Source organism: Scyliorhinus torazame, chromosome 7 (assembly GCF_047496885.1).
Source record: "Scyliorhinus torazame isolate Kashiwa2021f chromosome 7, sScyTor2.1, whole genome shotgun sequence".
Lineage (NCBI taxonomy): Eukaryota > Metazoa > Chordata > Chondrichthyes > Carcharhiniformes > Scyliorhinidae > Scyliorhinus > Scyliorhinus torazame.
In genome coordinates this window covers 304,899,563-305,023,745 of record NC_092713.1, presented here as the reverse complement: position 1 = coordinate 305,023,745, position 124,183 = coordinate 304,899,563, and the positions used below count along the sequence as shown (strand labels likewise).

The 124,183-nt window shown below is 47.9% G+C and overlaps 2 protein-coding genes across 2 annotated transcripts in view; both read right to left on the bottom strand.

Annotated features, from left to right (window-relative positions):
• Positions 1-2,638: 2,638 nt before the first annotated feature.
• canx (calnexin) lies at positions 2,639-89,184 on the bottom strand. Its single transcript, XM_072512690.1, is given in 16 exon segments — positions 2,639-7,244; positions 9,424-9,566; positions 16,825-16,936; positions 22,106-22,225; positions 23,289-23,504; positions 25,108-25,264; positions 26,340-26,453; positions 30,859-31,048; positions 35,556-35,748; positions 38,409-38,490; positions 49,984-50,102; positions 50,104-50,126; positions 50,497-50,555; positions 65,493-65,566; positions 68,479-68,634; positions 89,125-89,184. Coding segments are annotated over 15 exon segments (1,782 nt in total). The 5' UTR covers positions 68,632-68,634; positions 89,125-89,184; the 3' UTR covers positions 2,639-7,217.
• A 20,272-nt stretch (positions 89,185-109,456) lies between these two features.
• Positions 109,457-124,183, bottom strand: part of mgat4b (alpha-1,3-mannosyl-glycoprotein 4-beta-N-acetylglucosaminyltransferase B) — a 452,622-nt gene continuing 437,895 nt past the window's right edge. Inside the window, exons 12-15 of the mRNA XM_072512689.1 lie at positions 122,228-122,306; positions 118,967-119,054; positions 117,470-117,582; positions 109,457-112,680 (exon numbers count right to left, since the gene is read on the bottom strand). Coding sequence (XP_072368790.1) covers positions 112,654-112,680; positions 117,470-117,582; positions 118,967-119,054; positions 122,228-122,306 — 307 coding nt within the window. The 3' untranslated portion in view covers positions 109,457-112,653. The remainder of the gene's footprint in view (positions 112,681-117,469; positions 117,583-118,966; positions 119,055-122,227; positions 122,307-124,183) is intronic.

The following is a 124,183-nucleotide window of genomic DNA, read 5'->3' as shown; positions in this document are numbered from 1 at the left end:
AATTGCCCTTAGTGTCCAAAATTGTCCTTAGTGTTGGGTGGGGTTACTGGGTTATGGGGATAGGGTGGAGGTGTTGACCTTGGGTAGGGTGCTCTTTCCAATAGCCTGTGCAGACTCAATGGGCCGAATGGCCTCCTGCACTGTAAATTCTATGAAGTTAAATGCAGAGAAATGTGAAAGTGTGTGTCTTGGTAATGTAGAAGGGTTGACAAGACGAATAGAATCATTGAATTTACAGTGCAGAAGGAGGCCATTCGACCCATCGAGTCTACGCCGGCCCTTGAAAAGAGCACCCCACACCTCCATCACATCCCTGTAAACCCACCTAACCAAAGGGATATTTAGCATAGCCAATCCACCCAACCTGCACATCCTTGGACCCCAACTGTCATATATATTAATGATTTGGACACATGCTCCCCATGTTTGCATGGGTTTCACCCCACAATCCAAAAGATGTGCAGTGCAGGTGGAATGGCTATGCTACATTGCCCTTTAATTGGAAAAAAATAATTGGATACTCAAGATTTGCACAAGGGAACTAAATGTATTATTTGCAAATGATACAAAGTTGCATAGGAGGGTGAGCTTGGAGGAGGATGCAGAGATGCTTCAGCAAAATTTGGACAAGCTGGGTGAGTGGGCATATGCATGGCAGATGCAGTACAAGGTGGATAAATGTGAATTATCCACTTTGGCAGCAAAAATAGTAAGGCAGATTATTTGAATGGGCGTAAATTGAGAGGTGGATACTCAGCGAGACCTTGGTGTCCTCGTGCATCAGTCGCTGAAAGTAAGAGCACAGGTACAAGCAGACAGTAAAGGTGGCAAATGGTATGTTGGCCTTCATAGCGAAAGGATTGGAGTAATGGAATAGGAATGTTTCACTGCAATTGTAGAGGCCATTAGTGAAGCCACACCTGGAATAGTGTGCAGTTTTAGTGACCTTATCGGAGGAAGGATGGCCTTGCTCTGGAGGAAGTGCAGCAAAGATTTACTCGGCTGATTCCTGGGATGGCAGGATTATCATATGAGAGACGAAGTCGGTTGGGATTATATTCATTGGAGTTTAGAAGAGTGAGAGAGGATCTCATAGAAACTTATAAAATTCTAACAGGATCGCCGCAGTATCAGAAGGACGTGGAGGCTTTGGAGAGAGTACAGAAAAGGTTTACCAGGATGTTGCCTGGTATGGAGGGTATTAACTTTGAGAGAGGGGCAGCACTGTGGCACAGTGGGTAGCACTGTTGCTTCACGGCACCGAGGTCCCAGGTTCAATCCCGGCTCTGGGTCACTGTCTATGTGGAGTTTGCACATTCTCCCGTGTTTGCGTGGGTTTCGCCTCCACAACCCAAAGATGTGCAGGGTAGGTGGATTGGCCACGCTAAAATTGTCCCGTAATTGAAAAAAAATGGGTACTCTAATTTTTTTTTTTTAAACTATGAGAAGAGATTGAATAAACTGGGATTGTTCTCCCTAGAGAGACAGAGGGGCGACCTGATAGAAGTTTATAAAATTATTAGGGGTATAGATAGGGTGAAAGATTGGAGGCTTTATCCCCAGGGCAGAAATGACAATTACAAGGGGTACAAGTTCACGGTGAGCAGGGAAAAGGTTCAGTGGAGATGTGCGGGGGAAGTTTTTATTTTAAACACAGAGGGTGGTGGTGGCCTGGAATGTGCTTCCAAATGAGGTGGTTGAGGCAGATACGTTAGTGAACTTTAAGACTTATCTGGATAGGCACATGAACAGACGGGTGTAGAAGGGTGCAGGCGGTTCGTCTAGATAGGACACGTGATTGGTGCAGGCTCTCAGGGCCAAAGGACCTGTTCTGTGCTGTATTCTTTGTTTGTCTGATTAGTCAAGGTAAATTCAGAAAGAATGTTCACGATGGTGGGGTAATCCAGAACCAGGGGTCAGTTTGAGGATAATGAGTAAACCTTTTATGACTGAGGTGAGGTGAAATTTCTTTACCCAGAGAGTGGCGAATCTGTGGAATTCACTATCACAGAAAGTAGTCGAGGCCAAAACGTTGTGTAATTTCAAGGAATTAGACATAGCTCTTTGGGCTAAGGGAATCAAGGGATAAGGATCAGGGTATTGAACTTGATGATCAGCCATGATTCTAATGAATGGCGGAGCAGGCTTGAAGGGCCGAATGGCCTCCTCCTGCTTCTATTTTCCATGTATGTTTCTGTGTAAAACCAAGCTTCCTTACCTGATCTGGCCCATGTACGATTCCAGGCCCACAGCAACGTGGTCGACTTTGCAATGGCTGGGCAGGGCCATTATGTGTGGGCAACCCGCCAACAATGCCCACATCCAGAGAATGAATGAAGAGGAGAAAAATGGACGTTTATGCTTTTGCAAAGAAAGGAGTCAAGAACAACAGTGCGCGAGAACGAATCGAGAAAGTGCTGATTAGTTGGCCGACTCGTGCTATTTGGGAAGGAGGACCTGCTTAGGCGAGCCTACACGTCAACTCCAATCATTCATTATGCAGATTACTAGCAAGTCAGCCTGTGGTGTAAATTCTGAGCTCTCAATCAGGGACGGGTAATAAAATATGTTGCTCATGTCCCAAGCACCAAATTATAAAGTAAAGCAGTCAGTACAATGAAGAGAGGCCAGACATCAGTTTTAGTTAATATTTTAGTTGCAGGAAACCATTTTATCACATGATCTTGCATTTACATTCCTGGAAGAGAAGTACTCAAACATAGTTTGTATCCCAGGTTAAGTCATTTTTGTCTAACACTCAATTCTATACAATTAGCTTTTTAAAACGTAAAAAAAAAAATCTCCTTTGAAAGGGCCCATTTATGCTAACTATAAATCATCAAGGGTTAGAGTGTCTACACTACTCTAAGGTTCACCTAGCAGAATGGAGACCCTTTGAACTAGGTGCCAAAAAGCAGATGCATTTTTCTTACAAAAACCATGAACATTAGACCTCAATATAATTATAAACTTAATATTGTAAAGAAAACATTGAATTACAGGATGTGTTACAAATCAGGTGAATGTATTTCGCCAACTCAATTTTAATTTGCTTGGGTTAATTTTCCCACTTGGACGTTCAGACTTGCCTTTGAATAGTGATGGACCGGAGCAAGCACTAACCAGCATTGTGCAATCTGTTGCTTAAAACTTGCCGATTAATAGTTTACCAGCTCAGTATCAAATAACTTTTCTTACTACACACGGGTACCAGAAAAGCACAGTCAACACAATGAAAAGGGATGGAATTTACCGTGCACTGTTACTGTAACACCTTAGTGTCAACAATATTCTTTTTAAGTTTTTTGATTAGCTTTGATTGGAAAATACTAGTGCCTGTTGGCACCACTGCCATAATCTGGGAAGCCATAAAGATGTCCTGGTAACATTACAGACTTTCATTCCTGCCACTGTTGACTGCAGTTGTGTCCATGATTAGTAGACTGGCAGTCTCCTCCTTCAGATAACAAGCTGCTTATAAAAGCTTCACAGAAGGAGAGAGATAGAGAGAGTTTGAGGGGAAAAATAAAAGTGGTCACTTTGGCTCATCAGGTTCTACAAAAAGCCAGCAAGTTACAGATTCAGCCAAAGGATGGGATCGTGGCCTGGTGTCATGGGTTAGCCACAGAATTTATTTGCTGGGCTATCTCCGAGACATTCCAGCAGGCTCCAAAGGCCTCTTATTGCAAGAACATTGCAATGAGAAAGACCACTTTTGCCATATCTTCCCCCCTCTCTTTCCAACTCAAAAGAAAACACAAAGCAGTAATGCAGCAATCATTTTGGGAATACAATATTCCCATCACAACTAGATTGTCCCGTTACAAACAATAGAGCTCTTGTGCAGTAACCCCCATTATTAAACTTCACCCACAAAACCATTGCAATCTCAACAAGGCAAACAACCAAAATATAGTTCCAATATTTAAGAATCCCAGTCAAGAGGGGGGTGGGGGCAGGGTCATGTGCGATGCAACAATCTAGTTTGATACCTTCGTACAACTTCGTTCAACTTCTTCAACCAATGGGTTTAATGGTAGCAGCAGCAACAAGAAAATGTTAAGAGAACTCAGTGCATTAGAACATGGCTAGCAGAAAATGTTAAGGAGCGCACAGGCCACACCCAACAATGGTTTCAGCAAGGCAGTGGGGGTGGGGGGGCTTATATTATAAATTTGTCAATACTCATCCATTGGTATGTACTTCCTCCACCCAAACCTGCCACTGAATTCACGGCCACACTGGAGTATTAGGGCCTTGCAACTCACATGTGGCAATTAGGAATCTTCATAAAAATTAACCTTCTCAGGTAAAAGAAAAATCCAAGATCCATATTGACCAATGCAGTGTCCTCGACTCATTCCATTTCAAATGAGATGGTTCACTTGGATTTGCATTCATTGAGAGTTTTCCTCCTTCCCCCAACTAAGATATTATTTCAGTGTACCTTGGGGATGTCTCTACAGTCAAATTTTAGTACCCAATATTTTAATTTTAAAAAAAGGATTCACACCTCCCACGGCATGGTGGAACAGTCATGTGCAAGTGCAATTCTACTTTAACCAGAAAGATTAAAATTGCCTGATTGAGAAAGTGGATATAAGATATGGATGGGCTCGTGTTGCTAAACAACGAATAAGAGATCTTTCAGTAGTGCAGTTTACAAACACACCAGCTAAACCTTAAACCACATTACAATGACCAATTTAGTAACTGGAGTTGGATCTGCATAAAGTGATGACTGACAAAAAATCAGCTAGTTATTCATTTCTTTGCTGTTTGAGAGATGCTACTGGGATAGAGGGCTGCCACATATGGCCACATAAAAGTTACCATACTCCAAACTGACATGTATAAGCATCTGACAGAAATATTTATATCTTAAGAAAAACAGGATTACAATACATCAATGAAAACCACTCTGCTGTTTCTACGGGATTAGATATAATCATACACTTAAATGGTACTGGAAGATAAATACTGAGTTTGCCATATCTCCATTATTGGTTCCTTTTCTTTCAACCCTCTCCTGCCCTAAAGCCATGCGCAGCTCTTCAAAGGTGTAAATTTGTTACAAAAAAAAGTGATAAATAAAAAAATTCAGGACAACGAAAAGGGAAATTCTCCACGTCCAGAGAAAGGAATGAAAATTCCTACACAGAATTGAGTTTTATCAGATCCCCAACTGACCACGGGCAGAGGTGTAAAATACACCCACTACCTTGTGTTTAGATATTTTGTTTGCATTAGAGATAAAGGACATAATTCAAAGAATGATCAGAAGTTGATGGTTTAAGTTAAAGGCGAGAATGCAAATGAATAAATGATTATGACAGTAAGTACATGTTCAAACTTCCCCCTGAAACTTAGGGTACATTTTCACTACGAATTGGTCACGTTTTCCTTGAACATTTACAGCACGCATTAGATGGCATGCACAATTTCACTGTACCCATTCAACCCAAACTTTATAGGGTAGTATCACAAAGCATAGCAGGATGAACCATTAAAGTCCTCACCAGCTCGAACAACCTGTTGTGAAAGCATTTACCAATGTCCGCACACACGTCTTAGCAACAGGGGCATGCAGCACCAAGCCATGGCAGTCAATGCCAATATGTTACCATGCAAAGGAGTTGCATTTGGACAGTGCACACAGAGCATCAGCAGAAATGTTTTCTCCTTGGCAGCTAACCTACCCAGATCTACAGAGCTGATTTGAATGGAAATCATTCTGGACATGCTTGGGCTGAAATTGAAAATTTCCTTTTGCAAGCTACTTCCTGCCCGCCCACTTGCATAAGGGAGATTCTTATATGCGTGGGAGTCTAGATGTGGTGCAACATTAATATTGCTCACTTATTACCACGTGCATACAAAAGTCTAGATTTCAAAATAATTATCCTATAGGACAGTCTTTATTGGCACCCATCCATATGCTCATATCTCACTGGAAATATAGAATCAGGTTAGAAAGCAAGGATTGTAAGGATCTGTTCCAAAAGGACACAATTCATCAAATTGGTTAATACGTCAATTCCCTGCATTCTAATTTCATGCAAGTGCTTCATGGGCATGTAGGGCACCAAAATAGTCAAAGTAGCATCGACAACAGTAATTAAAATGCGTACTTAAATTTTTCATCTTAATGCAGAGCTCAAACAATTGTGTTTTTGGGAGAAGACAGAGAAGGTCCATAAAAAGTGGGTTGAGGCAAACTGCAAAAATAGACAATTTGGGGGACAACCATTTGGACACAGTTGGAGCCATGAGGGGAAGGGAGCGTGGGTTGGGGGAAGGGGAGGTGAAAATAGGAAATCAAACTTGCAGGAAAACCTGAACCGCCCTAGAGCTTTCCTCTCATCCCTTCACTGTTCACATACTCAATTTTCTTTTTAGAAATAATAATAATATTTTTATTTTTTTTAAAAGCCACCACTTGCGTGCAGTGGGACGGCGGGGGGGGGGGGGGGGGGGGAGGGGGGAGCAAAACAAACTGTGGGGTGTGGGTCAGTATCGCTAAACTTCTACTAGTTGCTCCTCATGGGATGCAGCAGGAATCGTTCAAGATGAATTAAGAAGAATGGAAGCTCTCTCTTGCTCACCTCCACTCCCCAACTCATTCCATCCCGAGGAGACCCTATAGGCAAAGAATTGGGGAGGTTTCTGGTGTTCTGTTCAATTCAAGATTTTGTTCTCAATTAACATTTAGGAAAATGATCTGCCAATACAGAGAAGTTCATACTCAAAGGCAATGAAGCATTCCAACAGTACATTGTCCCAGCAGTTTGCCTTCTTCCCCACTTTGCTCTTGCCTTATATGTTGGGTACATCCCTATTATAGAGTATTCTGTCTTTAAAATTTAGCAAGCCTAAGATCCAATTGAAGATTACCAGGAACTAATTTAATAATTTAAGAGTTTAGAGGATTTGTACCAATAAGCAGGAATTTGTTTTACTATATAATATATATTTATATATAAAGTACATTTCAATTCAGATTACAGTCCTCGCTGAAAACATACAATAACCTGGTCTATCTAGTGTTTGGTCAGTGTGATTTGTAGGGGTTTTTTGTTTGCACACAACTGTTGTCTCACGAAATCCTGTAAAAGTTCAACTCTCTGTAATCCCAGTCACGATGGTCTCTCATTAGAAATCGCAAGTGTTGCTCAAACGGAATTATGACAGGAAACGGCTCAATTTTTCCATGGTTTTCAATTTGTACTTGCGCTGTCTTTCTCCTGCAAAATAAAAACAAAAATCCATAAACTCATTGCCACAGGAGGCTGTGGAGGCCAAATCACTGAGTATCTTCAAGACCGAGATAGAAAGGTTCTTGATTAATAAGGGGATCAGGGGTTACAGGGAGAAGGCAGGAGAATGGGGATGAGAAATATATAAGCCATGATCGATTGGCGGAGAAAAAGAAAATCTGAAAGGCCAGATTTTGCTTCTATATCTTATCGTCTAAATCAAATTACAAACTTGACAATAAGTAACAAAACCGGTTCACTAGTTAGGTACAATAGGGCCACCCCAACATCCCAAAATATGTGCAACAGGTGAAGCTAGCTGTTTCACACTGCTGCCACCATCAAGTCAAAAAGACATCCTGCCCATCACACATGTGGCCCATCATATGTGGTATATGAATTTCAGTGCCAGTGTGATGAAAGTTAGGTAGGCCTTGCGTCCCAAAAGCTGGCTGGAGCGTATCAAACAGCATGCCTTATCAGCTGTTTTCAATAGACACCGTACCCAACCAGCCCGAGTTTGCAAAACACAAAGCAGTGTTCAACATGCGATTCTGCAATTGAGAATTATTTAGCAAATGTTTTCCAATGAGCTAAAATATTACACTGACAACCAATTTAAGATCAGTCAGGCTCGCGGTATGGTTCACTTATACAAGCTACATGTATTAATATACAGAGCCTTGTGCTTTGCAGACGGAAAGAACATGTACACACGTTCAACTAACTAAAGCCATTCTCTGGTTCATTCCCCAGGGCAACGCTTACACCAATCAAACTCAATCTGCCTGGCTTGAATTTAAACAAAGCTTAGCAGTTGTCAGTCATCAGTTAACTGGTGCATTCTCCATGGCAACACCGTCACCAGAGTCCACTTGCCAAACAATCAATACTCTCATCTCATTCAATATAAAATGTTGTTCACTTTACATTTGGAATTCTAGGGCAGCACGGTGGCACAGTGGTTAGCACTGCTGCCTCATGGCGCCGAGGTTGCAGGTTCGATCCCGGCTCTGGGTCACTGTCCGTGTGAAGTTTGCACATTCTCCCAGTGTTTGCGTGGGTTTCACCTCCAGAACCAAAAGATGAGCAGGTTAGGTGAATTGGCAACACTAAATTGCCCCTTAATTGAAAAAAATGAATTGGGGTTCTCTCAATTTGTTTTTTTAAAAAGCATTTGGAATTCTTGCAAAATTTCCAAATTAGTGCAAAAGGAAAAGCTTCGACAACATGCACATTTCTTCAGCAATGCCGGTTCATCCAAAATTCCTTTCGGGATGGAAATCTGCCTATCTTTTCCAGTCTGGGCCTATGCATCTCAATTCCCACACCAACCTCGTTGGCTCTTGACGGACTCAATGAATAAATAATCTTCATTGTCACAAGTAGGCTTACATTAACACTACAATGAAGTCACTGTCGCCACATTCCGGTGCCTGTTCGGGTACACTGAGGGAGAATTCAGAATGTCCAATTCACCTAACATCACGTCTTTTGAAACTTGTGGGAGGAAACCGGAGCACCCGGAGGAAACCCACACAGACACGGGGAGAACGTGCAGACTCCACACAGAGTGACCCAAGCCGGGAATCGAACCTGGGACCCTGGCGCTGTGAAGCAACAGTGCTACCCACGGTGCTACCGTGCCACCCAGTTGCTCAGTTGACTGTAACTGCTCAACAATGCTTCAAGGAAAACAAGGCCCAGAACCTTCTCCGGGGGTATTAGGTCAGGCAAAGAAAATGCCACACTTGCCAGTGACACCAAGAGCCCGAGAACTCGAAGACAATCACCACATTTTAATACTGGAAATAGGAGGAGGTGGTCATTTGGCCCCTCAATTCTATTTTGCCATTCAATGAGATCCTGACTGATTTTAATTCCACTCTCCCAACTCATCCGCACATCTCTTGGTATTGAAAAATATACGCGGTTGAAAAGGACAGCCAAAGCTTCCAGATAGTAAGGGTCTCAAATTTTGGTCTCCACCAAATTAAAACCAAATCTCAGCAGTATGTTAACGAGCTTCATACAAAACTACCATTCCCCAAAAGGTATAGAAGATAGCCCCAAGTTAGCAATATTTTCCTCACTCTGAATGACGCTGAAATACGTGCCCAAATGGCACAGGTGCATTCCTCAGCAATGTGGTATTTCATTAACCTACTTCTTCAACCTGCTCAGCACTTTGCTTCTCTTGTGCGCTTTTCTCCTTTCTCTGCCCCTTCTCGTCTTCTTCTTCTTCTTCCTCCTCCTCCTGGCTTGCATTTCCTGGAGCATCCTCAGCATCGCTCCTCTGTTCCTCTTCATCTGCAACATTGAAATAATATGAGCTAGTTTAGCTGCGCAGTAAGGAGTGCAGATAATGATGGAATACAAGACTTTTCCACCAGCATTTCTGGTTTGGTGCTTTAATGTTATGGCTCCAAGATTGAGAACCCCAGTCGGTTATGGGATCCTGGACTAGAACCCAACTTTTTACTTTGGAAAACTGTGACGAAACGTGACTGCGCCACAGGAGTGACAACACTGACCAGCAGACAGCTTATATGGTGAAACAAACTTTAACTTAAACACAGAATTAAATGCAATAGCAACAAATGAATACATTTAACAGTTACAACATTTTACTTTTTTTCTAACCCTGCCTCAATATAGATATATATTCCAATTAAGCAAACCAACATTTCTAGAATACCACTCAGGGATAAAGTCAACAAGGGTTCCACTTGTTTATATTGGTGCAAAGCCTTTTAGAGAGAGAGAGAGAGAGAGAGTGAGTGAGAGAGAGTCCTTCAAGAGCAAATGGAATCCTGTCAGTCCCACTTGGGTGTTCCAGAAGCAATCCAAACCTGGCCCCTCCCATTAGCTATGCCACCTACAATCCAAAAGCCCACCACATTCCTGTGTCTTGTGACAAAAGGTTACATTGCCCCTGTAAAAATCAGTGATTCTCTCCCTTTGTAACCACAGCAAAAATACAAAATACAAACTTCGAAACATGAAAATTTCTCACCTTCTTCACAGTACAATCTTTTGAAGTCAACATTTGATTTCAGTAACTGCAGTCTGGTCTTACGGCAGCAGGCGCTGATAGCTCCGCTGTTACATTGCAAACCCATCTTGTTCCTTTCCTTGTCCCACGGACAACTTTGTCTCGTACCACTGTCCCTCGTCATTTAACCTTTCCAACCTACAGGCACCTGCCGCACCTCCGCAGCCTCATCCCCTTCCCTTGCCTCCGTATTAGTTTAAAATCTGTTCCACCTCAACTTTTCTTTTAGTTCTAATGAAAGGCCATCTACCAGAAACTCTCACTCTCTACACAATTGCCACTTAACCTGTTGAATATTTTTGATTTTTAAATTCCAGAGTATTTTCCCAGAGGCAACAAGTCATGCTCTCATGATTTATTTATTTTATTGTTTTAAATTTAAGAGTGTCCAATTCATTTTTTCCAATTAAGGGGCAATTTAGCGTGGCCAATCCACCTACCACCTACATCTTTGGGTTGTGGGGGTGAAACCCACGCAAACACGGGGAGAATGTGCAAACTCCACACGGACAGTGACCCAGAGCTGGGATCGAACCTGGGACCTCGGCGCCGTGAGGCAGCAGTGCTATCCACTGCGTCACCTTGCTGCTATGATCTCATGATTTATGGGTAGGGATTTTACCCATTTAATCACATTAAATTGCTAAAAACCCCGACTGTCATTTCTTTGGCAGGGTCATTGCATTGGATCCTAATCCTAATTTATTCCGAATACAAATCTCATACTATTTTTAACTCTGATGTGGAGATGTCGGCGTTGGACTGGGGTGAGCACAGTAAGAAGTCTTACACCACCACCAGGTTAAAGTCCAACAGGTTTGTTTCGAATCACTAGTTTTCCGAGCACTGCTCCATTCGTCTGAGGAAGGAGCAGTGCCCCGAAAGCTAGTGATTCGAAACAAACCTGTTGGACTTTAACCTGGTGTTGTAAGGCTCCTTACTATTTTTAACTGTGATGAGATGTATATTTTTATGATCATGTTTTCTGTGTAGTGAAAGTGTGTGTGAGAGAGAGAGAGAGAGACCAAGGTTAATTAAATAGGGGGAAGGTTACTAGAGACAGGTCGTCTGCGAGGAGATCTGAAAGCTTAAAAGGCATTAGGTTTGTTCATTTGTAATGAGGGGTTATGTGGGTTTGAGTTGCAAGTAAATAGATTGGGTCTGAAATTTGAAATGCGAGATAAGTGAGGAAATGTTTTCGCGGTTACATTTCAAAAGGGAGTTCAGAGATGACAAGGAACATTTGCACTTTACAGGGTTCCATGAGTAAGCAGGGGAAGGAATTACATTTTATTGACCAGGAAGTAGAGACAAAATAGAAAGATTTTTAAATGTTTGGAGAAGTTCAAAGAGGTACTTGAAGATCTGAAACCTGAAATGAAAGGGGAAAAAGAGATATTTAAGGACAGGGATATTTAACAGCATTGGGGGAAGCCCTGAAGACTTAGTTCCTTCCAGTGCAAGCTACTGAAAAGATATGAAAGTTTTGAACTGGAGGCAACCACCCAATGTTAAGCCAGGAGAGTCTGTTTTAGGAAACAGCTGGTTTCCTGTAACAGCCTCCCCGAACAGGCGCTGGAATGTGGCGACTAGGGGTTTTTCACAGTAACTTCATTTAAAGCCTACTTGTGACAATAAGCGATTTATTTCATTTCATTTTTCATTCTAAACTGCCTATTGGAATTGCAGATTGGAAGTGTACCTTTATGAAGTGACAACAATTCCTTGACTTGGGTGATATTTACTGGATTTTTTATGTTAAAATCTATAAGGGGTCATTGCCAAAAAAGGTAGTGTAATTGCATATTCTGGCCAAGCATGTTTTTTGGGGGATTGTTCTGGAAGACGGTTTTAACTGTGCACCTTTTATCTTATGTGTTTCCAATCTTTTAATTTTTAAAAAGTCCAAAAGGTGCTAATGGAGTTCAAAGCTTTTGAGGTCAGTAGCTCTTCCTCATTTTCGCAATAAACAAGAAAGGTTTATGATCAGCGAGATGGGACTTCATTCAGGGGTCTGGCTTTCTCAGCAATGACAGCAGCTCTGGTCATAACACAAGCTGGTTCACAGGTTTTTTTAAAAAGTGGAAAATCCTCATTTATAATTATCCTCTCCTCGCCCAGTAATGTTAATGGAAAGAATTTCCCAATGTTACAGCTTGGGCTTTTACTCACAGGTTATTTCTATAAGCACACCCATTCTTGCAAACTATGACCCATACTCTGAAATTGTTTACCCATTACATATGGTACACCAAAGATGGAATGCCATCCGATTCTCATTTGTACTCTAAAAGATGGTAAACACGGGGATGGACAGCGTATATAGGAGGTGGAGGGAAGTGAGGCTGGTCAAGGGGAGAGATTTGTATTTGGAGGAAGCGTTCGCCAGTCTGAAGGAGCCAAGCGAGAGGGTAGAGCTGCCGAGGGGTGGTGCGTTCAGGTATCTACAGGTTAGGGACTTTGCACGAAAGGTCTGGAGGGGGTTTCCTAGGTTGGCGGGATACACCCTGCTGTAGCGACTGCTGCTTCCGGATGTGGAAGGGGAGGGATAAATTGGAGATATATACAAGTGGCTGGGGGAGCAGGGAGGTGAGCGGGTGGTAAAGATCAAGGAGAAATGGGAAGCGGAGTTTGGAGGGAGATCAATTGGCGAGTATGGAGTGAGGCACTGCGAAGGGTAAACGGGACCTCCTCTTGAGCAGGGATGAGCCTGATACAGTTTAAGATGGTGCATATGACTCGGGCGAGAATAAGTGGGTTCTTTCAAGGGGTAGCAGATGAGTGTGAGAGGTGTGGGTGGAGGCCAGCGAATCACGCGCACATGTTTTGGGGTTGCGAAAAATTGGGAAGATTCTGGGCGGGAGTGTTCGCAGTCTTAGCCAGGGTAGTGGAGGAGAAGGTGGACCCTTTGGTGGCGATATTTGGGATTTCAGAGAAGCCGGAGCTCATGGAGAGGAGGACGGCCGATGTTGTGGCCTTCGCCTCTCTGATTGCACAGCGGCAAATTTTGCTGGACTGTGACCATGTTTGAGGAGCTGTTCGTCGCAGGGGGGGCGTGGGTGGTATGGGGGAGGGAGGATGTAAAGGTGAAAAATCTGTACAGACTGTATAGTAGATTGTTGGGAAGTATGTTTCCCAGGGCGTTTATTTGCTGTAACCTGCTTTGATACATGTTTGTAATAAAATAAATTTTTTAAAATAAATAAATGATGGTAAACACTACATAGAATCCCCAGCAAAGTCCATTCAGTCCAGCTGATGTAAAATGTTCCACACAAACCTCCTCCCATCATATGTTTTTACAAAAAGTTCTTATAGAATCATAGAAAATAGGTCGCCATTCGTCCCTTCGAGCCCACTCCGCTATTCATTATGATCATGGCTGATCATCCAACTCAGTAGCTCAATCCCGCTTTCCCCCCATATCCTTTGAACACATTGCCCTAATTGCTACATTTAACTGCTTCTTGAAAACAGACAATGTTTTGGCCTCAACTGCTTTCTGTGGTAATGAATTCCACAGGCCGACCACTCAAGATGAAGAAATTTCTCCTCATCTCTGTCCTAAATGGTCTATCCCATATTCCCAGACACTCCCACCCATCAGGATCCTTTTGAGATGTGAGCGTCTGTGGCTTGGCCAGCATTTATTGCCCATCCCTAGTTGCCCTTCAGGTGGTGGTGCGGTGCTGCCTTCTTGAACCGCTGCAGTTTATGTGGTGTGGGTACACCCACAGTGCTGCTGGGGCGGAAGTTCTTGGATTTTGACCCAGCGACAGTGAAGGAACAGCAATATTTTCAAGTGAGGATGGTGAGTGGGTTGGAGGGGAACTTCTAGGTGGTGGTATCCCAGGTACCTGCTACCTTTGTTCTTCTGGTAGCAGTTGTGGGTTTGGAAGGTGCTGCTGAAGGAGCCTTGGTGAATTCCTGCAGTGGATCTTGTAGATGATACATACTACTACCATACTTATAGTCAGTGGTGGAGGGATTGAATGTTGAAGATGGAGAATGTGGTACCAATCAAGCATGCTGCTTTGCCCTGGATGGTGTTGCTGGAGCTGCACTCTAAGTGGAGTGTTCCATCACATTCCTGCCTTGCAGATGGAGGACAGGCTTTGGGAAGTCAGGAGATTCCTCACCTCTGACCTGCGCTTATAGCTACAATATTCACTTCATCTCACCCCATCAGCATAATCTATTCTTTTCTCCCTCATATACTCTTCCACTTCTCCTTAAAATGCATCCATGCCATTCATTTCATCGTTGCGTAAGCACGTTCCAAATTTCTTGCTGCACTAAGACATTTTCTTGCAGATTCCCTGCTGGATTTGTGAGTCAGTATCTGTTACTTATGGCCCTTAGTTTTGGAATTCCCCGAGAAGAAACATCCTCTAAAATTATGACGGAATCCAATGAGAAAGACCCCTATCAGGCTAAAAATTGAATTTATTTCCAAGATAATTACACAGAAGCAACAAGAAATAGATCAGCGTCCTGTCAGGCTATATTCCTTACAGTTCATTATTCAATAATGCTTTGGAATGTGAACATTCAAATGATAAAATGCTGCAATTGGAAAAAGCAACTCTCGAGGATTGGAGACCTCCAGTTCCAGAAAATGTAACGAATGAAAGAAGGAGTCTGCAGACTAGATTCCAGACCAAAAAGTCCTTCGAATGCAGAGGCAACTGTATCCAAAGGCACAATGCAGTATTCTGCTGACAGACCATTGTTTAGCCCTCCTGCTTTAACCAGGTGTCATTTTAATTACATGGCTTCTGCACACTTACTAGGCCACAGATCAACCTATCATGTGCCTCACAGGCACCCAGATCGCATCTCCAATTCTGACGTTTAACGAAGGGAAGCTGGGTTTGTTTCTAAAGCATTCTCTAGATCAAATCAACAAAAACACAAAACTCTTCCCAAAGCATTAACTAACTGTGATGTGGAGATGCCGGCGTTGGACTGGGGTGGGCACGGTAAGAAGTCTTACAACACCAGGTTAAAGTCCAACAGGTTTATTTGGAATCACTAGCTTTTGGAGCGCAGCTCCTTCCTCGGGCGACGAAGGAGCTGCTCTTCAAAAGTTAGTGATTCCAAATAAACCTGTTGGACTTTAACCTGGTGCTGTGGGACTACAACCTGGTGCTGTGGGACTACATTAGCTAACTGGGCAACGATTTGCAGGGAGGGGGGTAGAGCTAACCGTCAAGAATTTACCTAGTAATAATCATAATCTTTATTGGTGTCACAAGTAGGTTTACGTTAACACTGCAATGAAGTTACTGTGAAAATCCCCTAGTCGCCACTCTCCAGCGCCTGTTCGGGTACACTGAGGGAGAATTCAGAATGTCCAATTCACCTAACAAGCACGTTTTTCGGGACTAGTGAGAGGAAACCGGAGCACCCGGTGGAAACCCACGCAGACACGGGGAGAACGTGCAGACTCCACACAGACAGTGGCCCAAACCAAGAATCGAACCCAGGTCCCTGGTGCTATGAAGCCACAGTGCTAACTACTGTGCTACCGTGCCACCCCCTCATATGCCCCGTGATATGCCCAGCAACAGGTAGAAATCTGCCTAGCAACAGCAGTAGCCAGTCTAAGGCTGAAAGAGATGAGTCTTTCCCAGTAATAAGATTAGCAGATAGCGAATTCATACCTGATCATATGAGTCGAAACAGATGGTCTGGGCGATTGGGAGATCAATGAGGTATACACATGCTAATGTCTAGAGTCAAAGAATTTGATACACAGAAGGCAGAATCAAAATGGAACCAAGGTATAATTGCCCAGCCCTCAGAAGCAAGAGAGGTCAGTTGACACCCAGCGAGCTCAAAAAGATAGGCCAGTTTCCAGCCAGCAGCCCGGAGGCCAAGTTTTACTTCTAACAGTCTCCAAGTCTTAGAGCTCAGGCAGTGCAGAAAACCTTTGTAACAGCAGTTTAAGCATCCTCACTGGACCAAGCCGAGATGTTTCCCAGTCCCTGTATTGTGTGGTAACCATAAGCTGTTTTTAAACTTATAGATTTATTTAATTTGAATGTTGTTTGGGGGGTAGGGGATGTCTTAAAGAGTTCAGTGATGGTAGATATATTTTGGAACAAGGGGTACGTTCTACATAAACTGTGTGTTTGTACTAATTCAGATACTTGATTGTCTTAGTGTAGTGTGGTCCTGTTTGTGTTTATTTGTCTTTTCTTTAATTTAATAAATAGTCTCTCACAGTTGTTATACAATGATTGGACCGCTTATTCTCACACCATTCCAAACACAAAATTATACATCCCCAAGTTGGGGTATCCTCCCAGAGAACATGAACGGGGTTCATGACAGTAACACAGCAGCTCAATTGCACAGAGGCGGATTCCATAACCAGCAATGTGATTGGCAGATCATCTCTTTCTTTTAAATGGAAAATGACTTAGGTTGCAGGATAAATATTGGCCCTGGGACACCAGCACAGAACACTCCTACTCCTCTTCAAAAGGTAGCACGGGATTTACTTACTTATCTTTTGCTCTTCAGTTTCTTTTTTTGTCTCTTCTTCCTCCTCCATTTCTTCCTCCTTCACATCAGGCTGTGGGGCGTCAGTCTTCTTGTATTCAGCAGCAGAATCTTTCTAGAAGACAATAATCAACTCTTTCAACAACTCATGCCAAATCCACTGGACCTCCACTTGCCAAATTACAAAGCTTTAGCCACCAAGTATAGGCACAGCAATTCACGATTAAGACAGGGCTGCACTTAGTCACTAGAACTAAGAGGCAGGACCTGGGGATAATTGCTTATTGCAGAGGAGCAAGGAAGGAATTCCAGAGCTTACGGCCCAGGCCGCTGATGTCGTGGCCAACAATGGTGGAGTGATTTATTAACAATTCTTTCATGGGATATGGGTGACACTGGGCCAGCATTTATTGCCTATCCCTAATTGCCCCTGAGGGATAGTCAAAAGTCAAGCTTCTGGAGTCACATGTAGGCCAGACCAGGTGAGGACAGCAGATTTCCTTCCCTAAAGGACATTACTGAACCAGATGGGGTTTTACGACAAATCGACAACGGTTTCATGGTCATCTTTAGACTTCTAATTAGAGATGTTTTATTGAATTGATGTTTCATCATCCAGGGCGACACGGTGGCGCAGTGGTTAGCACTGCTGCCTAGGGCACTGAGGGCCCAGTTTAATCCCGGCCCCCTGTCCATGTGGAGTTTGCACATTCTCCCCGGGTCTGTTTCACCCCCACAACCCAAAGATGTGCAGAGTAGGTGGATTGGCCACGCTAAATTGCCCCTTAATTGGGAAAAAAAATTGGGGGCTCTAAATTTTTTTTTCTTTTTTTTTTTTAAAAGTTCCACCATGGGGGGATTTGAACCCATGTCCGCAGACCATTAGCCTGGGTCTCTGGATTGCTAGACCATTGACAATACCACTAGGCCATCGGCGGCCCCCCCCCCCCCCCCCCCTCTTAAAACCCAGGATGCATGAGATCACAATTGAATGAAACCTTAGAGCTGGAGGAGTGTGGTAATACCAGGTATTGCAGTACCGGAGAGGCCGACGCCATTGGTTGAGACCCTGGAGTCTACCATTGGCTGTGTGAAGTAGCTCCGCCCTGAAGGCGGAGTATAAGAGATATGCCGTCCCAGCAGCCTTCACTTTCTGTTACGAAGCTGCTGGGGATCAGTTCTAGTGCATTAAAGCCTCAGTTACGGAATACCTTTGTCTCGAGTATATCGATTGCTCATCAAGGAGATTAGACATCAGGAAGAATTTGAAAACGAGGATAAGAATTTTTAAAATGGAGGCTTTGCTTAACCAGAAGCCAGTGTAGGTCAGCTGGCACAGGCCGATGAGCCTAGTCTTAATGCCAATAAGAACAAGGGCAGCAGAGTTTTCAAATACGTCCGTTTATGACGAGTGGAAAGTGGGAGGTCGGCCTGAAGTGCATTCCAATGGTCAAGTTTAGAGGTCACAAAGGTATAGCAGGGAATGAAGTTACAGAGGTGGAAATAGAAGGGACCAAGGACAATGGCTTCAGTCTTCCCAATATTAGACTGGAGTAAATTCCTCTTTATTTTGAGGGAATGAACGTGAGAGATTTTTGTGGCTTTTTAAAAATATATAAAGTTGGCACCCGTGGGGGTAATCTCTGGTAGACAGGAGACTTTAACATTCAAGGTACAGAATGTACCCAGCTTGGATACATCAGGCTCTATCTAGGAATAGGGTGGAACCCGGTCAGAAAATTAAAAAGGTCACAATCAGTTCAAGGGGCAGAGTGAACAGCAACCTGTGCTGCGAAGAGGAGGTCAGCTCCATTCAGCTGAAGTGCTGCCATTAATTCCATGCTGCTGAGGGGACTGGGGCTCAGGGAATCCCCGGGAGCTGTTAGTCCCGTGTTGCTGAGGGGACTGGGGCTCAGGGAATCCCCGGGAGCTGTTAGTCCCGTGTTGCTGAGGGGACTGGGGCATAGGGAAGCCCTGGGAGCTGTTAGCCGTGTTGCTGAGGGGACTAGGGCTCAGGGAAGCCCCGGGAGTTGTTAGCCCCATGTTGCTGAGGGGACTGGGGCTCAGGGAAGCCCCGGGAGCTGTTAGCCCCGTGTTGCTGAGGGGACTGGGGCTCAGGGAATCCCCGGGAGCTGTTGGCCCCGTTTTGCTGAGGGGACTGGGGCTCAGGGAAGCCCCGGGAGCTGTTAGTCCCGTGTTGCTGAGGGGACTGGGGCTTAGGGAAGCCCTGGGAGCTGTTAGCCGTGTTGCTGAGGGGACTGGGGCTCAGGGAAGCCCCGGGAGTTGTTAGCCCCGTGTTGCTGAGGGGACTGGGGCTCAGGGAAGCCCCGGGAGCTGTTAGTCCCGTGTTGCTGAGGGGACTGGGGCTCAGGGAAGCCCCGGGAGCTGTTGGCCCCGTGTTGCTGAGGGGACTGGGGCTCAGGGAAGCCCCGGGAGCTGTTGGCCCCGTGTTGCTGAGGGGACTGGGGCTCAGGGAAGCCCCGGGAGCTATTAGCCCCGTGTTGCTGAGGGGACTGGGGCTTAGGGAAGCCCTGGGAGCTGTTAGCCGTGTTGCTGAGGGGACTGGGGCTCAGGGAAGCCCTGGGAGCTGTTAGCCGTGTTGCTGAGGGGACTGGGGCTCAGGGAAGCCCCGGGAGCTGTTGGCCCCGTGTTGCTGAGGGGACTGGGGCTCAGGGAAGCCCCGGGAGGTATTAGCCCAGTGTTGCTGAGGGGACTGGGGCTCAGGGAAGCCCCGGGAGCTGTTGGCCCCGTGTTGCTGAGGGGACTGGGGCTCAGGGAAGCCCCGGGAGCTATTAGCCCCGTGCTGCTGAGAATGAAGCTCAGGGAAGCCCAGAAGCAAGGATTGCTTGATACTGCGGAGGAGATTGAGGAAGCCCAGGAGCAATTGTTGGCAGCAGCATGGTTGATAAGTTAGCATCATGCCTGTGTATAGATGCTGGAGAGTAGCCAGGCCATCACAGGGGAATGCAGTCTCAATAGGCCAACTCAGCTGGAAAGATATAAGAAGATTGGACCTGGGAGCAGGTTTGTGAGTATTTGAGGCGCCTTTTGGGCAAGGATTATACCCGTGTAATTCGGATGGTGTAGAGCTGCTGTCAGCTGACTATCAGTCTAGCTCTCAGAAACGGAGGAGCTGAAACCCCTCATGAGGAAAAACAGTTTTGAAAGGATTTTGTGCCTCAAGCGATCACGGTCATCTGGGTGGGTTGCTGGGAAATCCAGGGAATCAGTCTTGGTGGTGTCTACCACGGTACTTTGTGCCGTGTTCAACCACAGTTCTCCTGTTGCTTTATTCTACTAGCAAGTAATTAGGATTTCAAATCTTGCCTACTTCAACAAATAAATGTTATTGGTCCCTAACGGGATTGTAACAAAATTTGGGGTTCCCATCTGGGATTTTAACCAAACTTTTGGGTGTCTGGTCTGGGATCACTACATTATCCAGTACTGGATGTCGGAAAGCAGTCTGACAATTTAGAGAGAAATTAACACCGCACCACCAAATGATGCCGCCAAGGGGCAGAGTGTAGATGAGATGCAAGGGGCCAAGCAGAAATCTCTGGGGGACACCAGAGGCAGTGGTGCAGGAACAGGAAGAGAAACTATTGCAAATGATACTCTGGCTATGATTAGACAGAAAAGAACAGGACCAGACAAGTGCCCAGATAGTGAAGATTACAGACAAGTCCAGGAGGATGAGGAGAGAATTTACCTTTGTCAAAGTCACAGCCAGGAGTGAAAGCCTGATTGGAGGGCTTTGAATAGAGTTCTGGAAAAGACTGGCACAGGTTTGGGAAACAATATATTCAAGGACTTTGGACAGGTACGGAAAGTAGTAGAATGTGGCAGTAGCTTTCAAGGACAGTGGTCACGGTTTGTTTTTCTTCAAAAAGAAGGGTGATGATGACAGATTTAAAGGGCAGACACCTGAAGAGAGAAAACCTTTAACACCGTCAGCTAACTAAGGCACCTGGAGGTGGGTCTCATGGACAGGTTCAGGGCTAGGACAGGGGAACTTTAAAGGAGATTTAGCCAGGTGGGCTAGTGGAAGGAAGAAAGTGGCTGATCAGATCGTCTACATCTTAGTGACAAATTCATCCGTGAGTTCCTTGCACTTGGAGGAGTTGGCAGAGAGGAAGGGTTGAAGACAATTTACACAAGGTAAAAGTGGGTGGGTTGGGTCATTATCTTTGCATTAGTGAGTAACTAAAATACAAAAATCAAACTAAGAATACTGGGGGGGGGGCGGGGGGAGAGAGATGACAAACAAACAAAAACATAGCCAAACAGCTGTAAATTTGACACTCAGATAAAATACAATAAACCCCTACAGTACAGAGGAAAGCCATTCGAGTCTGCACCGTCCCTTTGAAAGAGCGCCCGACCTAGCCGCTCTATCTCCGTAACCCCACCTAATTTACACATCTTTGAACTGTGGGAGAAAATCGGAGCATCCAGAGGAAACCCACGCCGATACGGGAAGAATGTCACCCAAGGCCGGAATTGAACGTGGGTCCCTGGCACAGCGAGGCAGCAGTGCTAATCACTGGGTCATCATTAGATTTTAAAATTTATATTTAGTTCAAATTTCACCATCTGCCATGGTGGAATTCTTTTTTTTAAAATAAATTCAGAGTACCCAATTATTTTCTTTTCCAATTAGAGGCAATTTTGCATGTCCAATCCACCTAACCTGCACATCTTTGGGTTGTGGGGATGAAATCCACACAGATATGGGGAGAATGTGCAAACTCCACAAGGACAGTGACCCAGGGCCGGGATTTGAACCTGGGACCTCAGCGCCGCAGTCCCAGTGCCAACCATTGTGCCACATGCCGCCCTTTGCCATGGTGGAATTCTAACCTGGGGATAACCAGTCTCTGGGTTACTAGTCTACACCGTGCCACCGCCCCCTTGTGAAAAATAATTTCTATCTATCGCATCAGCTGGCTCTTAATATCCAGTAGTCAAGACCAATCTCGCTCTTGGCTCACAAACACTCGGTGATACGGCAGGAATCAGAAAGCAACTGACCCTTGTCTAATTCCCTCACCCCTCCCCAACCCTTGACGGTCTTTGAAGGCTTACTGCCTTGCTTGGCACATGGATAGCCTTGCGGTCAGGCATCAGGAAGGCAGCCCACAATTGTGGACCATCTCCCAGGCAACGAGCCCAACAGGGCACCGACTGCCGAAGCAGGCGGTCCCCAAACAGACGCTTTGACAAGTCCGAAAATACTGCACTCAACAGCTGCAACAACCCAGTTTCGGGAAGATGTTCCTACCTTCCCGGTACAGCAGAACACAATAACCAGGAACACGGGCAAGGCGATGATGAGGATGTACACGATCCAAAGCCATGGTCGTTCTTCAGCTGCCGACATCAACTGCCCAACTACTCCCGACTACAAAAAACAAAATGCACGTAATCAAACGTTGCTTTATCAGACCTTTTGGACATGAGAATATTATATTGTTCATTGCTACCTCACGCCACAAATACTAATTACTTTGGTTTTAACTCGGTTCTGCACTCTCTAGCTAAGGGAAACCATTTCTCAGATTATTCCTACCAAAAAAGGTACATTGGCTTTTGGGGAGCTGCATAAGTTTACTAGAATTAGATCTATAATCATAATAATAATACGATCTATAATCATAATAATAATCTTTATTATTGTCACAAGCAGGCTTACATTAACACTGCAATGAAGTTATTGTGAAAATCCCCTAGTCGCCACATTCCGGCGCCTGTTCGGGTACACGGAGGGAGAATTCAGAATGTCCAATTCACCTAACAAGCACGTCTTTCGGGACTTGTGGGAGGAAACGGGAGCACCCGGAGGAAACCCACGCACACACGGGGAGGACGTGCAGACTCCGCACAGAGTGACCCAAGCTGGGAATCGAACCTGGGACCCTGGTGCTGTGAAGCAACAGTGCTAACCACTGTGCTACCGAGCCGCCCATAGACGGCGACGGTTAAAATAAAAGGAGAGCTTTCACAAACTTGGGTTATATTCCCTGGAATTTAGACGGTTAAGAGGTGATTTGATAAAAAAAAGATTAAGAGATTGGGAACAGATAGAGTGGTTGGAGATAATCTGCTAATTGGAGAGGCTAATTTTTTTAAGCCAGAGCTCCACGGTAACATTTCTATGGAGTGAAATTAGGAAACATTTCTACATGCAAAAGGCTGGTGGAAGTTTCAAATTCTCACCCTTGAACAGCTGTTGATGCTGGGCCAATTGTTAATTTTAAACCTGAGATTGATCTGTTAATCAGATACACAGGTACACGGGGCGGCACACAGAGATAGATCGGAGATTGGTCATGCTCTCAGTGAATGGTGGACTAGGTTAAAGTGTCTTAACAGCCTCCCCTTTCATATATTCCTAAACCTATAAATCTATATGACAATAAATTTAAATCTAAAATCTAAGAAACCATCCTCGATACTGCCCGTACCTCAGCAGTCCCCTCAGCTGCTCTCTTCAGACCCCAGCCATCACTTGTCCACTGTTCAACCACCGCCTTGTCAGAGCAGATAATGAAGTTGTCAAAGAAGATATCTGATGTCATTGACCACAGCTCTAAACCAATAGCACCGATAGGAGTCATCTTGAATGGATGCAGATCGTCAAAGTAATCTGGGTTGGAAATCTTCCTTGGTTTCCAGACTCCCTAGATCAGAAAGTTAATAAAGTTAAATCCTTCACTAATCGTACCAGTGACAGATATCAAGATTGAGATGAGATCCCATCATCATAAAACGAGCTTGCGGAATATAGCATTTAGAATTCAAAACTGGTCGAAAATCTGTAAAGTGTGGAGTTCACTTTTTCTTACCACTAGCCAAATGCAATTCATATCATTCTGCAGAACCGGAGGCGGCCATTCAGCCTGTTGGACCCATGCTGGCTCTTTGAAAGAACTATCCCATTAGTCCCACCCCCTTGGTTTGTTCCCCATTGATTTTATGAATATTGATTTGCATTGGCTGGTTCCAGGGACGAGGGACTCCAATGATCAAAGGATAGTAAGCAAAATTACTGATTCAGAGGTAGTATATTGGCATGGATTGAGAATTGGTTAACGGAAAGAAAATAGCATAGGAATAAACTTGTCATTCTCAGGCTGGCAAGTTGTGACTGTGTGGGGCACATTGCAAGGGTCAGAGTTTCAGTGTCAGCTACTCATAATCTATATCAATAATTTGGATGTGGGGACCAAATGTGATAATATTTCCCAAGTTTGATTCCACAAAACTAAGGTGGGAATGTGAGTTGCGAGGAGGATGCAAAGAGACATCTCGGGGGATTTAGACAGGTTTGGTGAGTGGGCAAGAAAAAGGCAGATGGAATATAATGCAGAAAAATGTAGTTATCCACTTTGGTAGGAAAAACAGAAATACAGAGTAGTCCTTAAATGGTGAGAGATTGAGAAGTGTTGAAAGTGACCTGGGTGTCCTTGTTCATAAGTCACTGAATGCAGATGCAGCAGGCAGTTAGGAAGGCCAATTATATGTTGGCCTTTACTGCAGGAGAATTTGAGTAGGCGAATAAAGAAGCCTTGCTGCAATCCTATACAGCATGGGTGAGACTGCACCTGGAGTACCATGTTGACTCTTAACCAAGGACACACTTATAGAGGAAATGCAACAAAGGTTCATCAGAATGATCCCTGAGACGGCAGGATTGTCCAATGAGGAGTGATTGAGGAGCCTGCGCCTATATTTTCTAACATTTAGAAGAACGAGGGTGATCGCTTTGAGGCAGACAAAAACGTTTATAGGGTTCAATAGGGTTGACGCAGGAAAAATACTTCCCCCAGCTGGGGAGTCCATAACATGGGAACTTAGTTTCAGAATAAGGCGACGGTCATTTAAGACTGATGTGGGAAATCATTGGAATTCTTTATAGTAGAGGGCTGTCGGGGCTGAGTCATTGAGTACATTCAAGACAGAGAACAATGGATCTCTAGATGTTAAAGACATCAAGGAATTAGATGATAGTGTGGGATATTGGCATCTAAGTGGAAGCTGAGCCATGGTCTAGTTGAATGGCGAATCAGGCTCGAGGAGCCAAATGGCTTACTCCGATCTCCCATGTTCTTTTGACGCAGAGAGATTGGAGAAAATGGGACTGTTCTTCTTCGAGCAGAGGATAAGGTTTAAAAGAAGCATTCACAATCATGAAAGGTTTTTATAATAGGGAGCAATTGTTGCCAGCTACAGTCAACACAACGTCTTTAAACAAAGTAGCATTGCCAACTTTGTTAACATTACCTGGTAGTTGGGGTTATCAATCATTGGAGCCTTCCATTTCCCCTTGTAATCTGGATTATCAATCATTGGCACTTTCCACAGTCCACATCCTGGAGCACTTTCACACTTGGTGTTCGCTACTTGAGGAGCCTCCCATTCACCATCCATTTCCTCATCCCTACAGAGGCACAATGAGAAAAGTGTCACTACCAGTAAATGTTCTACTGGTATTCGCAACCAATATATTATAGAACCAGAGAATCCCTACAGTACAGAAGGAAGCCATTTGGCCCATCGAGTCTACACCGACCCTCCGAAAGAGCACCACACCTAGATCCACCTGCCTGCCCTATCCCCGTAACCCCATCTAACCGGCACATCTTTGGACACTAAGGGGCAATTTAGCACGGCCAGTCCACCTAACCTGCACATCTTAGAACTGTGGGAGGAAACCTACACAGACACAGGAGAAAGTGCAAACTCAGCACAGACCGTCACCCAAGACTGGAACTGAACCCAGGACAATGGTGCGGTGGCAGTGCTAACCACTGTGCCATTCTTCAGGGTAATGGCCATTCTTTAGGGTAATGGCTTCATCAATGTTATTGCAGTCCAGATTACTGATGAAAAAAGTGCACCCCTCCTCCCCCCCCCCCCCCCCCAACCTAATACCCCAAAACTAACAGTCTCAGAAGATGGATGCTTACCAACCCATCTCTGAAGCACCACATTCCTCCACCAGAAAATTCCATCCTGTGATGTCCTTTGTGGTGCTAATTCTAGGATGGTTGGTGTAGTGTTGACAAAGACCACAAATAGCTTTTGTATTGAACAAAGCTAAAGATTTATTTACACTATTTGATCAGATTCAACACTTAACTCCTATATTATAAACACAGTTAATAATAAACATACAATCTACACTCATCCACTCCTAATCTCTACACTAATACAATAACTATGATCTGCTCTCACTCACACTATCTTTCCTACAGTCTGTCTTCTAGCTTTCTGCTCAACCTCTTGCCCACAAGGCTACGCATTGATGCCTTATATAGTTCGACATCTAGCTCCCTCCAGTGGTTGATTTGGATATAACGTTAACCCTCAGTTCTGTCCATTTATCATAATGCCCCACATCCAACAGCCCTAATACTCCTGCCTCAACCCGAAGAGGCACACAAACCAGCAGTTTTATTTTGCTGGATGCACTTACAGTTTTGAAGAGAGCTGAATTAAGAAAGTAAACATACCAGTCCTCTGGTTTTTCTGCATCAGGGTCAGAAATGTACTCGGGTTCATCATCAAGCCAGCCTTCAGGCTTGACCGCATTTTCATCAAGAGTCTTAGCAAGAGCATCCTCGTCCCTGCAAATGGGAGAACATTAGAAACTGTTAACCGACATGGGGAGGATTTTACGGTGCCCAAGAGTGGGTTAGGTTGCAGGGGTAAAGTTAGCAGTGTGTTTGTGTGTGTCCAGTCTCCTGTCATCCTGCGCTGGGTCCTTACTTGAATACATTTGTATGCCATGAATACTCATCAACATAAAACTTTTAAATTATGTTCTACCTTCACGATAAAGCCAGCAGCACATGAGAATCTTGTTCATGTTTGGCTAAAAATGGCGTGCGCCTGTTGGTTTTGTGCAGCTGTGTGTAAAGTCAGCAGTTTTCCTCACTTAACTCAACAGCCGGGGGGGCAGAAGAATTAACTCTTGTATGGAGGTGGGTCACGGGCATGAAGTAATGAAATGGGATGGGGTGGTGAGAAGAAGCCATTCACAAATATACTCAAAATGAAGGGTGGTGTCAACACTGCCCAAATGTGTATCCATCTCAAGGTGTTGGCTGACTGAGTCCTTTCAGGGCTTTGGGTTCACCTGTAACATTTCAGACAGTCCCATCGAGGGTAATCTCAGATAATGTCCTTTACAATGGGACGGAGGGCCAGCTGAGACTACAAGTTCAGCCATGTCCCACAGAGTGGGGAGTACAACACTGGACATGAATATGAACATTCAATAAAAAGTGAACAAAATCACACAACATTGTTCCTTTCACAATAAAGGAATTTCCTCAATTCCCTTGTTACCATCAATGTGTGCCAACAGTGAGGCGTGTCAGTGTCGTTTAGCTCTCTGACTAAGCTATCCCCGACACCTAACCATGATGAACATAGAAGTAAAGTGAAATTAATGTCATGCAAAACATTTACAAAGTGAAACTTAATGGTGCAAAAAGACACTCCTGCCACTTTTGTGCTCTCAAATCTTTATGCTAACAGCAATGGAGTTGGTCAGGAAAGCTTTGGCCACGATGCAGAACCTTCCGGTTTGTCCAGGAGGCTCTTTCATAGTGTGCCCGTAAGCTGCAGCATTGTCAGCTGATAGTGGATGTGCCCGTAACTTGCAGCATTGTCAGCTGATAGCGGGTGTGCCCGTAAGCTGCAGCATTGTCAGCTGATAGCGGGTGTGCCCGTAAACTTCAGCATTGTCAGCTGATAGCGGGTGTGCCCGTAAGCTGTAGCATTGTCAGCTGATAGTGGGTGTGCCCGTAACTTGCAGCATTGTCAGCTGATAGCGGGTGTGCCCGTAAGCTGCAGCATTGTCAGCTGATAGCGGGTGTGCCCGTAAGTTGCAGCATAGTCAGCTGATAGCGGGTGTGCCCGTAAACTTCAGCATTGTCAGCTGATTCCGTGTTTCATGGCCGCCACCGCTTGTTCGCAAAGTCTCCCAAACATGCCGCCAGAACTGGTGTTAATGGTAATCTCATGGGAAATGGGATAAAGAAAGAGAGCAGAGGCGACAGACTTCCGGTTAGGTCTTCAGGAATGGCATGCTGTGGACAAAATCTCTCTCAAAGTCCCAATAGCATGAGTGGTGTCTCATCCCTCACGTCCAGGAGAAACCCTGGTGATGAATCAATGCCCAAATACCATTAGGTTCTAGAGCCTACGTATGAGATGAAGTATTCATTTCACAATTCCAGGCTTGTGTTTTAAAAGCCTGGTAAATGCCGGAGGAACGGGAGGAATGACAGAGGTTTGGAGGGAAGACAGACTGAGGTGGGCTGGGACTTCCCCAGTTTGCAAGGGAGGGGAAGAAGGGGTGGAGAGGATTACAGCCTCGAGGCCGAGGGAATGAATTGCACAATCGGCTCAATTTCAATGAGGGCATAGGGAGTGTGTCGCACCATTGACAGTATGAACAATGGTGTACTGTTGATAAATACTTTCCCAATGTTGCAATTTTGCTTGGCTGGTTCCAAGACAGATGGGCTCAGCTTTCAAAATCTCGTTATGTCCCACAGCACTTCATAGTCAATGAAGAACTTTTTAAAGCATAGTTGCTGTTGTAATGCAGGAGGTCAATTTGTGCACATGTAAGCTGTGCAAACTGCATTGTGACACTGCCTGGACATCGTCACCAGACAGGGGTAGACAATAATAATAATAATAATAATAATAATAGCTTGTCACAAGTAGGCTTCAGTGAAGTTACTGTGAAAAGCCCCTAGTCGCCATGGCTAACCTTTCAGCCAAAGAATAGCACCCGACAGCCCAGCACCTCCACAGGTCTCATAGACGTCATAGAATTTACAGTGCAGAAAGAGGCCATTTGGCCCATCAAGTCTGCACCGGATCTTGGAAAGAGCACCCTACTTAAGCCCACCCTATCCCCGTAACCCAGTAACCCCACCTAACCTTTTTGGACACTAAGGGCAATTTAGCAAGGCCAATCCACCTAGCCTGCACATCTTTGGACTGAGAGGGGAAACCGGAGCACCCGGAGGAAACCCACGCAGACACGGGGAGAACGTGCAGACTACGCACAGGCAGTGACCCAGCGGGGAATCGAACCTGGGACCCTGGAGCTGTGAAGCAACTTTGCTGACCACTGTGCTACCCATACCGTGCTACTCTTGAAACATCAGCCTGGGATTATTTGTTCAGTCGCTGGAGTGGGATATAACACAGCCCTCTGAGAGGGTGCTATCTACCCAGCCAAAATTGGCATCCTAGAAACGCAGAGAAATCAACATGAACTTATTTTTTTTTTTTTACAGCATTTGAGTTTACCTTTTCCACACACTTTACTTCCACCCAGGCATATTGAACACATTCAATCAAATTGAACATTTATAACCAGTTTTGACTGAACTTGCCATCAGTCAGGTGAACTAACGCATTCATAAGTAAAAGAGCAAATACCACACCCAAACTTTAAGACAATTGGCAAAGCAACAAGGGGGAAATAAGAATTCTTTAGAAAAACAAGCAAGTAGTTGTGATGATCTGGAATGTGCTGCAGTGGAAGCAGATGCAACAGTAATTTTCAAACGGGGAATTGGAGAAAACTTTGAAATTGTCAGGCTTCGGGGTAAAGAGAGAGAGTAAGGCTAATAGGAGCGTTTTGTTTGAAAAGCACAAGGGCACGTGAAAGGCCTCAACAGACCATAGCCAATTCACTAAAGAAGTTGCGTGTATCCTAGAACACAAGATAATACCAGAGTTCTGATGACTTCATAAAACTATTTATACTATTAGTGTCGCCAGAACTTAATTGGGAAACATACCAGTCCAGCACCTTGAAGAAGAAAACTGGAAGGGAAACTCAATGCTCGGACTTAGCCGGAAGTGATAAACACTGCGCAGCCAACTGTTCAGCTCATTTATAAATATTACCCAAGCCCCATCATATGCTGTTTAAAATCAAATTGAAAAATCTGTGCGGCTGTTGTCCACATGCCAATTATTTTTAAAAAACAGCCACGATGGATTGTTTTTCCACTTTTTAAGAGACAATGAAACACGTTAACTGCACCATTCTGCAAGAAGAACAATTCCAAACAGAGCTTATTTTTGTGTCTTCATTGCAAGCTAGTAGTCCATGCAGCCCAGAGCAACAATGCTCAAAGGAACTTCAGTGCAGAAATTTAAGGTTAAAGATAATATATAGATGAAAAATGACAATAAAATTAAGTCAGGATAGAAATATCACGGGTATAGATATAAACAAAACTAGATCAGATACCAGAAGTAAAAGGACTTGCGTCTTTATACCATCCCAGACATCCTATACTTTGCAGCCAATGAAATATTTTTTGAAGTGTGCTCATTGTTGTAAAGCAACCAATTTTTGCACACACAAAAGTCCCACAAATAGCAAGGTGATAAAACCTCTCTCATGAAAAGTACCATCTAAATTCAAGCCTTCCTTTTTTCCCTTCCTCAATACAAATACAGGACCTTGCATTTACGTAGCATCTTTAATATAGTAAAATGTCCCACGGTGATTCCCAGGAGCATTAACCATGCAACTTTTAACAGCTGTGAACAGTCTAGTTTGGAACTTGTGGTGTGGACCAAAAACAATGGGTGGGATTCTCCCGCGACTGGCGGCATGGCCCGACGCCAAGAGCGGTGCAAACCACTCCAGCGTCGGGCCGACTGGAAGGTGCGGAATCCTCCATACTTCTGGGGGCTAGGCCGGCGCCGGAGGGGTTGGTGCCACGCCAACCGGTGCTGAAGGGCTGGCGCAAGTTGCCCTGTTCCTGAAGGGCCGGCGTGTTCCTGCGCATGCGCAGGGGGGTTCCTCACCGCGCCCGGCCATGGCGGAGCCATACAGAGGCCGGCGCAGAAGCAAAGAGTGCCCCCACGGCACAGGCCCGCCCGCAGATCAGTGGGCCCCGATCGCGGGCCAGGCCACCGAGAATCCCGCCAAATGTCTTTGGTCTTCCCTATCTGAAGCTCTCAATTGGCCAAGTTACTCACCAGTCATCGGGTTTGACTGCATCAGGGTCAGCAATCTTTGGTCTCTCATCCCAGTCTTCTGGTTTCTCGTCATCTGGATCTTCAACCTCTTTTGGAGGATTGATAGGAGGGGTCATGTCTTCCAGAAGGTTGCCACTGTTGACAACAGTTTGGTCAATCAGGACTTGGAAGGTGTTGTCAGGGTTGAGCACTACCATAGGAAGAAGCAAAGGGATCAATTATATATATATATATATATATATATATATATGCTTACTTTATTTTATCTTCCTGTTTATAACTATGCATCTCTAGCAAAGCAACTGTCTGTACGGTCCTGATCAGCCAATACCTGATAATGGGTCTGTGCAAGGGATCAGTGTAAGCAATAACAGAAACTTTAATCTGTTACTTAAACCCTTTTCCATAAATCCCCAAAATCCACTCGGATAGCATTGCCATCAATTACTGCCAAATAAAGAATACGGACAGGCAGCACGGTGGCACAGTGGTTAGCACTGCTGCCTCACGACGCCGAGGTCCCAGGTTCGAATCCCGGCTCTGGGTCACTGTCCGTGTGGAGTTTGCACATTCTCCCCGTGACTGCGAGGGTTTCACCCCCACAACCCAAAGATGTGCAGGGTAGGTGGATTGGCCACGCTAAATTGCCCCTTAATTGGAAAAAATAAATTGGGCACTCTAAATTTATTTCAAAAATTTTTTTAAAAAATAAAGAACACTGTTAACCAGGGCCCAGCTATGCAAGTACATGGAAATCATTCCACACATTTCAGTTATATATTGGTAACTACTATATTTCTGACAATATTTTGATTTAAAAAGAGTTAACTGGGTCTTCAAATCCCTCCGTGGCCTTGCACATCCCTCCCACCCATTTCTGTAACCTACGCCAACTCTACAACCAGTCGAGATTTCTATACCCCTCTAATTTTGGCCTCCTATGCATCCGTGACAAGCTCTCCACATCCCTCTCCCCTGGAAAGCTCCACACTGCTCTAAAACCTCCCTCATTGATCAAGCTTTCGGTCATCTGTTCTATCACATCTGTGTGGCTTAGTACCAAGTTCTTTCTGATAATGTTGACACAAAGCACTTTCACTGGGGGAAAACATGCTTTATAAAAGCAATTTATTATTCTATTAACATGTTCGCCGCACCCCCCCGCAACGTTTTCAGACTGTTAGCTGTATCAGTGAGGCTGTTGAAAGATCCTCTCCATCAAAATTAATCTCTATCCATTCACAATATATTGAATTTTCAGTCGCAATATGCCAAAAACACATGGCACACATTTCAACTTTGGCTCAGAATTTCGCTCTGCAATTTTAATTTGTGGGCAAACTCTTAGGTGCAAAATTTGATCTGAAATTCAATAGTACAGCACAGGTGCTGGTCATTCAGCCCCATCAAATGAATGCTGACTCTATCCAAGAGTGATTCAATGAATTCACTCCCTTGCGCTTGCCCCGTAATCACTTCAGTTTTTCCCCTCCCCACGGTGACTTTTATATCCATATCCATCACCCTATCAAGCAGTGCATTTCAAATCCTCTCCTCGAGTTGTGTAATAAGATTTTCCTTACAACACCTCAAATCTGTGCTCTCCGGTTATCAAACTTGCAGCCATTGAATAGTTCCACTGTTTACTCTATTTAAACCCTCCTGATTTGAAACATCTACAAAACCTCCACTGCACTAGAGAGCTTGTCTCTATCGTCCTGTAATCTAAGGCTTTGGCTCCTCACTATTTACCACACCACCAATTTTTGTGTCATCTGTGTACTTCTAGTCATACCTCCTACATTCACATCCAGATCATTAATATACACCACAAAGAGCAAGACAACCAGCACCTATCCCTGCGGAAAACCACTGGACACAGGTTTCCAGTCACAAAAACAACCTTCAACCATCACACTCCGCTTCCTACCACTGGGCCAGTTTGCCAAATGGCCCTGGATCCCATGGGCTCTTACCTTCTTCATCAGCCTCCCATATGGGACCTTGTCAAAAGCCTTACTAAAGTCCATGCAGGCGATATCAACCACACTACCTTCATCTACACACCTAGTCACCTCCTCAAAAAATTCAATCTAATTTGTGTCATGTGAGGGTACCTTTAAGACATGGATGTTTAAGCAATGTACCTTTAAGAAAACAGTGATGTCAGAGAGTGGGTGGGGCTGAGGTCAGGTCAGCCATTTTGAAGTTTAGTTTTTAGTTTCAGTTTTAAAAAGTGCCTGGCTGGTTTTGCTGAGAGCAGCTTCAAAGTGCCTGGATGTTTTGCTGTGAGCTGATTAAAAGGAGAAAGCAGGTTGTGTGTGTCTGTGTGTGTCCAGATAGTTTGTAGGGAAAAAACAAGGTGCTGGAGCTGAAATCAACCAAGGTAATATATCTCTGCCATTCTACAGAAAATATATATATCCTTTAACCTGATGTGATACTGTTTAAAGGTATTAAGTCTCTTGGAAGTTTGAAGGAACATGTTAAGGAGTTATTTACAGTTGCAATATTTTCTGAGTTATCTTTGAAGTAAGGGGTGTTAAGAGATCCAATGTTTATTTAAGATGTTAAGTTGAGTTCATGGAATAAACAGTGTTTTGTGTTTAAAAACCCACGTGTCCATAATTGTAATCCCACGCCTAGGAAAAAAGCCGTGTGCTTGGAAAAGCAACAATACATTAAAGGGAGAGGTTGGTTGAACTCCATGATACATTTTGGGGTTCTGAAAACGCCTCGCCCATAACATTTGTAAGACATGATCTCCTATAGCAAAACCATCCTTTATTAATCCTTGCCTCTCCAAGTGGAGATTAATTCTGTCTCTCGGAATGTTTTCCAGTAGTTTCCCTACCACTGAAGTTAGACTCACTGGCCTGTCATTTCCTGGTTCATCCCTACTTCAAAAGTAGCACCATATTGGCTGTCCTCCAGTCCTCTGGTAACTCTCCTGTGGCCAGAGAAGATCTGAAAAAAAATTTCAGAACCGCTGCAATCTCCTCTCTTGCCTACCACATCTCATTTGGCCCCAGGAAATTATCCACTTTTAGGCCTGTTAAAACTGTTAATACTTTCTCCTTCTCAATGTTAAATCGTTCAAGTAAATCCGAGTGCACCTCCCTGATTTCTATACTTACATCATTTTTCTCCATAGCAAACACAGATGCAAAGTACTCATTTAAAATCTCACCTATATCTTCTGGTTCCACACACAAATTGCCACATTGGTCCCCAATGGGCCCTGGTCGACCTCCTGCCCTTAATATACTTATAAAACACCTTTGGGTTTTCCTTCATTTTACATCCCCCACCCCCACAGTTCTTTTTTATGCTCCCTCTTCGTTCTCCTATTTCTTATGTAGCCCCCTGCACTTTCCATATTCCTCTTGGACTTCTACTGTTTTGAGCCCTCGGTATCTGCCAAAAAGCAGCCCTATTTTCCCTTATCCAACCATGGATATCCTTTGACATCCAGGGTTCTCTGGACTTATTGCTCCCGCCCTTCACGATCATGGAAACATGTTGGCCCTGTACTCATATTTCCTTTTTGAATGAATCCCACTGCTCTAATGTAGATTTTCCTACAATAAGCTGCTCCCAGTTTGGACAGATCCGGTCTTATTTTGTTAAAATTGGCCCTCCCCCAATTTAGAATCTCAATTTCCAGTCTATCTTTGTCCCTTTCCATAACTACCTTAAATTCCACTGAGTTATGGTCACTGTTTTCAAAATGCTCCCCATTGAAACTTTTGTTCACTCGCCGGCTTCATTCACCAAAACGTGATCCAGCACCGCCCCCTCCCTTGTAGGACTTCCCACGTATTTGCATAAAAAGCTCTCCTGGATGCATGCTAAGAATTCCACCCCCTCTAAGCCTCCGACACTTTGATTATCCCAGTTAATATTGGGGACGGAAGTTGAAATCCCGTACTATTACCAGATTTTTCTTACAATTCTCAGAAATGTGCCTATATATCTGCCCTTCTAGCTCTCTCTGACTGTTTGGGGGCCCAATACACTCCTGCAATGTGATCACCCCCTTTTTGTTAGTAAGTCCTATCCATATGGCTTAATTTGAGAAATCTAAGATGTCATCCCCAAGTACTGCTGTGATGTTCCCCCTAATCAATAATGCAATTCCTCCTCCTCCTGTGTCCCCCCCCCCCCCCCCCAAAATCACACCTGAAACTTATACACTCTGGGACGTTCAGCTGCCAGTTCTGCCCTTCTTTCAACCAAGTTTGTGATTGCAATGTCATAATTCCACATTATGACTGAATTCATCAGTCTTATCCGTCTTGCACCTTGCATTGAAATAAATGCAGTTTAACTTACCAATCCTCCCATGTGCCTGATCATACCTCTGTCTGCTCTGCCCACTGGACTTGCCTGCTTTCCTCTCTATATTTGACAGCATTTTCTCACCCACCGCATTGCTACTTTGGATCCCAGCCCCGTTCCAAAATAATTTAAACCCTGCCCAGTAGCACAAACAAACCTCCCTGCTACGATATTTGTCCCCCTCCAATTCAGGTGCAATCCACCCCGTTTATACAGGTCCCATCGGCCCCAGAAGTGATCCTAATGATTCAAGTATCTAAAGCCCTCCCACCTGCACCATCCGTCTGGTAGTACAGAGGTTTCAGATGAGGAGGGTGGAGCTGCTGATAAACAGGGTCGTTTTGGTTGAGCAATACCTAGCGAGTAGAGATGGGTCTTCTTGTCGGTGTAATAGCTCTTGAGATCCACATCCGAGCGCTTTGCATGTTTCTCCTCGTACTCCCCGGTTTTGGGGTTCTTGTGCCTGAAGATGAAGTGGAGTTTGTAATCTTCGCCACACTTGTCTGGGCCAAACATGATGGTGTACGGAGTTTTGTCAACAAATTTCTCCTATGGAGCAAAAGGACAAGTAATCAGATCAGAATTTGTCAGCCGATCCAAATCTGTTGCAACCAGAGACAAATCTTGCTCAGAGCCCGTTGACTGTGATGAAGAAAAGAAGAACCATGGATTCATCACCCCACAAAAACATAGGTAGAGGAGGAGAAGTTGACTGCTCCTGGAAACTTGTCAAAAAAAAAATCACAGCAAGAGAAAACACAAATCCGCAGTGCGGTATCAAGCAAGTACACACTCGCCAGTACAAAACACACCCTTAAACCACAAGTACCAACAGACCAGCCATAGCACTGGAGAGGCAGTGATTGGCTCCTTCTGTTAAAACATTTTCCCATGTATTAGATGGTAGTGGCCTGTACCCTTTGCGCATGTTGGACCATTTAATATAACAAAGTCCAACTACTTACTGAGTCAGAATAATCAAGATGCAGCTACCCAATTTAGTTACACATGGGTGGACAATAATTGGCATGGTACCAAGATGCACACACCAGGGCGGTCATAGGATTTGGTAACAAATAAAACTTAGTTAAACAAAATTTAAATACAATCAAAAAACATGTGCTTACCACAGAGAGGCACTGATTCCAAGCTACTCCCAGGAATAAAGTTTTATTACACTATCGCTGCTCCTCCAAATATGTCTTCATCTATTTCTGTTCTAGCTTACCCCCAAAACACAGGGCATCTTGAAATACTTCAGTTAATTTAGCTGAAGGGGAGACATTCTTGTTGAAGTTTTTCATCTTGCACTCATCAGGACATTCGCAAGAATATAGTGGAAGGGCCAGGTAGGTATCTCAAAAACTTGAGCAACAGGTGAAGCTAGGTGTTTCACGCTGCTACTACGCAGTATCAGCACGAGTGGTATTCACCACCAACAGGATGCTGCCGTCAAACCAGACATTTGGTCCATCACACAAATGAGTGATGTGGTCAGTGCCAGTGTGTTGCTGGGTATGTTGGCCATAGGTCCCAAAGACCGACAGATTGTAACAGCAGCATGTCCCTTCCACTGTTCACAATGGGCAAGGTACTACAGACTGCACCCAACCAGCCTGCGCTTGCAAAACTCAAAACAATGTCCAATGTGAAATAGGATTCCCCGATTGGACAATATTTGCTAAATAATCCTCGGTGTGCTAAAAATTACCCTGACAACCAATTTAAGACAGTCAGGCTCATGTGCGCCGTATTTGCATGCACTGGAAGCTACATTCATTAATTCATTGTGGACAGAAAGAACATGTACACACATTGCCCGTGTTTCAGCTAAACGACAGTCATTCGCTGATTCATTCCTCAGGGTAATGCCTGGACCAGAGTCAAGCTGCCTAGTTTAAATTTTAGGGCGGCACAGTGGTTAGCACTGCTGCCTCACAGCATTGAGGACCCAGGTTCGATCCTGGTCCGCATGGAGATGTGCAGGGTGGGGGTGGATCAGCCACATTAAATTGCCGCTTAATTGGAAAAAAAATAATAATTGGGTACCCTACATTTATTTTTTAAAAAAATAAAAAGCAAAGAGAAAAAAATAACTGTCAGCATTAACTGGTGTATTCGCCACTCGAGTCCACTTGGCAGCCAATCAGCACTCTCTTCTCCTACAGTATAAATATGTTGATGTCCCTTCTTACAAAATGCCCTGATAAGTGCAAGACAAAAACCTTTGACAACAAAGTGTATTTTTTCAGGAATAGTACCAAGTGCTGAAACTTTCCTAATATAGGAGGCGTGATGACCAGTTTGAGAATAGCAAGTTCCCACAAGCAGCAACATGAGTTACTACATAACATAGCTGGGAGATATTATTTTACACTACTGGGGCGAAATGCCCAGCTTCTTTAAAAAAAAACATTTACTGTGGGATCATTTAAATATGTACCCGAGGAGATGGATGGGGCCTTGGTTTAATATTTTTCCTGAAAGGCACAGTGGTTAGCAGTGCTGCCTCACAGAGCCAGGGACCCAGGTTAGATTCCGGCCTGGATAACTGTGTAAAATTCGCTGTTCTCCCAGTGTCTGTGTGGGTTTCCTCTCTCAGTCCAAAGATGTGCAGGTTATATATATATATATTTTTAATTTTAGAGTACCAAATTCATTTTTTCCAATTATGGGGCAATTTAGCGTGGCCAATCCATCTACCCTGTACATTTTTGGGTTGTGGGGGCGAAGCCCACGCAAACACGGGGAGAATATGCAAACTCCACACGGACAGTGACCGAGAGCCAGGATCGAACCTGGGACCTCGGCGCTGTGAGACCGCAGTACTAACCCACTGCGCCACCGTGCTGCCCTGATGTGCAGGTTAGGTGGGATTGGCCAAGATTAATGCACAGGGTGAGGGTCATAATGCGGGCGAGTGAGCCTAGTGCTCTTTCGGAGGGTTGGTACAGACTTGATGGACCGAATGGCCCCCTTCTGCACTGAGGGATGGATTCTATCTCTGACTGTGTAGCACGCCCTCATTACCACACTGTGGTATGCCTTCCATTTGCTTCACGACACTAGACTCAAAGTCTGACCCATACATTTTAAATTGACTTCATGAAGATGTCAGCAGCAGAGAGGTTCCAGCAGTAAGCAATCAAGTGCAGAAAGCAGTACTGCCTATTCCCAGCAGACACACAGTGAAACAAAACACTACTCACCAGAATTAAGTCTTTGGTTTTCGAAAGTAGCTTAATATATGCCCCGCCACATTCAATTCCATTCTGAAAATTCACTTCATACCTTAAAAATGCAATATTTTTTGTTAAACACAAAAAACAAGATCTCAACTTGATTTCATACCAAGGGTCCCAAAGTACAAATAATTTACAACGGACAAGTTGCAAGCCCAACATCAGCACAAGGTAACAGTTATACAGATTCTGAACAATGGCCATATCACACACAAAAAATAATTAATTTGGTGTGGATAGGAGGTAAGGATGTCGGAACTTGGGGTCACACTTGTGAAATCTTTGACAGCCAGTGGAGGTATTAACAAACCGCAGGTAGGCCAGATACAGAGCAGTAAAGCTTCCCTCTGACACTAGGTGGAATTTCACAAAGGACATTTGACCCTGATTTGTGGTTAAAAGCTCGCCCCGAGCCCACACTTGCCAGCAGTGAGACCGGTGTGGCATTTATACCACTAAAACCTCAGCAACACCACTGTGAGCGATGGTTGCTGCGGAGGTAGGCAGGAGACAGTGGTGTAGCGCTAACGTCACTGGGCTTGTAATCCAGAGGCCCAGGCGAATGCTCTGGGGTCATGGGTTCAAACACTGGATCTGGTGGAATTCAAAATCAATTAATAAAAATCTGGAATTGAAAAGCTGGTCTCAGTGAAGGTGACATCGATTGTAGTTAAAAACCCATCTGGTGGGCAGCACGGTGGCGCAGTGGTTAGCACTTCTGCCTCACGGCACCGAGGTCCCAAGTTCGATCCCGGCTCTGGGTCATTGTCCGTGTGGAGTTTGCACATTAGAACATACAGTGCAGAAGGAGGCCATTCAGCCCATCGAGTCTGCACCGACCGACCTCCTGGGGCGGCTATGCAGAGCTAGGTCGCATGTTCGGTAGCTCCCGCTTGGAACGGACTTTTGGGCTCTTTACAGGGCCCCCGCGGCATTTGTTCGACATTTCCCGGTGTGGGAAGAAGACTGCAACATTCCCCCGACAGTGTCCCCAAGGAATGGTATGTCTCTTGGTTACCAGACCCGGCAGAAACAGTAAAAGATTTGGCTATAACTGCAGGATAAACAAAGCCTCTTCCAGCATGCAGGCGGGGGGAAGGGCAAGCTTAAGGCTGCAGGCTGACTTGAGGGCCTTTATTAAAGGTGAATTCTAGCAGCAGAGGGAACAACTGTGAAAAGATCTACCAAGGCCATTGAAGAAACGGGGACGAGGCTTCCGGTGGAGGCCATGGAGGAGTAGGTCGCGCATTCGGCAGCTCCCATCTGGAACGGACTCACAGACCTTTTTCAGGAGTTTCCAGACTTTTTGGGGCAGATTGGTGAAGCGAACACTGCCAAAAGGATTCCTTCTCGAGACTTCCGGCTGCGGCTATGCGGAGCTAAGTCGCACATTTGGCGGCTCCCACTAAAACAAACTTTTGGGCTCTTTTCAGGCCCCCAAGGGATATTTTGCAATGTTTCCCGGTGTGGGAAGGAGTTAATAATAGTCCCCCGTCAGTATATGGCTTTAACTAGGAGCGGGGCGACAAAAAAGGTGGTGGTGGACCTGAAGAAGGGAGGGAAGGACAAAATGGCGGCGGGCGGAGACCAGGCAGCGTGGAGGCAGTGGGCGGAGGAGCAACAGGAGGGTATCCAGCGCTGCCTCAGAGAGATTATAACAGACCTGCTAGAGTCACTGAAGGCTTCTATTGATAAGCTGCTGGAGACACAGACGGCCCAGGGGGTGGCGATCCGAGAGGCTCGACAAAGGATCTCTGACAATGAGGACGAGATCTTAGGCCTGGCGGTAAAGGTGGAGGCGCACGAGGCGCTCCACAAGAAACGGCAGGAGCGGTTCGAGGAGATGGAGAATTGGTCAAGGTGGAGAAATCTGCGGATTCTGGGCCTCTCGGAGGGGCTGGAGGGGCCGGACGTGGGGGCCTATGTGGTCACCATGTTGAACTCGATGATGGGAGCGGGGTCCTTCCAGGGGCCCCTGGAGCTGGAAGGGGCCCATAGAGTGTTGCCGAGGAGGCCCAAGGCTAACGAGCCTCCGCGGGCGGTGCTGGTGCGGTTCCATTCGTCGATCGGGAGTGTGTGCTCAGGTGGGCCAAGAAGGAGAGGAGCAGCAGGTGGGAGAACGCGGAGGTTCGGATATACCAGGACTGGAGTGCGGAGGTGGCGAAGAGGAGGGCGGTGCTGCACAGGAAGGGGGTGAAGTTTGGCATGTTGCAGCCGGCGCGACTGTGGGTTACCTACAAGGACCAACACCATTATTTTGAGTCTTCGGAGGAGGTGTGGGCTTTTGTTCAGGCCGAGAAGCTGGACACAGACTGAGGGTCGGGATGGGCGATTGGGGACTGCGGTGGATATGTTATGCCTATTTTTGGTTCGGTGGGGGGGCCTTTGCATTGTTTTTGGTTTCTTTTTCTCTGTGTTTTTTCTCTTTCGGGTTGGGGAGGGTGGATGGGGCGGGTTGGGCACTGTTTTGGTTGGTGGCGGGGCCGGGTAGGTGGCGAGCGTGGGTTTTTTCCCCGCGCTGAAGACTGGGGGTGGGGGGCCGGGGAAGCGAGGATTGTTTCCCGCGCTTAGAACAGAGGGGGAGAGCCTGTGGATGGGGAGCGGGAGAGGAAGGTGTGCCACACAATGGGAGGAGTCGAAGGGGAGGTGGAGTGGCCGGTCAGCAGGAGCCAGCTGACTTGCGGAAGTGCAATGGGGGGGGGGGGGGGGGGGGGGGGGGGGGGGGGGGGGGAGTAAACCAGCTAGGATGGGTCCTAGCCGGGGGGGGGGGAATACGAGTTGCTGCTGCTAAGGTCAAGGAGGAACTGGAGCGAGTGGGGGGTCGAGACGGGGGTATGCCGCTGTGGGGAACGGGCGCGTGCTGGCCGAGGGAGCGGTCAAGGCTAGTCGGCGGGGGAGAGTAGCCCCCTGACCCGGCTGATAACCTGGAATGCCGGTTAAGCGGGGCCCACGTGTTCGCGCACCTGAAGGGGCTCAAGGCGGATGTGGTTATGCTCCAGGAGACACACCTGAAGGTGGCAGATCAGGTAAGACTGAGGAAAGGGTGGGTAGGTCAGGTGTTTCACTCGGGGCTAGATGCCAAAAATCGAGGGGTGGCGATCTTGGTGGGAAAGAAGGTGTCATTCGAGGCGTCGCGCATTGTGGCAGATAATGGCGGTAGGTACATAACGGTAAGTGGTAAGTTGCAGGGAGAGAGGGTGGTACTGGTCAATGTGTATGCTCCGAACTGGGACGATGTGGGTTTTAGGCGGCATATGTTGGGTCGGATCCCAGACTTGGAAGTGGGGGGCCTGATAATGGGGGGAGACTTTAACACGGGATCCTGCACTGTATCGCTCCAGGTCTAGGACGGGTAGGAAGCCGGCGGCGGCTAGAGTGTTGAGGGGATTTATGGACCAAATGGGAGGGGTGGACCCTTGGAGATTTGCACGGCCGGGGGCTAGGGAATTTTCATTCTTCTCACATGTCCATAAGGCTTATTCTCGAATCGACTTTTTCATTTTGAGTAGGGCGCTGATAGCGAGAGTAGAGGATACCAAGTATTCGGCAATAGTCATTTCGGACCACGCCCCGCATTGGGTGGACTTGGAGATGGGGGAGGAGAGGGACCAGCGCCCGCTGTGGCGCTTGGAGGTGGGGCTGTTGGCGGACGAGGAGGTGAGCGAGCGGGTCCGAGGAAGTATAGAGCGGTACTTGGAGACCAACAACAACGGGGAGGTCCGAGTGGGGATGGTATGGGAGGCACTGAAGGCGGTGGTGAGGGGAGAGCTGATCTCCATTAGGGCCCACAAGGAGCGGAGGGGAGAGGGAGAGGCTGGTGGGGGAGATGGTGAGGGTAGACAGGAGGTATGCAGAAGAGCCTTAGGAAGGATTGTTGAGGAAGAGGCGCAGCCTCCAGGCCGAATTCGACCTGGTGACCACCAGGAAGGCGGAGGTGCAGTGGAGGAAGGCCCAGGGGGCGGTCTACGAGTATGGGGAAAAGGCAAGCCAGATGCTGGCGCATCGGCTTCGGAAGCAGGACGCAGCTAGGGAGATCGGGGGAGTTAAGGACAGGGAGGGAGCGTGGTGCGGAGTGGGGTTGGCATCAATGGGTCTTCAGGGACTTCTACAAGGAATTGTACTGATCCAAGCCCCCACGGGAGGAGGGAGGGATGGGCCGTTTCCTGGACCAATTGAGGTTTCCAAAGGTGAAGAGGGACTGGTGGCGGGACCTGGGGGCCCGATTGGGCTGGAGGAGCTGATCAAAGGGATAGGAAGCATGCAGGCGGGGAAGGCACCGGGGCCCGGACGGTTTCCAGGTCAAGTTCTATAAAAAATATATGGACCTGTTGGGCCCGCTGTTAGTTAGGACTTTTAATGAGGCAAGGGAGGAGGGGGGGGGGGCTTTACCCCCGACGATGTCCCGGGCACTGATCTCCTTGATCCTGAAGCGGGAGAAGGATCCCCTGCAATGTGGGTCTTACAGACCGATTTCCTTGCTAAACGTAGATGCCAAGGTGCTGGCGAAGGTGTTAGCCACGAGGATTGAGGATTGTGTGCCGCAGATCATCCATGAAGACCAGACGGGGTTTGTGAAGGGGAGACAGTTGAACGCAAGTGTGCGGAGGCTTCTGAACGTTATCATGATGCCGGCGAGGGAGGGGGAGGCTGAGATAGTGGTGGCGATGGACGCTGAGAAAGCCTTCGATAGGGTAGAGTGGGGGTACCTGTGGGAGGCGCTGAAGAGGTTCGGGTTTGGGGAGGGGTTTGTCAGGTGGGTTAGGCTGTTGTATGAGGTCCTGATGGCAGTGTAGCCACAAATAGGAGGAGGTCAGAGTACTTTTGGTTGCACCGAGGGACGAGACAGGGGTGTCCCCTGTCCCCCCTGCTCTTCGCACTGGCGATTCAACCCCTAGCTATGGTACTGAGAGAATCGAGGAACTGGAGGGAATGGTGCGGGATGGGGAGGAGCATAGGGTGTCGCTTTATGCGGACGACCTGCTTCTGTATGTGGCGGACCCGGTGGGAGGAATGCCAGAGGTAATGAGGGTGCTGAGGGAATTCGGGGACTTTTCGGGGTACAAGCTCAATATGGGGAAGAGCGAGCTGTTCGTAGTTCAGCTAGGGGACCAGGAGAGGGGGATTGGCGAGCTCCCACTAAAAAGGGCAGAGCAGAACTTCAGATATTTGGGGGTCCAGGTGGCCAGGAGCTGGGGGGGCCTGCATAGGCTTAACTTTACACGGCCGGCTTCCGGTGACGGCGGGCGGGAGGCTGCCGCACAATGGAGGGCCCCCGTTCGACATTTTCGGGGCTTTAAGCCCGGTCCCAGGGTCCGCGGAGGCGGCAGAAGCAGGGAGAAGGCACGGAGGAGGCACAGTGAAGACACAGGAGGAAAAAAGGAACAAAGAAAAATGTCGAGGGTGAGCAAGAAAATGGCCGGGAAAAAAACAGCTGGAGGTCCGTCGGGGAGTGGAAAGGTCACCGCGGGGTCACCAGGAAAAATGGAGGCTGGAACCAGGGAAGGCCGCACTGCTTACGGCTGAAGAAATAACTACGGTGATGGCTGCGGAATTTGAAAAGCAGTTGGCGCAGATTGCGAAATGCATGGAGACGGTGAGGAAGGAGATGAGGGAGGTTTTGAGTGTGCTGGTGGAGGAGGCGGGTTCCCCGGTGAGGACGGAGGTGGCGAGCGCAGTGGCGGAGGTGCGAGAGCAAGGGGAGGCGCTGAAGGAAGTGGAGGAGACGTTATTGCAGCACGGTGATCAACTTGCCTCGATGGGGAAAGAGATGCGGAAGGTGATGGATACTAACAAGGATCTGCGAGGAAAAATGGAAGAAAACAGATCCAGGCGACAGAATTTGAGGATTGTGAGGCTGCCCGAAGGAGTTGAAGGACCGAGACCGACTGAGTATTTTGCCGCGATGCTGGCAAAATTATTGGGGGAGGGGGAGGATCCCTCCCGATATGAACTGGATCGGGCTCATCAGTCGTGGAGGCCTGTACCAAAGGTGAGTGAGCCGCCAAGGGCAGTGACTCTGTGCTTCCGTAGGTAAAGGGTGAAGGAGAATTGAGCTGGGCCAAGCAGAAGCGGGTGGTGCAGTGGGCTGGAGCTGGTATACGTGTATACCAGGACTTTACGGTGGAGCTGGCAAGGAGGCGGGCTGCCTTCAACCGGGTGAAGAGGGCACTGTACATTAGCAAGGTGCAGTGCGGCATTGTATATCCAGCGAAGCTGAGGGTGACTTACAGGCTCAGGGACTTTTATTTTGGAACGGCGGAAGCAGCGGAGGAGTTTGCGAAAGCAGAAGGACTGTGGCAGAACTGACAAATTGAGGAATGGCCATGTGCCGATGTAACCTCATGACTGTATTTTCTTCTTTTTTGTATCACTGCAGAGATACAAAGAGAGGTGTAGAGATTAAAGGAGCCAATGTGGTATATATTTGGACAAGGGAAGGGACGGGACTTTCACTTGAAATGAGGGCTCTTTGGGGTGTAGGTGGATATGCGGGGTGTGTGTGCTAAAAGGGGATCTTTGGGCTTTCCTAGGGCCGGGCAAGTGGGAAAGGGACCTGGGCGGGGGCCTCCACGCTGGCCGGTTTAAGCCGGCCAGTGAATGGGAGTGAGGTGGGGGGAGGGGCTGCGGCCATCGGAGCCTGGCAGAACAGGGTCCGAGTGGTCTAGCCGGGGTGGAAAGTTGGGGGGGAAGGAACCGAGTTTGGGAGGAGGAGTTTTACAAGAGGCAGTGGACAGGAGGAGCTGGAGACCTGCGGTGTGTGTGTGTGTGGTGGGGGGAGAGATAGAGAGCTGAGTAAGATTAAGGGTGACTACGGGTAATCCCCGATTCCTTTTTGCCATTTGTTTATGTAAACATACGGGTTGAGGTTCGGGGGTTGGTGGGTAGATGGGATCGTTGTTATTATGGGGACTGACATATCTTGCTGATTATTGTTTATTGTTGATGGATGTAAATGTGGGAGAAAATGTGAAAAAGGAGAATTTTTTTAAAATTATATAAAAATAAAAAATTTACACGGCTGGTGGAGCAAATGGAGGAGGAGCTCAAGAGGTGGGACGCGTTGCCGCTGTCCATGGCGGGTAGGGTGCAATCAATCAAAATGACGGTGCTCCCAAGGTTTTTGTTCCTGTTCCAGTGCCTCCCCGTGTTTATCCCGAAGGCTTTCTTCAGGCGGGTTAACAGGAGTATAATGGGGTTTGTGTGGGCGCGAGGGACTCCGAGGGTGAGAAGGGTGTTCCTGGAGCGGAGTAGAGATGGGGGGGGGGCTGGCGCTGCCCAACCTCAGTGGGTACTACTGGGCTGCCAATGCGACGATGGTGCGCAAGTGGGTGATGGAGGGGGAGGGGGCTGCATGAAAGAGGCTGGAGACGGCATCCCGTGTGGGTACGAATCTAGGGGCGCTGGCAATGGCGCCGCTGCCGCTCCCTCCAAGGAAGTATACCACGAGTCCGGTGGTGGTGCCCGCCCTCAAAATTTGGGGGCAGTGGAGGCGGCATGGGGGGGGGGGGGGGGGGAAGTTAGGGCCTCGGCGTGGACCCCATTACGGGGGAACCACCGGTTCGCCCCAGGAAGAACAGGTGGAGGGTTTTCGGGGTGGCACAGGGCAGGGATACGAAAGTTGGGGGACCGGTTTGTGGACGGGAAATTCGCGAGCTTGGTGAGCTGGAGGAGAAGTACGTGCTCCCCCCGGGGAACACCTTCAGGTACTTACAGGTAAGGGCGTTTGCCAGACGACAGGTGGTGGAATTCCAGCGGCTACTGCCACACACAGTACAGGACAGGGTGCTCTCGGGGGGGGGGGGGGGGGGGGGTAGGAGTGGGGAAGATCTCGGAAACTTACCAGGTGATGCAGGAGGAGGAGGCGGCTCAGTGGTGGAGTTGAAAGGTAAGTGGGAGGAGGAGTTGGGAGAGGAGATCGAAGAGGAGACGTGGGCAGATGCCCTAGCGAGGGCGAATTCTTCCTCTTCGTGCGCGAGGCTCAGCCTCATACAGTTTAAGGTGCTTCACAGGGCACATATGACCGGGACAAGGATGAGCCGGTTCTTTGGGGGTGAGGACAGGCGTGTTAGGTGCTCAGGGAGCCCAGAAAAGCACGCCCATATGTTCTGGGCATGCCCAGCGCTGGAGGAATTTTGGAAGGGCGTAGCGAGGACGGTGTCGAGGGTGGTAGGATCCAGGGTCAGACCGGGCTGGGGGCTCGCAATATTTGGGGTGGCAGGGTAGCCGGGAGTGCAGGAGGCGAAAGAGGCCGGAATTCTAGCCTTTGCGTCCCTGGTAGCCCGGCGAAGGATTCTCCTTCAGTGGAAAGATGCGAGGCCCCCCAAGCGTGGAATCCTGGATCAGCGATATGGCAGGGTTCATTAAATTGGAGAGGGTGAAATTCGCCTTGAGGGTCGGTACAAGGGTTCTTTAGGCGGTGGCAACCGTTCTTAGACTTTCTGGCAGAACGATAGACATTGGTCAGTGGCAGCAGCAGCTCGGGGGGGGGGGGGGGTTACTTTATTTTTGTTTATGTTATTTACACTGGAGGGTCTGAGGGGGTGTATACACCTGTTGTGTTAAGTCGGGGTGTTAATGTTAATTTATTATTTATGTACAGGGGGAGGGGTTTGGGGGGTTGCTTTTTTAGATTGTGTTTTGTACTTAACCCTGTTGGGTTCTTTTTTCTTTCTCATTTTGTTATTGATATTTTATGAACACCTTTAATAAAAATTGTTTTTTATTTTTTTAAAGAGAGTCTGCACCGACCCATTTAAGCCTTCACTGCCTGTAACCCAATAACCCCTCCTAACATTTTTGGACACTAAGGGCAATTTAGCATGGCCAATCCACCTAACCTGCACGTCTTTGGACATTCCCCTCGTGTTTGCGTGGGTTTCGCCCCCACAACCCAAAAATGTGCAGGCTAGGTGGATTGGCCACGCTAAATTGCCCCTTAATTGGAAAAAAATGAATTGGGCACCCTAAACTTATTTTTAAAAACATCTGGTTCGCGAATGTCCTTCATGGAATGAAGTCTGTCGTCCTTACCGGCTGTCCCAGGCCCTCAGCAATGTGGCTTTCTCTTAGCTTCCCCCCTGGAGGTGTGCAAGCAAGCCGCTCAGTTCTAGGACAATTGGGGATGGGCAACCAATGCTGGCCTCACCGGTGTTGCCCACGAAAGGCAGACCCGGTCGGTGTTGCCCACGAAAGGCAGACCCCGTGTTGCCCACGAAAGGCAGACCCCGTGTTGCCCACGAAAGGCAGACCCCGTGTTGCCCACGAAAGGCAGACCCCGTGTTGCCCACGAAAGGCAGACCCAGTGTTGCCCACGAAAGGCAGACCCAGTGTTGCCCACGAAAGGCAGACCCGATGTTGCCCACGAAAGGCAGACCCAGTGTTGCCCACGAAAGGCAGACCCCGTGTTGCCCACGAAAGGCAGACCCCGTGTTGCCCACGAAAGGCAGACCCCGTGTTGCCCACGAAAGGCAGACCCGATGTTGCCCACGAAAGGCAGACCCCGTGTTGCCCACGAAAGGCAGACCCCGTGTTGCCCACGAAAGGCAGACCCCGTGTTGCCCACGAAAGGCAGACCCCGTGTTGCCCACGAAAGGCAGACCCCGTGTTGCCCACGAAAGGCAGACCCCGTGTTGCCCACGAAAGGCAGACCCCGTGTTGCCCACGAAAGGCAGACCCCGTGTTGCCCACGAAAGGCAGACCCCGTGTTGCCCACGAAAGGCAGACCCCGTGTTGCCCACGAAAGGCAGACCCCGTGTTGCCCACGAAAGGCAGACCCCGTGTTGCCCACGAAAGGCAGACCCCGTGTTGCCCACGAAAGGCAGACCCCGTGTTGCCCACGAAAGGCAGACCCCGTGTTGCCCACGAAAGGCAGACCCCGTGTTGCCCACGAAAGGCAGACCCCGTGTTGCCCACGAAAGGCAGACCCCGTGTTGCCCACGAAAGGCAGACCCCATGTTGCCCACGAAAGGCAGACAGGAGACTTCCAAAGCTGGACCAGGTTAAGATTTACCAAAAAGTTTTTTTTTTTTTTTTTTAAATCAGAAACCACCATCAGGTGTCAGATGGTAAACCCCTTCCTTCAGGTGGTCACTGGGCCCACAGGTGCTGCCTTTCCTACTCACAACTCCTCCTTTAGTCAGTGGGACTCACCACCCTGGTCTGCCGCTTGGGGGCTCCCCACGTGGCAAGGGTTGCCCAGCTGGCAGCAGAACAGCGATGGCAACATTTAAAGCGGCTCCCAGCTGGCCCTCGAAATATTAAATTTCGGCGTTCGGTCCGGCTTTTGCCCCCCGATGGTGGTAAAGTGCCTGTCATCCCCCAGCAGAGAAGGTTAAAGGGCGATCTGAGAGGTGGTGTTCAGAACCACAAATGATTTTTTTTGAAGAGTAAATAAAAAAAGAGAATCTGTTCCTGTGGCAGAATGATCATTAACCGGGCACTGATTTTATTATTATTTTTTTTTAAATTTAGAGTCCACAATTATTTTTTTCCCCCCAATTAAGGGGCAATTTGGCATGGCCAATCCGCCTAACCTGCACATCTTTGGCTTGTGGGGGTAAGACCCACGCAGACACAGGGAGATTGTGCAAACTCCACGCAGACAGTCACCCAGGGCGGGGATTCGAACCCGGATCCTCAGCGTCGCAGTCCCAGTGCTAACCACTGCGCCACATGCCGCCCCGGGCACCGATTTTATGGTGATTAATTGACAAAGAACTAACGGCGTCATGAGAAACTTTTGAAAGCACGAAGTTATGATGTCGAATGCATAATGTGGAGGTATGTTGGAAGCCAAACCAATGTAACTTTCAATGGGGTACTGGCTAAATGCTTGATTTTACATGGCTATGGGGAAAGAATGCTGGGGCATGTGGTGGGGGGTGTGGCGGAAATTATTTGAATAGCTCCACCAAAAAGTGTTGGTACAATCACAATTGGCCAAATGACCTCCTTCTATGTTGTATGATTATTCTTTGGTCTGCAAATTATAATTTTAAAATTGCTGTTTACCGGGGACTTAGGGGATCATAGGGGGTTAGAACTTTCGGGCAGCACGGTAGCATTGTGGATAGCACAATTGCTTCACAGCTCTAGGGTCCCAGGTTCGATTCCGGCTTGGGTCACTGTCTGTGTGGAGTCTGCACATCCTCCCAGTGTGCGCGTGGGTTTCCTCCGGGTGCTCCGGTTTCCTCCCACAGTCCAAAGATATGCAGGTTAGGTGGATTGGCCATGATAAATTGCCCTTCGTGTTGGATGGGGGTTTATGGGGATAGGGTGGGGTGTTGACCTTGGGTAGGGCGCTCTTTCCAAGAGCCGGTGTAGACTCGATGGGCCGAATGGCCTCCTTCGGCACTGTAAATTCTATGATAAACTTCGAACAGAAAGGACAGTTCAGATCATCCTGGGTAAGAGGAATTTGGAGTAATAAATCGTTACCACTGGGACAAAGTGAAACCCCAGCCCAGGGATGGCTGCCTAAAATTTTACAAAGTCACGCATACATTTTTTTTTTTATAAAAGCATTTGATTAGGGTACACTTACTGGATAAAGAGTGGTTTGTTGTCAAACGTGAATGGTCGATTGAATAAAGCTGCGATCGCGTGATGCTTAGCACGAGATTTAAGAACCAGCCCCATGTCCCCGTGAAGTTTAGTGTCCTTTCATTTCTTCCACCTCCCACTTTCCTGAAGAAGAACATACAAGAACCAATCTTCATTTTCTGCAATTATATCGTTACCGATTCCCAATGAGTAGCCTACCACACCCTCCCCCAATATTCCAAGTAACTCTCCCCAATATCCTTGAAGTACAGGAAATATTTTTCATCACTTAGAAGTGCGCAATTGCCAGGACCTGCATGAGGCATGTTCTTCCCCTCGTGTTTTCTCCGAAGTGCCGTTCCTGCAAATTTTGAATATTTAACCATTCCAATTCCAGTCTGCTTTTCACACTCTCCAAGGCCAATATATACTCTTGAGGTGTAATGGTTGTAAACTGACTGCACTCTTTATAAAAATGGCCAAGACACACAGAAAGAAGAGAAAATGGTCTCACCATCGTATTTTGCAATATCTTCATCGGCATCTTCCTTCTTAGCTTTGGACATGACCCAGCTACATTGCAAAAAGAAAAATAGCAACATATCAAATAACAACACTGAACAATCTCAAAACCGTATAATCTGTTCACACAGACTTTTTAAAAAATATATATTTATTAATGTTTTTTAACACAATTTTTCTCCCTTACAAACAATAACCCCCCCCCCCCCCCCCGGGTAACAAAACAACGAGAAATCGCACAGAGCAAGATATATACATGACAAAATGATATGTTTACCACAGCTTTGTACACTGGTTCTCTCCCATACGTGCCAGTTTCCCCAACCTTTCATGTTATCTCTTGCTCATCCACCCTCCCAGGCAGTCCCCATTTCTCCCCCCCCCCCCCCCCCCCACTCCAGGTTGCTGCCGTTGCTGACTGACCTTCCTCTAACGCTCCGCGAGATAGTCTAGGAACGGTTGCCACCGCCTGTAGAACCCCTGCGCAGCCCCTCTCAAGGCAAACTTAATCCTCTCCAACTTTATGAACCCAGCCATGTCGTTTATCCAGGCCTCCATGCTGGGGGGCTTCGCCTCCTTCCACATTAGCAAGATCCTTCACCGGGCTACTAGGGACGCAAAGGCCAGAATGCCGGCCTCTTTCGCCTCCTGCACTCCCGGTTCGTCCACTACTCCAAATATTGCTAGCCCCCAGCTTGGCTTGACCCGGACTTTCACCACCTGAGATATTGCTCCCGCCACTCCTCTCCAGAACCCCTCCAGTGCCGGGCATGACCAAAACATGTGAACATGGTTCGCCGGACTTCCTGAACACCTTCCACATCTGTCCTCTACCCCAAAGAACGTGCTCAACCTCACCCCCGTCAAGTGAGCTGTGTGAACCACCTTAAATTGTATCATGCTGAGCCTGGCACACGAGGAGGAGCAATTAACCCTACCTAGGGCATCAGCCCACAGACCTTCCTCGATCTCCTCCCCAGCTCCTCCTCCCATTTACCCTTCAACTCCTCTACCAGCGCTTCCCCCTCTTCTTTCATCTCCTGGTGTATTGCCGACACCTTGCCCTCCCCGACCCATACACCCGAGATCACCCTGCCCTGAATTTCTTGCGCCGGGAGCAACGGGAATTCCCTCACCTGTCGCCTCACAAAAGCCCTCACCTGCATATATCTAAAGGCATTTCCCGGGGGTAACTCGAACTTCTCCTCCAGTGCCCCTAGGCTCGTAAACGTCCCGTCAATGAGCAGGTCCCCCATTCTTCTAATCGCCGCCCGATGCCAGCTCTGGAACCCCCCGTCCATCTTCCCCGGGACAAACCGGTGCCCCCATTGCATCCCGGTGCCGTCTCCACTGGCCCCAGATCCTTAGCGTTGCCGCCACCACCGGGCTCGTGGTATACTTTGACGGCGAGAGCGTCAGCGGTGCTCGTTCCTTTACAGGACGCCATCTCCATCCTCTTCCATGCCGGCCCCTCTCCCTCCCCCTCCATAACCCACTTGCGGATCATCGCCACATTTGCTGCCCAGTAGTAGCTCCCTAGGTTTGGCAGCGCCAACCCTCCTCGGTCCCTACTGCATTCCAGGAACCCTCTCCTTACCCTCGGGGTCTTATTCGCCCACACAAACCCCATAATACTCCTACCTACTCTCTTAAAAAAGGCCTTGATGATCACAATGGGAAGGCACTGAAACACAAAGAGAAACCTCGGAAGGACCACCATTTTGACCGACTGCACTGTACCCACCAGCAAGAGCGGTAACATGTCCCATCTTTTGAAGTCCTCCTCCATTTGCTCCACCAACCTCGTCAGATTCAGTTTATGTAGGGCCCCCCCAACTCCTGGCTATCTGGATCCCCAGATACCGAAAGCTCCCCTCCACCCTCCTCAGCGGTAGGTCCCCTGTCCCTCTTTCTTGGTCCCCTGCCTGTAATACAAAGAGCTCACTCTTCCCTACATTGAGCTTATAGCCCGAAAACTCCCCAAACTCCCTTAGAGTCTGCATGACTTCCACCATCCCCTCCATTGGGTCCGCCACGTACAGCAACAGGTGATCCGCATATAGCGACACCCGATGCTCTTCTCCCCCTCGGACCACCCCCCTCCATTTATTAGACTCCCTCAATGACATGGCCAATGGTTCGATCGCCAATGCAAACAGGGGGGGGGACAGTCGAAAGTACTCCGACCTCCGCCGGTTCGTCACTACACTCACCACTGGGGCTCTGTAAAGGAGCTTAACCCAACTGATAAACCCTCCCCCGAACCCAAACCTACGCAGCACCTCCCAGAGGTACTCCCACTCTACTCGGTCAAAGGTCTTCTCCGCGTCCATAGCTGCTACTATCTCCGTCTCTCCCTCCTCCGATGGCATCACCATCATGTTTAAGAGCCGCCGCACGTTAGTGTTTAATTGCCTGCCCTTTACGAATCCCGTCTGGTCCTCGTGGATCACCCCCGGGACACAGTCCTCGATCCTCGTGGCCGGCACTTTTGCCAGCAACTTTGCATCTACATTGAGGAGCGAGATCGGCCTGTACGATCCACATTGCAGTGGGTCCTTGTCCCGCTTTAGGATCAAAGAAATTGTCGCTTCCAACATTGTTGGGGGCAGGGTCCCCTCCTCTCTTGCCTCATTAAAGGACCTCAAGAGTAGCGGGGCCAACAGGTCTACATACTTCCTGTAGAACTCCACCGGGAACCCGTCTGGTCCCGGGGCCTTCCCCGCCTGCATACTCCCCAAACCCTTGCTCAGCTCCTCCAACCCAATTGGTGCCCCCAAACCAGCCACCTCTTGCTCCTCCACCCTCGGGAATCTCAGTTGGTCTAAGAATTGTCTCATCCCCTCTTCCCCCGCTGGCGGCTGGGATCTGTACAGCTCTTCGTAGGAGGCCTTAAATACCTTGTTTACTTTCGTCGCACTCCGAACCGTGGCTCCCCTTCCATCTTTGACTCCCCCATTTCCCTTGCTGCCATCCTCTTACGGAGCTGGTGTGCCAGCATCCGACTGGCCTTTTCCACATACTCGTACGTCGCCCCGTGCGCCTTCCTCCACTGTGCCTCCGCCTTCCCTGTGGTCAACAGGTCAAACTCCGCCTGGAGCCGTCGTCGTTCCCCAAGTAATCTTTCCTCCGGGGCCTCTGCGTAACTCCTGTCCACTCTCAAAATCTCCCCCACTAACCTCTCCCTTTCCATGCCCTCTGTCTTCTCCCTATGAGCCCTGCTGGAGATTAGCTCTCCCCTGATCACCGCCTTCATCGCCTCCCATACCACCCCCACCTCCCCGCTGTCGTTGGCCTCCAAGTGCCTTTCGATACACCCCCTCACCTTCCCACACACCACCTCATCCGCCAGCAGTCCCACATCCAGCCGCCACAGCGGGCGTTGGTCCCTCTCCTCTCCCAGCTCCAGTACCACCCAGTGCGGGGCGTGGTCCGAAACGGCTATGGCAGAGTACTCCGTCCCCTCCATGAGCGCCCTGTTCAGAACAAAAAAATCTATCCGGGAGTAGGCTTTGTGCACATGGGAGAAAAAAGAAAATTCCCTGGCCTGCGGCCTTGCAAACCGCCATGGGTCCACTCCCCCCATCTGATCCATAAACCCCCTAAGCACCTTGGCCGCCGCCGGCCTCTTTCCAGTCCTTGATTTGGAGCGGTCCAGTGCTGGATCCAACACTGTATTGAAGTCCCCTCCAATTATCAGGCCTCCTATCTCCAGATCCGGAATGCGCCCCAACATGCGCTTCATGAATCCTGCATCATCCCAGTTTGGGGCGTATACGTTTACCAACACCGCCCACGTCCCTTGCAACCTGCCGCTCACCATCACAAATAGCCCTCCATTGTCCACTACGATAGTCTTGGCCTCAAATGACACCCGCTTTCCCACTAATATTGTCACCCCTCTATTCTTCGCGTCCAGTCCAGAGTGGACTACCTGTCCTACCCATCCCTTTCTTAACCTGACCTGGTCCGCCACCTTCAGGTGTGTCTCTTGGAGCATGACCACGTCTGCCTTCAGTCCCTTTAGGTGCGCGAACACTCGAGCCCTCTTCACTGGGCCATTCAGGCCCCTCACGTTCCACGTTATCAGCCGGATTGGAGGGGCTTTCACCACCCCCCCCCCCACCTCCCACCTAGCCATCTCCTGATCTGGGCCAGTCCCGTATCCGCGCCTCCTTCACCCTCCAGTCCCCCAGGCGGGGGACCCCCGTCCCGACCACCTCTTCTATGTCCCAGTCCCTTTCGGCCAGTGCAGCAGCAATCCCCCCCCCCCCCCCACCCCGCTAGACCCCTGTCTGGCTTTTTTGCTCCCCCCGTGTCACTCCCGTAGGTCAGCTGACACCTGCTGACCCCGGCTTCCCCCGCCGTCCCATTGACCTCCCAGTGTGGGAGTCTCCCAATCAATATGCGTTCCTTCGTTCCCCTTCCCGCCTTTCTTCCCGCGCGCGGGAAAACCCCCGCGCTTTCCAAAGCCTGCTCCGCCCCCCACTCGGACGCAGCTCCTGTCGCGGCCTTGTCTCTCTCCCCCAGCCCATGTAACATTTCCTGCGCGTGATTGACCCCCTATATACAACAACCATCACACATCAAACCTCAAACATCCCCCCCACACTCACAAACCCTCAGTTAGAGTCCAACTTTTCGGGTTGTATGAAGGTCCACGCCTCTTCAGGCGTTTCGAAGTAATAGTGTTGGTCCTTGTATGTGACCCACAGTCGCGCTGGCGGCAGCATTCCGAATTTCACTCCTTTCCGGCCCGGTTGAAACCCGCTCTCCGCTTATCAACCTCCGTGCTGCAGTCCGGGTATATTCGGATCTCTGCATTGTCCCACTTACTGCTCCGCTCCTTCTTGGCCCATTTCAGGACCCTCTCTCTGTCCGTGAACCGGTGAAACCTCACCACCATCGCCCTTGGCAGCTCATTTGCCTGGGGCTTCCTCGCCAGCACCCGGTGTGCCCCGTCCAGCTCCAGCGACCTCGAAGGGGCCTCCGCGCCCATCATCGCCCCGAGCATCGCGTATGCCCCGGCATCGGCCCCCTCCACTCCCTCAGGGAGACCCAAGATCCGCAGGTTCTTTCTCCTCAACCTGTTCTCCAGGTCTTTGAGTCTTCCCGCCCACCTCTTGTGCAGCGCCTCGTGCTCCTTCACTCTCACCGCCAGGCCCAAGATCTAGTCCTCATTCTCACTGACTCTTTTTTGTACCTCCTGGATCTTTACCTCGTGGGCCTTCTGGGTTATCCCTAGTCCTTCAATTGCCAAAAGCATAGGCGCCAGCATCTCCTTGCGCAGCTCCTGGAAGCATCGCTTGATGAACTCCTGCAGCTCCGGCCCGCACTCCACTTTGTCCCCGGCCGCCGCCATTTTGTTTTTTCCCCCTCGCTTCTCCCGCTGCTCCAATGCCGCTTTTTTGGCCGTTGCACTTCTGGCCTGGTCCATAAAAGTTGGAGGGGGACCTCTCTCTTCCCTTCCCCACGGGTTGTCTTCGGAAAAAATTCCGTTGGGGCTCCTCTAGCGAGCCCGAAAGTCCGTAATAGAGGGAGCTGCCGAATCGTGCGGCTTAGCTCCGCATAGCCGCAACCGGAAGTCTCACACAGACTTTTTAAAATGTATTTGTGACCTATAGACATTGCTGGCAAAGCCATTCATTGCCTATTCATAATTGCCCTTCAAAACATAGAAATTAAGAGTAGGCCATTCGAGCCTGCTCCACCATTTAATATGATCATGCCTGATGCTCCATGACACACTCCTGTGCTCTCCTCATACCTCCTTGATGGGGGTTTTTGTGGCAGAGTGGGTGGCTACCCTGCTTCTGAGCCAAAATCCCACCCCAGGACTTTACCGCCAATGAAGGAGCGTTCATAATGCAGGTAAATCAGTCAAGAGTCAACCTGAACATCACCCCAACACATAGCAACGATGGGCACCAAGAACAGGAGAGATTCCTGATCAGTCATGTGGTGGAACAATGTTAGAGCATCTACCACCACTATCCATAGTGCCAGACTAAAACGTGCACATTGCCACAGGAACGTGGGCTTGCCGAGTGATCTGTAACACACCACCACCAATTGGCCTTAACAACACAGCATGGGCACCTTTTGAATACAACAGAGTGGCTTGCTAGGCCATTTTAGGGGGCAGTTAAGAGTCAAACCACATTCCTATGGGTCTGAAATCACACCTAGGCAGAGACCGGGCAAGGGCAGAAAATGTCCTTCTGGAAGGAGAACATTAGTGAATTTTGAAAATGACAATCTGGCAGTTTTATGGTCAGTTACTGATGCCAATTCGTTTTTATTAAAGCCTATTGAATTAATTAGATTTAAGTTACCCAGCTGACATGGTGGGATCTGAACTCATCTCTCGACTTGATCATAGTCCAGACCAGTGTATTATTAGTCCAGTGATATAATCACTGTGCTACTGTCCGACCATCCACCTTGATGCAACTGGGTCCAAGGTTAAGCAGATTTGTTCACTATTTTGGAACATCACCGGTGTAAATCGAAAAGGTTAATGGAATGTTGCCCTTTTCAGAGGACTGGAATTTGAATGGGAGGTATGATTCAGCTGTACAGAGCCTGGGTCTGACCTCATCTGGAATATTGCATTCAATTCTAGGCGTCCAACCTCAGGAAGAATATATCGGCCTCGGCAATGATGTGGTGCAGATTTACCAGATACAAGTGTTCAATTAACAAGGACAGATTGCAGAGACTTGACATAGATTTTATTGAATATAGAAAGGTTGAAGGATCATCTAAATCAAGGTGTTTAAAATGACGAAGGAATTGGATAGGGTAGATATGGAGAAACCATTTCCTCCAGTGGGGTAATAAAGAACAAGAAAATAAATCACCCTAAACAAATCTGTACCTCTAATCTCCCCAAAATGTATGGATACTGGGGGGGGGGGGGGGATCAACTGAAATTTCCACGCTTGAGATTGTTAATGAACACAACAGCAAGGAAAGATATTAGCTCCAACAATGTGGAATCTGTAGAGCTGAGAAAAACTAAGAGGCAAGAAACATCAGTGGGGTTGTATATAGACCCCAAACTAATGTGATGATGTTGGGAATAGCATTCAACAGGAAATTAGAGACGCATACGATAAAGGAACACCTTCAATTCTGGGTGACTTTAATCTGCATGTAGATTGGGCACATCAAATTAGTCACAATACAGGGGGACGCGTGGCACAGTGATTAGCACTGCTGCCTATGGCGCTGAGGACCCGGGTTCGAATCCTGGCCCTGGGTCACTGTCCGTGTGGAGTTTGCACATTCTCCCCGTGTCTGCGTGGGTTTCAGTCCCACAATCCAAAGATGTGCAGGTTAGGTGGATTAGCCACGCTAAATTGCCCCTTAATTGGGAAAAAAAATAATTGGATACTCGTTAAAATGTCACAATATCATAAAGGAGGAATTTCTGGAGTGCGTACGGGATGGTTTGGACCAATACGGCGAGGGACCGAACAGGCCATCCTGGACTTGGTATTGTGTAATGAGAAGGAATAATTGACAATCTAGCCGTGAGAGGCTGCTTGGGGACGAGCGACCCTCTGATCAAATTTTTTCATCAAGGTGGAGAATGATTTTTTTCCCCCAATGTAGAGTACCCAATTATTTTTTTTCCAATTAAGGGGGTTGTGGGGGTGAAACCCACGCAGACACGGGGAGAATGTGCAAACTCCACACGGACAGTGACCCAGGACCGGGATTCAAACCCGGGTCCTCAGCGCCGTAGGCAGCAGTGCTAACCGCTGTGCCACATGCTGCCCTTGAGTGACAGAACTGATTCCGAGACTAGGGCCCCAAATCTAAATAAAGGAAACTACGGTGATATTGGGCGCAAGTTGGCTGTGATGGATTGGGGAATGTTACTGAAAAGAGATGGCGGTGAATAGGCAATGATAAACATTCAAAGCGTGCATTGGTGAACTGTAACAACTGTTTATTCCTGTCTGGCGCAAAAGTAAAATGGAAAACGTGGTCAAACCATGACTTACAAAGGAAATTCGAGGTAGCATTAGATGCAAGGAAGAGACATACAGGTATTAGAAAAAGAACAAGAACAAAGAACAATAGAGCACAGGAACAGACCCTTTGGCCCTCCAAGCCTGTCCCGGTCATTATACAGTATCCATAGGTAGACCAACAGACCTGAGGATTGAGAGCAGTTTACAATTCAGCAAAGGAGAATCAAGGGATTGATTAAGGGGAAAGGGGGGGGGGGGAAGAGTAAGAGGAAGGAGGCAGGGAACAATAGAGGGGAACCAGGGGGGGGGGGGGGGGGGCGAGAGAATGGTAGCCGGAAGGAGAGTACGGGAAACAACAAACTTGGCTAATACAGTAACAGAGAGCAAGGAAAATACGGGCGAAAGATGGGATGACCGGCCAAAGTGGAGGTGAACGCGCAACGACAACGGCAGCGAAAACCGTGGGAGAAGCAAGTAACAACACCAACACCAGATCAAGTCTCGTATTGCCCTGTGTGTTGGACATAACTACTGTAATTGTTTCTCCAGTATCCAAATGTATTATGTACCTTCCCAGTTTCCAACTGGAGTGGATTATTGCATTTTTCTGAACAGTGACTAGTTAACACTAGTTTCTACTTTATAATAGGCCAACAAATAAACATTAAATATTTGGATTTTAAACTTGTGTTAAGAGATTGGCTAGTCGCAGCACCGACTTATCCCAGCACATAATTTACACAGTGTAGCTGAGTAATCCATGGCTTCTCATTTAGGATGATACAAGGTATAGCAAATCACCAAAATGCCGCAGCTGCACACTCGTTTTGATAAGAGACCCAATCAAAGTTCAATATGAAAAGACGGAAGCCTCTAATATGGAGCGTTATATAAACTCTTGCAGCTTTGAACCAAGGGTGTTTGTAAACGTGCACTGGAGTTAGAAGGCCCTAGGTTCAATCCTTATCCATAGTGATCGGTCAGAATAGTGGAGGTTGCTGCTTTAAATTAGTTCTGCCATTCATGTGACATATTCCCCATCCATAGCTTCAGTTATCGTCGTAAGGATATTGCAGCGACTGAATAGAGGTACAGGAAGAAACCAGTCTCTCAAGCCTGCTGTACCACTCAGTTAAATCCAATTGTATTTTTACCCCATCTACCTGCCTTAATTCTGTAAAACTTAATACCCTTACCCAATAAAAGCCCAATCATAGTTGTTCAACTGACACTCAGCCTCAACAGCTTTTTTGGAGGTGGAGGGAAAGAGTTTGAGATTGCCACTACTTTTTGCATGAAGCAATGGCCCAGCTCTAATTTTAAAGTTATAGCCCCTTATTGTGGGGTCCCCCACCAGAGGAAAAAGTGTTTCGCCTTTAATCACCTTCAACACTTAAATCTCCTGGGCACCAGGGAGTACAGAAGAAGCACTCAAAGAATGAAGGGGTAGAGGGATTGGATTAGGGAACGGTGTTCCATAAATGTGGAATGTGCGCATTTGAAAAGTTATTGTTGAGGTGTTGAAATGAATGAAATGAAAATCGCTTATTGTCACAAGTAGGCTTCAATGAAGTTACTGTGAAAAGCCCCTAGTCGCCACATTCCGGCGCCTGTTCAGGGAGGCTGGTACGGGAATTGAACCGTGCTGCTGGCCTGCCTTGGTCTGCTTTCAAAGCCAGCTATTTAGCCCAGTGTGCTAAACCAGCCCCAGTGTTTTTAAGATTTTTTTTTAAAAAGGAAAGTCAACCACAATGAGCTGTTTCACTTTGTCGAGAGCACTCGAACCAGAAAACACTGCCAAAGCTTGAAGGAGGTTAAAATTCAAAACAAATGTACAGAAATATTATTTCAAGAGACTGGTCAAAGGTCCAGGCTCCCTAGGAAGACAGTGGAAGCAGTTTGTATTGATTAATTGAAATCCAAAATAGGTTTCTTGCAAACAATATTTTAGGATGGCGTATATGAGTAATTTGAGACATGACTCGAGTGTAACATGTTCGGAAGAACAGGTGACTTTAGATCTATGGATTACCAAGCTCTGGGATTTTCTACACCTTATACCTGGGTCTGTTGGAGTTAGATTGATTACTGTGATTAGTCAATGGTATCACATAACACGGGGATAACAGGAAGACAGTAGCACTGGACTGGTAATCCAGAAGCCCAGGCTAATGCACTTAGAACATGGGTTCAAATCCCACCACGGCAGCTGGTAGAATTTAATTCAATCGGTAAAATCTGAAGTATCACGTCAGTCTCAGTATGCTGACGACGGCAACTATCTTTGGTGAACCAAATAGGTTTTACGACAATCAATGTCCTTTAGGGAAGGAAATCTGCCATCCTTACCCGGTCTGGCCTACATGTGGCTCCAGGCCCACAGCAATGTGGTGGACTCTCAATTGCCCTCTGAAAAGGTTGAGAAAACCACTCAGTTCAAGGGCAATTAGGGATGGGCAAAGGCTGGTACACCCACATCCCAAGAAAACGGGGGGGGGGGGGAGAGAGAAGGGAAAATCACATGACTACCAGGTTGGCAGCGGGAAAACCCATGCATCGTAACCTTTTCTCATCTAGCATATCCTAGGCTCCTACAAGTGCAAGGGGTGAAAATGTTCATCCTCCAATACTGTGCTACGGTGATGGACCTTTGCACACTAAATGAATCATGGGACATGGAAGAGGTGGAAAGTAGAGCTGGTGGATGAGATTGCATGGCAGAGCAGGTTCAGTGATATAATGTGGCCTAACGTTCCACATGCAGGAACGTCAGGCAAGGAGAGAAGTGGGCTTCTCTGCATTTATCATTTCTAGAGTTCGCATCAGATCAGGTTATGCGAATATTTCAGGCTCATTATACAGGGACACAGCTGCAGGAAACTGTCCACAATTGCAGGCTCTCGGTGAAGCAGCTCAACAGGAAGTCACTTTGGTGTGTACATGACATCATCTAGAAAAGGGATTGTGTGATTTTCAGGGACACAGTCAGGTGGCACGAAGCAGCAGCTCAGTGAATACATTGCCTCTCAATCAGCACACAGGCAAAACAAAGGTAGGTTGATAGTTACTAACAGGGCTCCCAAAGGTATTCATTGCGACTCGCTGCACATATGCCCTAACCCATCATCAACTCGTGAAAAAAATTAGTCGTTTGCCAACAATTATTTTTAATTTAGGAACGAATGATGAAGGCATTATTCTAATCTGTTCATCTTGAAAATGCTGCAAATAAAGCTGATGATCCAATTTACAAAGACAATTATACCCCTACAATACAACAGAACTGAAAAAAACCCCACTTAATTTGTTGCAAACTGCTTATGTGGTCACTGTCATGATATGCAGACATGCACATAATGAGATACAAACAGGCAGCTGGTGAATACAGAGAACGGGACGTGGCCAATCAGCAGGCGGAACACTTGGGGGTGGTTTCCCACTATGGAGGGCATGAGGCACTCACACTCCACCTCTTTCCACTGGTGACATCTACAGTGTGTAGTGGAGATGCCGGCGTTGGACTGGGGTGAGCACAGTAAGAAGTCTTACAACACCAGGTTAAAGTCCAACAGGTTTGTTTCAAATCACTAGCTTTCGGAGCGCTGCTCCTTCCTCAGGTGAATGAAGAGGTATGTTCCAGAAACATATATATATATATATATATATATATATAGACAGATTCAAAGATGCCAGACAATGCTTGGAATGCGAGCATTAGCAGGTGATTAAATCTTTACAGATCCAGAGATGGAGTTGAACTTGAAGGTGTGGAGTATCTCTCAGGTAAAGTGCATCCAATTGCAGCCCGTGTTATCTTACTGTGCTTAACCAGACAGTCATAAAAAGCACTATATAAACAAGTCCTATTTTGCCTTTCATGACCCAATTCTTAAAATGTTTTATACTTTTAAAGAAGTTAATTGACTCAAGTCAGATTTACACAAACGCAATTTAATAATGACCAGAAAATCTATTGGTGTCTCTCCATCACCCCCTATATTATTAATGTTTTGGTGGTAAATATTAGCCCACAAGACTGAGAGGAAATCTCCTGTTCTTCAATAGCGGCATGCAACTTACGTCCAACTGAAAGGGCAGACAGAGCCCAGGTTTAACATTTCATCCAAAAAGACGCCGAGTGTAGTATTGGGATTTTATATTTTAGGACATCAGCATAACCAGTGCGGCCAGTATTTATTGCCCATCTCTAATTGGGCGGTGGTGAGCTACCTTCTTGAACTGCTGCAGTCCTTGAGGTGTGGGTACACCCACAGTGCTGTTAGGGAGAGAGCGCTCCAGGATTTTGACCCAGCAACAGTGAAGGAATGGTTCCACCCACCCTATCAAACGTTTTCTCAGTATCCATGGAAACAATCACCTCCGGTTCGGGCACTTGAGGGGGAAAAAGGATAATATTTAACAGCCAATGTATATTGGCCAACAATTGCCGACAGTCGACGAAGCCTGTCTGGTTTTCTGAAATCACCTCTGGGAGGCAGGGCTCCAACTGTAGTGACAGCACTTTAATTTAGTGTCTGCATTCAAAAGCAAAATGGATCAAAACAGCCCACATTCCATAGGATCTTTGTCCTTCTTCAGGATCAGGGAGAAAAAAAAAAAAGAGGACTCCGCAACAAACCCCGGGACAAGATGTCATTAAACATATCTAATATTAAAGTGGTGAACTGGCCTGCAAACCTCCTATAAAACTCAATGGGGAATCCATCAGGGCCGAGAGCTTTACCGTCTGCGTTAACACAATGCATTATTATTTCCTCAGGTCCCTATGGGGATTCCAACTCTTCCCGTCTCTCCTCACCACCAACGAGAAGGATAACCTATCCACAAACTCAAGTCATGGCCAGACTCTCTTCTGAAGGCTCCGGTCTATAGAGGTCCTGATAGAATGTTTCAAAAGTCGCAATGACCTTAAACTGCCACCCGAATCCCTTATCTGCACAATCTCCCGGGAAACGGGCTGTCGTCTCAGCTGAAGAGCTAATAGGCCTTCTCCCAGTGTTCATAAAACGCCCCCTCGAACATGGCGGCTGGCTCATCGCCTTGCCTGTTGATGGTAATTCAAATTGCATCTGCAGGTTTTTCCTACTCGGCAGCAACTTCGGGGTAGAGGCAAGCGAGTACTGAGGGTCCACCTCAAGGATGGAGTCCACCAGCCTCTGCTGCTCCACCCTCGCAATCCTCTCCACGTGTGCTTTGTAGGAAATTATCTCACCCCAATGACCACCTTAAGGCCTTCCCACAAAGTAGCTGGTGAGATGGACTCACTTTTATTAAATTTAATATATTCCCCAATGGCAGAGGACATGTGTTCGCAAAATCCTTTGTCCACCAACAATGCCGTATAAAATCTCCATGGCTGGCATTGGGAGCTACCCGACTCTCGTATCAAATCCACAAAATCTGGGGCATGGTCTGAAATCACAATTGCAGAATACCCTGCCGAAGGAGGCCATTCGGCCCATTGAGTCTGCACCAACCTTCAAAGGAACGTCCTACAAACCGTCCCCACCGCAGCAACCGTGTATCCCCACCGAACCGTTGGACACCAAGGACCAATTTTAGCATGGCCAATCCACCTAACCTGCACATCTTTAGACTATGGGCGAAAACCAGAGCACCCGGAGGAAACCCACGCAGACACCGGGAGAATGTGCAAACTCCACACAGGTCACCCAAGGCCGGAATTGTACCTGGATCCTTGGCACTGTGATGCAGCAGTGCTAATCACTGTGTCACCCTTAAAACACTACAGGGAACTATATATTTCCCATAACAGTCATAGCACTAAGAACAAAACCCCCTCCGAACATTAACCCCCCCATCCCACTCAAAACCAACTTTCAAAGCACTCAATCCACACAAAAACAATGCAAACATGTACAAAGAACCTCAGCAACTCCACATATACACCTTCCTACCCAACATCCAAAAACCACAAACCTCAATCAACTCGCATCCAGCCCATGCTGTTTTTACAAAGGAATCCACCCCCTCCGGTGCATCGAAAAGTCACTGAGCCACGCTGGGTACACCAACCCAAAATCGAATTCTACTCTTAAACCGGGCGGCTTTAGCCTTGTTAAACACTGCCCGCCTCCTTGCCAGCTCTGCACCAATGTCTTGATAAAACCACATGGCCTTCCCATTTATAGTCGCGATGTTCCTTAGCCCATCTCAGGACCCATTTCTTTTCCTGGAAGCCGAGTCAGTGGTGGTTTGTTGAGACAGGGCTTCTGTTAAGTGTCCAGTGGGCTTGATCCAGCTCAGGAGGGAGCATAAATCCACCCTCTCCCCACCATCTTCAAAATGTACTCTGTGCGAGTTGGGCCTTCCATTCCCTCTGGCAACCCACGACTCGAATACTCTGCCTGCTGGAACGATTCTCCAACTCATCCACTTTGGTCTTCAATGCTCTATTCACACCAGCCATCAGAGACATCGCAGCTTCCAGAGGCGCAATCTGATCGCTATGCCTAGAGAGCGAGAGACACTTCCATGCCCTTCGTCACAGCATCATAAGCCAATACCATCTGGTTGGTCTTCTCCAACGCCGACCAAATAGGAGCCAGAGCATCTTCAAATTCCGTTGCCAAGATGCCGGTATGCACCTCGGTCGTTAGCGGAGTGGCCGGAGTCTCAGAAGCTGCCTCTGCCATTTTCGCCCCCAAAGAGCCCAGAGAAGCCTCTGATTCCGTCGACGAACATCTGCCTTCGAGTTTCTTTGCCAGAGTCCTGGACATTTCCCTTATGTGGGCACCTTATACCATCAATCAAGGGGGATTTTAAATAAAAATACCCCCAGTAACTGTGTGATAAGGGCTAAAAGTCAGTATCCCATCAGGAGCCACCTCGCGTATGTCTTCCCTACATATCGCCACTGGAAGCTCATCTATGAAGCAGTTTCCTCCAACCGACTCACTAGACACCTGGGCAATACCACCCCCACAGCCCCAATGTTATAATATCAGCATGTCGTTCATACCTTTCCAGAGTGCCTTTATCAAATGATTCTGAAAAATGCACTTGTCCAATTGGAACAGGAGCTCGGTACGTGACCTGAAAAGAAACAGACAGAATGAATACAGGCTTCATTTCAGATCAGTAGTCACAACTGGAAAATTACAAAGTTGGCCTACACACACCTTGACCATTGATTGAAACGCAAACCAATTCAGAAAACACTCCGGATTCCCTCCCGAATCCTGCAGCTTGTAAGCATACTGCCACCCACCCAATCCTGAAACATTATTTAATGCTCAGTCCCGGGTAAAAAAAAATTTCAAAAAACTTCAAAACTATTGCGGTGGTTTTATTTTTAAAATCTTCAACTTCATTCTTCAATCATATTTCAGGCTCATCTGGCACACGCATGGAGATTCCAACAGCCAATACCAATCAAACCCACATCCCTCTCCAGGAAGAAACGTAGCAGGTGAAATCTCAGGCTCTCCGCTTTTGAAGTTCCGGTTACTTTAACGTAAACGCCAAACCTTTGCCTACTTCAGTACTGCCGGATTTATGGAGGAATGGAACCCCAATGATTTCACGAATCAGTCCGTTTCTTATCCAATTTCTGGACACTAAAAATTCTGAACTTCACCTGGGGATACCTGGTGGGATTAGAGAGAAGCAAAAAAAAAAAAAGAAGAAAAGAAAAGGAATAGTCCCGCTCTCAATCTCAGAAAGTCTTAAGGCATTTGACAGCAAATTAAGTTCCTTTGAAGGGTAGAAACTGTAGGAAGTAAGAAATGGCAACAACAGATTTAGGAATCAGCCATATGAAATGAAATGAAAATCGCTTGTCACAAGTAGGCTTCAAATGAAGTTACTGTGCAAAGCCCCTAGTCGCCACATTCCGGCGCCTGTTCGGGGAGGCTGTTACGGGAATATGGTCCCTCTGGCATGCTCCACCATTCAATAAGATCATGGCTATTTCTCTATGCCAACTCCAATTGCCAATGTTTTTTGTTACATTTCAACAAGTTCACCTCTCATTATTCTAACCTCCGGAATTGTGTGTCGATGCTGCCCAATCTGCGTATGGAAAGCTCCCACAAACAGCACCGAGGATGAGCAGGTAACGGGCAGGCTTTCAACGCAAAGATTGAGCTCAAACCCAAGGTGTTTCTAGGACAGGCAGCGATCTATAATACCAACAGGACAGATTGAAAACTTAACCCAATCAGTTTCAAGGACGTTGGCTGAGGGAGTAACTATTGCCCTGGACAAAGTCTGCACATCAACACATACCAATTGCAATGATCCAGTGCTCATGTGAGCTAAATGAGTGCCTCCAGCATTCTGCTTTTATTTCAAGTTTCCAGCACCTGCAATATTTTACTTGTAGATTTTTCCCACCAATTCAAACCTTCCCTCTTCTCAATGGCGCTGGCACAAATTATACGGACAGGTGAATTAGCAGCCGGTCACTTGGCCGCTCGAGCCCAGTCAATAAGATCATGGCTGTTCTGATTGTAACCTCAACCCCACATTCCTGCCTCTCCCAATAACCTTTCACCCCCCCCCCACCTTGTTAACCAAGAATCTCGCCAGCTATTTTTAAAATATTCAAAGATTCTGCTTCCATTGCCTTCTAAGGAAGAGAGTTCCAGAGACTCATAACCCTGAGAAAATAAATCGCCTCCTCATCTGTCTTGAATGAGCAACCCCTTATTTTTAAACAGTGACCCCTAGTTCCAGATTAAGACAAGAGGAAACATCCTCTCCACATCCACCCCGTCAATAACATCCCGCAGGATCTTAAAAGGAATAGTATTCAAATCCTTAGAACAAGGGGCCAAGTGGCCTACTCCTAATTTGCATGTTCCCCCCCCCCCCCCCCGTATAAATTTAAGCCATAGACCAGGGAAATCTCCGTAGGAATAGGAGGAGTGGGCTACCTAACCTCTCAAGTCTGCTCCTCAACTTCTGTATCAGAACTCCTTACACCTGCTCTGGACTCCATGTCCCTTCATACCCTTGAAAACTTAACCTAACTAGCACCTACTGCCCTTCGTGGGAGAAAGCTTCCCCTTTTCCGATGCTTTGCACAGACAGGAGTTTCTTCAATTTGGTATCTGTCGTCTGCTTTGGACCAGTTTAAGCATAATTGGAATTAGAAAAACCAAGATGTTGCATTTTGTCCAAATAAAGACAAACGTGCGAAGGATCTGAATGCTCTGCATTCAAGATCCTGAGGGGCCTTGACAGAATGGACGTGGAGAGGATGTTTCCTCTTGTCTGAGAATCTAGAACTAGGGGGGGGGGTCGCTTTTTAAAAATAAGGGGTCACTCTTTTAAGAAAGAGGGCAGGAGAATTTAATTTCTCGCAAGAGGGTCGTGAGCCTCTGGAACTCTCCTCCTCGGAGGGCAGTGGGAGCAGAGTCTTTGAACATTTCTAAGGCAGAGCTGGATAGATTCCTCATTAATGATAATAATCTTTATCGTCACAAGTAGGCGGACATTAACATTGCCGTGAAGTTACTGTGAAAAGCTCCTCGTCGCCACATTCCGGCGCCTGTTCGGGTGCACAGAGGGAGAATTCAGAATGACCGTGGGGCTGAGGTTAAATCAGATTGGATCAGGCATGATCTTACGGAATAGTGGAGCAGGCTCAAAGGGCGAAGTGGCCTACTCCTAATTCGTATTTTTGCATGTAAAAGTGTAGTGGAAGCAGATTAAAAAGTTATTTGATATTTACTTGCAAAGGAAAACATTTCAGGGCTATGGCGAAAGAGCTGGGGAGAGTGGCATTAGTTGGATCATTTGTTCAAAAGAGCCAGCACAGACACTATGGGCCGAATGGTCTATCTGTGCCTTTTTGAGGCTACACTTGTCCGGGCTCACAAATGAAGACTGGATACTCAAGCATGATATGCAGGGAGATAATTTCCAAATAACAGACAGAGAAATCTCAGGTCATTTCCAGAATATCACATTTAGTCTAAAGAACTCTGGCCAATCCTTACCTTAGGAGGTGGAGTGCTTGGTGTCGGGTGACTTTCTATTGGGCTTTCGTCATCTTCATCTTCAACAATATCAGCATCGTCATCGTCATCTTGAGCATAGACTACAGCAGTACCAACCAACAGTGCCAACACCAACCACAGCTTCATCTCCATATCCTGGCAAATAAATTTAAAATAAAATTAAAGTGCTTCAAATTTCCACCAAGTTTTTTTTTTTTTAAAAAAGGTATTTCATAATTTTACCAGGCACCAGGAATTTCAGTGCGTTAAAAAAAGGGTCTTCATTCATACCTGCCAATGAATAATGGTGAATAAACAAAGAATGACATTATTGTATCACTACAGCTTTATCAAACTGAATAACTTTGGCACAAAGTTTTCAGAAAACCCCAATAACTCTGGTTCTCCTCTGTACCCCAGCAGCCTTCCAACCTCTATGGAACAGTGCAGTGTTCAAATGCACAAGTGCAAGAAGGGCAAGAGAACTAAACCAGGAAATTATAGGTCTGTTAGTCAAATGTGCATTTCTTATTAGAGACAGAACATGTGGATAAATATGAACTGATCAAAGAGCCAATATTGCCAGCTGCGCTCTCAATAGCCTTGGACCAAAGCCGTGGAATTTCCTCCCTATATCCCTCTCTATGATGCTCCTTGAAACCTCTCTTTGATCAAGCTTTTGATCATGCGCCCCGATATCTCCGCTCAGATGGCTGTGGATGCTATCTACATTGTTTCCAGAAGGTTCGGCTTCCAATAAGAGACTGTTAACTAGAATCAGAGTGCATGGAATTGGAGAAAACCGATAACTTGTATAAAGAAATGGCTAGGAGGCAAGAGAGAGTGTTGTGTTATGCTTCTTCATGTAGCATAAGCCGCTTCCTTGATGTATACTCTGACAAAGGAAGGTTCAGACTTGGAGATAGGTTTAACACATTTATTGAACAGTTATTAACAATTCTTCTACTCGAGTTCGACTCCCCTGCTAATCTTGCTATAGTAACTCAGTCTAACTAACAGTCTGCTCTAAGCCATGCGGTGGGAGTGATGCTTCCGATCTGCCCCTGTCATTCTCTCTTGGTGTTGCCTGTGGAAAGAGGAACGAGCATGTGTGCCCTATCCTTTTATATGGGTTGCCCCCTTGTGGTCGTGTCACCTCTGGGTGTCTTGACTGCCCACTGGTCGTGTCCTATTCTATGTGTTCATTAGCTGTATGTCTGTATGTCATGATGTCTCTGGTGCTCCCTCTAGTGTTTACCTAGTTGCAGTGTACCTACATTAACCCCTTGTGTATTTACAGTGATGCATATCACCACAGAGATATGTATTTTAATTGGTAAGCCTGGACTCAAATTATTCCCCAGGGACCTGCACAGAGGCCACACCTTTTCAGTCCTTATACAGAAACTGCACGAAGGAATTGGGAGTCATATATCCATTGCAAAAGAACATTTGTAGAATAAGTGAGTGGGCCAAACTGTGGCCACTTCTGGAGTTGTGTGGGGTCATCCATCTTGGATTCAAGAAGGATTGATCATAATATTTGTCTAAAATGGAGAGAAGATCTGAATTGTGGAAGAACAAGCAGAGCCCCCAGAGGATACCCAGGCAGACACAGGGGAGAATTTGCAAACTGCAAACAGACACCCAAAGGCCAGAATTGAACCCGGGTCCCTGGCGCTGTGAGGCAGCAGTGCTACAGCTGTTGGCAGTGGAACGTTGGCCTTTATTCCTGGAGGGCTGGAATCCCATCTAATGTACAGCATTCAGGACTATTAATTGATTTGACAGGGCAGATAGAGAAACTATTTTCTCTCTTCCAGGAGGGGCAGAATCTTTCAAATAGAGCCAAGCCATTCAGGGTGGTGTTATGATGCACCTCATCACACTTTAGGGCAGCAGGAATCCTCATTGCCTCCAATATACCAGCTCAGCCTTTCAGCCAACTGAGGAAATTATTATTTGAGGATCAGGAACTCAAACCAGACACTAGGCTCATGGTTTACAGGTGATCCCCATGTTCTTACGCACTCCAGAGACTTGGGTCAGGCACCTCAAAGCACTGGAGATGTAACACCAGTGGAGCCGTTGCAAGATTCTCCAAAGCTGATGGCAAAAAGCGATCCAACAGCAACTCATCTCCCAAGCCAAGCTGCCCAGCATCAACGAGCAAATCACTCAAAAATAGCTCTACTGGAAAGGACAGGTCCTCGTATGCCAGAGACACCCAAAGCAACAACTCCATTGGAAGTCTATCGGAGGAGATTCCCCAGGGACAGGAGAAATGCTTGAGAGATGTCTGCAAATCATCTAAGAAGTCAAGCGCCCCACCAGCGCATGAGAATCTATGGCCCAAGACGGAACACAGAAATGAAGGTTTATATGGGAAGGCACCAGAGGAGATTTTTGTCAGGAAGGTGCAGATATGGAGACATGGAGTGACTGCGCAAACCTCCAAACAACTAGTCTACCAAACCTTTTAAGCATCATCTGCTCCACATGTGATAGAGGTTGAAGATCATACATCGGACTTATTGACCATCTCAGGACCCATTAAACCAGAGCGGAAGCAAGTTCTCTCAATCCAGAGGATCTGACCAAGCTGGAATGGAAATCCAAAACTCTTCTCCCCAAAGAAAGCTGACAACATTCCATCAATAGCATGGAAAATGTTTTCTCCAGAAGCAGCCATGCCCTTAGCCAAGCTCTGGAGCAGAAGCCTTCAGTTCTACCGCCAGAATGTTATCAGGGCCCACAGCCTTTGTCGTATCCACGGTGTTCAGCCACATCATATCACCTGGAGTGAATCAAATTGGCCGAAGACTGGCATCTGTGATGGGGACCTCTGGAGGAGGCCGAAATGGAGATCGCAGATAAAGGTTGAGAGGTGGTAGTTTAAAACTGAGATGAGGAGGAACTACTTCTCGCACAGGGCAGTGGAATTTGTGGAACTCACTGCCCCACAAGTCTGAGTCATTAAATGGTTTCAAGAAATAGATATATTTCTGATTTTTAAAACGGGTTAAAGAAATATGGGGAACAGGTAGGGAGGTGGATTTGAGACCAGGACAAAATCAGCATTGATCTGATTGAATGGCAGAGTAGGCTTGAGGGGCTGAATCGCCCATTTCTGCTCCTAATTCCTTTATCCTGTGTTCCACTCAGCACTTCTGGCAAGTCTTACTTCTGCACGGATGTGCTGTACCCTCCCATCATTAAGAAATCCATGGAGCCTCCTCCTCCAGTTAGGTGTTGGGACCATCTTCTGTGGACCTCGGGTAGACTAGCCTACTGCCCGAAACAGGTCTTTGTGAAATAATTATGGGCACACAGCACAAGATGGCCAACAAAGATGATTGTGTGGGTGTGTGTGTGTGTGTGTGTGTGTGTGTGTGTGTGGGGGGGGGGGAACTGGAGGAGCCACCTGTCTGACGTGACATTATACCAAGGCCCACCTGCCCTCCCAGAAGGATGCAAACAATCCCAAGGCCCTATGAGTGGGGGCAGTTCCAGCCAGCACCCTGGACCTATATTTATCCCTAAACCTGACAAAAGCTTAAAACAGATTATTTAGTAATTTAACATTGGTGCTTGTGTGGTCTCCAAACAAACCGTTTGCCAACTTTTCTGCATTACAACATGACTACACTTCAAAAGCACTTGTTTGGCATAAATCACTGAGGGAGAGATTGTGAAAAGTGCCATAGACATACAAATCAGGATTTTCTGTAACTCTCACCCAAGGCTTTTTTTCAACTCACCAATCAGGCCAGGATTTATTGCCCATCCCCCAATTCCCCTCGAGAAAGTGATGGTGAGTCACCTTCTTGAATCGCTGCCGCTCACTTGGTGGTAAAGCTACACCGTTAAGTGCTGTTAGCAAGTTTCAGGATTTTAAACTCGGCGACAGTGAAAGAACAGTGGTATAGTTCCAATTCAACTTGCTGTTCAATTGGAAGGGTAACTTGAAAGTGGCGGTGTTCCCATCCATCTGCTGCTTTTCGTTCAAACGTTTTGCAAGTTGAAGTCTTAACAAGTTGAAGTGTAGCCTTTAACAGTACACACGGCTGGCAGTGCGCTGGTGGTGGATGTGTTTCTGCTCTTTGACGGGATGTTGGTGTCACTAGCTGGGCAGCATTTTTATTGCCCATTCCCAAGTGCCCTTTAAGGTGATGGTGAGCTGCCTTCTTGAACTGTTGCAGTCCATGTGGTGTAGGTACACCCACAGTGCTGTTAGAGAAGGGGTTCCAGGATTTTGACCCAGCGACAGTGGAGGAACGGCGATAGATTTCCAAATCAGGATGGTGAGTGACTTGGAGAGGAACTTCCAGGTAGTGGTGTTCCATGCACCTGTTGTCCTTGTCCTTTTAGTTGGCAGAGGTTTGGAAGGTGCTGTTGAAGGAGAAACCTTGCTGTGTTGGGTTCCAATGAAGTGCGCTGCCTTGTCCTGGATGGTGCCAAACCTTTGTTGGAATTGTACTCATCCAGACGAGTGGACTGTAGTCTCACACTCATGTCATCTCATGTGGATGGTCAAAAGGTTCTTGGGATTGAAGAGGAACGTTACCCTGCACAGAATTCCCACTGATCTGACCCCATGGTCAGTACATTCAGTGTCTGTTCAATCCCTCAGGGTGTTGATACTAGGATTCAGCAACAGTAATGTCATTGAATGTCGAGGACAGATGGTTAGATTTCCTTTAGCTGGAGATGGTTCATTCCCTGGCATTGTGACAAGAATGTAATTTGCTATTCATCAGCCCAAGCCTGAATATTGTCCAGGTCTTGCTGTATGCTTCAGTATCTGAGGAGCTGTATTGTTCATTTTGAAACCAAACATCCCTGGACTATGCATGCCATTTGATGGAGCAAAGGTAATTGATGAAGTAGCTGAAGGGATTCCTGCAGTGGTGTCTCCCGCCCTCTCTCTCTCTCTCCACTGCAGTGGTGTCTCGAGGCCGAAATCATTGGCCTTCAACAACCACTACCATCTTCCTCTCTGCTAGATGTAATTCCAGCAAGTGGAGTCCCCCCCGTCCCCCTCAATTCCTAATCACTTCAATATTACCAAGGTTCCTCAATGTCAAGGGCAGTTACTGTCATCTCTGGACTTCAGCTTAGGGCATGAGGACTGGAGCAGGTTATTGCTGAGCAAATGCTGCTTGATAGCATTGTTGATGACCCATTCCATCACCCTGTCGATCACTAATGCACCATTAATTGGCCAGATTGGATTTGTCTTTTTGTGCGTGAACAGAATGTGCCTGGACTATTTTCCACATCATTGGGTAGATGCAATGTACTGGAATAGCTGAGCAAGAGGCACAGCTATCTAGAGCACATGTCCTCACTACTCTTGCCAGGGCGCAGTCTAATACATCTGTTAGTTCTTGATATTATGAGAAGGGAATCAAATTAGCTGAAAACTGGTGACTTAAGGAGGGTGGCAAAATGGATGGTCCGTTTGGCACTTCTGGTTGAAGGTTGTTGCAAACGCTTCAGCCTTATCCAAGCACATGCAGAATTGTGTCATCATTGAGGATGGGGGTATTTGTGGTGCCTCCTCCTCCAGTTAGAATTGTTTAATTTCCATCACACTTCACAACTGGATGTGGCAGGACTGCAGACCTTTGACATGATCTGTCAATTCTGTGGTTGCTTAGCTGTCAATGGCATGCTGTTCTGTTGATTGGCACACACAGTCCAGTGTTGTAGATTCACCAGGTTGACACTTCATTTTTAAGCTTTGCTTGGTGCTGCTCCTGCACTTGAGTCGCTCTTCCGGCTTAATGGGAAAGGCTGAGCAAGGGATATGGTAATATATGCGGTAGATTGTGGTGGAATACAATACCGTATATGCATACGATCTAGCAGTCGAGCTAGATAGAAACATACATAGAAAATAGAAGCCGACGGAGGCCATTCGGCCCATGGAGCCTGCTCTGCCATTCGGCCCATCGAGCCTGCTCCGCCGTTCGTTATGATCATGCTTGATCATAGAGTTCAATACCCTGATCCCGCCTTCCTCCCATATCCCTTGATCCCTTTAACCCCAAGAGCAATATCTAATTCCTTCTTGAAATCACACAATGTTTTCGCCTCAGCTACTTTCTGTGATAGTGAATTCCAGATTCATCACTCTCTGGGTGAAGAAATTCTATGAGGTCCCCTCTCACTCTCCTAAACTCCAATGAATATAATCCTAACCGATTTATTCTCTCATATGACACTCCTGCCACCCCAGGAATCAGATTGGTAAACCTTCGCTCCATAGCAACAACATCCTTCCTCAAATAAGGACACCAAAACTGCACACAATACTCCAGGTGTGGCCTCACCAATGCCCCATAGTAAAACATCACTATTCCTACACTCAAATCCTCTCACTATGAAGGCCAACGTATCATTTGCCTTCTTTCCTACCTGCTGTACCTGTGCTCTTACTTTCAGCGACTGATGCACGAGGACACCAAGGTCTAGCTGAGTATCCGCCTCTCTCAATTTACACCCATTCAAATAATAACCTGCCTTCCTATTTTTGCTACTAGAGCGGATAACCTCTATTTTATCCATATTATACTGCATCTGCCATGCATATGCCCACTCACTCAGCCTGTCCAAATCCTGCTGAAGCATCTCTGCATCCCCCTCACAGTTCACACTCCCACCCAACTTTGTCATCTGCAAATTTAGAAATACTACATTTAGTTCCCTCTTCTAAATCATTAATCTATAATGTGAACAGCTGCGGCTTTAGTACAGATCGCTGCGGTGACCCCACTAGTCATTGCCTGCCAATCGGAAAATCCTATTTATTCCTACTTTTTGCTACAGGTCTACTAGCCAGCTTTCTATTCACCTCAAGACACTACCCACAATCCCACTCGCTTTAACTTTACATAGTAATCCGCTATGTGAGACCTTGTCAAAAGCCTTAATAAACCGCATCCATCGGGTCTCCCTGGTCAACTCTACTAGTTATATCTTAAAAGAATTCTAAACGTTTTATCAAGCATGATTTCCCTTTCATAAATCCACGCTGACTTTGTCTGATTATACTACTGCTTTCCAAATGGTGTGCTATGAAATCCTTGATAATGGACTCCAGCAACTTCCCTACTACCGGCGTTAGGCTCACTGGCCTATAGTTCCCCATTTTCTCTCTGCCTCCCATTTTGAATAATGGGGTAATGCTAGCTACCCTCCAATCTGCCGGAATCATTCCGTCGTCCAAAGAATTATGGAAAATGACCACCAATGGAGCTATTTCCAATGCTACTTCCTTAATTTCTCTGAGATGAAGATCATCAGACCCTGGAGACTTATCCACCGTCAATTCCATTAATTTCCCTAAAACCATTTCTCTACTAATATTCATTTCCTTCAGCTCCTCACCAAAACTGGTGCTTCTCAATCTCTGGTACATTATTCATATCTTCCTTTGTGAAGACAGAAGCAAAGCATGAATTTAATTCCTCAGCCATTTCTTTGTTCCCTCTTATAAATTCCACCGTTTCTGACTGTAAGGGGTCTACATTCGTTTTTAATCAATCTTTTTCTCTTCACAGACCTACAGAAATGTTTAGTCAGTTTTTATGTCCCGTGCTAACCTACTTTCAGATTGTATTTTCCCCTTCTTAAATCAATCCCTTGGTCCGCCTTTGCTGAATTTTAAACATTTTCCCAATCCTCAGGTCTATTGCTTTTTCTTGCTAACTTGTCTGCCTCTTCTTTGAATCTAATACTACCTCTAATTCCCTTTGTAAGCCATGGTTTGGCCACAGTTCCCTTTTTACTCTTGTGCCAAATAGGAACAAACAACATTTGGAGTTCACCCATTCGTTCCTTGAATGCCTGCCGTTGCCTGCCCATTGCCCTTCCTTTCAGTAATGTTTCCCAGTCCATCATAGCCAGCTCAGACCATCATTCAACCTTTATTGAGGCTCAGAACCCTAGGTCTTAAGGAGTCAACTACCTTACTATCCACCATGCTAAAGAATTCTATTATATTATGGTCACTCATATCCAAGGGTTCCCTCACAACTAGGTTACCAACTCATCCTTTCTCATTGCACAATACCCAGTCCATGGTGGCCTGTTCCCTTGTTGGTTCCTTAATGCATTGGTCCAGAAATCCATCTGGTCTACACTCCAGAAATTCCTCCTCTATTGTACTGTGACTAATTTGACCCACCCACTCTATATGCAGATTAAACTCACCCATAATCACAGATGTTCCTTTAACACATGCATCTCTGATTTCCTGTCTAATGCTATTCCCATTATCACTGCAGTTTGGTCTGTAAACCACCCTTGCGTATCTAGCTTATTTAACCCAGCGTTACTGCCACACAACACACTAGAGGGTATCCTCAATGTGAAGACAGGACTTTGTCTCCACAAGGACTGTGTGGTAGCTACTCCTACCAGTCCGGTCATGGGCAGATGAATCTATGACAGTAGATTGGGAAGGACAATATCAAGTAGGATTTTCCTCTCGGGTTGGTTCTCTAGTCTCACAGGTGCTATAGAGAAAGAGCGAGAGAGAGATCCTGGGTCTCTTTCCACTTCAGACCCCATTTCCTAGAATTAGCATTCCTCACCTTCAGAAGCACAGAAAGCAAAATTACCGGCAAGCACTGAAAAACATTGCATGTGGAGAGAAACCTCGGGTATATCTCCCAGCTCTGGGTGTATCTTGTTCAGACCACCCAGTGAAAACAATGAACAAAAGATTTAGCCCTGGGACACACCTCCCAATGTCACTACCCTGGAACTCAGCTCCAAGTGCTGGAAACTTGAAAATAAAGTTGCAGATGAGGAGGAAGATAAATCCTCCTTCTAAACACCCCTCCCTTTTTTGTCTAGACCACATCAGCTTCAGTTGCAAAACAGTCTATTATTAACGTGCTCACCGGCAAGAACATTCATCCTACCAAACTGCACGTGGCTGATTAGTAGGTCTCTTCATGCCAGCTTTCCTGGCCATTTTCCTCCTCTGAAGGGCATTTTAAAAGGTGCCAGCTACGGTCAAGTCAGTGACACTCACGCCTCTGAAAATGAAGGTTGTGTGTTCAAGTCTCACTCCAAGTCTCAAGGAGCTACAGGCCGGTGAGCCTTACGTCAGTGGCAGGGAAATTACTGGAGAGAATTCTTTGAGACAGGATCTACTCCCATTTGGAAGCAAATGGACATATTAGTGAGAGGCAGCATGGTTTTGTGAAGGGGAGGTCGTGTCTCACTAACTTGATAGAGGTTTTCAAAGAGGTCACAAAGATGATTGATGCATGTAGGGCAGTGGATGTTGTCTATATGGACTTCAGTAAGGCCTTTGACAAGGTCCCTCATGGTAGACTGGTATGAAGGTGAAGTCACACGGGATCAGGGGTGAGCTGGCAAGGTGGATACAGAACTGGCTAGGTCATAGAAGGTAGAGAGTAGCAATGGAAGGGTGCTTTTCTAATTGGAGGGCTGTGACTAGTGGTGCTCCGCAGGGATCAGTACTGGGACCTTTGCTGTTCGTAGTATATATAAATGATTTGGAGGAAAATGTAACTGGTCTGATTAGCAAGTTTGCAGACGACACAAAGGTTGGTGGAATTGCGGATAGCGATGAGGACTGTCAGAGGATACAGCAGGATTTAGATCGTTTGGAGACTTGGGCAGAGAGATGGCAGATGGAGTTTAATCCAGACAAATGTGAGGTAATGCATTTTGAAAGGTCTAATGCAGGTAGGGAATATACAGTGAATGGTAGAACCCTCAAGAGTATTGAAAGTCAGAGAGATCTAGGTGTACAGGTCCACAGGTCATTGAAAGGGGCAACACAAGTAGAGAAGGTAGTCAAGAAGGCATACAGCATGCTTGCCTTCATTGGCCGGGGCATTGAGTATAAGAATTGGCAAGTCATGTTGCAGCTGTATAGAACCTTAGTTAGGCCACACTTGGAGTATAGTGTTCAATTCTGGTCGCCACACTACCAGAAGGATGTGGAGGCTTTAGAGGGTGCAGAAGAGATTTACCAGGATGTTGCCTGGTATGGAGGGCATTAGCTATGAGGAGCTCAGTTTGTTCTCGCTGGAACGACGGAGGTTGAGGGGCGACCTGATAGAGGTCTACAAAATTATGAAGGGCATGGACAGAGTGGATAGTCAGAGGCTTTTCCCCAGGGTAGAGGGGTCAATTGCTAGGGGGCATAGGTTTAAGGTGCGAGGAACAAGGTTTAGAGTAGATGCACGAGGCAAGTTTTAATTTTTTAATTTTTTTTTTTTTTTTTATAAACACAGAGGGTAGTGGGTGCCTGGAACCCGCTACCGGAGGGGGTGGTGGAAGCAGGGCAATAGTGACATTTAGGGGCATCTTGACAAATACATGAATAGGATGGGAATAGAGGGATACGGACCCAGGAAGTGTAATTGTAGTTTAGTCGGGCAGCATGGTCGGCATGGGCTTGGAGGGCCTGTTCCTGTGCTGCACTTTTCTTTGTTCCAGAAACTTGAGCACAAAAATCAAGGTTAAAGCTCACAGTACAGTACTGAGGGAGCGCTGCCCTGCCAGTGGTGCTGCCTTGCTGTATTTAAACACGAGGCCCTGTTTTCCCTCTCAGGTGGATGTAAAAGATTCCATGGCACCATTTTGAAGAGGAACAGGAGAGTTATCCCCAGTGCCCTGGCCAATATTTATTCCTCAAATCAACCCCTCAAAAATATCTCGCATTGTCACAATGCTGTGCACAGATTGCCTGCACCATTTCCTACATTAGTGATAACACATTCAAAATACTTCATTGGCTGTAAAGCACTTCATGATGTCCAATAATTGTGAAAGACGCTGCATAAATGCATATCTTGGGATGATGAGCATAATTCCAAAGTGGAGATTAGCAGCAATATTGCAGGGGGATGTCAGAAATTGCTCAAGCAAGGCCAGCTTCCATCACACCTATTTTGGACAGTCTGGCTAAATAAAGAGAACATATAGACCTGTGTTTAGAATAACCCTGCACAGCACAATGGCAGCCGCCGAGCCCCATTGTGCCTCTGCTGCCTCCTTGAAAGAGCAAATTAATTAATCCCATTCTCCTGGCACTCTCTCAATAGCACTCCATTACCCCTAATAAGTATTTACCCAATTCTCTTTTGAAAGTTACAATGAATCCACTTCCACCATTCTTTCATGCACTGCATTCAAAATTACAGCAACTCACCGCACTAAAGTAAAACTCAATTCATTTCTGGTTCTCTTGCTAAATACTTTTAGATCCGGGCACTCCACTACCGACCGTCACATCCAGTGTCTGGAATTAGACGAATACTCAAAGTAAGGGTTTGCAGGGCTACAGGGAAGCAGATGAGTGGAACTAATTGCAAAGCACCTACAAAATTCCAGTACAAACGCAATGGGCCGAATGGCGTCCTGCGCTGTTAAAAAAAAAACCAAGATGTTTGTTCTCAGACTCGTCATACTTACAGTCTTCAAATGTCTGAGGTTTTTAAACTTTCATTTGCCAGTGCTTCCCTGCATACATCACATGTGAATTTTGCTTCCTGATTTGCAGTGGCAAAATTCTTAAACCCATACCTCAAGTAATCATCTTTGTGCTGCTTTGTCCCCGTTTTCAGCTTCTTCTTCATGGGCTGTTCACCAGAGGCCCTGGAGCTCACACCAGCACTGCTGGCAGCTGCAAAATGGAGGGATCTCTCTCGTGCCCAGAACACGTGATGTCAATGTTCGGGGCGCGTGACCTGCTCTCTGCCGTTGCTCCAGGCAGAAAGGCTCCAGCGAATGAAAACAAAAATCTGCTCCTGGGTCAGCGTGTTTTTCATAAGATTACCCCAATTCTTTTTTTTCTCCATTAAAAGGGGCAATTTAGCATGGCCAATCGACCTGCCCTGCACACCTTTGGGTTGTGAGGGTGGGACCCATACAGGGAGAATGTGCAAACTCCACACGGACAGTGACCTGGGATCAGGATCGAACCCGGGTCCTCGGCGCCGTGGGGCAGCAATGCTAACCACTGCACCGCCCACTGGGTCAGAGTGTTGACGTCAACAGGAGGCATTCTGCCCTGCAGGGCTCCAGGCCTGCGCGCTGCTGACGGGCCACGCATGCGCGCAACAACCAGCATTCTGCCAGCGCCGTCGGGCACTTCTTCCCGCGATCAGGAATGCCACGATGCATGGCCCTGTGACAACCCCCCCCCCCCCCCCCCCCCCCAAAAACACCGACCTGCGGCTCGCGATCCTGGTTTTGAAAATGATCGTTTATAAACAAAGTGGCTGAGAGCTATCATCAGTTGCAAGACATGCAAGCGGCGAATGAGAAATTCCACATCTGGGAAATAAGTTGCGTTGCAACAACAGTAATACTGAAACTGATGGGAGTAAAATTGTGCAATAAAAAGTGTAAATTCTAGACAATAAAGTATGGCTCACTTTCAGAATAATAGCAGCAAATCATAACTGGGGCCAGCCCGTTTTGAACGAGCGCCTGGTGAAATTGCTCCTAGTTCTGTGGTGGACAACCTGCAATCCGGGAGCTGCAAACAGCCCACGAGACATTTTGTTGACCGTTGACCCGGCGCGGGGTGTCACATTCCACGGATTTTCCGTCCACACAGACTAAGCGATACTTCACTTCTCGTTGCTTTACGTGGGTGGTAGTGAGTTGCCTTCTTGAACCGCTGCAGTCCTGGAGGTGTAGGTACACCCACTGTGCTGTTAGAGTTCCAGGATTTTGCCCCAGTGACAGTGAAGGGACGGTGATATATTTCCAATCAGGGTGGCGAGTGGCTTGGAGGGGAACCTCCAGATGGTGATGCTCCCAGGTATCTGCTGCCCTTGTCCTTCTAGATGGTTGTGGCCATGGGTTTGGAAGGTGCTGTCTAAGGAAACTTGGGGAGATCCTGCAGTGCATCTTGTAGATGGTACACACGGCTGCCACTGTTCGTCAGTGGAGGAGAGTTTGTGGAAGGGGGAGCAATCAAGCGGGCCGCTTTGTCTTGGATGGTGTCGAGCTTCTTGAGTGTTGTTGGAGCTGTACTCATCCAGGCAAGTGTGGAGTAATCCATTACACTCCTGACATGTGCCTTGTAGATGGTGGACAGGCTTTGCAGGGTCAGGTGGTGAGTTACTCGCTGCAGGATTCCTAGTCTTTGCCCTGCTCTTATAGCCACCATATTAATAATGGCTAGTCCAGTTCCTGATTAATGGTAATCCCCAGAATGTTGATTGTGGGGGATTCAGCGATGGTAATGCCATTGACTGTCAAGGGAAAATAGTTAGATCCTCTCTTGCAAGAGATGGCAATTGCCTGGCACTTGTGTGGCGCAAAAGTAACTTGTCAGCCCAAGTCTGGGTATTTCATCCGCAAACATCTCCATTCTTGATGGAAGGCAGGTCATTGATGAAGCAGGTTGGGCCTAGGACACTACACTGAGGAACTCCTGCAGTGATGTCCTGGAGCCGAGATGATTGACCTCCAAACACCACAACCATATTCCTTTGTGCCAGGTATGACTCCAACCAGCAGAGGATTCCCCCCACCCGCCGATTCCCATCAACTCCAGTTTAGCTCGGGCTCCTTGATGCCACACTCGGTCAAATGCTGCCTTGATGTCGAGGGCAGTCACCCTCACCTCACCTCTGGCATTCAGCTCTTTAGTCCATGCTTGAACCAAGACTGCAATGAGGTCAGGAGCTGAGTAACCCTGGTGGAACCAAACTGAGCGTCCATGGGCAGGTTATTACCGAGTAAGTGCTGCTTGACAGCACTGTTGACAACTACTTCCATCACTTTGCCGATGATGGAGTGTAGACAGATATGGTGGTAATTGGCTGGGTTGGATTTGTCGTGTTTCTTGTGTACAAAACACACCTGGGCAAATTTCCACATTGCCAGGTAGATGCCAGTGTAGTAGGTGTACTGGAACAGCTTGGCTAAGGGTGTGGCAGGTTCTGGAGCACATGTCTTCAGTACTATTGGCGGAATAATTTCAGGGTCCATAGTCTTAGCAGTGTCCAGTGTCTTCAGCCGTTTCTTGATATCACGTGGAGTGAATCGTATTGGTTGAAGACAGACATCTGTGATGCTGGGGACCTCCAGAGGAGACCGAGATGGATCACCCACTCGGCACTTCTGGCTGAAAATTGCTGCGAATGCCTCAGCCTTTGCATATACGTGCTGAGCTCCTCCATCATTGAGGGGGATAGTTCTAGAGCCTGCTCCTCCAGTGAGTTGTTTAATTGTCCACCACCATTCAGGCAGCAGTGCAGTGCTCATATCTAATGAGTCCGTTGTGGATCACTTAGCTCTGTCTATTACTTGTTGCGTATGCTGTTTGGCCCACAAGTCGTCCGGTGTTGCAGCTTTATCAGGTTGACACCTCATTTTTCGGTTTGCCTGATGTTGTTCCTGGCATGCTCGCCTGAACTCTTTGTTGAACCAGGGCTGATCCCCTGGCTGGGTGGTAATGGGGGAGTGGGGGATATGCCGGGCCATGAGGTTACAGATTGTGGTGGAAAACAATTCTGCTGCTGATGGCCCACAGCGCCTCCTGGAGGCCCAGTCTTGAGTCGCTAGATCTGTTCAAAGTCTATCCCATTTAGCACAGTGGTGGTGCCACACAACATGGAGGGTATCCTCATTGTGAAGACAGGACTGGTCTCCTCAAGGACTCTGCGGCGGTCACTTCATAGAATCCCTACAGTGCAAGAGGCCATTTGGGCCAACGAGTCTGCACCGACCCTTCGAAAGAGCACCCTACCTGGGCACAATCCCCTGCCCCATTCCTGCAAACCCATCCTAAGGGGCACTTTAGCATGGCCAATCCACCCAACATGCACATCTTTGGACTGTGGGAGGAAACCGGCGCACCCAGAGGAAACCCACACAGACACGGGGAGAAAGTGCAGACTCCGCACAGAGAGTCACCCGAGGCCAGAATTGAACCCAGGTCCCTGGTGCTGTGAGGCAGCAGTGCTAACCACTGTGCCACCTTGCCGCCCCTTCTACCGATACTGTCATGGACAGGTGCATGTGCAGCAGGCAGATTGGGGAGGTTGAGGTCAAGTATGTTTTTCCCTCTTGTTGGTTCTCTCACCACCTGCTGCAGTCCCAGTCGAGCAGCTCTGTCCTTTAGGGCCCGGCCAGCTCGGTCTGTGGTGATACTACCCAGCTACTCTTGGTGATGAACATTGATGTCCCCCACCCAGAGCATACTCTGTGTCCTTGCCACCCTCAGTGCTTCCTCCTCAACATGGAGGAGTACTGATTCATCAACTGGTGGTGGCCATGGTAATCAGCAGGAGGTTTTCTTGCCCATGTTTAACCTGAAGCTGAGTCTTCATGGGGCCCAGAGTCGATGTTGAGGACTCCCAGAGCAACTCCCTCCCGACTGTATACCACTGTGCCGCCACCTCTGCTGGGTCAGTCCTGCGGTGAGACAGGACATATCCAGGAATGGTGAAAATGGTGCCTGGGACATTGTCCATAAAGTATGATTATATCATGCTTTGCTTAAGTAGTCCAAGAGTTGGTTCTTGGCACAAGCCCCCAGATGTTAATAAAGAGGACTTTGCAGGGTCCTACGGGCTGGGTTTGCCGTTGTTGTTTCCTGTTTCTGGCTCAATGCCAGGTTGTCCGGACGGTTTCATTCATTGTGTTTTTGTAGCGGTTGAATACAACTCAGTGGCTTGCTAGGCCATTTCAGAGGGCATTTACGAGTCAAGCACATTGCTATGGGTCTGGAGTCACACGTCAACCTAGTAAGGACGGCAGATTTCCTTCCCTAAAGGACATTAGTGAACCAGATGGGTTTTATGACAATGGTTTCATGGTCATCACTGGACATTTAATTCCAGATATGGAGTTTAAATTCTACCACCGGCCATGAAGGGATTTGAACCGGGGTCTCAGATCATTATCCTGGGTCTCTGGACTACTAGTCCAGCAACAGTACCACGACGCCACCACCTCCCCCGTTTGAGGTTGATGACAGTTCTATACGAATGATTCAGCATTTTTTCTAACTAGTTATGAAATATTCAGAGGGTATTAAATGTGTTTAATATCTTAGTCATGGGGTCATGGTAAGCGAACAAGCCCGATTTCAATCTTGTGGCCTGCCCAGATGAAGGAGGGAGACTCATGCAGCCAACTCACCAGACTAGGTTGCCCATCACTACCCAAGGTCAAGTAAAGGTTTTGTTACAAAGTCCAAGAATATCAGCATTACATCAACAGGGACTAAGATCCCATTCCACAGATACAGTCTTTACCCTGCATTCCAGATACAGCAGCTGGTATAACCAATTCAGAAGCCTCACCAGTGTATTTGGCAATTAATGCCTGCTTTCTGCCCTCTTCCAGACACAAAACTGTTGCGGGGACACATTTCCTCAGCACAGCAGGGAGGGCATCTGACAACTTAATAATTATTGCCACTCAGCCGGGAATAGTGACCCGAAATAGGAACACGTTGCTTTCTCCTCACAGCTTATCCCAGATCTAATCGCGTTGGCCCTCTGTTGTTCAGGCCGAGATCAGGACAGGTGCTGTGTGCTTCCTGTGGAACAAACACCGGTGTTGCCCAGTTGGGCTGAATGGCCTGTTTCTGCGCTGGGAAATGCCAATGCAGCCAGAGTCCGTTCCCTAGTGGTCAGTCACCGCTGCAATGTGATTGCTGACGATGACAAGAGGTTCAGAATCTCATCTATCTAACGTTTGTAAAAGAAAACGGCATCACAGATTCTGGACTTTCCACAATGAGTTACAGCCTATTAGGTACTATTGTAATGTAGGAAATGTGGCAACCTATTTGCAAACAGCAAACTGCCACAAACAGCAATGCGGTAAAACCAGATAAACTGTTTTAATGATGTTGGTTCACAGATAAATTGACCCAGGACAGCAGGGAGAACTCTCCTGCTCTTCAAAATACTGTTGCGAGATCTTGATGTCCACCTGAGGGAGCAGACAGGGCCTCAGGTTTAGCATCTCATCTGAAAGACAGGACCTCCTCCAGTGTGTTTTTTAATCCACTTATGGGATGCTAGGCCAGCACTCACTGGCCATCTCTCATTGCCCTGGAGGTGGTGAGCTGCCTTCTTGAACTACTGCCCTCTACGTGGTAAAATGCACTCCCCCCACACACAGCACTGGAGGTGTCAGCCTGGACTATGGTCTCAAGTCTCTGAAGTAGGACTGAATTAGAGTTGAAAGTGCCACCCACCGAGCCGTGACTGAAACATCCACTAAACATTGAGGGGATTGAGGGTGATTTAGAGATGTGGATCAGAAATTGGCTAGCTGAAAGAAGACAGAGGGTGGTGGTTGATGGGAAATGTTCAGAATGGAGTACAGTCGCAAGTGGAGTACCACAAGGATCTGTTCTGGGGCCGCTGCTGTTTGTCATTTTTATCAATGACCTAGAGGAAGGCGCAGAAGGGTGGGTGAGTAAATTTGCAGACGATACTAAAGTCGGTGGTGTTGTCGATAGTGTGGAAGGATGTAGCAGGTTACAGAGGGATATAGATAAGCTGCAGAGCTGGGCTGAGAGGTGGCAAATGGAGTTTAATGTAGAGAAGTGTGAGGTGATTCACTTTGGAAGGAATAACAGGAATGCGGAATATTTGGCTAATGGTAAAGTTCTTGAAAGTGTGGATGAGCAGAGGGATCTAGGTGTCCATGTACATAGATCCCTGAAAGTTGCCACCCAGGTTGATACGGTTGTGAAGAAGGCCTATGGAGTGTTGGCCTTTATTGGTAGAGGGATTGAGTTCCGGAGTCAGGAGGTCATGTTGCAGCTGTACAGAACTCTGGTACGGCCGCATTTGGAGTATTGCGTACAGTTCTGGTCACCGCATTATAGGAAGGACGTGGAGGCTTTGGAGCGGGTGCAGAGGAGATTTACCAGGATGTTGCCTGGTATGGAGGGAAAATCTTATGAGGAAAGGCTGATGGACTTGAGGTTGTTTTCGTTGGAGAGAAGGTTAAGAGGAGACTTAATAGAGGCATACAAAATGATCAGGGGGTTAGATAGGGTGGACAGTGAGAGCCTTCTCCCGCGGATGGAAATGGCTGGCACGAGGGGACATAGCTTTAAACTGAGGGGTAATAGATATAGGACAGAGGTTAGAGGTAGGTTCTTTACGCAAAGAGTAGTGAGGCCGTGGAATGCCCTACCTGCTACAGTAGTGAACTCGCCAACATTGAGGGCATTTAAAATTTATTGGATAAACATATGGATGATAATGGCATAGTGTAGGTTAGATGGCTTTTGTTTCGGTGCAACATTGTGGGCCAAAGGGCCTGTACTGCGCTGTATCGTTCTATGTTCTAAACAGGAGGAAACTGGACTTCACTTTTAACGTCTCAACTGGCAAATTTTAAAAAAAAAAAATTTAAAAAAAAAAAAGTACCCAATTAATTTTATCCAATTAAGGGGCAATTTAGCGCAGCCAATCCACCTAGCCTGCACATCTTTGGGTTGTGGGGGTGAAACCCACGCAAACACGGGGAGAAAGAGGGGTGACCATTCATTCCCCTCCCTCCCACCACCTCGTGCCTATGCTACTATTCTATTAGATCATGACTGAGCTATATTTTAATTCCATCTACCCAGCTTACTTCCTCAATTCACTGACACCTTTAAGAATGAAACAAAAATCAATCTGAGTTTTTTTAAATTTTCAGTTGACCTTTAGCCTCAACAACTTGTTGGGAAGGGGTGACAAATTTCCAATTCCCTGCGTGTGAAGAAGTGCTTCCTGACTTCACCCCCGAAAGCCTGGCCCTAATTGTAAAGGTTATACATACACATCCTTGTTCTGGGCTGCCCCTGACAACCCACCAAAGGAAATGGCATCTCTTTCTCAAATTGTTTAATCATCTTAAGCACCTCACTAAGGAGGAATACAAGCTGAGTCAATGTATCGAGTCACCATTTTAGTCCCAATATCAGTTAATTTATCTCCCATTTGCTCCTTACAACCAGTTCCAAAAAAAATAGTCATGCTGAAACAGCTCCGTCCTCTGAAATTCAAATACATAACAGACTCGATCCCCGTCTGCCGGCAATTACTGTCTCATGTTCGATAGTAATTCAGCAACCCAACAGATGATAGCTTGCCACTAATTACCAATGTCGGTCATAACAAAATGATGGCTTGGGCATCAACTGTTGATTCACTACTTCCCTCAAAGAGAACAGATCCAGTTTTGCTGGGGCTAAGATCACATCATGCGCAACAGTTGAACATCAAGTAAACAGTAAGACATGATTGTGGACTAGATTTGATCAGAAATTGATTTTCCATTTTTTTCCCCATCCAACTGCCTCTTTTTCCTGTTTCCAGGAGATTCCAGGGCACCGAGGTCCATGTTCATGGAGCAACTTGTTTCATGCGGAGCCCTTAATGCAGCAAAACATCGCCCAGGCTTCAGAGTGTTATCACATAACATGCATCAGCCACATATGGAAATATTCGAACTGGATTTTTGCTATACACTACCAGCACCTTTTCCACACTTAGAGACGTGTTGTTTCCTGGATAGCAGCTGTGGCTCAGTGACTATCACTCACTACTCATTTAAGGGTTGAAGCCCCACACCACAGAGACATGAGCATAATGCGTGCACTGTTGAAGGTGCCACCTTTCAAGAGGGATTTTAAACACAGACCCTGCCTGCTATCCCAGGTAGGGATGTAAAAGGTCCCACAGCACTATTTTGAGGAAATACCCCAGGTATCCTGGTCTAAACCAACATCACCTTAAGAGAAATTCTGATCAATATTTCTTTGTTTGCTGTACACAATTTGCCTTCCACATTTCAATTGACTACACTTCAAATCTGCTTCATTTGCCGCATGTTGGGACTGCCTCCTGAGATTCTCATGGACTATATTCTTCCTTTCTGGTTACAGAAATAGCACATTTGTAATGCTGAATTCATTCAATGACACGCAATTAAACTTGCTCTACAGACTGAAAGGGACGATGACAATTGCTTCCAGAAAATACTACCGGCCACATGCCTCAAAGTGGTAGAGAAAAAAAACACCTCAGGACAAGACAACTGCTGCAGGAAAGGGAAACCAAGAAATGTTATATTGAAGCTTCAATCTAAATAAACTGTACCCTTAACCTCAATACTAACCGCGGTATGTATAAAAAAAAGTCAGACACCTCTGAAGTGAACTGAAGGCCCCGAGGTGTCGTGATTCTGCATATTGGGTGGAAGCAAGGACAGTCACATGAAAAACAGAATAGGTGGCCAGAAGATGTAGGCCCAAGAGCTGGAGTAGCCAAGCGGATAAACCCTTCACCCTGCACACACCCCTACCCGAGCTGGATTATCAGGGAGGCCTAACACATTCTGCAGCGGGAGGTGCAGAAATGTGTGTTGGGGGGGGGGGGGGGGAGATCGGGACAATAAATCGCCGCGCATCATTGCAGCCACATTGCCGGCGGCGCCACGCTCAGTCTGGCCACATTGGGGGGGGGGGGGGGGGGTAGCAATGATGTATCAATTTTCAATCCCGTGAATTCCCCCCAAACTGCAACATGGTTTCCGGCCGCCGCCCTGACAAAGGGGGGAAAGGGTCACAAAGTATCGACTGATTGTTCCCCACAAATTGTTACTCACGCTCCGCTCCTCAGCGCCCGGGAACTGCGCCGCGCACGTGACACCTCCCTCTCCCCCCACCCCCCATACCAAGCAGCGGCCGCCCACTCCCTCCCATTGGCCCATGCCGCGCCCGCCCCGCTCTCCCATTGGCCGGGCGCCCCGTCACTCCAGTGACCTCACCCGGAACGTCGCGCCGGTTTCCCTCGTGGAGCCTGCCGATTGGAGGAGCCCAGACGAGGAAGTGGGCGTTGATTGGGCTGGGGACGGGGCAGGTGCCCGGTAGAGCATGTGGCCCTGAGCCGCGCGCGCGCGTGGTGGGGCGATTGTGGGGAAGAGTAGGGGAGGGGCAGGGGTGGGAGGGGTGATTGTGGGGGAGGGGTGATTGTGGGGGAGGGGTGACTGTGGGGGAGGGGTGATTGTGGAGGAGGGGTGATTGTGGAGGAGGGGTGATTGTGGGGGAGGGGTGATTGTGGGGGAGGGGTGATTGTGGGGGAGGGGTGATTGTGGGGGAGGGGTGATTGTGGGGGAGGGGTGACTGTGGGGGAGGGGTGACTGTGGATGTGGGGTGATTGTGGAGGAGGGGTGATTGTGGGGGAGGGGTGATTGTGGAGGAGGGGTGATTGTGGAGGAGGGGTGATTGTGGGGGAGGGGTGATTGTGGGGGAGGGGTGATTGTGGAGGAGGGGTGATTGTGGGGGAGGGGTGATTGTGGGGGAGGGGTGATTGTGGGGGAGGGGTGATTGTGGGGGAGGGGTGATTGTGGGGGAGGGGTGACTGGAGGAGGGGTGATTGTGGAGGAGGGGTGATTGTGGAGGAGGGGTGATTGTGGAGGAGGGGTGACTGTGGGGGAGGGGTGACTGTGGGGGAGGGGTGACTGTGGGGGAGGGGTGACTGTGGGGGAGGGGTGATTGTGGAGGAGGGGTGATTGTGGAGGAGGGGTGATTGTGGAGGAGGGGTGATTGTGGAGGAGGGGTGATTGTGGGGGAGGGGTGACTGTGGAGGAGGGGTGATTGTGGGGGAGGGGTGATTGTGGAGGAGGGGTGATTGTGGAGGAGGGGTGATTGTGGGGGAGGGGTGGTTGTGGGGGAGGGGTGGTTGTGGGGAGAGGTGACTGGAGGAGGGGTGATTGTGGAGGAGGGGTGATTGTGGAGGAGGGGTGATTGTGGGGGAGGGGTGGTTGTGGGGGAGGGGTGGTTGTGGGGAGAGGTGACTGGAGGAGGGGTGATTGTGGAGGAGGGGTGATTGTGGGGGAGGGGTGATTGTGGGGGAGGGGTGATTGTGGAGGAGGGGTGATTGTGGGGGAGGGGTGATTGTGGGGGAGGGGTGATTGTGGGGGAGGGGTGATTGTGGGGGAGGGGTGATTGTGGGGAGGGGTGATTGTGGAGGAGGGGTGATTGTGGAGGAGGGGTGATTGTGGGGCAATGATTAATCAGGGATAGTCAGCATGGATCACAATTTTCAGGGACTTAGAAGAAATAAATTGCTCCCCACATGAAAAACCCCACGCCTGAGGCGGGAATCATCTGATTTCCCGTCCCGCGGGTCATCCGAGCAATTAATGAAGGGCCGCTGCATTTAATCAGCTCCAGCGCACCTGCTAGCGTTCAATCCAGGAGCATGGCAGCGAGGAAGCCTGCTCCATGATTCACGGAGGGGGCTCTCACCTGTATGCTGGATGTTATGGAGAAGATACAGTCAACAATATACCCTTGTGCTGGTAGGAGACCCACCAACACCACTTCCCCAGAACAGCCCTGTTCGATTCATGTCGCATTACATTCATCCCCCACCATCTGGCCTGCAAAATCCTACCAACTGTCCTGGCTTGAGACAATTCACACCTCTTTAACCTGGGGTTACCCCATCTCTGGATCTGTAAAGATTTAATCACCTGCTAATGCTCGCATTCCTAGCATTGTTTGGCATCTTTGAATTTGTCTATATATGTGTTTCTGGAACAGACCTCTGCATTCACCTGAGGAAGGAGCAGCGCTCCGAAAGCTAGTGACATCGAAACAAACCTGTTGGACTTTAACCTGGTGTTGTAAGACTTCGTACAAAAAGATCAGCCTTGATCTTATTGAATGGCAGGGCAGACTCGAGGAGCCAGGTGGCCTAGTCCTCGCTTAGTTCTTATGTTCTGCCAGGATAAGTGCTCCTTGTCTCGTCTCTGCACTCCACTTTGCCGTCACCCCAACCCCACATGCTGACACCTTGCAGGGCCCCAGTATCCAACCTCCAATAAGGTTCCTCATACCCCCGGCACTTCTCTTCAAATCTCTCCCTGCTTATGCGCAGTGCCCACACATGCCAGGTATCATTGGTATCTGACCCACCAAATGGCCAGCTCACATCATCCCCATTTGTGTTCCTGCAGGATAAGCTTGCTCACAACTGCCATGAGCGAGAGAAGACGGGCAATAGTATGCCCAAGCTGAAGATTCCGACTCCTGGAGGCCAGATCCATGACAGGAGAACTCTGAAACATAGCTCAGTCCCTGAGGACCATGGCTGAGGGCTCCACTTGCATGGTTCAGACAATGGCGGGCTTCCAGGACTGGCAGTGCCACATTAAGTTCAGGCTTCTGGAGTTCACTCCAGCTGCTCCTCCATCCCATGGAGAAACCCAGGGGCCCACAAGCACCTGGAGGGAAGAGGATTTGCTGGAGCACAACCGGGGGTCTTCCAGGAGACCCTGGGAATGATCAGCCCTTCTGAATCCTCCTTCCTGATACCGGAGCATCTCAGGGCAATGGGAAGAACAGGGTGACACGGCAACACCAGTGTCACCCAAAAGTAGGCCAAGGCCTCGAGGTCTCAGCCCTCCAGAGGACGCCCCAAATGTAAGTCTACTCCATCTACTGGTAACTTCTTAACCACTCCAATAACTACTGGACCTGATAACATATCACACTCCACTTGTACTTTATACATGGGAACTGGGATATAATCTTCCCATTCACTAAAGCTTTCAATTAACTCTCTGGAGGGAAAACCAAATTCCTCTCCAGGAAGAGAGTTTGCGCAGCAACGTGTCCATTAAAATAGTTATGGATTTGGCTACATCATTTGATGAACTTCGGATGATCTTCCTATTACAACATCCTGGGCTAGGGTGTGGCTAATTCCAGTCCTACCTGACCCGGAGGCACAACACAATAGAGTTCACCAATAATTCCTTGACAAATAACCGAAGTCTTTGGCCCTTGGCTGCCCAATAATTACAAGCATCAGGTTTGTAAATTTAAACACAATTACTGTTTATTTATAACAAGAACTAGAATGAAATATGCAGCAAATACAACTGGTTAACTATGATCTAATTCCCAATCCCCCACTTAAACCCGTCTACCCGCTACACACACAAGACATACGAACACAGAGGGGAGGAGAGGGGTCTAAAACATGATGATGAAAGTAAAAGATCTGGGGCAGGATTGTCTGACCCCCGCCGGGTCGGAGAATCCCCGGGAGGCGGTGCGAATCCCGCCCCAACGCCGGCTGCCGTATTCTCTGGTGCTGTTTTCCAGGTGGGGGCGGGATTCCCGCCATGCTGGTCGGGGCTGTTGGCAGCGCCCCCCCCCCCGGTGATTCTCTGGGCCCCGATGGGCCTAGCGGCCGTCCATTTTTGGCCAGCCCCAATGGAGTGTGTTACATATGGTCCCACACGGTGGGACCTGGCAGGTAGGTCGGCGGGGGCGGTCCTCGGGGGGCCGCGAGGGATCCGACCCTGGAGGGGCCCCCACGGTGACCTGGCCCGCGATCAGTGCCCACTGATCTGCGGGCGGGCTTGTTCCGTGGGGGCACTTCTTCCTTCCGCGCCGGCCCCTTTGGGCTCCGCTATGGCCGGTGCGGAGGAGAGAACCCCCCCCCGCGCATGCGGCAAAATCCGCCGGCAGGTCTGCGCATGCACGAGATCACGACGGCCGTTCTGCGCATGCGTGGACTCGCGCCGTCCCTTCGTCGCTGGCTGGAGCGGCGCCAACCCCTCCGGCGTCCACCTAACCCCCTAGACAGGTGAGAATTCCTCACCTTGGGGACCCATTGACGCCGGAGTCATTGGCACCAGTTTTCCTGCCGGCGTGGGGACTTAGTCCCCGGAGAGGAGAATCCCGGCCAAGAATCTTTGTTTCAGTTGGTTGTTTCTTTGGTCCAGCTTTTCGGTTCAAAGTGTTCACTGTAGATTCATGCAGATTCTGTGTACAATTATGCAGTTTTTCTGCAGAAAACATGAGGGGGAGGAAGAGACAGCAGGTCCTTGCCTCTGTGTGTCAACTCTGTTTTCCTCAGGTCTCTGGAAATCATCCCACTCAGGCAAGATCCAATCACCACCTGTTACTGGGCAGTATAGGGCCACTAGCCGACCAATCAAACCAAGTCCCACCTCAACTCTCGGGTACCACAAAGTCTGAGTTCTGTTGTCCAAAGCTAGCAGAGTGTTCTATGTTGTGACTGGAATTCCCTTCTTCCCCTGCTCAATTTAAGGATCGGGATGATTTAATCTAGTATGGCAGGGGGTGGGAACCAGAAGGGGAAATAGAGAACAAAAATAAGAGAACAACATCACCGTCTGCTTAAACGCAGTGGTTTGAAGTGTATTTGTTTCAATGCCAGAAGTATAATGGGTAAGGCAGATGAACTTAAAGCACTTATTAGTACGTGGAATTACGATGTTGTGGCTATCACAGAAACATAGTTAAAGGAAGGGCAGGATTGGCAGCTGAACGTTGGAGAGATAGAGGGGGTTGTAAAAGAGGTGGGGGAGTAGCATTACTAGTTAAGGAGAATATTATAGCCATACTGCGGGAGGACACCTTGGAGGGCTCATACAATGAGGCAATCTGGGTAGAGCTCAGGAACAGGAAGGGGCAATCACGATGTTGTGCATTTGAAATGAAATGAAACTCGCTTATTGTCACGAGTAGGCTTCAAACAAAGTTACTGTGAAAAGCCCCTATTCCGGCACCTGTTCGGGGAGGCTGGTACGGGAATTGAACCGTGCTGCTGGCCTGCCCTGGTCTGCTTTAAAAGCCAGCTCTTTAGCCCTGTGTTAAACCAGCCCCTTTATTTATTACAGCCCCCCCCAGCTGCCAGTGAGAGATAGAGGAGCAGATAGGTAGAGAGATTTTGGATAAGTGCAAAAGTAACAGGGTTGTTGTGGTGGGGGATTTTAATTTCCCCTATATTGACTGGAACTCACTTAGTGCTAGGGGCTTGGATGGGGCAGAGTTTATAAGGTGTATCCAGGAAGCATTCTTGATGCAATATGTAGATAGTCCAACCAGGGAAAGGGCAGTACTGGATCTGGTATTGATGAATGAGCCAATAGGTGGTTGAGGTTTCAGTAGGGGGACATTTTGGGAGTAGTGACCACAATTCCGTAAATTTTAGAGTACTTTTGGGCAGGGATGAGGGTAATCCTCATGTTAGGGTGCTAAACTGGGAAAAGGCAAATTATGATAACGTTAGACAGGAATTGAAGAATTTGGTTTGGGTGCGGCTGTTGGATAGTAAATCAACATCGGACATATGGGAGGAGGTATTGGGTCTTTTAAAAGATATTAAGGTAGATACGTCTCCTGGGCCAGATGGGATTTATCCCAGAATACTGAGGGAAGCAAGGGAGGAAATTGCTGGGGCCTTCACTGACATCTTTGTATCCTCATTGGCTACAGGTGAGATCCCAGAGGATTGGAGAATAGCTAATGTGGTACCGCTGTTTAAGAAAGGTAGCAGGGGTCTTCCGGGCGGCTATGAGGGAGTAAGTCGCGCATTTGGTGGCTCCCGCTCTGGTCGGACTTTTAGACCTTTTCCCCCGACTTTTTTGAACTTTTGAGCGCTGGAGGGGAAAACAACAGCACTGTAGGTCTGGATCCGTACAGAGTTGTAAGGAGTAGAAGGGAGCGAAAACAGGCGAAGAAGGGGCTGAACAAAGGTGGTGTGGAAGTTCAAGTGGGAAGAAAGATGGGCGACGAACGGACCACGGAACGGACGGTCCAGACAGCACTGGACAACATGCTGAAGGTCATGAAGGAGAGCTTTGCAGCACTGAAGCGGGATAATTTGTAACCGCTTCAGAAAGCGGTGGAGCGACTGGACCAAAGGCTGGACGCCCAGGATAAGAAGCTCCAGGCATTGGAGAAGACCATGGAGGAGCAGGCGGATTTCCAAACGGTAGCGGACGTGGAAATTAGAAAGTTGAAGGAGCAACAATCAAGGCTGATGGACAGGCTGGAGGACCTGGAAAACATGTCTCGCCGGCAGAATCTGAGAATCATTGGGCTCCCGGAGGGGGCCGAGGGAGTGGATGCCACGGCGTATGTGGCAGCCATGCTGCAGGAGCTGGTGGAGGATGATTTCTTCCCGCGTCCGTTGGAGCTGGACAGGGCACACAGAGTGCAGGCGAGGCAGCCGCGAGGGGGGGGCCCAAAGTCATAGTTAAAGGTTAAGTTATTGGGTGCTGGGGGGGGCTGTACGGGTTCTTTTTGCTATTTTTCTGGTAATGTTGGGAGGGGGGTGGGTGGTAGCGCCCACCTCATTACACAGTTTGAATTGCACTATTGTGGGGGCGAGCTTTGTTCTTTGTTTTCCCTCTGTTTCGGTCCCAGAGCGATTGCTCGAACAGGGCTGTTCTGGGGAAGTGGTGTTGATGGGCGGGGGGGTGGGGGAGGGGAGCGGGGGGACGACAATAGGTGGGAGACAAGGTGGCGCCGGAGTTGAGAGTCACCAGGCTAGCTGCTTTGAGCTAGTCAACGGGAGCGAAGTGGGGGGGGGGGGGTGTATACAGCCAGTATATGGCAGGGGTTACGTTACAGGGGGTTGTTGCTGGGGGGGGGGGGATATGTTCTGCTGACGAGGGAGGGAACTGAACCAGGTAACAGGGAAGAGGTCGGTGTGGGAGTTGCCAAGAGGCCGACCGGGGGGGGGGGGGGGGGGGCGCGGCACATGGGCAGGGGGTGGGCCAAAGAAGGGGGATGGCTGATCGGCGCAGGGTGGGCGGGGGGCAGGGTGTCCTCCAACCAGGCTGATCACCTGGAATGTTCGAGCGTTAAACGGGCCGGTCAAAAGTGTTCGCACACTTGCGGGCTCTGAAGGCAGATGTAATGTTGCTGCAGGGGACACATTTAAGAGTGGCGGACCAGAGTAGATTACGGAAGGGCTGGGTTAGCCAGGTCTTCCATTCGGGGCTTTACGCTAAGACCAGAGGGGTCGCGATCATGATTAACAAACGGGTTCAAATTGAGGCGGACAGCACAGTTGCGGATGGGGGTGGGAGATTTCTCATGGTCCAGGGGAAGCCTGAGGGGGTGAGGGTGGTCCTAGTGAATGTTTACGCTCCAAACTGGGATGATGTAGATTTCATCAAAAGGCTGCTGGGGAAAATTCCCGACTTGGATTCGCACAAGCTGATTATGGGTGGGGACTTTAATATAGTCCTTGATCCCGACCTGGATCGGTCGTGCCCCAGAACGGGCAGGGTCCCGGCAATGGCAAGGGAACTGAGGGGGTTCATGGAACAAATGGGGGGGTAGACCCCTGGAGAATCAGTCGGCCGACGGGGAAGGAGTTCTCGTTCTATTCACATGTTCACAAGGTTTATTCTCGTATTGACTTCTTTATTATGAGTGGGGACTTTTTGGAAGGGGTGAGGGATACAGAATACTCGGCGATCACTATTTCAGACCATGCTCCACATTGGGTCGACCTACAGGTCTGCAAAGAAAGTTACCAGCGCCCACAGTGGAGGTTAGAGGCGGGATTGTTGTCAGATGAGGGTGTGTGTGAGAGAGTGGGGAAATGCATACAGAACTACCTGCAGGTCAACGATACAGGGGAAGTCTCAGCAGCGGTGCTCTGGGAGGCGCTGAAGGTGGTGGTGAGAGGGGAACTGATCTCAATCCGGGCCCATAGAGACAGAATGGACAGGGCAGAGATGGACAGACTGGTTCAGGAGATGATACGGACGGACAGGGAATATGCGGAGTCCCCGAGGGCAGAGCTACTTAGGGAATGATGGAGACTGCAGGCGGAGCTGGGGGCGTTATCCACTGGGAAGGCCGTAGAGCAGCTCAGAAAGGCAAGGGGCGCGGTGTATGGGTATGGGGAGAAAGCCAGCAGAATGCTTGCACAGCAACTTAGGAAGAGGGAGGCAGCCAGGGAAATAGGGACGGTAGTGAACGGGGCAGGGAACCGGGTGGGAGACCCAGCAGGATTGAACAGGGTATTCAGGGACTTTTACAGCAAGCTGTATACCTCGGAATCCCCCACCGGGCCGGAGGGGATGAGGCGCTTCTTAGATGGGCTGACCTTCCCAAAGGTGGGCAGGGGGATGGTAGAGGGGCTGGGGGCCCCGATTAGGGCTGAAGAAGTAATGGGGGGCCTGAAGGCCATGCAGTCGGGTAAAGCCCCGGGGCCGGACGGGTATCCAGTGGAGTTCTACAAAAAGTTCTCGGGGATAGTGGGGCCGGTGTTGGTTATTTAACGAGGCGAGGGACAATGGGGTGTTACCCCCGACGATGTCGCAAGCCACCATCTCGCTGATATTAAAACGGGATAAAGATCCGGAAGCCTGTGGGTCCTATAGGCCAATCTCCTTGACTAATGTTGACGCTAAACTACTGGCCAAGATCCTGGCAGCCAGAATCGAAGACTGTGTACCGGACGTGATTGTGGGGGACCAGACGGGGTTTGTAAAGGGCAGGCAGCTGGTAGCCAACCTAAGAAGGCTACTCAATGTGATTATGATGCCCCCGGAGGGCAGAGAGGTGGAGGTAGTGGTGGCAATGGATGCCGAAAAGGCTTTTGACCGGGTGGAGTGGGACTATTTATGGGAGGTGCTGGGACGGTTTGGGTTTGGGGAAGGCTTTGTGGACTGGGTTAGACTGCTAAAGCAGGCCCTGGAGACTAGTGTAAGGACGAACAGGACGATATCGGAGTATTTTCGACTATACCGTGGGACAAGACAGGGATGCCCCCTCTCTCCATTGCTGTTTGCGTTGGCCATAGAACCGCTGGCAATTGCTCTGAGAGCGGCAAGGGGATGGAAGGGAATGGTCGGGGGGGGGGGGGGGGGGGGCAGAACACAAGGTCTCGCTCTACGTGGATGACCTGCTTTTGTACGTGTCGGATCCAGTGGCAGGGATGAACGGGATTATGGAAATCCTCAGGGAATTTGGCCAGTTTCCGGGGTACAAGTTGAACATAGCAAAGAGCAAGATGTTTGTGGTGCAGGCGAGGGGTCAGGAGAATAGGCTGAGGGAGCTACCGTTTAGGCTGGTTGGGGAAAATTTTAGGTATTTAGGGATACAAGTGGCATGGGACTGGGGCAGGATGCATAAGTTGAACTTGTCTAGGCTGGTGGAGCAAATGAGGAGCAAGTTTCGGAGATGGGATGCACTCCCGCTGTCACTAGCGGGGAGAATACAGACGGTGAAGATAACGAACCTCCCGAGATTCCTGTTTATTTTTCAGTGTCTCCCTATTTTCATTCCGCGGTCCTTCTTTAAAAGGATCAATAAAATCATCCTGGGATTTGTTTGGACGGGGAAGTCCCCGCGGGTAAAGAGGAGGTTGCTGGAACGGAACCGTAGAGAGGGGGGACTGGCGTTGCCAAACCTCAGCAACTACTACTGGGCGGCTAACATAGCCATGATAAGGAAATGGATGGTGGGTACGGGGTCGGTTTGGGAGCGGGTGGGGGCTGCTTCGTGCATGGGCACCAGGTTGGCAGCCCTGGTCACGGCTCCTCTGCCGTTCCCGCTGGCCAGGTACTCCACCAGCCCTATAGTGGTGGCGGCTCTGCGGATTTGGGGCCAATGGAGGAAGCACGCGGGGGAAGTGGGAGCGTCGGTCTAGTCCCCAATATGCGACAACCACCGATTTGTCCCGGGGAAGATGGACGGCGGGTTTCGTGCGTGGCGGGGGTGGGAAGGATGGGCGACTTGTTCCTGGAAGGGAACTTCGCGAGCATGAGGGCTCTGGAGGAGAAGTGCGGGCTGGCAAGGGGAAATGACTTTCGGTACTTGGAGGTGTGGGGTTTCGTACGTAGACGGGTCCCGTCCTTTCCACGCCTTCCACCAAGGGGGATTCAGGACAGGGTAGTTTCCAGGGGAGAGGGGAGAATCTCGGATATTTATAAGGAGCTTATGGGAGCAGAGGATACAGGGACTGAGGAACTGAAACTCAAGTGGAGGAGGAGCTTGGCGGGGAGTTGGAGGGAGGCGTATGGGCAGACGCTCTGAGGAGGGTAAATGCAACCACAACATGTGCCAGGCTCGGCCTGATTCAGTTCAAGGTAGTTCACCGGGCCCACATGACGGTGGCTCGGATGAGTAAATTCTTTGGGCTGGAGGACAAGTGTGCTTGATGTGCGGGAGGACCAGCGAACCATGTCCACATGTTCTGGGCATGCCCAAAACTCGGGGGGTACTGGCAGGGATTTGCGGACGTCACGTCCCCGGTACTGAAAACAAGGGTGGCGATGAGTCCAGAGGTGGCAATTTTTGGGGTGTCGGAGGACCCGGGAATCCAGGAGAGGATAGAGGCCGACGTTGTGGCCTTTGCTTCCCTGATAGCCCGGCGATGAATACTGTTGGCCTGGGGGGACTCAAAGCCCCCAAAGACCGAAGTATGGCTGTCGGACATGGCAAGTTTTCTCGGCTTGGAAAAAAATCAAGTTCGCCTTACAAGGATCACTATCGGGTTCGCCCGGAGGTGGCAACCATTCATCGACTTCTCGACTTCTTCACGGGGAACTAATCGTCAGCCGGGGGGCGGGTGGGGGGGGGGGGGGGGTGGAATAGTGAAGAGTATGGGGGGAAGAATAGGCGGGTCTATTTGCGAGAGAGGAACTGTTACTTGCACTATATTTTTGTAATTGATATTTGCACACTAATGTATATTGTTACTGTTTACAATGCCAAAAATACCTCAATAAAATTGTTTGTTTAAAAAAAAAGGTAGCAGGGATAATCCTGGAAACTATAGGCTGGTGAGCCTCGTGTCAGTAGTAGGTAAATTATTGGAGGAAATTCTCAGGGACAGGAATTATACCCATTTGGAAACAAATGTACTCATAAGCAATGGACAGCATGATTTTGTGAAGGGGAGGTCATGCCTCACTGACTTGATCAAGTTTTTTGAGAAGGTAACAAAGATGATTGATATGGGGAGAGCGGTGGATGTTGTTTACATGGATCTCAGTAAAGCCTTTGACAAGGTGCCTCATGGCAAACAAAAGGTGAAGTCACACGGGATCAGAGGTGAGGTGGGAAGATGGATACAGAACTGGCTCGGTCACAGAAGGCAAAGGGTAGCAGTAGAAGGGTGTTTTTCTGAATGGAAGGTTGTGACTAGTGGTGTCCCACAGGGATCTGTGCTAGGGCCTCTGTTGTTTGTGGCGTACATAAACGATTTGGAGGAAAATGTAGCCGGTCTGATTAGTAAGTTCATGGGTGACACCAAGGTTGGTGGAGTGGCAGATAGTGTTGATGATTGTCAGAAGACACAGCAGGACATAGATAGGTTGGAGACTTGGACAGAGCAATGGCAAATGGAGTTTAACCCGGACAAATGTGAGGTAATGCATTTTGGTAGGTCTGACATAGAGGGGAAATATACCGTAAATGGTAAAACTCTTAGGAATATAGAAAGTCAGAGAAATCTGGGTGTGCTGGTCCACAGATCTTTAAAGGTGGCAACACAAGTGGACAAGGTAGTCAAGAAAGCATACGGAATGCTTGCCTTCATTGGATGGGGCATTGAGTATAAAAACTGGCAAGTCATGCTACAGTTGTATAGAACCTTGATAAGGCTGCACTTACATTCCCTTTTGTGACAAATGGAGGGTCACAGGATTACTGGATTCTAAATATTGGGACAATTTAAGGGTTAAAAGCCTATGTTTACATTGTGTTTGACTGCAGTGGGCATGTTTTTTTAGAAAGGATTTGTTTTGTAAAGGCCTGGGAGCTTGTCGGAGCCAGAAGGTGACATTGACCAAAGAAATGTGTTTTTCGGTCTGGGCTAATGCACTGGGCTAATAACTGGAGAAAGCCACTGGGGAGTTAATGTACTTTCAGTCTGTCGAGTTTAATTGGTTTTTCAGCTTGGGGAGATTATGTCATTATTGGGTGGAGCCAAGGAAGGCAGAGAGTCAGTATTTGGAGAAGGCTTTGGGGAGAGAAAGGGTGAATTCCGATCTGTCTGACACTGAGTCCACAATTCTCTCACAGTAGGATAGTTATAAAAGAGTAATAATATTTAAAGCAGAGGAATTTTGTCTGGGGTCAAGGAAGAAGCTAAAATCGCCAGGTGAACCAGCATTTTGAAGATATTCAGCCAGAGTCCGAAGGGGTTGTAACAGGAGCCAATACTGTTTTATAAAGCAATTATTACTCTATGCCATGCTGATTTTAAGATCGGTTGAGAGCTATCTTGTTGTTTAATGGGAAATTGAGTAGTAGTGTTTAAGGGGGTAATTGTAAACTGTGAAGTTAATGAGTTTAAGATTGTATTCATAATAAAGTAATTAAAAAAAAAAACCCAAATCCCTATTTCTTCATGCAATCACTCCTGGAGCGAATCATTCTTTCCACACAGTCTTACAAATAAACTGAAATATTGGAGTTTCGGTCCAGTATCCGAGTCACTGTTGGGAACTGGTCTGGGATCGTAATACCTTCGAGAAAAACTCTGCACATCTCCCATCTACCTCATGAGCCACACCTGCGCCCACAGCTGTGTTTACCTCAGGTCTCCTAGTTCTCGCTGGAGGGACAGTTTGCCCTGTAGTATTCTCCACATTCGTTCTCTTTTCAGAATCCTCCTTACCAATCCCAACAAGTCCACTGGGCTTTCCTCGCAACTTCCAACATGTTGAACAAATGTGTCCCACTTTATTACAATGGTAACACTCAGCGCTTCCAGTCTCACCTTCGCCCTCAGTACCTTCCTTCTTGGTTTGAGGTAGAGCATTTCCAGCAATCCATTCCTTATCTTGGCTATCTGTCTTATTTTCCCTCTCCCACTTCCTATCCTTATCAAAATTATGGGTGTGACAGAACAAAGGTTTACATTTATGGACCAGCTCATGATCATCAGCTATTATTGCTGCTTGTGTAGCAGTGATAATCCCTTGGTTTTCAACATGGATTCTTATCACAGAAGCTAGTGAATTCTTTAATTCTTCCAAGAGAATTATTTCTCTTAGAGACTTATAAGTAGTTTCAACTCCCAATGTTCGTACCCACCGATTAAAATTGTTCTGCTTAACCCTTTCAAATTCAACATAAGTCTGCCTGGCTGTTTCCTCAAGTTCTGAAACTTTTGCCTACATGCCTCAGGAACTACTTCATATGCCCCCAGGATAGTCTTTTTTTTACCATGTCATAATCCTTAGACATGCCCTCTGATAGGGAAGAATAAAATTCCTGCGCCTGTCCCATCAGTTTACTTTGCATGGGTAATGTCCACTTTTCCTTCGGCCACTCCTTTTAAGTTGCTATTTCTCAAAAGGCATGAAGAATGCTTCTACATATTTTTCCTCAAATTTTAGTAGGGCCTGTACATATTTAAACATACACTAGGATATGGACTGGGAAGAGAAACTCCTCTCCCTTGACTCTCCTCAATCTCTGCCTTTAACTCCAACCTTTTACAATGATATTCTCTCTCTCTTTCTTCCCTTGCTTGTCTTTTTTTCATTTCCCCATCAAATGTCCCTATTTTAATTTCCTTTTGAAAAGCTCCTTCTTCTTTTTCTCACATCTCCATTTTAAAAAAAAACCCTCTCATGGTTGAACTGCAACCGCATTCTCTCCAGATCGGTTATCCCACCAGAAGGTGCTTCTGATGCTACACAACATGCATCACCTGCTCATAGGCTCCCTTGTATTTCTAAGAGACCCAAGCGCTCAACTACTACATCATACATCTCTGGCTTTTTAACTTTAACCGGGACCTCTACTTTTAATTCACTTGCCAATTCAATTAACTTGTCTTTTCAAAGCCCTTGTAAATAAACCAAGGACAAGTCCTCCACTGAAGAATGGTAGCTTCCAAATCCATCATGTTCTGCTATTACAAACCTGGTGCCTCTAACCCATACTGTACACCGAATTGTCACTGTCTGCCGTTCCAAAGATCCCAGGACTGAGCTCCAAACTATGTCACGACACCCTGGGCTAGTGCGCACCCAATTCTAGCCCCACTTGACCCGGAGTCACCACACAGGTGAAATTAGATTTTATTTAAATTACCCGATGCCCTTGGTTGAGTCCAGTCACCAGCTTTGTAACTTTAAAACACACGAGTAACCTTTTATTATGGATAATTAAATGGACGGAAATTTAACTGGCTCAGGCAGCACAATGGCGCAGTGATTAGCACTGCTGCCTCACGGCGCCGAGGTCCCAGGTTCGATCCTGGCTCTGGGTCACTCTCTGTGAGAAGTTTGCACATTCTCCCCGTGTTTGCCTGGGTCTCACCCCCACAACCCAAAATATGTGCAGGGTAGGTGGATTGGCCACGCTAAATTGCCCCTTAATTGGAAAAATGAATTGAGTACTCTAAAATGTAACTGACTTTACTATCCCTTTCCCAGCCCTCCCTTTCTAACTTGCCCCACTCTCTGCACACACAGACAACCAACACAGAGGGGTGGTGGAAAGGGAAAGAAAAATATTAATAAAAATAAAAGGATAAGAATCCTTGATGCACTGGGATGACCTCCATGTCAATGGTCTTCCTGAAGTTCAGGCTTTCGTTTGGTTACTGCTTCCTTCTAGGCTTGGAATGGTTTTCTCAGGCAAGGTTGTCTACCTTCTCTACACACTCAGCGTCATTTCAGATTTACACCAAAAGGCACTCACTGCTTTCAGATCAATGGAGCAATTCTTCACTTTGGCCAGTAGGAGAGCGAGTTCCTTTCACTTCCGATGTCTAAACATTTGTGCCCGGTTCTCTCAGAAAGCATCACGCAGGAACCGACCACTGACCGTAGTCAGGCAGAACACTGTCCCTGGCTAACCTGCCAGTTAAACAATCACACAGACTCCCTCCAAAGCTGGTTCCGAAGAGCCACTCGGTGCCGAGGAGTTTGGCTTCTTTTCTCCAAATTAAAGAACCTGGGAACACAGTGTCCTGGCAAGCAGGCTGCTTCAGCCATGTACCCTGCTTAAAGGTACATCCCAATTATGGTTTAACTGACCAAAAACAAAATACCAGAGGAAATACACACCTCACAGGTGCACTTATGGGTGGATGGATGACTGTGAAATACCATCAGCTGTATGGGCACGCACCAGCACAATCAGTGCCATCTTTTTGGCTTTGATACATGTGGGAGTGTTGAGTGTGCGGCTGCAGCCTGTCAGCCTCCCGAGTGTCAATCGCAGACCCGTCCAATCCCGCAGTTTTTCATGGGAATCGACTGTGTTCCACGCAGCGCCAGTGCTCGCCCCTCAATGGGAGCGGGAGCGGTCCAGGTGCGACACTGATTCTTCTATCGGAAAAGTCCACGGGATTCTCCATTGGCGCCAACACTTAGTCTCAGAAACGGAGAATTCCACCGAGGGTTTCTTCACAATGGTTGTGCCAGCAGATTATCGATATCTCCGATGTTTTTCTCCTTTATCCAGATCCTCCCGACATTGATCATAGTCACAGGGACCATGGTCAATCACTGTCCAATCTGAGTCATAGCAACATCCACATCTTCACACTGCAGACCACAGCAGCTTCGCCGCTCTCACAATTCTTAGGCTTCCACCTAATTAGCCTTTTGGACCATCAGGCTTTGCTGGTGTCTTCATAGAATGCAATCCCGACAGTGCAGACGGAGGCCATTCGGCCCATCGTGTCTGCACCGATCCTCTGAAAGGGCCTGGATTACAGCAGAGGTCTTTGGAGAGAGGCTTGAACCCTCAGCCTTCTGCCTCGTGTTTCCGCGCACAGGGGGATTTGTTGCAGGGAATGGTTGACACTGAGATGACCGTGTAAGGGAGAAGTAGACAAACATGCAGAACGAAGTAAGATGCATAGCTGCAAGGAAAGGACACGATAATAGAATTAGTCCTCTGTTGCTGTACACCAAGAGGCCTACTCCTGTCCCCAAGCCCCAAGTTCATAGACCAGGTGCAACATTTGGTGCAGCACCAAATGGCCCGATGTTCTTAAACTTGAATACATAAGAACATAGAGCAGGAGTAAGCCATCTGGCCCCTCGAGCCTGCTCCGCCATTCAATGAGATCATGGCTGATCTTTTGTGGACTCAGCTCCATTTTCCGGCCCGAACACCATAACCCTTAATCCCTTTATTCTTCAAAAGACTATCTATATCTTAAAAACATTTAATGAAGGAGCCTCTACTGCTTCACTGGGCAAGGAATTCCATAGATTCACAACCCTTTGGGTGAAGAAGTTCCTCCTAAACTCAGTCCTAAATCTACTTCCCCTTATTTTGAGGCTATGCCCCCTAGTTCTGCTTTCACCCGCCAGTGGAAACAACCTGCCCGCATCTATCTATTCTATTCCCTTCATAATTTTATATGTTTCCATAAGATCCCCCCGGATTCTTCTAAATTCCAACGAGTACAGTCCCAGTCTACTCACCCTCTCCTCGTAATCCAACCCCCTCAACTATGGGATTAACCTCCCTAAGTGAATCTCCTCTGCACACCCTCCAGTTCCAGTACGTCCTTTCTCAAGTAAGGAGACCAAAACTGAACACAATACTCCAGGTGTGGCCTCACTAACACCTTATACAATTGCAGCAGAACCTCCCTAGTCTTAAACTCCATCCCTCTAGCAATGAAGGACAAAATTCCATTTGCCTTCTTAATCACCTGTTGCACCTGAAAACCAATTTTCTTGGAAGGTTCTCCACTGTTCCTCAACTGTTCCACCATAAAGTCTTTGCTCCCAGTCTACCTTAGCTAGTTCTTCTCTCATCCCATTGTAATCTCCTTTGTTTAAGCACAAAACACTAGTGCTTGATTTTACCTTCTCACCCTCCATCTGTATTTTAAATTCCACCATATTGTGATCGCTCCTTCCGAGAGGATCCCTAACTATGAGATCCTGAATCAATCCTGTCTCATTACACAGGACCAGATCTAGGACCGCTTGTTCCCTCGTAGGTTCCATTACATACTGTTCTAGGAAACTATCGCGGATACATTCTATAAACTCCTCCTCAAGGCTGCCTTGACCGACCTGGTTAAACCAATCAACATGTAGATTAAAATCCCCCATAACTGCTGTACCATTTCTACATGCATCTGTTATTTCTTTGTTTATTGCCTGCCCCACCATAAGGCTCCTTCATTAAATGTTTTTAAGATAAAGATAGATAGTTTTTTGAAGAATAAAGGGATTAAGGGTTATGGTGTTCGGGCCGGAAAGTGGAGCTGAGTCCACAAAAGATCAGCCATGATCTCATTGAATGGTGGAGCAGGCTCGAGGGGCCAGATGGCCTACTCCTGCTCCTAGTTCTTATATGCTTGCTCCAGTGGCCCCAGACTCTCAGGGCCGCCACTACCACCGGACTTGTGGAGTACCGGGCCGGCGAGAATGGCAGAGGTGCCGTAACCGATGCCCCCAAACATGTGTCCTTGCATGATGGCACCTCTACTTGCTCCCATACTGACCCCCCTCCCTTGACTGTGAGCAGCCTCTAGCTTCACAGCTGAAGACTATTGGTAATGAGGATTGGCTAAGTTTATTGTGAGAACAATTCACAGCTACAAGTTGTGTTTGCTGCTTGCTCCTGCTGGTGGCTGCAGATGCCTGGAGGCGGCTGTTGCGGTTTCCTTCATTTTCTATAGCTGGAAAGAAGGACAATTTTTTCTAAGATACCTGGGTCCTGGAACACCGAGCTCAGGGGGACGTACGAATCTAGAAAGCAATCCGGTTTGAAGCAAGAAGATGCTGCAGGATCTGGTGCGCGACATTGATCCGAATGGTCCACCCGATGATGCTATTGAAGAGATGCTTTTGCAGGTTGCTGATGCTCTTGTTGGTGTGGTGAGTGCTGCATTTAACTGGCACGTCACCGTGGGTTAAACACACTGGAAGTCAAGGATGTTCAACTGCACCTTGAGCATCAGTGGACTATGTGGATGTCAGGATTAGGTTCTGGTGAGATTGGGCCGTGTGGGATAGGCTTGCACAGCTGCGGCTCCTGGGCACAGAATGGCACTGATACGTGGATGTGTTTTTGTTGGTCTTCCCAGTATTATTCGTTGATTTTTGTATTTCAACTACTCACTAATGCAAATATAACGACCCAACCCACCCACTTTTATCTAGTGCAAATTATCTTAAACCCCTCCCCTCTGTCAACTCCTCCAACAAGTGCGAGGAGCTCATGCATGAATTTGTCACTAAGGTGGAGACGACCTGATCAGCCATTTTCTTCTTTCCATTAGCCTACCTGGCTAAATCTCCTTTCAGGTTCCACCTGGCCCAGCCCTGAACCTGTCCACAAGACCCACCTCCAGGTGCCTTTAGTTACGAACGGAGGCGTTCAAGTCTGATGACCCTGACCGATATAGGAAATTCAGGTATTTAACAAAATTTTTTTTTAAGAGTACCCAATTAATTCTTTTCTAATTAAGGGGCATTTCAGCGTGGCCAATCCACCTCACCTGCACATCTTTGGGTTGTGGGGGTGAAACCCATACAGACATGGGGAGAATGTGCAAACTCCATACGGACAGTGACCCAGGGACGGGACTTGGACCAGGGTCCTCAGTGCCGCAGTCCCAGTGCTAACCACTGCACCACATTCAGGAAATCCAGATATGACGTACAGAGTCATCAGGGACGCCAAAAGACAATACCACACCAAACTAGAGTCCCAGGCCAACGACACAAACCCACGACGTCTATGGCAGGGCTTACACAAGATCACAGGCTACAAAGCAAGGCCAGGTGGAATATCTGGGGCTGGAACATTCCTCCCCGATGAACTGAACAAGTCCTACTCCCAATTTGAACAGTGGAATGTGGCCAACCTGCGCGTGGGCAACGGGCAACAAAATGTCTCATTGGCCACACTCGGAACCCACTGACCCGGGACCTCAGAAAAACAAACACCCCCATCTCAAATTCCATACTCCCCCCTCCTGAAACATTCTCTACGCCAGGTTTGTACAACACAGTCCAGCCCTCTAAAGGTCTGTCTCTGGTCTTCCAGCCACCATGGTGATCAGTTTAAAAAAAATGGAAGGTACCATTCTGATACTTATAAAGTGTTAATATTTCTGCCAGCTTTTCCTGGCAGCAATATTCAAAAATGGAGATTGTATGTGGGGGGTACCAGGCTGTGCTGCTGGGACTGGGTTAATGATCGGGCCAGGGATCAGGAAAAAGGGGTGGAATACCAGATACCAAGGCAGGCCAGCAGCACGGTTCAATTCCCGTAACAGCCTCCCCGAACAGGCGCCGGAATGTGGCGACTAGGGGCTTTTCACAGTAACTTCATTTGAAGCCTACTTGTGACAATAAGCGATTTTCATTTTCACAGTCTGGAGAATGGCCGTCACCATGTTGAAAACAGGAAGTGAGCGAGGTGAGAGAGAGGGGGGTGGGGAGAGAGAAACCGAGGGGGAGCGTCACCATCACTCCCCACCCCCTACTCATACAATCCCATAAGCATCCTCCACTTAGTTAAAGCATCCCTGGCTCTGTGATTGAAAAAGAAAATTGAAATTTGGAACCTTGCATCCTCCTCTACATGCTATAAACTGATAATGGCCCCACTGCCTGGTTAACGGAAATAAACCACCAGTTGTGGTGGTCATAAGCAAATTCCTTGCTGACTTTTTAAGCCAGGGTGGGGTTGAGGGAATGGGCATTGGGAATTGGGGGGTGCAGCAAAATGCAGCCCTCGGCAATAAGTTCCAATCAGAGAGCTCAGATTCCAGCCCCCCCCACAGCATGCTTTCTAGTGGCGGACGTATCTCGCCATGGGCAGCCAGTGGAATCTTCTGGTCCCACCCAGTCTCTGGGGAACATACTGAGGGGGTGGCCTTCAGTGGGCCTGGAAGATCCCGACAGTGGTAAGGGCTGGAAAGTCCCCACCAGTATATCTGAATACACAGAGCAAATGTAACAAGGTGGAAGAACTAATGGCAAACATCGGTTTGATCCAATGACCATTACAGAGGCACCACATGGTGACAAAGATTGGCAACTATCCTCTATTCGAGTATAGAGGAAGGTATTGGGGGATCCCTAATAGTTAAAGGTGACATTAGGATAGTGGTGAGGAAGGAGCTTTGTCCAGAAGATCAGTTGCATTTAGTATGTTTGGAGATAAGAAATAATTAGGAGCCGGAAACACTGGTGGGACTAGTTTATTTTATTTAAAACCTATTACATCCCTAACCTTTCAAAGATGTGATGAAAAGTCAGACCTGAAAGGTTAATTCTGCTTCACTCTCCCCAGATGCTACCCGACCCACTATTTCCAGCATTTTCTGTGTTAATTTTCATCATTTATTTCTCTGTGTCAGCCCCAACATGAAAGTACATTTTTATAATTCATGCATGGGATGAGAGTGTATCTAGAAAGACCGGTATTTATTGCCAAATCCCCAGTTGCTGCATTTGTTGTTCTAGGTAGTAGAGGTCACGGGTTTGGAAGATGCTGAGCTGGATTCTCCAGTCTGCCAGCCGCACGTTTCCTGGCGGTGAGATTCTCCACTTTGGCTGCTTATCAATGGGATTTCCCATTGTAGCCACTCCATGCCACCGGGAGACCCACGTGGGGGGGGGGGGCACTGCCAGGGGTAAAAGAGGATCCCAACAGATGGAGAATTCCGGCTGCTGTCAAAGGAGCCGTGGCAACTTGCTGCAGGGCACCTTTTATATGGCACACACTGCAGTCATGGAGCATTGGTGGTTAATGTGGGTGGTGGAAGGGGTGCCATTCAAGTGGGTTGCTTTGTCCAGGATGGTGTTGAGCTCCTTGACTGTTGTTGGAGCTGCAGTCATCTAGGCAAGTGGAGAGTATTCCATTACACTCATGGCTGCCAACTATTAATAGATTTCTGGAGGTTTCATTGAGAGATTTGCCTCACCTTCCAGCCATTAGTTAGCCAACACATCCATCCTTGTAACGTACGGCCGTCGTATGCAAATTTGAAAGCAAAAAGACTGGGTGATGCCTGACAGTCAACAAGCAGCTTTTCCACCAAACCACCCCCCCACATTTTCAATATTTTAATATCTGCTAAAGAGAAATGTTCACAGAAAATGGCAAAAAACAGCCCTTTTAATGTCCCAATGATTTTTCTTCAGGGTTGTACATAGATATTGATCTTCTATTCCTGGAGACTCAACACCAATCCTGGAGGTTGGCAACCTTCCACACTCTCCTAACTTGTGCCTTGTAGATGGTGTGAAGACTTCGGGGAGTTAGTTTGGTGTCCAAGTCGATGTTGGGTGGTCCGTCCCGTTTCATTTCTGTTAACCTTTCTGTTGCTGTTTGGTACAACCAATCGGCTATTTCATGGGGCAGTTAAAGGTTAACCACATTAGGTGTCTGCAGGCCCAGACCATGGCCATAGTGGATCAGCTGGGATTTTACAACACTCTCGTAGTTTCATGGTCGCCAATGTTTTAAAAAAAATTTAGAGGACTAATTCAGAGAGTCGGAACTGGGTTTGAAAGATCTGCAGAGCTCCCAATCACAACGAGATATTACCAAAAACATTGTCTCGTGTCAGCAGTGTTCCTTTTTCTTTTAAAGTTTAGAGTACCCAATTCATTATTTCCAATTAAGGGGCAATTTAGCGTGGCCAATCCACCTAGCCTGCACGCACATCTTTGGGTTGTGGGGGGGGGGGCAAAACCCACACAAACACGGGGAGAATGTGCAAACTCCACACAGACAGTGACCCAGAGCCAGGATCGAACCTGGGTCCTCGAGGCAGCAGTGCCAACCCACTGCGCCACCGTGCTGCCCGTCAGCAGTGTTCCTTGGGAACAACTTGGGAGTTGTGTTGGATACATTTTATCTGGGTTCTGGGAAGCGGGGGTATTGCCTGTCAGGAATGAAACTTCCTGGGTAATTCCCACGTAGATCAGGACTTCCACAGGTTCCTGACGAGCAACATCTGTCGTACTTCTAATCTCTGATGATCTGGAGAGCAGAAGATTTGGCCCAATGATTTTCCCCCATCCACAATTATGCATTATTAATGATACACATTTATTATCTACAAACTGGACCTCATTTACAGATTGTTGTGTAAAATAGTACAGTTTATAAAATGAATATATTAAATTATTTCATCCATTCGCTGTGAACTTTATTACTGTTAACATAAAAACACCTTGGGAGTAGAATTCCTCTCACTAATAATTTTACATGAAAAAGTTGCTGTGATCATAGAGAATCCTCCACTGTCCACTCACACCAACTTCCACGGTCCAATTATTGACATGGCAACAGTCAGACCCTTCAACCTTGGACTATAAATAAGAATAGAATCTGGTACAGCATTGATTTGGTTGATAAGGTTTTAAAAACAAAAATCTGCATTCATGAAGCAGAGTAAATGAATGAGTTCTTGACTCAAAAGTAGCTTTCAACAAAGCCCCAGAGGGTCTGGATCACAGCACTAACATCCAATTTGTTCTGTCAAACTTTCACACCAACCATTCAGCAGGAAAAGGGTCAAACTGACAATTGAGAGTATTGAATACTAGCCCTCACAAATTGAGATCCGCTCCCCCACCCTGTGAATTAGCAAATCTACATGGGAAACAGTGATTTATCCAGCACCCATTTCTAAGGAATTCACACAAACTATGACTCCAGTTAAATATTTCAGGAGTTGTTTAAGAACCAGCAATCATGCTTGCATCTGAAACACTCCTGAATTTAGTGGATATAAAATTGTCTCTAAAATGAGTAAAAATGAGTACGGAAATGATTTGGGTAAATCCCCGATTTGAGACATTGTTCAGAGACCCTCTTCATTTTCCAGCCTCGAGTTAGAGATGCTCCGTACCCCCCCCCTCCCTTCAATTATAGACACTTCCCAATCCTACCCTTTTCAATTAGAGATGCCAGCCATCTCACCCTTCCCCATCCACATCCTGCTTCACTTAGAGACAAGTCCCTTTCTTCCTCCGAAGCGCAAGTGTCCATCATAGTCAGCACCTCACGGTGAATACATTTAGCAAGATACAGGTTAAAAATGGTGCCACTTGTAATAAATTGGACCAGTGTGCATCAGAATGGAAGATCGCATTATAAATAGATTTCAGTTGAGTATAAAATGGTGTCATGTCAGACACGAGCTGTTCACGGGTGCGCCAGTGCACACAGTTTTTTTTGGGGGGTAGGAAAGGAGGGAGTTTGCCTCACTTGAGGTTCCCCCTCTACTGCTCTTCCTGAATTGACCAGCAGGTGTTGGGAGTCTTTCTGCGATTAAATTGATGATCCAAGAACAGAGATTCCACGAGACGAACTGTTCCAAATCTGGAAGGGAGCCGCACTTCATCATGGTCAAAACTAAATCTTATCTCCTGTTAAGTCTCAGCTTTCTTTATAAATATCTGAAAGAAATATCACAATATTTTAATAAATAAATGTGATAAAAGACACCTTTTTGTTACTTGGAATTTTGCAGCACAGAAACAGACCGTTCAATAAACTAGTCCTTGCCCATGTTTTCGCTCCACGCAGGCAGCCATCCGCCATATCAGCATAATCCTCTACTAATTTCTCCCTCATTGGCTTATCGAGCTCCTGCTTAAATGCATCAACGCTATTTGCCCCAGTGACTCTGTTTGCAAGGGGGTAGGAATACAACAAAAAACTGGAGAAGTCTTGCTATGACTGTTCAGGGCATTGACGAGACTGCACTTGGAGGACTGGCCTCCTTGTTTAAGGAGGCATTGGAAGTAGGTTATAGAGAAGGTCGTCCACGAGGCTAATCCCTGGCATGAAGGGGCTGGTTTAGGAGGGAAGGCTGAGCAGATTGGGTCTGCACCCGTTGGGAGTTTAGGAGAATGAGAGGTGATCTTCAATTCTGAGGCGGCTTGATGGGGTGGATGCGGAGAGGAAGTCTAGAATCAGTGGCAGTTTGGGTCTCCCATTTTAGACAGATATGAGGAGGAATTTTTTCTACCAAAGTTTTTGAAACCCTCTCCCCCAGCAAGCAATGGAATCTGGGTTGTTGAATATTCAAGGCCAGATAAAACAGGTTTTTGATTGACAAAACAGCCCAGGTGTTACGGGGAACGGAACATTAAGGCCACAATCAGATCAGCCATGATCTTATTGAGTGGCGGAACAAGTTTGATGGGCTGAATGGCCGGCTTCTCATATTCCTTTTGATATTAAAGTCACTTCCACATTCTAATCACTCTCTGGATTAAGAGGTTTTACCCAAATTCCCTATTGGATTTACTAGTGGCTATATTATATTCATGGACCCTGGTTCTGGGTCACTCACAAATGGGAACATCTTCGCAGCATCTATTATGTTAAACCCTTGTATATTTTAAGGACCATCATAAGGATAATCGTAACCACCCCACAGCTTCTTTTCCACAGAAGTGAGCCAGCATTAATAAAACAATCAAAACAAAATACAGAATTACAGCAGTGCAGAGAGAGAGTTACTGTGGGATTACATTGCCACTACACTAGATTTTGATCAATTCAAGTGACAGCAAGAGGTGCTGAGCAATTCTGTGGTTCAGTGGGGAACACTCCCAGCTCGGAATGAGAAGCTTGAGGGTTCAAGTCCTACTCCAGAGATGTGGACACAAAATCCTAGGCCGGTGCTGTCAGGGGAGTGCCGCGATGTCAGAGGAACTGCCTTTCAGATGCAGCCCCATCTGCACCCCCACCCCCGGCAGATGTCAAATATACATGGTCCTACTGGAAGAGGAGAAGGGGTATTCTCCCTGGTGTCCTGAGCAAATATTTATCCTTCAACCAACGTGACCAATTATGGATTTTCTAATCATTTATCACATTGATGTTTGTGGAATCTTGCTGCGCACAAATTGGCGGCTGCGTTTTCCTACGGTACCACAGTGGCTGCATTTCAACAAGCTCTTAACTGGCTCTAAAGCACTTTCGGATGTCATGAAGTTGGGAAATGCACTTTAGAAATGCGAGTTCCTTCCCTTTTTTCTTTTATTCCCATCCTTGAGGTGGACAAGTATAATTCCGGACCTAAGGAATTAGTCACCACAATACGATAGTGACTAATGCCATCCGGACAGCCTCCACGCCTCACGGGATTCACTCTGGCAGGACCAAATGACACTCACGGAGGTATGACGGGCAGCACGGTAGCATGGTGGTTAGCACAATTGCTTCACAGCTCCAGGGTCCCAGGTTCAATTCCGGCTTGGGTCACTGTCTGTGTGGAGTCTGCACATCCTCCCTGTGTGTGCGTGGGTTTCCTCCGGGTGCTCCGGTTTCCTCCCACAGCCCAAAGATGTGCAGGTTAGGTGGATTGGCCATGATAAATTGCCCTTAGTGTCCAAAATTGCCCTTAGTGTTGGGTGGGGTTACTGGATTATGGGGATAGGGTGGAGGTGTTGATCTTGGGTAGGGTGCTCTTCCCAAGAGCCGGTGCAGACTCGATGGGCTGAATGGCCTCCTTCTGCACTGTAAATTCTATGATAATCTATGATGTCGTAAACCTACTTATGACCTAACTGCCCGGGGTCCACCGGCCTCCGTCGATCTCCGGCCTCCCCAGGGAGGTTGCAGCCGGACACCAATCAGTGCTGGTCCACACAAAACGTGGACCAGGTGGAACGGCACTTGGGGTGGGGGGGGTCCTGGGCCACAGACCAGGATAAGTACAGGGTGGCTCCCTGGTCCTCTCCCTGGAACGTGGCCAATGCCAAGGTTCCCGGTAGCACTGTCAAGCCGGCAGACGCACTGCCTGGGTGCCAAGGTGCCAGTGTAAGGGTGCCCGAGGCCAAAGTGGCACTGCCAAGGATCAGGGGCCGAAGAGGACCATGCCAATGAAATGAGGCCGGGGTGGGTGTGCAGAGCAGATAAGTAGGGGCCTTTGAGAGATTTGGATGGGGGTGGGGGGGGGGGGGGGGGGGGGTGTGTGTGACAGGTTGGGGTCCTGGAAGGGAGGGGTGCTAGGGAGCTTGGGGGGCCGGAAGAGGGGGGGACCCCCAGGGACCCCATAGCGGGGTGTCCTCACTTGATGGGTGTGGGGGATTGCCCATGTTTGTGGAGGCTGATATTTCCCATGGGTGAGGTGTGGGACACACACAAGCTCACCGAGGTTCGGGCACCCTTTCAAAATGGCGGCCCGATCCTGGAGTTCAGCTTCCCAGTACTGAAGAAAATTCTAAGTGTGGGCGAAACTGGTGAGAAACTCCCCAGGGCCCAAAAAAGTGACTAAGTGTCATTGAATAGCGGTGGCAGAGGCTGCAGGAAACTCCCTGAAAAACCCACCACAAATGAACTTGGATATTTGTCTGGATTTTCTAATATTTATAATTAGCATATAAGTGGGACAAGAGAGCAGAGAGGGTCAGCGACACAAAGGGAAAGTACAGAGAAGGTGCCAGGAAGTATTTCTGTACACAAGTATTCAACAGGTGGCTGGAGCCGCCGGGAATTGTGAGACGAAACACCTAGGTACAGGTCAGGGAAGGGCTGGCAATCTCGACGCAGCAAATCAAACGGATCTTCTTTAACTGAACCCATCTAATCCTTGCTGTTTCAGCAAACATATTTCAGTGCAGAAATCAATCTCAATTCAAAACAAACCAATTATTTTAATACTCTAAACTCTAATTGTTAGTCACCACAATGAAATAGAAAGATAGAAAATAAGAGCAGAATTAGGCCATTCGGCCCATCGAGTCTGCTCCGCCATTCAATCACGGCTGATATATTTCACATCCCCATTCTCCTGCCTTCTCCCCATAACCCCTGATCCCCTTATTAATCAAGAACCTATCTATCTCTGTCTTAAAGACACTCAAGTGATTTGGCCTCCACAGCCTTCTGCGGCAAAGAATTCCACAGATTCACCACCCTCTGTCTGAAGAAATTCCTCCTCATCTCGGTTTTAAAGGATCGTCCCTTTAGTCTGAGATGGTGTCCTCTGCTTCTAGTTTTTCCTGCAAGTGGAAACATCCTCTCCACGTCCACTGTATCTAGGCCTCTCAGTATCCTATAAGTTTCAATAAGGTCACCCCTCATCCTTCTAAACTCCAACAAGTACAGACCCAGAGTCCTCAACCGCTCCTCATCTGATAAGCTCTTCATTCCAGGGATCATTCGAACCTCCTCTGGACCCTTTCCAAGGCCAACACATCCTTTCTTAGATACAGGGCCCAAATGGCTCACAATATTCCAAATGTGGTCTGCCCAGAGCCTTATACAGCCTCAAAGTACATCCCTGCTCTTGTATCCTAGCCCTCTCGACATGAATAATAATAATAATAATACTAAATATCCTTTAATCTCCTTCGCCCCAAGTGCTATTTCTAATTGCTTCTTTAAAATAGTGTTTTATTATAATTAATAACTAATAATCGCTTGCATTTCTTTGTTTTAAAAAAACATATTACCAACACGGTGGGCAGCACAAGTGGCTTCACAGCGCCAGGGTCCCAGGTTCGATTCCCCGCTATGTCACTGTCTGTGCGGAGTCTGCACGTTCTCCCCGTGTCTGCGTGGGTTTCCTCCGGGTGCTCCGGTTTCTTCCCACAGTCCAAAGACGTGCAGGTTAGGTGGATTGGCTGTGATAAATTGCCCTTAAGAGGCAGCAGGGTGGCGCAGTGGATTAGCCCTGCTGCCTCACGGCGCCGAGGTACCAGGTTCGATCCCGGCTCTGGGTCACTGTCCGTGTGGAGTTTGCATATTCTCCCAGTGTTTGCGTGGTTTTGCCCCCACAACCCAAAGATGTGCAGGGTAGGTGGATTGGCCACGCTAAATTGCCCCTTAATTGGAAAAAAAAATGAATTGGGTACTCTAAATTTATTTTAAAAATAAATAAATTGCCCTTAAGTGTCCAAAAAGGTTAGCAGGGGTTATTGGGTTATGGGGATAGGGTGGAAGTGAGGGCTTAAAGTGGGTCAGTGCAGACTCTATGGGCCGAATGGCCTCCTTCTGCACTGTATGTTCTAACACCCCAAGACAGTTCAAACGACTGATAATCAGACAAAATTTTACATTGCCCACAAAAAGGAAACAGGACAGATCACCAAAAACGTGGACAAAGAGGTGGGTTTTAAAGAGAGTCCTAAAGGAGAAGGGAAAGGTAGAGAAGTTGAGAGAGGGAATTCCAGAGCTTTGGCAGCTGAAGGCCCAGTTATAATAGTGGAGTGATAGAAAGAGAAATACCTCACTAAGTATCACCCAGACTGGCGAGTCCGACAAGGTAGATAGCCGGACCACCTCCAGCGGACCAAACATTGGATCTACAACTCCCTCAGCGATGCCATTTGTGAAGGAAGCTGAAACACAAGGAAAGGAATGAAAGACCTGGTAAGCCATATTGTTCAATTGTTCAAAGTTTGCTTTACATTTTTCATTGCTCAAGTTGTGCCGAGTTTGCAGGCCCACCAAAATGTAGGCTTTATTTAGAAGATGTTGACACTACTGCGATATTAGGCTAACCGTTTGCCCACGCAAACGGCTGTCGATGACATCAAGCAATCGTTCTCTTAAAGCACCCCTGTTCAGCTACAAGGCTGCTCATGAGGAAACACCAAAAACACTAACTGCACAACATTTCCTCCCCCTTTAAATCAAAGATCCCTGACACAATAAGTAGTATAACATTAACGATCAATAAGTAATAATAACAATCAATCATCAACAACAGTCAATATGTCAGACGTTCCGGAGGTCGCCGTTCTCGGTGTGGTTGCTGGCGAACCTCATGCACCTGCCATTTAGTTCTTGCTGCAACCACTGGTTGGCGACGTAGAAATCGGTGGTTGACTCGTGTTTGATTTGCAATTGAGGTGCTGTTTCCCCGATTGGTTTGGTTAGTGTCAGTTTCTCAGGAAGATCCAGGTTGTCTCCTGAACCCACTTATCACACGTGGTACAACTTCTTGCCAATTTCCATGATTCTGGCGAAAAACAGGACATTTCACCTTGTCCTCCCACCGTATAACCTGATCCTGCTGTTTCAGGAGTGTTATCTACTGGCTTGAAGTAGAAAATGTTTCCACACGAACTGCTCATCGACTATTTAGTAAGGGAGAGTCCATCTGCGTTCCCATCAAGGTTCAAGACGATACTTGGTTGTGTATGTTTGTGCTGACAAGAGCGATGTCCACCTCTGCATTCTGCTTGCTGCCTACAATGGAATCCCTGGTCCATCAATAAAGTGAATTCCCACACAGGAATTGTAGAACCGTTTTATTCCAAAGATGATTCCTACTGCTTCTTTCTCTAACTGCGCATAATTGCTTTCAGTTTTATTCAAGGTCCTCGACGTGAAGGTGTTCGGCTTCTCTTCACCTGTGGGCATTATGTGGAAACCCACCGGCCCAACCCCATAGGGGATGTCAGATGCAGCGGTAAATCTGGATCAAAATGAGTCAGGACTTCTGACTCGAGTAGCACCTCTTTGGCTTCACGAATGCTCTCTCACATTGATTCCCCCATTTCCACTTTTTATTTTGACAAGTAGATTATATGTGCAAGGGTTTTAGATTAGTCATCAGGTATGGGACAAACCTTCTGTAACAATTTAGCAAGCCTAACAAAGATCAAAGTTGGCTGCCCATGAGATATGGGTCTATTTGAAGCAAAATTAAATAAATGTTGATGCTGTGCAACAAAAATAGAAATCTCAATACTACACCAGCGTGTGTGACAGTCTTACCAATTCGGATGTACCCATCTTCTGTTCTCTGATATTTGGGAGATTTGTCTTGACCATCCAGTAAGGCCTCCTTCCATGTCTGTTCTGTCTGTAAATTAGAATAACAAAGTCAGAGTCCATTCAAGCTATTTGGAGATGTATTGTTTAAGATATCAATCCTTCTAGTGTTGAACTGTGGAACCTGCACTGACCAACACTGTGAACTACACTGCCTCCCAGTGCGGCATCACCTCACTTTCCAATTTCTGCTCCTGGTTTACAATTTTCACCTCGACTTCCTCCCTCTCTACCCCGGCCACAGAAACCTTGCCGATCTCTGCAGTCCAGCAATTCTGGCCTCTTCAGAATCCCTTCAGCTGCTGGGGGCCCCAAGCTCTGGAATTCTCTTCCTAAACCTTTCTCCCTTTCCACCTCTTTCCTCCTTGAAGAGGCAATGACTAAGCTTTTAATTATCTGTCCTATTTGGCTCGGTGTCAAATTCTGTCTCACATACACTCCTGTGAAGCAATTTTGGAAACTTTACTCCAGTTAAGACGCTATATCAATGCAAGTTGTTGATGTTGGCCGGGGAGTGCATCTTTACCCCCAACAACCACTCAAAGTAAATGGTCCTGCAGGGTAGGGAGGGAAAGAGCTGGAGCAGTGAAAAGCTGCTGATGGTTATTCAGCGAACCTTGTTGGAAACTGCACATTGGAGACACTGGCCAGCTAAGATTTTGATTGTGCAACCTTTCATGGCCAAACTTCCTGCAGACAGTCACATGTGAAGATGGGGATTGTTGAAATAAAGTTGGTAAATAGACTCAAGACACTCCCACTATACTCAACACAAAACCAACTGGAGGGGACCATCAGCTCCTGAAGCCTATTCACATTCAATGAGATATGGATAATCTTTTACCTCAACTCCATTTACCCACCTTTCTCTTCACATCGCTCGATTCCCTTAGTACGACAGAAATCTAAACTCAGCCTTGAAGATTTTCAATTGACCTTTAGCGTCCAAAGTCTTGTGTGTGTGTGTGTGTGTGTGTGTGTGTGTGTGTGTGTGTGTGCGCGCGTGTGTGTGCGTGTGCGTATACATTGACTTTAAGACACAAGTGCATTTCTTGGACCATGAGTATGTGGAAGATTGAACAGTTTCTCTGCAGCTGGCTGAGGGAAATGGAAAACAATTTTTTTTGGAACTTTAATACAAAAACGCAGTGTAACAATTAAACAGTAAGAACACCCACCCTCCGCCTTCCCTTACAACAGTAAAACTTAGTGACTGAGTGTCCCCCCACTAACAGCTAACAGCGACCAGCTCTTTAAAATACATTATAAACGGCCGCAGTAAATTTAACCTTCTCGGGTGTAAAAACGCCATCAAGTCACCCAGCCACACCAAGGTGCTTCCCGGTGTAGTTGACCAAGGAGGATCTGCCTCCTTGCCACCAGTGAGACAAAGGCCAGGATGTCAGCCCCCACCCCCATCCGGACTTCCGGCACAACCAAACCTCCCAAAATATCCACCAATGGGCAAGGCTCCAACCCAATGTTTAGGATAGTCTCGAAAAAGGACCTCCAAAAGTCCTCCAGCTTGGAGTACGACCAGAATATGTTTGCCCCCAGACACCAATCAGATCTATCATCCACCCAGTCATAGAAACCCACTCATTCTAACTTTCGTGAGGGGTGCCCCGGAACGCCACTTTCAGCTGGATGAGACTCCGCCTCGCACAGGATGCGGTCGAGTTCACCCTTCTCAGTGCCTCACTCCAAACCTCCTCCTCCAAGATCAGTCCCAGCTCCTCCGTCCACTTTGCCTTCATACCCTCAACCGAGCACATCTCCTCCCACACTGGTATATACCCGACGTGTTGGCCACCTCCAAACCAGAGCAGGATAAGATCGTCTCGAGAAAGGTAGAAGCCGCTTCACTGGAAAAATACTTTTTGACCCAGTTGCACACCTGGAGGTACCTGAACCCATCAGCTTCAGTAAGCCCAAATTTGGGTGACATGTTAGCACAGTGGTTAGCACTGTTGCTTCATAGCGTCACGGACCTGTTTGGTTCCTGGCTTGGGTCACTGTCTGTGCGGAGTGTGCACGTTCTCCCCGTGTCTGCGTGGGTTTCCTCCGGGTGGTCCGGTTTCCTCCCACAAGTCATGAAAGGCGTGCTTGTTAGGTGAATTGGACGTTCTGAATTCTCCCTCAGTGCATTCGAACAGGCGACTAGGGGATTTTCACAGTAACTTCATTGCAGTGAATACAAGGGTACTTGTGACACTAATAAAGATCATTATTATTCTTTCAGTTTCCCCGAGACTGGCATACCGACCTTCTAAAAATAAGTCTCCCACTTTCTCTAAACATGTATCCTTCCATTCCCTAAATTTCACATCCGATCTAGCTGGTTCGAAAACTGGCTCGTACAGATGGGGGTCAGCTTAGAGGCAGTCCTCAAACTAAAACGTTGGCGGAGTTGTTTTCAAATTTTTAACATGGCCACAACTACCGAGTGTTTCTTCTGTACAAACGCCCAACCGATTCCTTAACCATCGCCTTCTGTCCCAAGCTCGTGGTGAAGGGACTATGACAATGCTGTTAGGTTCAGATTTCCAGGCTTTTGACACGACAATGATAAATTGGATTAAACTGGCACAAGGTCGTCCCCGAGGCGTCAAAGTGCACTTTTTGAAAATGTACCAAAAAAAGGATGACATTTTCTTCATCAATATTAAACGTATACGACATCAGCACGGTGGCTCATTGGCTAGCACTGCTGCCTCACAGCGCTGAGGTCCCAGGTTCGAATCCCGGCCCTGGGTCACTGTCCGTGTGGAGTTTGCACATTCTCCCCGTGTTTGCGTGGGTTTCGCCCCCACAACCCAAAGATGTGCAGGGTAGGTGGATTGGCCACGCTAAATTGCCCCATAATTGGGAAAAAAATGAATTGGGTACTCTAAATTGACAATCTCTGGTAGTGGCAGGTGACGTGCATCACCTACAGCCACATCGATCCTTTGACTTGCTTTGGTGTTTTTCTTGACAATTTGTGCCTTGTGACGCCTACTGCCTGGTCCCTGATCGTGGTTACTCCATTGACCAAAAGCACGACAAGTGCATTAGGTATTTTCCTTTGTTAAACCATCTGATGTTTTAACTCCTCAGGCACTATTTCCCACAACAGCAAAACGAAAGTTAAAAATTTGAAGACATGCAAAAATTCACAACATTGCAGGTTTTCTAAAATTTCGTCAAAATAAGAGGACTTACATCAAAAGGCAAAACTTCAACTGTGGTGTTGAAGAGTTTGTCACCAGGATGCTCAATATTCCCACTGCGGAAGAAAAACCTGAGAACAGAAAAAGAAAAAAAAGAGGTTTGATTAAAATCGTCTCGAGAAAGTGACAGTGACCCAAGCCAGGGGAGAGACGACAACAGAGCTGCCGGTGGGGGGGGGGGGGGGGGGGGTGGAGTAGCATGGAGCTCCGGTGATGGGCGGAGCTTAGAGCTCCGCTAATGGGGGACGGATAGAGCTCCGGTGATGGGGGACGGATAGAACTCCGGTGATGGGGGAGGATACAGCTCCGGTGATGGGGGACGGATAGAGCTCCGGTGATGGGGGAGGGTACAGCTCCGGTGATGGGGGACGGATAGAACTCCGGTGATGGGGAGGGTAGAGCTCCCGTGATGGGGGAGGGTAGAGCTCCCGTGATGGGGGAGGGTAGAACTCCGATGATGGGGGAGGGTAGAGCTCCGGTGATGGGGGAGGGTACAGCTCCGGTGATGGGGGAGGGTAGAGCTCCCGTGATGGGGGAGGGTAGAGCTCCGGTGATGGGGGACTGATAGAGCTCCGGTGATGGGGAGGGTAGAGCTCCGGTGATGGGGGAGGGTAGAGCTCCCGTGATGGGGGAGGGTAGAGCTCCGGTGACGGGGGAGGGTAGAGCTCCGGTGATGGGGGAGGGTAGAGCTCCCGTGATGGGGGAGGGTAGAGCTCCGGTGTTGGGGGAGGGTAGAGCTCCGGTGATGGGGGAGGGTAGAGCCCCGGTGATGGGGGAGGGTAGAGCTCCAGTGATGGGGGAGGGTAGAGCTCCAGTGATGGGGGAGGATAGAGCTCCCGTGATGGGGGAGGGTATAGCTCCAGTGATGGGGGAGGATAGAGGTCCGGTGATGGGGGAGGATAGAGCTCCGGTGATGGGGGAGGGTAGAGCTCCGGTGATGGGGGAGGGTAGAGCTCCAGTGATGGGGGACGGATAGAGGTCCGGTGATGGGGGAGGATAGAGCTCCGGTGATGGGGGAGGGTAGAGCTCCGGTGATGGGGGAGGATAGAGCTCCCGTGATGGGGGAGGGTATAGCTCCCGTGATGGGGGAGTGTAGAGCTCCGGTGATGGGGGAGGATAGAGCTCCGGTGACGGGGGAGGGTATAGCTCCCGTGATGGGGGAGGGTAGAGCTCCCGTGATGGGGAGGGTAGAGCTCCGGTGATGGGGGAGGATAGAGCTCCAGTGATGGGGGGAGGGTAGAGCTCCAGTGATGGGGGAGGATAGAGCTCTGGTGATGGGGGACGGATAGAGCTCCGGTGACAGGGGAAGGTACAGCTCCGGTGATGGGGAGGGTACAGCTCCGGTGATGGGGGAGGATACAGCTCCGGTGACGGGGGAGGGTACAGCTCCGGTGACGGGGGAGGGTAGAGCTCCGGTGACGGGGGAGGGTAGAGCTCCGGTGACGGGGGAGGGTAGAGCTCCCGTGATGGGGGAGGATACAGCTCCGGTGATGGGGGACGGATAGAGCTCCCGTGATGGGGAGGGTACAGCTCCAGTGATGGGGGAGGGTAGAGCTCCGGTGATGGGGGAGGGTAGAGCTCCGGTGACGGGGGAGGGTAGAGCTCCCGTGATGGGGAGGGTACAGCTCCAGTGATGGGGGAGGGTAGAGCTCCGGTGATGGGGGAGGGTAGAGCTCCAGTGATGGGGGAGGGTAGAGCTCCGGTGATGGGGGAGGATAGAGCTCCGGTGATGGGGGACGGATAGAGCTCCGGTGATGGGGGACGGATAGAGCTCCGGTGACGGGGGAGGGTACAGCTCCGGTGATGGGGGAGGGTAGAGCTCCGGTGATGGGGGAGGATAGAGCTCCGGTGATGGGGGAGGGTACAACTCCGGTGATGGGGGACGGATAGAGCTCCGGTGATGGGGGAGGGTAGAGCTCCGGTGATGGGGGACGGACAGAGCTCCGGT